The 127416-nt window shown below is 43.2% G+C and overlaps 12 protein-coding genes and 2 non-coding genes across 22 annotated transcripts in view; 3 read left to right on the top strand and 11 right to left on the bottom strand.

Annotated features, from left to right (window-relative positions):
* Positions 1-3102, bottom strand: part of LOC142901413 (tumor necrosis factor receptor superfamily member 5-like) — a 3556-nt gene extending 454 nt beyond the window's left edge. Inside the window, exons 1-6 of the mRNA XM_076045917.1 lie at positions 2987-3102; positions 2077-2167; positions 1744-1869; positions 1097-1252; positions 568-655; positions 286-494 (exon numbers count right to left, since the gene is read on the bottom strand). Coding sequence (XP_075902032.1) covers positions 286-494; positions 568-655; positions 1097-1252; positions 1744-1869; positions 2077-2167; positions 2987-3100 — 784 coding nt within the window. The 5' untranslated portion in view covers positions 3101-3102. The remainder of the gene's footprint in view (positions 1-285; positions 495-567; positions 656-1096; positions 1253-1743; positions 1870-2076; positions 2168-2986) is intronic.
* Positions 3103-6555: 3453 nt separating this feature from the next.
* LOC142901414 (tumor necrosis factor receptor superfamily member 14-like) lies at positions 6556-20902 on the bottom strand. The gene is made up of 8 exons (XM_076045918.1): positions 20610-20902; positions 19521-19636; positions 18771-18861; positions 9696-9821; positions 8576-8731; positions 8047-8134; positions 7254-7480; positions 6556-6927 (listed from the first exon to the last, which is right to left on the bottom strand). Coding segments are annotated over exons 1-8 (900 nt in total). The 5' UTR covers positions 20611-20902; the 3' UTR covers positions 6556-6832.
* A 2693-nt stretch (positions 20903-23595) lies between these two features.
* Positions 23596-30990, bottom strand: LOC142901412 (tumor necrosis factor receptor superfamily member 14-like). 2 transcript variants are annotated; one of them, XM_076045916.1, is made up of 8 exons: positions 30829-30990; positions 27593-27708; positions 26683-26779; positions 26347-26472; positions 25150-25305; positions 24621-24708; positions 24339-24547; positions 23596-23764 (listed from the first exon to the last, which is right to left on the bottom strand). In XM_076045916.1, the coding sequence occupies exons 2-8, from the start codon at positions 27704-27706 to the stop codon at positions 23631-23633; spliced, it is 924 nt and encodes a 307-aa protein (XP_075902031.1). In that variant the 5' UTR covers positions 27707-27708; positions 30829-30990; the 3' UTR covers positions 23596-23630. The 2 variants fall into 2 exon arrangements, with proteins under 2 accessions (XP_075902031.1, XP_075902030.1); XM_076045915.1 differs by lacking the exon at positions 30829-30990 and adding an exon at positions 28682-28945.
* A 167-nt stretch (positions 30991-31157) lies between these two features.
* On the bottom strand, positions 31158-35943 carry LOC142901410 (deoxyribonuclease gamma-like). Of its 2 annotated transcripts, none has more exons than XM_076045913.1 (8): positions 35771-35943; positions 35377-35465; positions 35199-35288; positions 34556-34668; positions 34219-34331; positions 33743-33900; positions 32409-32505; positions 31158-31965 (listed from the first exon to the last, which is right to left on the bottom strand). In XM_076045913.1, the coding sequence occupies exons 1-8, from the start codon at positions 35918-35920 to the stop codon at positions 31831-31833; spliced, it is 945 nt and encodes a 314-aa protein (XP_075902028.1). In that variant the 5' UTR covers positions 35921-35943; the 3' UTR covers positions 31158-31830. The 2 variants fall into 2 exon arrangements, with proteins under 2 accessions (XP_075902028.1, XP_075902029.1); XM_076045914.1 differs by lacking the exon at positions 31158-31965 and adding an exon at positions 31978-32104.
* A 3232-nt stretch (positions 35944-39175) lies between these two features.
* On the bottom strand, positions 39176-43945 carry LOC142901409 (deoxyribonuclease gamma-like). Of its 2 annotated transcripts, none has more exons than XM_076045911.1 (8): positions 43773-43944; positions 43380-43468; positions 43202-43291; positions 42559-42671; positions 42270-42382; positions 41794-41951; positions 40460-40556; positions 39176-39983 (listed from the first exon to the last, which is right to left on the bottom strand). In XM_076045911.1, the coding sequence occupies exons 1-8, from the start codon at positions 43920-43922 to the stop codon at positions 39849-39851; spliced, it is 945 nt and encodes a 314-aa protein (XP_075902026.1). In that variant the 5' UTR covers positions 43923-43944; the 3' UTR covers positions 39176-39848. The 2 variants fall into 2 exon arrangements, with proteins under 2 accessions (XP_075902026.1, XP_075902027.1); XM_076045912.1 differs by lacking the exon at positions 39176-39983 and adding an exon at positions 39996-40122 and having other exon boundaries at positions 43773-43945.
* A 3196-nt stretch (positions 43946-47141) lies between these two features.
* LOC142901378 (deoxyribonuclease gamma-like) lies at positions 47142-53350 on the bottom strand. 2 transcript variants are annotated; one of them, XM_076045878.1, is made up of 9 exons: positions 53200-53349; positions 51650-51806; positions 51258-51346; positions 51080-51169; positions 50600-50712; positions 50247-50359; positions 49771-49928; positions 48437-48533; positions 47142-47949 (listed from the first exon to the last, which is right to left on the bottom strand). In XM_076045878.1, the coding sequence occupies exons 2-9, from the start codon at positions 51797-51799 to the stop codon at positions 47815-47817; spliced, it is 945 nt and encodes a 314-aa protein (XP_075901993.1). In that variant the 5' UTR covers positions 51800-51806; positions 53200-53349; the 3' UTR covers positions 47142-47814. The 2 variants fall into 2 exon arrangements, with proteins under 2 accessions (XP_075901993.1, XP_075901994.1); XM_076045879.1 differs by lacking the exon at positions 47142-47949 and adding an exon at positions 47963-48088 and having other exon boundaries at positions 53200-53350.
* Positions 53351-54097: 747 nt separating this feature from the next.
* LOC142901380 (tumor necrosis factor receptor superfamily member 5-like) lies at positions 54098-60089 on the top strand. Of its 2 annotated transcripts, XM_076045880.1 has the most exons (8): positions 54098-54112; positions 55290-55386; positions 55869-55951; positions 56406-56499; positions 57952-58077; positions 58503-58658; positions 59108-59195; positions 59278-60089. In XM_076045880.1, exons 3-8 carry the CDS (start codon positions 55937-55939, stop codon positions 59423-59425), a joined length of 627 nt encoding a protein of 208 aa, XP_075901995.1. In that variant the 5' UTR covers positions 54098-54112; positions 55290-55386; positions 55869-55936; the 3' UTR covers positions 59426-60089. The 2 variants fall into 2 exon arrangements, with proteins under 2 accessions (XP_075901995.1, XP_075901996.1); XM_076045881.1 differs by lacking the exons at positions 54098-54112; positions 55290-55386 and adding an exon at positions 54686-54721.
* Positions 60090-60219: 130 nt separating this feature from the next.
* Positions 60220-61551, bottom strand: LOC142901381 (solute carrier family 46 member 2-like). Its single transcript, XM_076045882.1, has 4 exons — positions 61418-61551; positions 60813-60896; positions 60472-60628; positions 60220-60344 (listed from the first exon to the last, which is right to left on the bottom strand). The coding sequence occupies exons 1-4, from the start codon at positions 61482-61484 to the stop codon at positions 60227-60229; spliced, it is 426 nt and encodes a 141-aa protein (XP_075901997.1). The 5' UTR covers positions 61485-61551; the 3' UTR covers positions 60220-60226.
* Positions 61552-65343: 3792 nt separating this feature from the next.
* On the bottom strand, positions 65344-68495 carry rpl10 (ribosomal protein L10). The gene is made up of 6 exons (XM_076045887.1): positions 68349-68495; positions 67325-67383; positions 66667-66774; positions 66082-66220; positions 65830-65992; positions 65344-65550 (listed from the first exon to the last, which is right to left on the bottom strand). The coding sequence occupies exons 1-6, from the start codon at positions 68369-68371 to the stop codon at positions 65395-65397; spliced, it is 648 nt and encodes a 215-aa protein (XP_075902002.1). The 5' UTR covers positions 68372-68495; the 3' UTR covers positions 65344-65394.
* LOC142901460 (small nucleolar RNA SNORA70) lies at positions 65656-65788 on the bottom strand. Its single transcript, XR_012928984.1, has one exon. It is a non-coding gene; the product is annotated as a small nucleolar RNA SNORA70 (small nucleolar RNA).
* Positions 67096-67228, bottom strand: LOC142901459 (small nucleolar RNA SNORA70). The gene has a single exon (XR_012928983.1). It is a non-coding gene; the product is annotated as a small nucleolar RNA SNORA70 (small nucleolar RNA).
* Positions 68496-80023: 11528 nt separating the features above from the next.
* flna (filamin A, alpha (actin binding protein 280)) lies at positions 80024-122364 on the top strand. Of its 4 annotated transcripts, XM_076045929.1 has the most exons (49): positions 80024-80296; positions 86120-86687; positions 97230-97481; positions 98257-98354; positions 99177-99324; positions 99421-99539; positions 99653-99730; positions 100423-100585; positions 100692-100892; positions 102910-103047; positions 103162-103288; positions 103375-103511; positions 103827-104023; positions 104124-104237; positions 104351-104494; positions 104591-104714; positions 104972-105132; positions 105222-105312; positions 105683-105852; positions 106040-106157; positions 106445-106557; positions 106662-106811; positions 107522-107840; positions 107983-108156; positions 108492-108654; positions 108731-108891; positions 109499-109666; positions 109825-109948; positions 110040-110196; positions 110291-110480; positions 111340-111363; positions 111860-112107; positions 113058-113132; positions 114070-114169; positions 114266-114406; positions 114733-114861; positions 114965-115138; positions 115354-115515; positions 115763-115966; positions 116046-116198; positions 116347-116469; positions 116910-117176; positions 117714-117851; positions 118006-118121; positions 119427-119559; positions 119654-119830; positions 119926-120144; positions 120266-120463; positions 121034-122364. In XM_076045929.1, exons 2-49 carry the CDS (start codon positions 86318-86320, stop codon positions 121216-121218), a joined length of 7635 nt encoding a protein of 2544 aa, XP_075902044.1. In that variant the 5' UTR covers positions 80024-80296; positions 86120-86317; the 3' UTR covers positions 121219-122364. The 4 variants fall into 4 exon arrangements, with proteins under 4 accessions (XP_075902044.1, XP_075902045.1, XP_075902046.1 ...); XM_076045930.1 differs by lacking the exon at positions 111340-111363; XM_076045931.1 differs by lacking the exon at positions 113058-113132.
* A 1338-nt stretch (positions 122365-123702) lies between these two features.
* On the top strand, positions 123703-126687 carry emd (emerin). Its single transcript, XM_076045959.1, has 6 exons — positions 123703-123828; positions 124633-124728; positions 125154-125185; positions 125272-125297; positions 125737-125796; positions 125886-126687. Exons 1-6 carry the CDS (start codon positions 123750-123752, stop codon positions 126076-126078), a joined length of 486 nt encoding a protein of 161 aa, XP_075902074.1. The 5' UTR covers positions 123703-123749; the 3' UTR covers positions 126079-126687.
* A 567-nt stretch (positions 126688-127254) lies between these two features.
* Positions 127255-127416, bottom strand: part of LOC142901442 (ninjurin-1) — a 3763-nt gene continuing 3601 nt past the window's right edge. Inside the window, exon 4 of the mRNA XM_076045958.1 lies at positions 127255-127416. This exon is cut by the window's right edge and continues 643 nt beyond it. The gene's annotated coding sequence lies outside the window, so the exon portion shown is untranslated.

The raw sequence follows: 127416 nt of genomic DNA, 5'->3' as shown, positions 1-127416 counted from the left end.
GCAGTCCTAGAGCCTATAGATGGCAGTATAACACCAATGCCCTGGGAAAAATCACTGGAAGCTAATAATAATATAGACCACATAAAATAATACTGGGATCTCCTTGTTTCTGCTTTTGATTGTTGTGTTTTGAGGCACCTCTGGAAATGATTGAGCACTTTAGAAATAAAAGATTGATTCACTGATTGATTGATAAAATAACTAATATTTCTTTGAAGATATAATCAAAAGTAATATATAGTAAAATATTAGCAATGTATATTCTGACCGCTGTACTTTTCATACCTTGTTTGTCCTTTTCTTTTTTCTTCTTTTTTCCTTTTCTGCAACGCCAGTAGTAAACAAGTCCTCCAGCTATTGAGGCCGCCACCACCACTATCAGTGACACAGCAACGCCAACAATGACTCCCGTGTGATCAGAACCTGGTGGTCCACATTCAGTATCAGCTGATGAACTTCCTGCTTTAATCAGCAGCAGATTCAAAGCTTGACATCTGGAAAGACAGAAGAGCAGGTTAGAGCAGCGTTCAGAGGAAAGGCTGTCCTGCTGTCTGAAGCTTCACTCACTGTGTGTGTGGCTGACAGGAGGAAGAGGTTCCATTTGAAAAGGTTCCACCAGGGCAGGCAGAACACTCAGTGTCTTGATGCCATGAACCTGTGACAACAACATCCAACAAAGAGTCTAATTTTTTAAAAGGAGTTCTGCATAAACATAATTTTAGTGGATTAAGTAATAATTTCAAGAAAACAATTCTAAAATCATTGAAAACAGATGCATAGACTAATAATTATTGACAAGTTTTGTTTACAGAGATTTTAAAAATCTGTTTACATTTGGGAATTTGGGAAGTTTAAAACATAATGCATATTCTAAATGTCATTGTCCAGTGTGCACAATCCACCACATGCAGTGTCTTATTCATATATAATTCATGTAAATGTGATCGACAGTTTCCATTAAAGTTAAAATATTGTTTTTGTTTTGTGTGTGTCAATCAGGTGACATTCACAACAAGAGCAGACAGGACCGACAACTTTTGTTCCCACACAGTGAAAACTTTGGTCCACAGTCAAGAGTCAAAGTCCTGAAACCAACCTTTCTTACTGATGTATTGTCCTGGTTGGCAGCTTGAGTGTTGCTTTGCTGCTGCACAGCTTCCTTGACTGGCGTCCACACAGTAGAATCCCTCCACTGGCTCACAAACACAATCTGAAGTTGTTGTGCACGCAGTCTTTACAGTTAATCCTGAATCTGTCAACACAGAAACAAGAACTTCAATATAACAAAGCATTTTTTTCACCTTTGACTCCTCCTCCCTAATTGTCAGTGTGGCCATCTATTGCAAAGCCAGCAAGGAAAAGCAGATTTACACACATAGATCATGATGACACACTGGCCGAGCACAATGACCCACAAAGACTCTGGCATTAGGGACCTTTAGGATTTGGTCAAACTGGTGCTGCATGTGGGGCTGCTGTTGGTGCTTCAATGTGCAGTGGTGGCAGCTTTGTCCACTTTCACTCTTTGCTTACACATTTGTTCATGTTTGTGTTTGTTTAAGGATGTTGTGACTGGTGGTTGTTTCTGTTATTGTTGTTCCTACTCTGGTGTCACTCACCACTGCTGCCCCTCTTTAATGTTTCATTGTCTTTCTGTATGTTCTCTCTTCATTATCCTTTTATTGGACTCGGGGCTCTACTGAACCTGATGATTGATGATGATTGATGATGATTGATGATTACCTGCATCACAGTTTTGACATGCAAAACAGTGTTGGAGTTCGTTTTGCTGATGCATGAAGGTTCCTTCTCGACACCCACTGCAGGATGTTGGACGGATTTCATTGCAGTCTTTCCTCACATATTCACCTGGTGAAAAAATAAGTAATTGAATAATCATAATAACACTCAGGTCTCTTTATGTTTGGGGAGGTGGACACATAGATGTATAATATTACTTTATTATCTGTTTCTGTGACACACCTCCATCATTAAAAACACTAAAAATGACTGATTGATAATAATGAGACTCTAAAGTAAAATGTAGACTGAAAAACTGTTTGAGTTGGATCTTACCAGGAGGACACTTTGCACAACAGTTAGTCCCAAGCATGTACTCTGGATGATAACATTGGGAGGAACATCCACTGATACTCAGCAGCAGAATCTGTGAAAAGTAAAAGACACTCACTGTCACGGCCAAGTTGTAGTTGCAGTACTTTAGCATGTATTTATATTGAGCTGGTTGTGTGTGGCATTTAACACTGTGTGAAACAGTTGTGTCAGACTGCTTCACTTCTGCAGTGCCATCAGTGTTTCACATATATGCTCAATATTTCACTCAGGGTGGTGGGGAGGCTGGAAGGAGGCCACCACAAGTTTACAGCCTTGTTTGTTGCATACAGGTTAATTCACTATTTCTGACATTTAAAGTAAGACTTTAAACACTCTCAAGTTGAGAAATAAAGTGGAAACTAAAGGACTTGACTGCTCTGTGTCAAAATCTCAGTGTGTTTGAAATGCTCTTTGTTTCTCAGCACCAACCTGTTGCTAGATCACCAACTGGACTGAAAAGTGCAGTGAGTTTTCTTTTACCATGACAGCTTCTTAGTCCTCAGTTACCACTGACCTGTTTACACACTTTAAGAAATGGTTTGATGGATGAAAAAAATCTATAATAATTTCCAAAGGGGAAAACTTTTAAGTGTTTCGGAAAAAAGAAAACATTTTTGTTTTAAGAAGTGGTTGAAATGGTGGAAGTGCAAATCAATCAATCTCCAAATCTCAAGTTCACACACTGTAAAACTTTTTTGACACAAGCTGTGTTTTTCCATTTATTTATTTCTAAATATTGTCCTGAAGTGTATGAGACTGAGAAATAAAGGCAAAAGTTGATGAGGAGCAAGACACTGTATGAATACAGCACAGTAGAAATGTATACATAAACAATATAGATAATAAAAGATTAATTTACAAATTATTTTACCATTAGAATAGAGACTGTGGCAAAGTCCATCATATATCTTGAAGGAGTCAACACACTGAGTTCTGAGCAAAATGTCAACATCACCGGGACACCAACTGGAAAAACTGCATCCATCACTGGAAAAACAAGGAAAAGAAAATTCAAGTTAACACATTTAATTTGATAAAGACAAATGTTTGATTAGACTTTCCATCAACTGGAGTTTGATTTTCTATCTGTTCTATCTTTGTGTTGGAAGTGTCAAACCTTAATATTCCTGCATTGTGTTAAAATGTGCTTTTATTTTGAGAAATCATTTTTCAATTTAATTTAATATATTTTAGAATCATAACTGAGGATACATTTTCTCTCACTGCTTCTCCTGCACTCAGCTTCACACCTACAGCCAATTGAAAGTTGCCAGTTGACACTGTTTCACTGTCGTAACGCTGCACTCAGACCTGAGAGCATCCTTGACTATTATCATGACTTTTATAAGGATTATTAACCACTCGTCCCTGCAATACACCTGAGGACATTTTTAAATTGCTAGCAAAACATTTATTGAAACCAGGTTGAGGACAAAATATAATTCTGCAGTCTGATTATTATGATGACACAGCTGACAATAAACTATAAAATAAGCAGTAAACTGGAAGGTAGAAAGGAGCCTGTGTGTTCATGTGTTTGTGGCTGATGGATGAGAACAGCTATGTGAAAATAATAATAAACTGAGCATAAACTTTACTATGAAGTGATTGATTTAAAATAAGTACTAATGTGTAGTGTAGAAGGGTTGAGTTGGAGCAACTGGACTCAGTTCTGGAGATCTTGAAGACGTTTGGTCTCTCATCTGAAAGGCTTCCAACTGAAGAAGCCTTGAAACATCTTCAAGATCACAAGAACGAGTCCAGTTGCTCCAACTTAACCGTTCATCTTTAAGACCTGGGAGGTTAATGCAACCGACTGGGTGGCCTGGGGGACAGCTTGATCGAGAGGGCGCCGCACACTGCAACCACCTAAGGCTGGGCCCCCCTGGTGCGAGTGGGGGACCGTGCTACGGGGCTGGAGCCCCGGGGGTGGCCTGTAGTCTAGTTTACCTTAAGATGAAGAATGAAAGGGCTGCATATTTCAAGCCAAAACCTTCCGCTTCCATTTGATGTAGGAATGTGTGTTGAAGTGTGTTTGGATGATGAGCAATTCACAGCACATTAAAAGGTGTGACAGCCAGCCCCGTTCTCTCCTACTGTGCAAAGTGGCTTGAGGTGACAGTGACCTCTCAGTGCTGCTACATGATCTCAGTGAAGTTGGCCCTCCACCCTCAAAAAAATCTTTTCAAAAATACTTTTAATCGTTTGTGCTGGATTGTACAGCAAAAAGTTTCGTTTGTGCTGCTTCACTTTTTGAGATAATAATATATCCATAACGAGTGACGTCACGCAGCCCCCCAGTATCGTTCAACTGATCTCAAAATGGTCTCGTTTGTTTGTGCCGCAAAGATTTTTGTTTGTGCTGCCTTACTATTTGAGATATTAATATATCCATGACCTGTGACGTCACGCGGAACGACAGGCAATTCTGGACACTTCTTTATTACTGAACATATTCACGTATGAAAAAGTAAAGCACAAATCAAGCACAAACAAACAAGACCATTTTGAGTTCAATGGGATGATATGGGAGGGGAGGGGTTCCGCTTGACGTCACGAGGTAAAGAAGCGGCTCGCGCCCGCGCCCATCCACTTAGCAATAACGTTTAATATCTCAAAAAGTAAAGCAGCACAAACGAAACTTTTTGCTCCACAAACCAGCACAAACGATTGAAAGTATTTTGAAAATGTTTTATTGAGGGTGGGGGCGCCAACATCACGGTTGCCCCAAACTTGACGCAAACTTCTCACCTAACAAGGGCGAGGCGCGCCCTCGTGGTGAACATGCCCTAAATTTAAATGTTTTGTAAGCAACACAAGATCAGACTTACGACTTCTGACGTACAATTAACATCTGGACCTCGTTGGAAAAAACAAACAAACCAAAGCCTTGTGGTGTTTTCGGCGATCCACCACACGATCACGTCGACATTGTTCGGGTAATGTAATGTAATGTAATGTAATGTAATGCTCCGTAATCGCCTACTCACCCTCAGCCGTGAGTCTCTATCTCCAGCAGCCAACATCCACCATAGATTCATTCCACACGGACATACTGAAGCTTTTTGCTGCGACTTTCTGACTGAGAAGAAGCTGGAAAGAAGCAGGAATGAGGAAGCAAACCTCGACTTCTGTCCCAAGTGGACTCGTGCGTCTTCACCATCAAAACCGAAAGTAAAATGTAGACCCGCCCTCATTGCTCTCTTCCCCTTTCTCAAATATTTTGTATAATATGAAATATTTTTGTTTTGGGATTTTTTTAAAATCTATATCTGTGAACAACTTCATTGTTACTTGAAAATAAAATTGATATTCTCACCAACCACCAGGGGTCTCCTGTCACACAAGCTCTTATTTAAAAAAAAAAAAAAAAAACACACACATGCTATTGTTGAGTCTCAAGGAATCTTTGAAGTTCATGTCATTCAGTAAGTTCACAACTTCTTAGTCGAACTCGTCTCCAGCCAGACTGACTGAATTCATTGACATCTGCTTTGGATTTGATTCTTAAAATGTCCTCCTATGAGTTCTGATAACACAAGGTCCAGTCAATACGGTGCCTTTCAGGATATTCAGTCAGTGAGGCAGGAGCCCCCTGGTGGTTGGTAAGAATATTACATCGCTTCATGTCTCGCGGTGACCACCGCAAAAAAGCCAGTAGTGAAAGCCTCGTGGTCATGACCCAACCTCACCTGCTGTGTCCAGGACTCAGGACTCAAACTGATGACTGATCTTGCAAATTACAATTGAGGAGTAATTTCCTCCTCAAAACTACAAAAAAATAAATAAATAAAATGTAAACACACAATTCTTCTGGCAGATATTTCTATTTTTTCTGTGGGAGGAAACAGCTCCTTCAGCTAGAAAGACCACCAGCACCATCAGCAACACAATAGCAGGGAATCCTCTGCAGCTCACAGTCTCTGCTCTGTTTTCAATTGAACACTCATCACTTCAGTTGTTGAAGCATTGAGCTGTGACCAGGTCAACAGAGGTGAAGGAAGCTCAAACAGACACATTTTCAACTGCAATAGTCGTATTTCCAGTAACCATAACAAAGCTCTTCTGAAACATGAAGCTTTGTTAAAAAACAAACAACAAAAGTGAAGTTGAAGACACGCACACCTCAGCAAGGATGGCAGGTGCTGAGTCAAAGGTGAATGAAATGCAGGAAAGGCTCGCAGCACTGCAGGACTCCATGCAAAAAGAAAAATGTATTTGTGACGTACGCTTATAGCTCTTCTTCACACAGTTACACCTTGCACGCAGCCATCTTCAATAGTACGAGTCACGTGGTATTATTAACGTCACGTGACACATCAGCTGCACTAAATACGTGACAGAGATCAAATACAATAAGGCAAACATTTTGAAGAATTAAATGCATATTCTCAAAAACAGATATATAAACAAATGAAAAAGTCTGTAGTCCAGTCTGAGTCAGGGAGTCGTGAAAAATTTAAGAGCTCTGCACACTGTAGGTTTACAATATAGCAATGGACACAGGCAACCCACTGTGTATCAGCAGAAAATACACATGTAACAGTCAATTAAGAGCTTAATTAAGAACTCTTAATTAAGCAATACCTAATTAAGAGGTATTTTTGCATGGAGTCCTGCAGTGCTGCGAGCCTTTTTTCCACTTTGTTAAAAAAAAAAAAAAAAAATGGAATCCACTCCTTTTCTTTCTTTTTTTTTGTTGCTGTCTTCATTCTTATCAATGGTCAGAACTCTGCAATTCAGTTGGGGGAGTTCTGTTTTGTCTTTTCAGGACCAAGTGTGTTGACTCCGGATTTTGAAAAGAGACACCTTCTGCATTACAGAAAGAAAGAGAGAGAGAGAGCTAGAGAGAGAGAGAGAGAGAGAGAGAGAGAGAGAGGGAGAGAGAGAGAGAGAGGGAGAGTGAGAGAGAGAGAGAGAGAAAAGAAAATAGACCTGTATTTTTTCTTTACAGAAACTAAAAGCTAAAACAACGGCAGCTTGTATCCGTCTCAATCAAGTCATTTAAGTTTCCTGACAGTCCTCCAGCCTATAGATGGCAGTATAACACCAATTTCTCTGGGACAAGATACAATATAATAAATAATATTTACTACACTGTTTAGCATTGTGTATTCTGCCAACTGTACTTTTCATACCTGCTTGGTCATTTTCATTTTCCATCTCTTTTTTCTTGTTTTCTCCTCTAGTTTTTCTTTTTTGGCGTGAGCAGTAGTAAACAAGTCCTCCAGCTATTGAGGCCACTACTATCAGCGACACAGGAACACCAACAATGACTCCCGTGTGATCAGAACCTGGTGGACCACATTCAGCATCAGCTGATGAACTTCCTGCTTTAATCAGCACCGGATTCAAAGCTTGACATCTGGAAAGACAGAAGAGCAGGTTAGAGCAGCGTTCAGAGGAAAGGCTGCCCTGCTGTCTGAAGTGTTACGTGTCAAGCAGATAGCGTGCGTTTTTGTGTTTTTACTCTACCCTCCCCTTTGTGTTTTTCCTTTTCTTTCAGGCGCTCGCCTGCAGCAGCAGGCCACGCCTCCTGTTGGCCTCCTGTCTTTCCAGATGGCCTATCAAGACGGAGGCTACCTTATATAGGCTACCTATACATTTTGCACGCACGCAGTTGATTTGTTGTTACCCCACTAGGTTTATTGGTTGTGCCACACTTGTACGTTTTCAGAGACCTTTTTTTAGATAAGGCAGTGAGGCATTTTGTTTGTTTTTCTTTAGAGTTCAGCCAGGCAGGCCTACTTTTGTTATATTGATTTCATTTATTTTGGCACAGGCACCCTGCCCCGTCCTCCCCCACCTTGTGTTCATTTATCAAAAGAAATCCTTTGTTCACTTTCATTAAGACTTGTTTGATTTTCTGATTGTCTCGTGTTTGTCCACCAACTGGGTTCACCAGGTGGATGTAACAGAAGCTTCACTCACTGTGTGTGTGGCTGACAGGAGGAAGAGGTTCCATTTGAAAAGGTTCCACCAGGGCAGGCAGAACACTCAGTGTCTTGATGCCATGAACCTGTGACAACAACATCCAACAAAGAGTCTCATTTTTTAAAAGGAGTTCTGCATAAACATAATTTTAGTGGATTAAGTAATAATTTCAAGAAAACAATTCTAAAATCATTGAAAACAGATGCATAGACTAATAATTATTGACAAGTTTTGTTTACAGAGATTTTAAAAATCTGTTTACATTTGGGAATTTGGGAAGTTTAAAACATAATGCATATTCTAAATGTCATTGTCCAGTGTGCACAATCCACCACATGCAGTGTCTTATTCATATATAATTCATGTAATTGTGATCGACAGTTTCCAGTCAGGTTAAAATATTGTTTTTGTTTTGTGTGTGTCAATCAGGTGACATTCACAACAAGAGCAGACAGGACCGACAACTTTTGTTCCCACACAGTGAAAACTTTGGTCCACAGTCAAGAGTCAAAGTCCTGAAACCAACCTTTCTTACTGATGTATTGTCCTGGTTGGCAGCTTGAGTGTTGCTTTGCTGCTGCACAGCCTCCTTGACTGGCGTCCACACAGTAGAATCCCTCCACTGGCTCACAAACTGCATTTGAAGTTGTTGTGCACGCAGTCTTTACAGTTAATCCTGAATCTGTCAACACAGAAACAAGAACTTCAATATAACAAAGCATTTTTTTCACCTTTGACTCCTCCTCCCTAATTGTCAGTGTGGCCATCTATTGCAAAGCCAGCAAGGAACAGCAGATTTACACACATAGATCATGTCTCTCTATGTGTTCTCTCTTCACCACTCTTTATTATTAGACTGGTAGCCCTGCTTAACCTGATGACTGGAAAGAAATCACTCATGCACAAAGAAATCCTGCAATAAGTAGTGTATATATTGAACACTTTCAAAGTTTCTGAAACAAAAAAGGAGGAAAGGTTTCCTCTTGTGTCATGCTAGCTTCTGAATATTTGTGACAGCCAAACTTTGTGCAGTCTTTATCACAAATGCCAAATCATATTGATGTGACATTGTGGTTTTTGCAGTCAGTCAGCTGATGGATGCAGGTTTGGCCTTGAAGACCAGAACACACTGCTGGATTCTGGAGGCAGGGAGGTGGGGGTGGCTACGCTGTCACGCACCTGAGATTCAGGTAGGGGGCGTTATAAGGATTCTTATATATTTTGCAGGTGTGAGTGCGCTGCTGTCCATCTCGAGTGCACAGGTGTTGTGGAGGCGCATTACTGTCTTGATAATGCAGTGAAATAACAGTGAAACATTGTACCACTGGTCAATGGCACAGTCAACTGGACCTGTTCTTCGGAACTGAACAAGCCTTTTGGTCCAGAACAAGTCCAGTTGCCTCAACTTTAGCCTTCTACATTGTTTTGATAGAGTCCACATGTCAGCTGAGGATCTGCTCTGCTTTCCATTTAAAACTACAAGTTAAAGTGACTCATAGGAACTGATATCTTCACTTTCTTTTTTTATCCCTGACAGGAAGTATTTCTCACTTAATGAGATTTGCTTTGTTTGCAATACAGTCACACAAAAGCACTTCAGTAAATACATCAACAAGAGTTATTAACTGGGGGGAAGGTGGCTCTACCTGTGTCACAGCTTTGACATGGAAAACATTGTTGGAGTCCATTTGGTTGATCCATGAAGGTTCCTCCCTCACACCATGTGCAGGAAGTGCTTCGGTGCTGAGTACAGTCAGTTTTGACATGTTTACCTGGTGGAAAAAAACAATACATGAAGCAATGATTATAATAATCCTCAGGTCTGTTCATTTATATCTTGTGGGATGGACAGATAGATCTATGAAATGACTTTATGAAATGTGTATGTGACACCCTAAAAAATGACTGATTGCTAATGATTAGTCTATAAAATAGAGTGTAGACTAAACAACTGTGTGAGTTGGACCTTACCAACAGGACACTTTGGACAACAGTCAGTTCTATTCCAATACTCTGAAGGATGACACTGCTGGGAAAAACATCCACTGATATTCAGCAGCAGAACCTGTGAAAAGTGAAAGAGTAAAAGCTTTTTATTTTTTTCTCACTGCTAATTATTAGTTGCAGTACTTCATCAAATATATTTGTATTGAGTTGATCGTGTGTGGTATTTAAAAATCTGTCAAACACTTTCATCATACTGCCTCATATCTACATGGTCATCAGTGTTCCACATATATGCACAATAATTTTGGTTAAAAAAACAACAACAAATTATTCAACTGAACTGAAAAGTGCAGTGAGTTTTCATTGAGCATTACAGCCTCTTAGTCCTCAGTTACCACTGGCCTGTTCTGACAATTTCTCAAATGGTTTGATGGCTGAGAAATGCAATAATAATTTACAAAAAATAAACATTTTCATGAGGCTCCAGTAGAACCCCGAGACCCTGAGCTCGGGAAGAAGCAGGTATGGAAAATGAATGAATGAATGAATGAATGAATGATAAACATTTTCATATATATAATATAAAAATATAAATGTGACACAAGCTGTGTTTTCCATTTATTTATTTCTAAATATTGTCCTGAAGTGTATGAGACTGAAAAATAAAGGCAAACGTTGATGAGGAGCAAGACACTGTATGAAATACAGCACAGTAGAAATGTATACATAAACAATATAGATAATAAAAGATTAATTTACAAATTATTTTACCATTAGAAAAGACACTGTGGCAGACTCTATCATATATCTTGAAGGAGTCATCACACTGAGTTCTGAGCAAAATGTCAACATCACCAGGACACCAACTGGAAAAACTGCATCCATCACTGGAAAAACAAGGAAAAGAAAATTCAAGTTAACACATTTAATTTGATAAAGACAAATGTTTGATTAGACTTTCCATCAACTGGAGTTTGATTTTCTATCTGTTCTATCTTTGTGTTGGAAGTGTCAAACCTTAATATTCCTGCATTGTGTTAAAATGTGCTTTTATTTTGAGAAATCATTTTTCAATTTAATTTAATATATTTTAGAATCATAACTGAGGATACATTTTCTCTCACTGCTTCTCCTGCACTCAGCTTCACACCTACAGCCAATTGAAAGTTGCCAGTTGACACTGTTTCACTGTCGTAACGCTGCACTCAGACCTGAGAGCATCCTTGACTATTATCATGACTGTTATAAGGATTATTAACCACTCGTCCCTGCAATACACCTGAGGACATTTTTAAATTGCTAGCAAAACATTTATTGAAACCAGGTTGAGGACAAAATATAATTCTGCAGTCTGATTATTATGATGACACAGCTGACAATAAACTATAAAATAAGCAGTAAACTGGAAGGTAGAAAGGAGCCTGTGTGTTCATGTGTTTGTGGCTGATGGATGAGAACAGCTATGTGAAAATAATAATAAACTGAGCATAAACTTTACTATGAAGTGATTGATTTAAAATAAGTACTAATGTGTAGTGTAGAAGGGTTGAGTTGGAGCAACTGGACTCAGTTCTGGAGATCTTGAAGACGTTTGGTCTCTCATCTGAAAGGCTTCCAACTGAAGAAGCCTTGAAACATCTTCAAGATCACAAGAACGAGTCCAGTTGCTCCAACTTAACCGTTCATCTTTAAGACCTGGGAGGTTAATGCAACCGACTGGGTGGCCTGGGGGACAGCTTGATCGAGAGGGCGCCGCACACTGCAACCACCTAAGGCTGGGCCCCCCTGGTGCGAGTGGGGGACCGTGCTACGGGGCTGGAGCCCCGGGGGTGGCCTGTAGTCTAGTTTACCTTAAGATGAAGAATGAAAGGGCTGCATATTTCAAGCCAAAACCTTCCGCTTCCATTTGATGTAGGAATGTGTGTTGAAGTGTGTTTGGATGATGAGCAATTCACAGCACATTAAAAGGTGTGACAGCCAGCCCCGTTCTCTCCTACTGTGCAAAGTGGCTTGAGGTGACAGTGACCTCTCAGTGCTGCTACATGATCTCAGTGAAGTTGGCCCTCCACCCTCAAAAAAATCTTTTCAAAAATACTTTTAATCGTTTGTGCTGGATTGTACAGCAAAAAGTTTTGTTTGTGCTGCTTCACTTTTTGAGATAATAATATATCCATAACGAGTGACGTCACGCAGCCCCCCAGTATCGTTCAACTGATCTCAAAATGGTCTCGTTTGTTTGTGCCGCAAAGATTTTTGTTTGTGCTGCCTTACTATTTGAGATATTAATATATCCATGACCTGTGACGTCACGCGGAACGACAGGCAATTCTGGACACTTCTTTATTACTGAACATATTCACGTATGAAAAAGTAAAGCACAAATCAAGCACAAACAAACAAGACCATTTTGAGTTCAATGGGATGATATGGGAGGGGAGGGGTTCCGCTTGACGTCACGAGGTAAAGAAGCGGCTCGCGCCCGCGCCCATCCACTTAGCAATAACGTTTAATATCTCAAAAAGTAAAGCAGCACAAACGAAACTTTTTGCTGCACAAACCAGCACAAACGATTGAAAGTATTTTGAAAATGTTTTATTGAGGGTGGGGGCGCCAACATCACGGTTGCCCCAAACTTGACGCAAACTTCTCACCTAACAAGGGCGAGGCGCGCCCTCGTGGTGAACATGCCCTAAATTTAAATGTTTTGTAAGCAACACAAGATCAGACTTACGACTTCTGACGTACAATTAACATCTGGACCTCGTTGGAAAAAACAAACAAACCAAAGCCTTGTGGTGTTTTCGGCGATCCACCACACGATCACGTCGACATTGTTCGGGTAATGTAATGTAATGTAATGCTCCGTAATCGCCTACTCACCCTCAGCCGTGAGTCTCTATCTCCAGCAGCCAACATCCACCATAGATTCATTCCACACGGACATACTGAAGCTTTTTGCTGTGACTTTCTGACTGAGAAGAAGCTGGAAAGAAGCAGGAATGAGGAAGCAAACCTCGACTTCTGTCCCAAGTGGAGTCGCGCGCGTTGTTTGTCCCGCCTCCCGGGTAAAGGGAACGTGCTTTTTTTTTTTTTTCCGTTTGGTTCGCCATGCAGTGTGTGTCTGTGTCTGCTTGCCTTGGTGTTTGTGTGCTGTATGGGAAGGACTTTAGGACCACGCAGTTGACAGGGAAGGCACGACGGTGCCAGCGTGTGAGTGCGTACGTGCGTCCCTGTGCCGCGTGTGTTGCAAGGCTGTAGGCTGCGGCACGCATGTCAGTCTGTTTACTTTGTTTCCTCGTGTGGAAAAATGAGCGCTGCTGCTGAAAGTCATGAAAATGAAAGAGAAGATGGTGAGGATGTGGTCCTGGGCCCCGGCCCTGCTAAAAAAAAAAAAAAAAGAAAGAAAAGAGTTGTGTGTGACAACAAAAGGTGGGAAGAAAAACGCAGTTGGGTTAAGCCTGGGAGTGGCCATCAGTCCCGGGTCTTCTGCTGGTACAAAGCTCCTTGCTAACAGATTTGATTCAACAATAACACAACCAAATAGCAGAGAGAGACACGAGTTCCTACTTTGTGCTGTGAAGTCGTGCTGCCAGGAGATTAATCAGATCACACCGTGATTAATCCATGTTGTGCCCCAGTCTCCAGATTGGAGTGAGAGTTCATGCAACTTTTAAGCATCTCCTCGAGGAGCACCAACTGGAGCATCTGCTGTTGCTTTGGAAGGTCCACATCACCTCCACACTGAGCTTTGCTTGTTTCTTTCATGCTCCCTTCACTCCATGGGTTGTTTGTTTGGTTTGACTGCCTGATTTTCGTCGTCTCCTGATTTGCCAGTCATTTACTTTCATCCTGAGTTTTTATCATATTTAAATAAAAAAAAAACATTTTCCAGGTCATCAGTTTAGTTTGAAATGTTTTGGTTGTTTTCTATGTTTGTTTGTTTATTATTATTATGTTGTTATCCATCAATGTGTCTCTTGCTCTCTCCAGGTGCTGTGGGACACACAGGTGACCCCCCACCCTTTCTTTCCTTTGCCCCGTGTGTGTGTGTGTGTGTGTGTGTGTGTGTGTGTGTGTGTGTGTGTGTGTGTGTGTGTGTGTGTGTGTGTGTGTGTGTGTGTTTCACGTGGTGGTCCTTCACCTCACCTGCAGTAACTCAGTAAGGCCCTGTCCCGGAGGAGCTCTGTTTTAGTCTGTGAGGCCGGTGGTCACTTATTTTTCCCCTTTGGTTTGGTTGTTTATTGTCCCAAAATAAATATATTTTCTTTAAACTGGAATCATGTCTCTGTCCCACCAGTATAACAAACCTGTTGCCTTAATCATCCAAAAAGGAGGTCATTAGTTTGCTCATTTTCTTTTGCCCCTTTTTTTGTTTTCTTTCTAGTTTTTTCTTTGGTTTATTGTTTCTTGGGTAAATTGCACACACGTCTTGTGGTAAGTGCCGGACTCGTGTGGACACTGTAAGTACTGCAGCAACAGGTCCCATGGGGCCCAAACAGTATTTTTCCATAGACTGCAATGCAAAAAGACAAAGCTGTAAAATGGCAGACAGGACGACTGTGTTCATGATAAATGTTCCTATTGCAGACTTTCAGTCATGGTCTGTTTTTGGACTTTCAAAAAAAAACAAAAAAACTATGCATGCCAAAAAAATTTAATTTAAATATGAAGATACAGAAGGACGCAAAGGAAAGTAGCGGTGCATCCTTCAAATTGGCTAAAAGTAGGGCGCATTTCAAGGGTGCATTTGGAGCGTCCTTTGAATTTTAGTGAATTGGGACAAGCGTTTGCGCAGTGCTATGATGCAACTGGCCTTTAAATGCAGGCTTCGAAGGAAGCAGACCCTGAATTGTTCACCGTGTCTCACTCTCACTTCCGCACTGGGAACCACCCCGACCCAACCTCAGCCTATTATACTGCGTTGCCTTCATGGGGCAACATTCACCACCACAACCGACAAATAAAACACAGAATATAAGAAAACACAACCCAGTCCAAAAAAAGAAAAAACACGCTTTGGAGGAACGGGTTGAACGGGAACCTCAGGGCCACAAACCGGTTGCACATTGAGGACCGCTGATCTACAACATCCATACATTTATTTTCTATACTCACTTCTTGCTCAGGGTGTCGGGGGTCTGCTGGAGCCTCCTCTAGCTGTCATAGGCTGAAGGCAGGGTGACACCCTGGACAAGTGGCCACTTTATTTGGGACACATACAATCAACCATTCACACACACATAGACAACTTGGGACAGTTTAGAGCAGGGGTGTCAAACTCATTTTAGTTCACGGTCTCACAAGCTCAGTGAGAGTTTATTACAGCTGGGAGCACACAGACAGAATTGCTGAAAATGCTCACCGGACACTGGTGAGCAAGACATTTAAGTACACAGCAGCGCAATGGGGGAGTGGCTGCACCTTCAGAGATAACGGGGACTTGCAAGTTTGAGCAGCAGATAAGAATAACTGGAAAACGGGAACTAACAGTTTAGGGTACAGACTGCTCTTTCGGGGTGTGAAACAACAACACCTCACAAGGAGTTGTTGTTGACAATTGTAGATCAGATAACGTGTCTGCCGTCTGGGTTGCTGCAGACAGTTTCTGTCGACACTGTACAGACATGGTTATTTTAGCAGTCTTCACAACAATATATGCAAGCATTAATTTTACCACTACAGTCATCGCCTAATTTGCATAATTGACAATCTGCACTTTATCGCAATGGATGCTGTAACGTCGTAGGAGAGACACAAAGAGAATAAAAAAAAACTAAATATGTTTTAGGCAATTGTTTTATTATTGTATAAATATATTTTTAACTGTATTAAATATATTTGCGACACAATATTATTTTCATAAACATGGTATTGTTTAATATGATTGACATTTTCTGGAATGAGGTCTAAAAGAGGTTCAGTTGTGTTTCAATGTGCAGTGTCGTTGGCTTGTTAATTAGTGAAGAGGTTTGGCTGGTCAGAGCCTCACAGCTGCCTTGATGAGTATCACGTATCTTTAGCTTTTAGTTTTAACCACGTAATTTAAGAGGATTGTTAATGGACTATGCATTCTTAGAATTAAGGGTAAGTGACTGAGGCTGTGTGAGTCAAATGCAGTGATTTATTTTAGTGTTACAATCAGGGGAGAAAATCCCTATTCATTGTTGGGGGGGGACAATAAACAGTAAAATTCCTGGGGGGGACATAAAAAATAAATTCTATATTTTTTTGCTGTATTGTGATATTTCCAAGTGGTATTGGTTGGTGGGTTTCAATTGCACCAGTTAAGCCCAAACAGAATTTCTTTGCTGACCATTAACACTGGTCTGATCACGATTACAGCAGCTTAACAAGAAGTGAAAGCTCAATACAAGTTCTAAAACTAGAAGAAACACTTCAGTGAATACGACACGAAACTATACGAGATCAAACTACTCTTCAAGCATCTGTTTTATTCAAGCAACCAGCAACAATATAAAGTGCAACTGATTATAAAACTGATCACAAAACACAACTTAAAAAATAAAACAAACTTTGATACATGACATTATACAAAAGATACAGTGCAAATGAACATGCTACAAATGTCAAATATACACACCTGTATACATTGAAATTCTAAAGTGCAACTAGAAGGAAAGATAAAATACAATCTTTTCTTCATTGGAACTGAAGAGCCATCCATGTTCACAAATATATCCTTTGAGGTGGATCAATAACCATAATAACTATGGTAGACATGTGGGTATAATGTGCCAGACCACTAAATAAAAGAACCAAATGTTTTTTTCAATTTTCCTTGAATACATGAAAAACGTTTTGGCTTGAATGAACATTCATTCATTTTGGACAATAAGGGCATGTTTACACTGGCACGCCTCACCACGGCGAACAGCACCTGAGGCTCCTCCCGTCCCACGGTCTCCGCTCCCCCAGTTAGCGGGAGGCTAACTGCCGCAGAGCGTGGGGCCGCTAGCTGCTGGGTTAGCTGCTAGGTTTTTCCGTCCTTCCTCAGGACAAACTTGAGCCGGCTGCAGATAATCCATTTTTAGGGCGAGAGTCCGGGTTGAACACTCCCTGCAGTCCGTTCTTCCTCCGCAGTCCGTTCTTCCTTGTTTGTCCTTTTCTTTTTTCTTCTTTTATCCTTTTCTGCAACGCCAGTAGTAAACAAGTCCTCCAGCTATTGAGGCCACCACCACTATCAGTGACACAGCAACGCCAACAATGACTCCCGTGTGATCAGAACCTGGTGGTCCACATTCAGTATCAGCTGATGAACTTCCTGCTTTAATCAGCAGCAGATTCAAAGCTTGACATCTGGAAAGACAGAAGAGCAGGTTAGAGCAGCGTTCAGAGGAAAGGCTGTCCTGCTGTCTGAAGCTTCACTCACTGTGTGTGTGGCTGACAGGAGGAAGAGGTTCCATTTGAAAAGGTTCCACCAGGGCAGGCAGAACACTCAGTGTCTTGATGCCATGAACCTGTGACAACAACATCCAACAAAGAGTCTCATTTTTTAAAAGGAGTTCTGCATAAACATAATTTTAGTGGATTAAGTAATAATTTCAAGAAAACAATTCTAAAATCATTGAAAACAGATGCATAGACTAATAATTATTGACAAGTTTTGTTTACAGAGATTTTAAAAATCTGTTTGTTTGATTTTAAAAATATTGTTTTTGTTTTGTGTGTGTCAATCAGGTGACATTCACAACAAGAGCAGACAGAACCGACAACTTTTGTTCCCACACAGTGAAAACTTTGGTCCACAGTCAAGAGTCAAAGTCCTGAAACCAACCTTTCTTACTGATGTATTGTCCTGGTTGGCAGCTTGAGTGTTGCTTTGCTGCTGCACAGCTTCCTTGACTGGCGTCCACACAGTAGAATCCCTCCACTGGCTCACAAACACAATCTGAAGTTGTTGTGCACGCAGTCTTTACAGTTAATCCTGAATCTGTCAACACAGAAACAAGAACTTCAATATAACAAAGCACTTTTTCACCTTTGGCTCCTCCTCCCTAATTGTCAGTGTGACCATCTATTGCAAAGCCAGCAAGGAAAAGCAGATTTACACACATAGATCATGATGACACACTGGCCGAGCACAATGACCCACAAAGACTCTGGCATTAGGGACCTTTAGGATTTGGTCAAACTGGTGCTGCATGTGGGGCTGCTGTTGGTGCTTCAATGTGCAGTGGTGGCAGCTTTGTCCACTTTCACTCTTTGCTTACACATTTGTTCATGTTTGTGTTTGTTTAAGGATGTTGTGACTGGTGGTTGTTTCTGTTATTGTTGTTCCTACTCTGGTGTCACTCACCACTGCTGCCCCTCTTTAATGTTTCATTGTCTTTCTGTATGTTCTCTCTTCATTATCCTTTTATTGGACTCGGGGCTCTACTGAACCTGATGATTGATGATGATTGATGATGATTGATGATTACCTGCATCACAGTTTTGACATGCAAAACAGTGTTGGAGTTCGTTTTGCTGATGCATGAAGGTTCCTTCTCGACACCCCGTGCAGGATGTTGGACGGATTTCATTGCAGTCTTTCCTCACATATTCACCTGGTGAAAAAATAAGTAATTGAATAATCATAATAACACTCAGGTCTCTTTATGTTTGGGGAGGTGGACACATAGATGTATAATATTACTTTATTATCTGTTTCTGTGACACACCTCCATCATTAAAAACACTAAAAATGACTGATTGATAATAATGAGACTCTAAAGTAAAGTGTAGACTGAAAAACTGTTTGAGTTGGATCTTACCAGGAGGACACTTTGTACAACAGTTAGTCCCAAGCATGTACTCTGGATGATAACATTGGGAGGAACATCCACTGATACTCAGCAGCAGAATCTGTGAAAAGTAAAAGACACTCACTGTCACGGCCAAGTTGTAGTTGCAGTACTTTAACATGTATTTATATTGAGCTGGTTGTGTGTGGCATTTAACACTGTGTGAAACAGTTGTGTCAGACTGCTTCACTTCTGCATTGCCATCAGTGTTTCACATATATGCTCAATATTTCACTCAGGGTGGTGGGGAGGCTGGAAGGAGGCCACCACAAGTTTACAGCCTTGTTTGTTGCATACAGGTTAATTCACTATTTCTGACATTTAAAGTAAGCTTGACACTCTCAAGTTGAGAAATAAAGTGGAAACTAAAGGACTTGACTGCTCTGTGTCAAAATCTCAGTGTGTTTGAAATGCTCTTTGTTTCTCAGCACCAACCTGTTGCTAGATCACCAACTGAACTGAAAAGTGCAGTGAGTTTTCTTTTAGCAGTACAGCTTCTTAGTCCTCAGTTACCACTGGCCTGTTTACACACTTTCAAACTTTTTTGAAACAAGCTGTGTTTTCCATTTATTTATTTCTAAATATTGTCCTGAAGTGTATGAGACTGAGAAATAAAGGCAAAAGTTGATGAGGAGCAAGACACTGTATGAAATACAGCACAGTAGAAATGTATACATAAACAATATAGATAATAAAAGATTAATTTACAAATTATTTTACCATTAGAAAAGACACTGTGGCAGACTCTATCATATATCTTGAAGGAGTCATCACACTGAGTTCTGAGCAAAATGTCAACATCACCAGGACACCAACTGGAAAAACTGCATCCATCACTGGAAAAACAAGGAAAAGAAAATTCAAGTTAACACATTTAATTTGATAAAGACAAATGTTTGATTAGACTTTCCATCAACTGGAGTTTGATTTTCTATCTGTTCTATCTTTGTGTTGGAAGTGTCAAACCTTAATATTCCTGCATTGTGTTAAAATGTGATTTTATTTTGAGAAATCATTTTTAAAATTAATTTGATATATTTTAGAATCATAACTGAGGATACATTTTCTCTCACTGCTTCTCCTGCACTCAGCTTCACACCTACAGCCAATTGAAAGTTGCCAGTTGACACTGTTTTACTGTAGTAAAACATACAGACTGTCTGTACTACTGTTTTACTGTAGTAAAACAGTAGTAGTAGTACAGTCAGTTCTTGAGATCTTGAAGACGTTTGGTCTCTCATCTGAAAGGCTTCCAACTGACGAAGCCTTGAAACATCTTCAAGATCACAAGAACGAGTCCAGTTGCTCCAACTTAACCCTTCTACTCTACAGATGACCTGGATGACTGAGAACCTTCACCAGCATATACCTGCCGTGTTACACTGGTTTCAAATGTATTTTATATTCTTGTATTACAGTGAAAAAAAAAAACCTGTAATACACTTTAATACAACAATCAAAGGACAAAGTGTTGGACACATTAGACATTCTTTCCACCTTTGGACTGCCAACACTACCAGTGTGATAACATAAAGGTGAATTATTAACTTAAGGGAGGGGTGGGGGAAAGGTCACTGTGAACTCAAACACAATCTTCACATTGTCGTGGCTTGAAAATAAATGTTTTCTTAGTTCAAACCACACATTTACTGATTATGATGAAATAAAGCAGTGGACTGTTATTGAACCAAGAAATTCATGTTATCAACCATTAGCAGGGATGGCTAATCACTGGTACAAAGTTCCTTGCTAACAGATTTGATTCAACAATAACTCAACCAAATAGCAGAGAGGGATCAGAGTTCCTACTTTGCGCTGTGAAGTCGTTCTGCCAGGAGATTAATCCGATCAAACTTTGATTAATCCATGTTGTGCTCCAGTCTCCAGGTTGGAGTGAGAGTTCATGCGTCTCTTGTTTCCTTCCCGACCAGCTAGCAAACTAACCTGACTATCGACTTCGACCTTGAACTTTGACCTGAGTTGGCAAAACATTGTGGGAGGTCCATTCGTTATAAACCAGTTCACCTGGCCAATCAGATCTGACAGCTATTTTATCAGAAGTTACCAGGAAGTGGCAGAGAATCTAGAGGTCACTTCTGCCTGACTGTCTGTGTAGAAAATCCCTGACCTCCTCCTTGCACCTTCATACTTCCCCTCCTCTACCTGCATCCATCACGGCCAAGGAGGGCAGACCTGAAGTGATATAGGAAGCCAGCGCTACAATGTCACACCCCTTTTTCCCTGAGAACAAAGGAGCTGGCTGGCCGCATGTCAGGAGTCACAGCGTTGTTGTCTGTACTGAGTCCGTGAAATGTGAGTTTATGTTATATTTCTGTATTTAGAATCTGATTATGTGTGGCCTGTTTATGTTCTGAGAGTTATTCCTTATTTCAAGAATGTTTGTTTAGAATAGAGGCCCTGTGTTGAATTGACTCAATATTTACCCTTTGGGGGGCTGTGTGAGTCAAATGCAGTGATTTATTTTAGTGTTACAATCAGCGGAGAAAATCCCTATTCATTGTTGGGGGGGGACAATAAACAGTAAAATTCCTGGGGGGGACATAAAAAATAAATTCTATATTTTTTTGCTGTATTGTGATATTTCCAAGTGGTATTGGTTGGTGGGTTTCAATTGCACCAGTTAAGCCCAAACAGAATTTCTTTGCTGACCATTAACACTGGTCTGATCACGATTACAGCAGCTTAACAAGAAGTGAAAGCTCAATACAAGTTCTAAAACTAGAAGAAACACTTCAGTGAATACGACACGAAACTATACGAGATCAAACTACTCTTCAAGCATCTGTTTTATTCAAGCAACCAGCAACAATATAAAGTGCAACTGATTATAAAACTGATCACAAAACACAACTTAAAAAATAAAACAAACTTTGATACATGACATTATACAAAATATACAGTGCAAATGAACATGCTACAAATGTCAAATATACACACCTGTATACATTGAAATTCTAAAGTGCAACTAGAAGGAAAGATAAAATACAATCTTTTCTTCATTGGAACTGAAGAGCCATCCATGTTCACAAATATATCCTTTGAGGTGGATCAATAACCATAATAACTATGGTAGACATGTGGGTATAATGTGCCAGACCACTAAATAAAAGAACCAAATGTTTTTTTCAATTTTCCTTGAATACATGAAAAACGTTTTGGCTTGAATGAACATTCATTCATTTTGGACAATAAGGGCATGTTTACACTGGCACGCCTCACCACGGCGAACAGCACCTGAGCAGAAGCATGGCGTTGTGCACGCCCTCTGTAGTCCCACTGCTTCTCCACTTTTACATCTCCAGAGAGAGAGAGAGAGAGAGAGAGAGAGAGAGAGAGAGAGAGAGAGAGAGCCACGTGAATGAAACACCTGCAGAGCTCACCTGTTCCCTCTCTGCTGCCCAACTGCTGCTCTGTTGCCAGCGGCCCGCCATGCACCGGCTGGATGCTGCAGCGCACCAACTATTTCTTTATGCTTAGTTCGCTGACAACACTGACAGTCATGCACTCGCACACACCACCGACAACCAACATTACAGATATAGGCTGTTGTGTTCTGTAGCATTTAACTTTCGTTTTATTCTGTGAAATAAACATTCTTTCGTAGCTGCATTCCCTTGTTGCTTTTGTTTGTCAGAGCGTTGCTTCACGATGGAGGGTGACGATGTGCGGGGCGCTCGCCCGCCGTCTGCTGCTCCTCCCGTCCCACGGTCTCCGCTCCCCCAGTTAGCGGGAGGCTAACTGCCGCAGAGCGTGGGGCCGCTAGCTGCTGGGTTAGCTGCTAGGTTTTTCCGTCCTTCCTCAGGACAAACTTGAGCCGGCTGCAGATAATCCATTTTTAGGGCGAGAGTCCGGGTTGAACACTCCCTGCAGTCCGTTCTTCCTCCGCGCCGCTGGTTTCCTTTTCTCTTTGCCCCCCCCCTCAGCCGAACACACCTGGTTCTTAAGTATCCGTGATTGATGACCCGCCCACGCTGAACACACCTGCTGCGAGTCCCGGTGATGGTTCAGGTGCAAGTACAATAAAAAAAATAAAAAATAAAAAATAAAAAACGTTAAAACGCCTACTAAACATTTTAACAAAAATAACTGAAAACCAACCTTTAACCAATTTCTATTTTATAATATATAACTAGTATTAGGTGTGAGAAAGTGAGCGATCTCCACACACACACAATGCTGCTCACCTGCACCTGCACCCGCTTGGTCCCAGTCGGCTCCACTGCTCCTGGGCGGAAGCGCGCGCCGCTGCAGGGGTGGGGTTTTATGGAGCGCCGGCTAAAGTGGAGTAGCCCATTGCCGTAAGAGGGGGGTGTTGGTTTTGGTTTGAATGTATAATTAAGGAGAGAATGTGGGGTTTATTTGTATTTAAGGGTTTGTAGGTTTAAGGGGGATTATGTTCTGCTTATTGAAGGGTGTGATTCTTGGTTATTGTTTTGTTTTGGAATGTTCGACTGTGTCGATGTCACCACGGGTAGTGGGGTGGCCCAATTGGCAATGAAATGCTGCCCCACTATAAAGGTGGCTCATTTCCCTGTTGGAAGGGGAGAGCTGACTAGTCTGGTGAGGGACTAGAGGACTGTGAAGCTGTCTCCTGGCGCCTATTTATGGTTTTTGGGTTAAAAGAATAAAACTTAATTTCTTCCTGCAATTGACGCTGCCTGCCTCCTCCTTCTACTCCAACACCTCAATCCGGTCGGTCCAGATCCCCTTTTTCGTGGGGAGGCCACTTTGCCCCTCCACATTAGGGTATTTAGGTACTTTTAACCGGGTTACATTTGTTTTCCTTGTTGTCTTCAGTCTTATTTTCCCTCAGGAGGTAACAGGCTCACTGGGGACGTCGGCTCCACTTTTTTCTGTGACAAGTGTGTTGACCCCTTCATAGGCGCCAACACAAAGTCCCCAACATGCAATGTTCATGGATGCCCGTGGCCTACGTCCACAATCTGCAATACAGAAAGACAGAAAAAAAGAAAATGTAGTGCAGCTGAACTTAGTTTTCACCGACGTGTAAAAAAGAAAACAAACTGCCAAGCACCACAAACTCACAGCAGCCGTAGAAACAACAAACATGAAGGGAAACGTGGTGTGTGTGTGTGTTGGTTGTTTGTATGTCTTGTCTGTTTTGTTTGTATTTTGTTTTTAGAAAATCTAAAAGCTAAAACAATGGTCGCTTTTTACATGTTGTTACAGGTTGTTTGATGTCAGTCTTTTCAAAGTAATTTAAGTTCCCTGGCAGTCCTAGAGCCTATAGATGGCAGTATAACACCAATGCCCTGGGAAAAATCACTGGAAGCTAATAATAATATAGACCACATAAAATAATACTGGGATCTCCTTGTTTCTGCTTTTGATTGTTGTGTTTTGAGGCACCTCTGGAAATGATTGAGCACTTTAGAAATAAAAGATTGATTCACTGATTGATTGATAAAATAACTAATATTTCTTTGAAGATATAATCAAAAGTAATATATAGTAAAATATTAGCAATGTATATTCTGACCGCTGTACTTTTCATACCTTGTTTGTCCTTTTCTTTTTTCTTCTTTTTTCCTTTTCTGCAACGCCAGTAGTAAACAAGTCCTCCAGCTATTGAGGCCGCCACCACCACTATCAGTGACACAGCAACGCCAACAATGACTCCCGTGTGATCAGAACCTGGTGGTCCACATTCAGTATCAGCTGATGAACTTCCTGCTTTAATCAGCAGCAGATTCAAAGCTTGACATCTGGAAAGACAGAAGAGCAGGTTCGAGCAGCGTTCAGAGGAAAGGCTGTCCTGCTGTCTGAAGCTTCACTCACTGTGTGTGTGGCTGACAGGAGGAAGAGGTTCCATTTGAAAAGGTTCCACCAGGGCAGGCAGAACACTCAGTGTCTTGATGCCATGAACCTGTGACAACAACATCCAACAAAGAGTCTCATTTTTTAAAAGGAGTTCTGCATAAACATAATTTTAGTGGATTAAGTAATAATTTCAAGAAAACAATTCTAAAATCATTGAAAACAGATGCATAGACTAATAATTATTGACAAGTTTTGTTTACAGAGATTTTAAAAATCTGTTTACATTTGGGAATTTGGGAAGTTTAAAACATAATGCATATTCTAAATGTCATTGTCCAGTGTGCACAATCCACCACATGCAGTGTCTTATTCATATATAATTCATGTAATTGTGATCGACAGTTTCCAGTCAGGTTAAAATATTGTTTTTGTTTTGTGTGTGTCAATCAGGTGACATTCACAACAAGAGCAGACAGGACCGACAACTTTTGTTCCCACACAGTGAAAACTTTGGTCCACAGTCAAGAGTCAAAGTCCTGAAACCAACCTTTCTTACTGATGTATTGTCCTGGTTGGCAGCTTGAGTGTTGCTTTGCTGCTGCACAGCTTCCTTGACTGACGTCCACACAGTAGAATCCCTCCACTGGCTCACAAACTGCATTTGAAGTTGTTGTGCACTCAGTCTTTACAGTTAATCCTGAATCTGTCAACACAGAAACAAGAACTTCAATATAACAAAGCACTTTTTCACCTTTGGCTCCTCCTCCCTAATTGTCAGTGTGGCCATCTATTGCAAAGCCAGCAAGGAACAGCAGATTTACACACATAGATCATGATGACACACTGGCCGAGCACAATGACCCACAAAGACTCTGGCATTAGGGACCTTTAGGATTTGGTCAAACTGGTGCTGGTGCTGCACGTCAAGCCCAACCAACTCATTTTACCATGGAAGAGGAAACTGAGTTTCCCAATTACTTGCAACACAGGGCAGGTTTTCTTCTTTTGGCTCAAACGTTAAACGTTGCAAAAAGTTTTACAATTGAAAATGTTTGAGAAGTAAATAGTGCTACAGGTTTACTAGTTGAACTGACCTTTGTGAGCAGCAGCACGGTTTCATATCAAGAAGGAGGAGTATTGGCTTTGAGGATGTTGACAGTGGAGAATAGCAAAGGCCAAAGGGAGATACATTGTGACATAGATCTATTGGAAGAATCTGACATTAAATATTAAAGGAAGATGGTCAAGTGAAAGAAAACTTGAAATAATTTGGTGTGAGAGAAGAAGATGCAGAGGGAGGGTGAGATGGAAGCAGCTGATTGGCTGGAGCTCTACTAAAAGCTAAATAGCTGGAAGGAGAAGAGACTTTAAATCAAGTGCATGCTCAGTGTTTCTTGAAATTTGTGTTTTTTCAGGGGCATTGAAGCCATGAAAAACATCCTGAAATCTTCCTGAAGTTGTGGGAAAAGTTGGACTCATACACTGCACCCATCACGTGTTTTCAGTTCTCAAAATTCAGATCACATGACTTGTTCTGTTTTGAACTGAGTGGAGGTGACCTGCTTCCCATTTAGAACGAGAAGTTAAAGTTGGTGGTGAGAACTGATATCTTCAGTTCCTTTTTTATCCCTGAGCGGAATTGTTTCTTAGTTCATGGAATCTATGTTGTTAGATATTCAGTTACACAAAAAACACAAACATTCATCAACAAGAATCAATACTTGGATCAATGAATAAAATGTACCTGCATCACAATTTTGACATGGAAAACAGCTTTGGAGTCCGTTTGGCTGATCCATGAACGTTGCTCCCTTGCAACCTGTGCAGGATGTGCTTCTGTACTGAGTACAGTCAGTTTTGACACGTTTACCTAGTGGAAAAAGCAATAAATGAACAAATAAATGCATTATCATAATAGCTATCAGGTCTGTTACTTTGTATTTGGGGGATGAACAGGTGGGAATAAAAGATTACTTTAATATCTGTGTCTTTGTGAAAACAGAAAATGTCTGCAACACCTCCAGATATAAGTCTACATTGTAGACTAAAAACACTAAAAACACTTTGAGTTGGATCTTACCAGGAGGACACTTTGGACAACAGTCATTTCCGATCATGTACTCTGAATGGTGACACTGCTGAGAGGAACATCCACTGATCATATTCAGCAGCAGAATCTGTGAAAAGTAAAACACTCACTGTCACTGCCAAGTTGTAGTTGCAGTACTTTAACATGTATTTGTATTGAGCTGGTTGTGTGTGGCATTTAACACTGTGTGAAACAGTTGTGTCAGACTGCTTCACTTCTGCATTGCCATCAGTGTTTCACATATATGCTCAATATTTCACTCAGGGTGGTGGGGAGGCTGGAAGGAGGCCACCACAAGTTTACAGCCTTGTTTGTTGCATACAGGTTAATTCACTATTTCTGACATTTAAAGTAAGCTTGACGCTCTCAAGTTGAGAAATAAAGTGGAAACTAAAGGACTTGACTGCTCTGTGTCAAAATCTCAGTGTGTTTGAAATGCTCTTTGTTTCTCAGCACCAACCTGTTGCTAGATCACCAACTGAACTGAAAAGTGCAGTGAGTTTTATTTTACCATGACAGCTTCTTAGTCCTCAGTTACCACTGACCTGTTTACACACTTTAAGAAATGGTTTGATGGATGAAAAAAATCTATAATAATTTCCAAAGGGGAAAACTTTTAAGTGTTTCGGGAAAAAAAAACATTTTTGTTTTAAGAAGTGGTTGAAATGGTGGAAGTGCAAATCAATCAATCTCCAAATCTCAAGTTCACACACTGTAAAACTTTTTTGAAACAAGCTGTGTTTTCCATTTATTTATTTCTAAATATTGTCCTGAAGTGTATGAGACTGAGAAATAAAGGCAAAAGTTGATGAGGAGCAAGACACTGTATGAAATACAGCATAATAGAAATGTATACATAAACAATATAGATAATAAAAGATTAATTTACAAATTATTTTACCATTAGAATAGAGACTGTGGCAAAGTCCATCATATATCTTGAAGGAGTCAACACACTGAGTTCTGAGCAAAATGTCAACATCACCGGGACACCAACTGGAAAAACTGCATCCATCACTGGAAAAACAAGGAAAAGAAAATTCAAGTTAACACATTTAATTTGATAAAGACAAATGTTTGATTAGACTTTCCATCAACTGGAGTTTGATTTTCTATCTGTTCTATCTTTGTGTTGGAAGTGTCAAACCTTAATATTCCTGCATTGTGTTAAAATGTGATTTTATTTTGAGAAATCATTTTTAAAATTAATTTGATATATTATAGAATCATAACTGAGGATACATTTTCTCTCACTGCTTCTCCTGCACTCAGCTTCACACCTACAGCCAATTGAAAGTTGCCAGTTGACACTGTTTTACTGTAGTAAAACATACAGACTGTCTGTACTACTGTTTTACTGTAGTAAAACAGTAGTAGTAGTACAGTCAGTTCTTGAGATCTTGAAGACGTTTGGTCTCTCATCTGAAAGGCTTCCAACTGACGAAGCCTTGAAACATCTTCAAGATCACAAGAACGAGTCCAGTTGCTCCAACTTAACCCTTCTACTCTACAGATGACCTGGATGACTGAGAACCTTCACCAGCATATACCTGCCGTGTTACACTGGTTTCAAATGTATTTTATATTCTTGTATTACAGTGAAAAAAAAAAACCTGTAATACACTTTAATACAACAATCAAAGGACAAAGTGTTGGACACGTTAGACATTCTTTCCACCTTTGGACTGCCAACACTACCAGTGTGATAACATAAAGGTGAATTATTAACTTAAGGGAGGGGTGGGGGAAAGGTCACTGTGAACTCAAACACAATCTTCACATTGTCGTGGCTTGAAAATAAATGTTTTCTTAGTTCAAACCACACATTTACTGATTATGATGAAATAAAGCAGTGGACTGTTATTGAACCAAGAAATTCATGTTATCAACCATTAGCAGGGATGGCTAATCACTGGTACAAAGTTCCTTGCTAACAGATTTGATTCAACAATAACTCAACCAAATAGCAGAGAGGGATCAGAGTTCCTACTTTGCGCTGTGAAGTCGTTCTGCCAGGAGATTAATCCGATCAAACTTTGATTAATCCATGTTGTGCTCCAGTCTCCAGGTTGGAGTGAGAGTTCATGCGTCTCTTGTTTCCTTCCCAACCAGCTAGCAAACTAACCTGACTATCGACTTCGACCTTGAACTTTGACCTGAGTTGGCAAAACATTGTGGGAGGTCCATTCGTTATAAACCAGTTCACCTGGCCAATCAGATCTGACAGCTATTTTATCAGAAGTTACCAGGAAGTGGCAGAGAATTTAGAGGTCACTTCTGCCTGACTGTCTGTGTGGAAAATCCCTGACCTCCTCCTTGCACCTTCATACTTCCCCCTCCTCTACCTGCATCCATCACGGCCAAGGAGGGCAGACCTGAAGTGATATAGGAAGCCAGCTCTACAATGTCACACCCCTTTTTCCCCTTTTTCCCTGAGAACAAAGGAGCTGGCTGGCCGCATGTCAGGAGTCACAGCGTTGTTGTCTGTACTGAGTCCGTGAAATGTGAGTTTATGTTATATTTCTGTATTTAGAATCTGATTATGTGTGGCCTGTTTATGTTCTGAGAGTTATTCCTTATTTCAAGAATGTTTGTTTAGAATAGAGGCCCTGTGTTGAATTGACTCAATATTTACCCTTTATTTTATTTCCATCATCAGAAAAACCAGTACAAACAATACCCTTTACAATAAACTATTTGATCATCACCTCATCTGCCTCCATCTGACTGTTTTAATAGACAGACCCATTGAGTTGATCACCCCCTGGAACCAGACTGTTTAACTAGCCATCCATCTACAAAGTAAATATTTTACAGTCTGTGTTCTTCACCATGTGCAGAGGGTGAGAAGCCTCTCTGTCTGCCTCTCTGGTACAGTTTAGATTGTGAGGACTGATCCCAGTAGTCACTGGTCACATGTCCGCATGTGACGCTCACATGGTCAAGACGCTGACTCGGTGGAAAAATACGAGCCAATTCACACTTAAAGTGGTCACTTAAATCTTGCCCTCTATACAGAGGTTTTCAAAGTGTGAGGGTCACCTCCCCTCACACCTCTTTATCCAAGAAGAAAAATGTAAACATCTGGTTAGCTGACTGCAGGGGAAAAATGGACATGTTTGTCAAATCGAAGGTGAAAGTGAAAGAGAGCGAAACATAGAGTCTGGAGCGAGCAGATAACAGAGGAAGTACGACCCTGATAATTTATCAAAGAGGTGCTCGCTACCAGAGAAACCCCAGTGTCATATTGACACTAAGCACTAATGTTTAACGACCGAGCCATGGGAGGTTTTTCATTGAAACATAATGAACTACGGTCACAGGAGAAAACCATCGAGGTGTTTGGCACTGCTGGAAATGCCTCGGCAACCTTCCTTCTCCATCCAGCTGGACGACTCCACAGATGTTACTAACTGTGCACAGCTAATAGTGTATGTCAGCTTTATTAAAGAGCTCGCTGTCCAGGAGGCCTTCCTGTTTAGCCACTGCCAGCCAGCTAGCACTACAGCAGTTAAAGCAACACTGTGCATGGTGTGCAGTGGTGAGGAAAAACAGACTAATATTGATCTGTCCATTATTTCATTTGAGGGATTGCACAGGTGGGCCTTATAGTGAATACCTTTGTTGAACTGGGAGCTAGGTTCAAATGTATTCAGAAATATGTTTAAAACAAATATTTTAACACTCAAAGGTGTTAAAATTTGTTTGAAAACAATGTTAAAAACACACAAAGTTTTAAAAAATATGTTTAAGAACATGCAAACGTCATATTTCATATTTCAAGCCAAAACCTTCCGCTTCCATTTAATGTAGGAATGAGTGTTGAAGTGTGCTTGAGGTGAAAAGTACACACACAGTGCGAGGGGGTTGTAGCCAATTCAGCGCCTCTAGTGGTAGCTATTCCATCCAAAGGCGCGCCCTCTGAAACACTAAGACCATCTTGAAAGAAAGCGTTGTTGTTGTTGTTGTTGTCCGCGCAAACGTCCTAAATGTAAATGTTTTGTAAGCAACACAAGATCAGACTAACGACTTCTGACGTACAATTAGCATCTGGACCTCGTTGGAGAAAAACAACGCCTTGTGGTGTTTAAGGCGATCCACCACACGAACACGTCGCTTGTTGTTATTTCTACTCACCCTCAGCCGCGAGTCTTTATATTTCCAGCAGCCAACATCCACCATAGATTCATTCCACACGGACATACTGAAGCTTTTTGCTGCGACTTTCTGACTGAGAGGAAGCTGGAAAGAAGAAGCAAGAATGAGGAAGCAAAGCTTCAAAACAGAAAGTAACATTTCTTTCTCTTTCTCTCGCGCGCGGGCGCGCGCACACACACACACACACACACACACACACACACACACACACACACACACACACACACACACACACACCTTCTTGCTGTGAGGTGACTATTGCTAAAAGCAACGCAAGCAAAGACCAGTAAAAAGCAACACACTTTAACTGTAATGTCACAAATCTACAGTTTTATTGTAAAAGAGCAAGATATAGGGACCGCAATACAAACCGTATAAAATAGCCAGAGGAAGGCGGCAATAATAATATTATCATTCAATATTATTTTTGTAAAAACGATTTTTACATCCTATCTCTTGTTCAGTAACCGGGGAGAAAGAGTAGCTCAAGTCTGATTATGAGATCATACATACATACAATGAGGAAAATCACCTGTAACCAGCTATAGGTGTGCATATATGTATATGTATGTATGGTGTGTCTCCCTGGCACAAACTCCCTCAACACACACACCTGAGTAATTTCTTTGAAAAAAATAATAATGCTAAGCAATTTTGTTATTGCAAGCAAGTCAAGGGAGCAAATCAAGAAATACAAAAAAATAATTACTTAATGCTGTTTTTGTGTTTTTGTTTTATAAATATTGACTTTTTTGTTCTTATATCACACAAAAATCCTCATTTTGATTTTTTTTCCAGCAGTTGTTTTCTCTCCTCAAAAGTGCTACAAAGCAGCAGTGCTTGGAGACGACCCAATATATCCATCTGCAGTGCAATCAATGTCTTTTAAAAAACTGGACTCCAAGTGATCAGCAGCAAATAATAAAAGAAGCCATCCTGAGTTCATCCTCAATTCAGCACCACTGATGTTTTGTCTACTGATTAAGAAAAACTAAATACTTTGGGAAAAAACACAGAAATTAGCACATATTTCAATACAGTCTGAATTGAAGAGCCTTCGTTTGCAGCACTCTTCAGGAGGACCTCCACTGGATAATGGTCGCTCACGTCAAGTGCCTGTACAGACAACATTAAAGAAACATTTAAGCAGACTAAAGCCACTCCTTTGAAATACAGCTGTTAGCCTTCTGGTTCTAACATCTGCCTTTCAACACTCTTGAATTCAGCAGAGAGGCTCCTGTGGGATTCTGGGAGTCTGCAAGTCTTCAGTGTTTGTGATCAGGTTGGTCTGTGCTGTGTTGAAGGTCATTTTATGTGAATCATACCAAGCAGAAACTAACCCCCACTTTATTAATTTTTAGGAGATTTATTGACTCCAAGTGCAATTTAAAAAAAAAAAATATATATATATATATATATATATATATATATATATATATATAAATATATATATAAAGCGATTAAAAGAACAATCTCTCTGCAGATCCCAAAACAGGTTCATGAGACAATTTATAGGTTTAAAACATCACACCAGACCAGTCAGAAATGCGGCGTGTTACCTGATCCTCGGTGAGTCGATATTCCACTTGGAAGTTAAATGGTTTGGCTGAAAAGGGCACAACTGCCCTGGCAAACCTCTCCCCGTAGACAACAATTCTGTTGGAATCACACAAGTTTGCAGAGTTCTCAACTTCCGCTGACGTATGAAAACAAAGTGTTTTAACGTTGCTTAAAGGGACAGACACATTTGAACAGGCCTTTGTGTGCCCTTAAAGTGCCAGTACACCTTAAAGGAGACACAAACTGATCAAGCATTCTGTTGTAATTGGATATTTAATATCATGCATCATTGCATATTGTGCTATTATATTTGTAACATTACATTTATATGTTGGAATTATTACATTGAGTTGAATGTATAAATGTATTGAATGTTGCTATATGTAGTGCTTTGGTGTATATTTGATGATCATGATCAGTGCCCTGGGGGTTTGATACCCTTGTGAGTAAAGACTGTGAAACTCATTAAGTCTCGTAAACAGTGACCTGGGGGGACCAGAGAGCGGTCAACTGAAGGAACTGCCTTTGCGACCCTCATAAAGTTTGCGACCCATACAATCACAGGGATGGGAACTTGTGACCTGAGCTCGTCTTGCCACAAAATGGTTTCAACAGGTCACACCGGAAGGAAGGATGGACCATTTGGCTCATGGCCAAATAAGGACATGCTTCCTGACTCTCAAACAATGACAGTGACGCCCTGCAATCGAAGGGTGAAGAATGGACAGCCAATCAGAGGACGACACTTGAGATGACATTCAGATCAGGAGTCAGAGTGTTTGTCTTTGCATTTAAGGACTTTCTTGGGAGAAAGGAGTCAGTCTTACTCCAGCGACGGCCAGGACTCGACTCCAGAGATCTCTCCATCAGATCTCTGTACCAAATGTCTTGTTCTTCTGTTTACTAAAACTTGTTCACATTCTACTTATCTCTTTTCCTCATTAAACGAGCACGCGGTTTGGTAGCATGATATTAGGTAAAGAAACCAAACCAACAATTCTGTCATTTGTCCAATGTGTCAAACCCCCTCGGCTGCATGTTCATTGAAATATTGGAAAAGATTGGCCAGAGTGGTGCTCAGTCTCTTTTGGTGAGGACATAAAGGTGACAGTAAATTAAAAAAAACAAAACTGAAAACTTGTAATGGAAACCAAAGTATTCAGAAGAATGTTTTCAATCTGTGCAGGTTGTTGAGTTTAGAACTCACAGAGACCAGGAGTATAAAATATTACCTGGTGTGATGAATCCACATTTTTGACACATTATGGTCAGAATTTGTTCAGACTGGTGTCCTGTCAAGGCATGAGGCTATGCAGTGCCAGTGTGACCTCACCTGTCATAAGCACAGGAAGTGCTTTGTCGCACCGTGGTGTCCGTCTTGTCTGGAATGAGCCAATAGAGTTTGTTGTCTGTGATCAGACGTACATTCTTCCTGTACTTCTTGGGCAGGTAGCCGCAGTCTGCGTTGAAATCCCCGAGAAGCATCACGTCCTGCCCAAAAACACAGCAGGATGTGACTCAAATTCTTCATTTTGTCTTCATTGATAGATTTGATTTATTTTCTGTTGTTCAGACAAATAAGTCTCAATGTAAAGTGACTGTGTCTTAAATGACAGGTCAGCAGCACGGTGGATGATGCTTCTGAGGAGGACTGGAGTCACAGTGGAAACTGTCAAGCAGGTAACATCTTTACATCACTTCTTAATATTCTGAACAAAAGAAAATAAGATTAATAAGATTAATAAAACAGCAGGATGTGAGTTTGCACCGCCGCATCGTGTGCCATAATCCAGGAAGCCTGTTGGCTACCTGGGTTTTCCACATCTTCTTGACGTGTTGCAGCACATCGTAGAGAGCGTCCAGCTCCTTGGTGGTGTTGGTCGGGGTGGTGTGCTGAGGGATCAGGACAAACTCCTTGATGGCTTGAAGACACAGAGTGCAGAGGAATAAAGTTCTGTTCATCTGTAACGTCATCAGACTTTAATCTGTGACGGTTGGTCAGTCAGTCAGCCAGCCAGTCAGTCAGCCAGTCAGTCAGTCAGTCAGTCAGTCAGCCAGTCAGTCAGCCAGTCAGTCAGCCAGCCAGCCAGTCAGTCAGTCAGTCAGCCAGTCAGTCAGTCAGTCAGCCAGTGAATGGAGGACCAACCTGCCTTGGGGGATTTGAATCGGACGACAAACGGCTCCCTGGAGAAAGCATCCACGTCTCCCGGTTTGTTGTCTGGGTACTGATACTGGCCAGTGAGCGTCACCGCGTCCGTCCTGAAAGCAAACCAACACTCATTACACCGTCAGAGACTGCGTTTCACATGCACAGCTTCATCGAGCTGCGCTCAAAATTAATTTTTCTCCTCTAATCGCACTCCTCTCCTTTTCCCAGTACACATGCAGCTGAGAAAATCTTATTGTTGTCCTCCTCCCCAACACTAGGGGGCAATATGAGTATTTATATAGATATATATATTACATGTTAATTTCCAGTTAAATTCTTTCGTCGCACAAAAAAAGTATGGTTCCAGTAAAAACCTACACCTGTATGTCTAATATGCAGCCCGTTAAGCTTTTTAAATCTGGCCCGCAGAACTTGAGGAAATTATATTAATGGTCAGTCAGTCATAAAATAGCAGTATTTCATCAATTTTTCCAGTGTTTCACTGAAGAGCTAAACACAGTGGGGCTTCAAAGACACTGCTTTGGTTGCAACTTTGCTTCATTTTGCTCATCAAAACACTTTGTCCGTCCATCTGCAGCTGCTCCCGCCCCTCTGTCACACTTTACAACCCACCACTCACCTGTAAATAAACACATACTGCTCCCGGTAGGTCTCGGAGCGACCCAGCCTCTCGCTTGCCACATACTGGTACACACGGCCAGAGTCGTAGCTGAAATGCAGACAGCCCAGTAGGTGGTTGAAACAGATACATGATGAAAGTTGACTTGAATGGACTTGTGGCTTTCGAGGTGAGTCACCTGTTAATGCGGTCAATGAGCTGCGGCAGAGCCTTTTCTTTACTGTCTCTCACTTCCTGAATCAAAGTAATGTGACAGCGAGAGATAATCTGGAAGAAAAAGACATTGTTTCAGCAATGAGAAAGCGCTCTCAGGAAGCCAGCAGGGAGAATACAGTCCAAGAGTGACGTGTAAGGAAGGAATTTTAGGTTTCCATGCTGCAACTGACTTGCGCTCGTGTGTCACAGCCTACTGTTACTGGTACTTACAGTAGTTTAGTGTAGTTGCCAAGAAAAAAAAAATCCAGCTGCCGTAACTTAACCGGGAAGAACACGATGACCTGGGTGACCTCCACAAACACCTTTAAACAGGAGCTAATGCTAACGCAGGCCAAATCCATCAATGAGTGTCTTACCTTTGTGAGCGTATGCATCACATTGCTATTCTTGGCCTTTGACTCCCCAAAGTTGTGTAGGTTAAAAGCACAGATTCTTAATTCAACAGCCCCATGAACCTCACACGCAGCCAGAAAGATGCAGAGCAATAGGATGGGGAAGGACCTCATGACAGAGCAGAAAGAAACACAAGAGCACACAAAGGTGATGAATGTCGACGGAGACCATGGACAGTTTCCACTGGTACACTGTGTCAGTAGACAGAAAGACATTTTACATGTGGACTTGAGTTATTATGTTTATGTGATGCCCACTAATGTGTGCTCACATTTGTCAGTGTATTTTTATTTGCCTATGCATCTTTGGTTTTTGTGTGTTGGTGACTTTATTTTGTATGGAAAAAAAAATATTGAATTTGAATACTTATGATACTAGTCAAGTGCATTTAAAGTGCAGATTATTGTCAAATTGCAATTTTCAAGTTGATTGTGGAATCGTGACTAAATGGGAATTGTTATCAAATTATTTGTGTATTTGAACGAAAATCGCTCATGAGAAAATTACATGTGGTGTGAACAGTAATACCTGAGATGTTTAATAAGGAGCCAGGGAAGGAAGAGCTACCAGTTACAGTTTATCTCATTACCCCAACTGATGGAACTAGATCTTAATAATGATGCTTTAGGGAGGGAAAATGTCGTTTAACATGTTTAACGATTTAAAATAAAATATCCATTCAAAATTCAATCAATTTTTGATTATGTCGCGGCTTCATGGGCAGTTTTCCCCTTTTGTCTTTTTTTAAAGGGGGATTTTAAAATACATATATTCATAAAGAAAATGTTGGCCATTTATTTTGCAGGACACACAATTCAACCACTTCAATAACTGATTTACTGGACATGATATAAAATGAGGTACCGTTTTTATTTTTGTGTAATAAATTTGTGTAGTAATAAATTAAAAAATGAAAAAAAAAAAAACTAAAAAACTAAAACAAAAACAACACGAAATCCCAAGGTGGAAAAAATATGGGTCCTGAGACGCCACTGGTCATTAAAAGTTGACGTTTTAAAATTATTCATACAGCTATAAATGACTTTAACATCTCTTTTTCAACATTGCACTGTATCGGTGGTCTCCGGGCTGTCTTTTATCAGAAGTTACCAGGAAGTGGCAGAGAATTTAGAGGTCACTTCTGCCTGACTGTCTGTGTGGAAAATCCCTGACCTCCTCCTTGCACCTTCATACTTCCCCCTCCTCTACCTGCATCCATCACGGCCAAGGAGGGCAGACCTGAAGTGATATAGGAAGCCAGCTCTACAATGTCACACCCCTTTTTCCCCTTTTTCCCTGAGAACAAAGGAGCTGGCTGGCCGCATGTCAGGAGTCACAGTGTTGTTGTCTGTACTGAGTCCGTGAAATGTGAGTTTATGTTATATTTCTGTATTTAGAATCTGATTATGTGTGGCCTGTTTATGTTCTGAGAGTTATTCCTTATTTCAAGAATGTTTGTTTAGAATAGAGGCCCTGTGTTGAATTGACTCAATATTTACCCTTTATTTTATTTCCATCATCAGAAAAACCAGTACAAACAATACCCTTTACAATAAACTATTTGATCATCACCTCATCTGCCTCCATCTGACTGTTTTAATAGACAGACCCATTGAGTTGATCACCCCCTGGAACCAGACTGTTTAACTAGCCATCCATCTACAAAGTAAATATTTTACAGTCTGTGTTGTTCACCATGTGCAGAGGGTGAGAAGCCTCTCTGTCTGCCTCTCTGGTACAGTTTAGATTGTGAGGACTGATCCCAGTAGTCACTGGTCACATGTCCGCATGTGACGCTCACATGGTCAAGACGCTGACTCGGTGGAAAAATACGAGCCAATTCACACTTAAAGTGGTCACTTAAATCTTGCCCTCTATACAGAGGTTTTCAAAGTGTGAGGGTCACCTCCCCTCACACCTCTTTATCCAAGAAGAAAAATGTAAACATCTGGTTAGCTGACTGCAGGGGAAAAATGGACATGTTTGTCAAATCGAAGGTGAAAGTGAAAGAGAGCGAAACATAGAGTCTGGAGCGAGCAGATAACAGAGGAAGTACGACCCTGATAATTTATCAAAGAGGTGCTCGCTACCAGAGAAACCCCAGTGTCATATTGACACTAAGCACTAATGTTTAACGACCGAGCCATGGGAGGTTTTTCATTGAAACATAATGAACTACGGTCACAGGAGAAAACCATCGAGGTGTTTGGCACTGCTGGAAATGCCTCGGCAACCTTCCTTCTCCATCCAGCTGGACGACTCCACAGATGTTACTAACTGTGCACAGCTAATAGTGTATGTCAGCTTTATTAAAGAGCTCGCTGTCCAGGAGGCCTTCCTGTTTAGCCACTGCCAGCCAGCTAGCACTACAGCAGTTAAAGCAACACTGTGCATGGTGTGCAGTGGTGAGGAAAAACAGACTAATATTGATCTGTCCATTATTTCATTTGAGGGATTGCACAGGTGGGCCTTATAGTGAATACCTTTGTTGAACTGGGAGCTAGGTTCAAATGTATTCAGAAATATGTTTAAAACAAATATTTTAACACTCAAAGGTGTTAAAATTTGTTTGAAAACAATGTTAAAAACACACAAAGTTTTAAAAAATATGTTTAAGAACATGCAAACGTCATATTTCATATTTCAAGCCAAAACCTTCCGCTTCCATTTAATGTAGGAATGAGTGTTGAAGTGTGCTTGAGGTGAAAAGTACACACACAGTGCGAGGGGGTTGTAGCCAATTCAGCGCCTCTAGTGGTAGCGACTATTCCATCCAAAGGCGCGCCCTCTGAAACACTAAGACCATCTTGAAAGAAAGCGTTGTTGTTGTTGTTGTCCGCGCAAACGTCCTAAATGTAAATGTTTTGTAAGCAACACAAGATCAGACTAACGACTTCTGACGTACAATTAGCATCTGGACCTCGTTGGAGAAAAACAACGCCTTGTGGTGTTTAAGGCGATCCACCACACGAACACGTCGCTTGTTGTTATTTCTACTCACCCTCAGCCGCGAGTCTTTATATTTCCAGCAGCCAACATCCACCATAGATTCATTCCACACGGACATACTGAAGCTTTTTGCTGCGACTTTCTGACTGAGAGGAAGCTGGAAAGAAGAAGCAAGAATGAGGAAGCAAAGCTTCAAAACAGAAAGTAACATTTCTTTCTCTTTCTCTCGCGCGCGGGCGCGCGCGCACACACACACACACACACACACACACACACACACACACACACACACACACACACACACACACACACACACACACACACACACACACACACACACACACACACCTTCTTGCTGTGAGGTGACTATTGCTAAAAGCAACGCAAGCAAAGACCAGTAAAAAGCAACACACTTTAACTGTAATGTCACAAATCTACAGTTTTATTGTAAAAGAGCAAGATATAGGGACCGCAATACAAACCGTATAAAATAGCCAGAGGAAGGCGGCAATAATAATATTATCATTCAATATTATTTTTGTAAAAACGATTTTTACATCCTATCTCTTGTTCAGTAACCGGGGAGAAAGAGTAGCTCAAGTCTGATTATGAGATCATACATACATACAATGAGGAAAATCACCTGTAACCAGCTATAGGTGTGCATATATGTATATGTATGTATGGTGTGTCTCCCTGGCACAAACTCCCTCAACACACACACCTGAGTAATTTCTTTGAAAAAAATAATAATGCTAAGCAATTTTGTTATTGCAAGCAAGTCAAGGGAGCAAATCAAGAAATACAAAAAAATAATTACTTAATGCTGTTTTTGTGTTTTTGTTTTATAAATATTGACTTTTTTGTTCTTATATCACACAAAAATCCTCATTTTGATTTTTTTTCCAGCAGTTGTTTTCTCTCCTCAAAAGTGCTACAAAGCAGCAGTGCTTGGAGACGACCCAATATATCCATCTGCAGTGCAATCAATGTCTTTTAAAAAACTGGACTCCAAGTGATCAGCAGCAAATAATAAAAGAAGCCATCCTGAGTTTATCCTCAATTCAGCACCACTGATGTTTTGTCTACTGATTAAGAAAAACTAAATACTTTGGGAAAAAACACAGAAATTAGCACATATTTCAATACAGTCTGAATTGAAGAGCCTTCGTTTGCAGCACTCTTCAGGAGGACCTCCACTGGATAATGGTCGCTCACGTCAAGTGCCTGTACAGACAACATTAAAGAAACATTTAAGCAGACTAAAGCCACTCCTTTGAAATACAGCTGTTAGCCTTCTGGTTCTAACATCTGCCTTTCAACACTCTTGAATTCAGCAGAGAGGCTCCTGTGGGATTCTGGGAGTCTGCAAGTCTTCAGTGTTTGTGATCAGGTTGGTCTGTGCTGTGTTGAAGGTCATTTTATGTGAATCATACCAAGCAGAAACTAACCCCCACTTTATTAATTTTTAGGAGATTTATTGACTCCAAGTGCAATTTAAAAAAAAAATAAAATATATATATATATATATATATATGTATATATATATATATATATATATATACATATATATATATATATATATATATATATATATAAAGCGATTAAAAGAACAATCTCTCTGCAGATCCCAAAACAGGTTCATGAGACAATTTATAGGTTTAAAACATCACACCAGACCAGTCAGAAATGCGGCGTGTTACCTGATCCTCGGTGAGTCGATATTCCACTTGGAAGTTAAATGGTTTGGCTGAAAAGGGCACAACTGCCCTGGCAAACCTCTCCCCGTAGACAACAATTCTGTTGGAATCACACAAGTTTGCAGAGTTCTCAACTTCCGCTGACGTATGAAAACAAAGTGTTTTAACGTTGCTTAAAGGGACAGACACATTTGAACAGGCCTTTGTGTGCCCTTAAAGTGCCAGTACACCTTAAAGGAGACACAAACTGATCAAGCATTCTGTTGTAATTGGATATTTAATATCATGCATCATTGCATATTGTGCTATTATATTTGTAACATTACATTTATATGTTGGAATTATTACATTGAGTTGAATGTATAAATGTATTGAATGTTGCTATATGTAGTGCTTTGGTGTATATTTGATGATCATGATCAGTGCCCTGGGGGTTTGATACCCTTGTGAGTAAAGACTGTGAAACTCATTAAGTCTCGTAAACAGTGACCTGGGGGGACCAGAGAGCGGTCAACTGAAGGAACTGCCTTTGCGACCCTCATAAAGTTTGCGACCCATACAATCACAGGGATGGGAACTTGTGACCTGAGCTCGTCTTGCCACAAAATGGTTTCAACAGGTCACACCGGAAGGAAGGATGGACCATTTGGCTCATGGCCAAATAAGGACATGCTTCCTGACTCTCAAACAATGACAGTGACGCCCTGCAATCGAAGGGTGAAGAATGGACAGCCAATCAGAGGACGACACTTGAGATGACATTCAGATCAGGAGTCAGAGTGTTTGTCTTTGCATTTAAGGACTTTCTTGGGAGAAAGGAGTCAGTCTGACTCCGGCGACGGCCAGGACTCGACTCCAGAGATCTCTCCATCAGATCTCTGTACCAAATGTCTTGTTCTTCTGTTTACTAAAACTTGTTCACATTCTACTTATCTCTTTTCCTCATTAAACGAGCACGCGGTTTGGTAGCATGATATTAGGTAAAGAAACCAAACCAACAATTCTGTCATTTGTCCAATGTGTCAAACCCCCTCGGCTGCATGTTCATTGAAATATTGGAAAAGATTGGCCAGAGTGGTGCTCAGTCTCTTTTGGTGAGGACATAAAGGTGACAGTAAATTAAAAAAAACAAAACTGAAAACTTGTAATGGAAACCAAAGTATTCAGAAGAATGTTTTCAATCTGTGCAGGTTGTTGAGTTTAGAACTCACAGAGACCAGGAGTATAAAATATTACCTGGTGTGATGAATCCACATTTTTGACACATTATGGTCAGAATTTGTTCAGACTGGTGTCCTGTCAAGGCATGAGGCTATGCAGTGCCAGTGTGACCTCACCTGTCATAAGCACAGGAAGTGCTTTGTCGCACTGTGGTGTCCGTCTTGTCTGGAATGAGCCAATAGAGTTTGTTGTCTGTGATCAGACGTACATTCTTCCTGTACTTCTTGGGCAGGTAGCCGCAGTCTGCGTTGAAATCCCCGAGAAGCATCACGTCCTGCCCAAAAACACAGCAGGATGTGACTCAAATTCTTCATTTTGTCTTCATTGATAGATTTGATTTATTTTCTGTTGTTCAGACAAATAAGTCTCAATGTAAAGTGACTGTGTCTTAAATGACAGGTCAGCAGCACGGTGGATGATGCTTCTGAGGAGGACTGGAGTCACAGTGGAAACTGTCAAGCAGGTAACATCTTTACATCACTTCTTAATATTCTGAACAAAAGAAAATAAGATTAATAAGATTAATAAAACAGCAGGATGTGAGTTTGCACCGCCGCATCGTGTGCCATAATCCAGGAAGCCTGTTGGCTACCTGGGTTTTCCACATCTTCTTGACGTGTTGCAGCACATCGTAGAGAGCGTCCAGCTCCTTGGTGGTGTTGGTCGGGGTGGTGTGCTGAGGGATCAGGACAAACTCCTTGATGGCTTGAAGACACAGAGTGCAGAGGAATAAAGTTCTGTTCATCTGTAACGTCATCAGACTTTAATCTGTGACGGTTGGTCAGTCAGTCAGTCAGTCAGTCAGCCAGCCAGTCAGTCAGTCAGTCAGTCAGCCAGTCAGTCAGCCAGCCAGTCAGTCAGCCAGTGAATGGAGGACCAACCTGCCTTGGGGGATTTGAATCGGACGACAAACGGCTCCCTGGAGAAAGCATCCACGTCTCCCGGTTTGTTGTCTGGGTACTGATACTGGCCAGTGAGCGTCACCGCGTCCGTCCTGAAAGCAAACCAACACTCATTACACCGTCAGCGACTGCGTTTCACATGCACAGCTTCATCGAGCTGCGCTCAAAATTAATTTTTCTCCTCTAATCGCACTCCTCTCCTTTTCCCAGTACACATGCAGCTGAGAAAATCTTATTGTTGTCCTCCTCCCCAACACTAGGGGGCGATATGAGTATTTATATAGATATATATATTACATGTTAATTTCCAGTTAAATTCTTTCGTCGCACAAAAAAAGTATGGTTCCAGTAAAAACCTACACCTGTATGTCTAATATGCAGCCCGTTAAGCTTTTTAAATCTGGCCCGCAGAACTTGAGGAAATTATATTAATGGTCAGTCAGTCATAAAATAGCAGTATTTCATCAATTTTTCCAGTGTTTCACTGAAGAGCTAAACACAGTGGGGCTTCAAAGACACTGCTTTGGTTGCAACTTTGCTTCATTTTGCTCATCAAAACACTTTGTCCGTCCATCTGCAGCTGCTCCCGCCCCTCTGTCACACTTTACAACCCACCACTCACCTGTAAATAAACACATACTGCTCCCGGTAGGTCTCGGAGCGACCCAGCCTCTCGCTTGCCACATACTGGTACACACGGCCAGAGTCGTAGCTGAAACGCAGACAGACCAGTAGGTGGTTGAAACAGATACATGATGAAAGTTGACTTGAATGGACTTGTGGCTTTCGAGGTGAGTCACCTGTTAATGCGGTCAATGAGCTGCGGCAGAGCCTTTTCTTTACTGTCTCTCACTTCCTGAATCAAAGTAATGTGACAGCGAGAGATAATCTGGAAGAAAAAGACATTGTTTCAGCAATGAGAAAGCGCTCTCAGGAAGCCAGCAGGGAGAATACAGTCCAAGAGTGACGTGTAAGGAAGGAATTTTAGGTTTCCATGCTGCAACTGACTTGCGCTCGTGTGTCACAGCCTACTGTTACTGGTACTTACAGTAGTTTAGTGTAGTTGCCAAGAAAAAAAAATCCAGCTGCCGTAACTTAACCGGGAAGAACACGATGACCTGGGTGACCTCCACAAACACCTTTAAACAGGAGCTAATGCTAACGCAGGCCAAATCCATCAATGAGTGTCTTACCTTTGTGAGCGTATGCATCACATTGCTATTCTTGGCCTTTGACTCCCCAAAGTTGTGTAGGTTAAAAGCACAGATTCTTAATTCAACAGCCCCATGAACCTCACACGCAGCCAGAAAGATGCAGAGCAATAGGATGGGGAAGGACCTCATGACAGAGCAGAAAGAAACACAAGAGCACACAAAGGTGATGAATGTCGACGGAGACCATGGACAGTTTCCACTGGTACACTGTGTCAGTAGACAGAAAGACATTTTACATGTGGACTTGAGTTATTATGTTTATGTGATGCCCACTAATGTGTGCTCACATTTGTCAGTGTATTTTTATTTGCCTATGCATCTTTGGTTTTTGTGTGTTGGTGACTTTATTTTGTATGGAAAAAAAAATATTGAATTTGAATACTTATGATACTAGTCAAGTGCATTTAAAGTGCAGATTATTGTCAAATTGCAATTTTCAAGTTGATTGTGGAATCGTGACTAAATGGGAATTGTTATCAAATTATTTGTGTATTTGAACGAAAATCGCTCATGAGAAAATTACATGTGGTGTGAACAGTAATACCTGAGATGTTTAATAAGGAGCCAGTGAAGGAAGAGCTACCAGTTACAGTTTATCTCATTACCCCAACTGATGGAACTAGATCTTAATAATGATGCTTTAGGGAGGGAAAATGTCGTTTAACATGTTTAACGATTTAAAATAAAATATCCATTCAAAATTCAATCAATTTTTGATTATGTCGCGGCTTCATGGGCAGTTTTCCCCTTTTGTCTTTTTTTAAAGGGGGATTTTAAAATACATATATTCATAAAGAAAATGTTGGCCATTTATTTTGCAGGACACACAATTCAACCACTTCAATAACTGATTTACTGGACATGATATAAAATGAGGTACCGTTTTTATTTTTGTGTAATAAATTTGTGTAGTAATAAATTAAAAAATGAAAAAAAAAAAAACTAAAAAACTAAAACAAAAACAACACGAAATCCCAAGGTGGAAAAAATATGGGTCCTGAGACGCCACTGGTCATTAAAAGTTGACGTTTTAAAATTATTCATACAGCTATAAATGACTTTAACATCTCTTTTTCAACATTGCACTGTATCGGTGGTCTCCGGGCTGTCTTTTATCAGAAGTTACCAGGAAGTGGCAGAGAATTTAGAGGTCACTTCTGCCTGACTGTCTGTGTGGAAAATCCCTGACCTCCTCCTTGCACCTTCATACTTCCCCCTCCTCTACCTGCATCCATCACGGCCAAGGAGGGCAGACCTGAAGTGATATAGGAAGCCAGCTCTACAATGTCACACCCCTTTTTCCCCTTTTTCCCTGAGAACAAAGGAGCTGGCTGGCCGCATGTCAGGAGTCACAGCGTTGTTGTCTGTACTTAGTCCGTGAAATGTGAGTTTATGTTATATTTCTGTATTTAGAATCTGATTATGTGTGGCCTGTTTATGTTCTGAGAGTTATTCCTTATTTCAAGAATGTTTGTTTAGAATAGAGGCCCTGTGTTGAATTGACTCAATATTTACCCTTTATTTTATTTCCATCATCAGAAAAACCAGTACAAACAATACCCTTTACAATAAACTATTTGATCATCACCTCATCTGCCTCCATCTGACTGTTTTAATAGACAGACCCATTGAGTTGATCACCCCCTGGAACCAGACTGTTTAACTAGCCATCCATCTACAAAGTAAATATTTTACAGTCTGTGTTGTTCACCATGTGCAGAGGGTGAGAAGCCTCTCTGTCTGCCTCTCTGGTACAGTTTAGATTGTGAGGACTGATCCCAGTAGTCACTGGTCACATGTCCGCATGTGACGCTCACATGGTCAAGACGCTGACTCGGTGGAAAAATACGAGCCAATTCACACTTAAAGTGGTCACTTAAATCTTGCCCTCTATACAGAGGTTTTCAAAGTGTGAGGGTCACCTCCCCTCACACCTCTTTATCCAAGAAGAAAAATGTAAACATCTGGTTAGCTGACTGCAGGGGAAAAATGGACATGTTTGTCAAATCGAAGGTGAAAGTGAAAGAGAGCGAAACATAGAGTCTGGAGCGAGCAGATAACAGAGGAAGTACGACCCTGATAATTTATCAAAGAGGTGCTCGCTACCAGAGAAACCCCAGTGTCATATTGACACTAAGCACTAATGTTTAACGACCGAGCCATGGGAGGTTTTTCATTGAAACATAATGAACTACGGTCACAGGAGAAAACCATCGAGGTGTTTGGCACTGCTGGAAATGCCTCGGCAACCTTCCTTCTCCATCCAGCTGGACGACTCCACAGATGTTACTAACTGTGCACAGCTAATAGTGTATGTCAGCTTTATTAAAGAGCTCGCTGTCCAGGAGGCCTTCCTGTTTAGCCACTGCCAGCCAGCTAGCACTACAGCAGTTAAAGCAACACTGTGCATGGTGTGCAGTGGTGAGGAAAAACAGACTAATATTGATCTGTCCATTATTTCATTTGAGGGATTGCACAGGTGGGCCTTATAGTGAATACCTTTGTTGAACTGGGAGCTAGGTTCAAATGTATTCAGAAATATGTTTAAAACAAATATTTTAACACTCAAAGGTGTTAAAATTTGTTTGAAAACAATGTTAAAAACACACAAAGTTTTAAAAAATATGTTTAAGAACATGCAAACGTCATATTTCATATTTCAAGCCAAAACCTTCCGCTTCCATTTAATGTAGGAATGAGTGTTGAAGTGTGCTTGAGGTGAAAAGTACACACACAGTGCGAGGGGGTTGTAGCCAATTCAGCGCCTCTAGTGGTAGCGACTATTCCATCCAAAGGCGCGCCCTCTGAAACACTAAGACCATCTTGAAAGAAAGCGTTGTTGTTGTTGTTGTCCGCGCAAACGTCCTAAATGTAAATGTTTTGTAAGCAACACAAGATCAGACTAACGACTTCTGACGTACAATTAGCATCTGGACCTCGTTGGAGAAAAACAACGCCTTGTGGTGTTTAAGGCGATCCACCACACGAACACGTCGCTTGTTGTTATTTCTACTCACCCTCAGCCGCGAGTCTTTATATTTCCAGCAGCCAACATCCACCATAGATTCATTCCACACGGACATACTGAAGCTTTTTGCTGCGACTTTCTGACTGAGAGGAAGCTGGAAAGAAGAAGCAAGAATGAGGAAGCAAAGCTTCAAAACAGAAAGTAACATTTCTTTCTCTTTCTCTCGCGCGCGGGCGCGCGCACACACACACACACACACACACACACACACACACACACACACACACACACACACACACACACACACACCTTCTTGCTGTGAGGTGACTATTGCTAAAAGCAAAGCAAGCAAAGACCAGTAAAAAGCAACACACTTTAACTGTAATGTCACAAATCTACAGTTTTATTGTAAAAGAGCAAGATATAGGGACCGCAATACAAACCGTATAAAATAGCCAGAGGAAGGCGGCAATAATAATATTATCATTCAATATTATTTTTGTAAAAACGATTTTTACATCCTATCTCTTGTTCAGTAACCGGGGAGAAAGAGTAGCTCAAGTCTGATTATGAGATCATACATACATACAATGAGGAAAATCACCTGTAACCAGCTATAGGTGTGCATATATGTATATGTATGTATGGTGTGTCTCCCTGGCACAAACTCCCTCAACACACACACCTGAGTAATTTCTTTGAAAAAAATAATAATGCTAAGCAATTTTGTTATTGCAAGCAAGTCAAGGGAGCAAATCAAGAAATACAAAAAAATAATTACTTAATGCTGTTTTTGTGTTTTTGTTTTATAAATATTGACTTTTTTGTTCTTATATCACACAAAAATCCTCATTTTGATTTTTTTTCCAGCAGTTGTTTTCTCTCCTCAAAAGTGCTACAAAGCAGCAGTGCTTGGAGACGACCCAATATATCCATCTGCAGTGCAATCAATGTCTTTTAAAAAACTGGACTCCAAGTGATCAGCAGCAAATAATAAAAGAAGCCATCCTGAGTTTATCCTCAATTCAGCACCACTGATGTTTTGTCTACTGATTAAGAAAAACTAAATACTTTGGGAAAAAACACAGAAATTAGCACATATTTCAATACAGTCTGAATTGAAGAGCCTTCGTTTGCAGCACTCTTCAGGAGGACCTCCACTGGATAATGGTCGCTCACGTCAAGTGCCTGTACAGACAACATTAAAGAAACATTTAAGCAGACTAAAGCCACTCCTTTGAAATACAGCTGTTAGCCTTCTGGTTCTAACATCTGCCTTTCAACACTCTTGAATTCAGCAGAGAGGCTCCTGTGGGATTCTGGGAGTCTGCAAGTCTTCAGTGTTTGTGATCAGGTTGGTCTGTGCTGTGTTGAAGGTCATTTTATGTGAATCATACCAAGCAGAAACTAACCCCCACTTTATTAATTTTTAGGAGATTTATTGACTCCAAGTGCAATTTAAAAAAAAAAAAAAAAAAAATATATATATATATATATATATATATATATATATATATATATATATATATATATATATATATATATATATATATATATATATATATATATAAAGCGATTAAAAGAACAATCTCTCTGCAGATCCCAAAACAGGTTCATGAGACAATTTATAGGTTTAAAACATCACACCAGACCAGTCAGAAATGCGGCGTGTTACCTGATCCTCGGTGAGTCGATATTCCACTTGGAAGTTAAATGGTTTGGCTGAAAAGGGCACAACTGCCCTGGCAAACCTCTCCCCGTAGACAACAATTCTGTTGGAATCACACAAGTTTGCAGAGTTCTCAACTTCCGCTGACGTATGAAAACAAAGTGTTTTAACGTTGCTTAAAGGGACAGACACATTTGAACAGGCCTTTGTGTGCCCTTAAAGTGCCAGTACACCTTAAAGGAGACACAAACTGATCAAGCATTCTGTTGTAATTGGATATTTAATATCATGCATCATTGCATATTGTGCTATTATATTTGTAACATTACATTTATATGTTGGAATTATTACATTGAGTTGAATGTATAAATGTATTGAATGTTGCTATATGTAGTGCTTTGGTGTATATTTGATGATCATGATCAGTGCCCTGGGGGTTTGATACCCTTGTGAGTAAAGACTGTGAAACTCATTAAGTCTCGTAAACAGTGACCTGGGGGGACCAGAGAGCGGTCAACTGAAGGAACTGCCTTTGCGACCCTCATAAAGTTTGCGACCCATACAATCACAGGGATGGGAACTTGTGACCTGAGCTCGTCTTGCCACAAAATGGTTTCAACAGGTCACACCGGAAGGAAGGATGGACCATTTGGCTCATGGCCAAATAAGGACATGCTTCCTGACTCTCAAACAATGACAGTGACGCCCTGCAATCGAAGGGTGAAGAATGGACAGCCAATCAGAGGACGACACTTGAGATGACATTCAGATCAGGAGTCAGAGTGTTTGTCTTTGCATTTAAGGACTTTCTTGGGAGAAAGGAGTCAGTCTGACTCCGGCGACGGCCAGGACTCGACTCCAGAGATCTCTCCATCAGATCTCTGTACCAAATGTCTTGTTCTTCTGTTTACTAAAACTTGTTCACATTCTACTTATCTCTTTTCCTCATTAAACGAGCACGCGGTTTGGTAGCATGATATTAGGTAAAGAAACCAAACCAACAATTCTGTCATTTGTCCAATGTGTCAAACCCCCTCGGCTGCATGTTCATTGAAATATTGGAAAAGATTGGCCAGAGTGGTGCTCAGTCTCTTTTGGTGAGGACATAAAGGTGACAGTAAATTAAAAAAAACAAAACTGAAAACTTGTAATGGAAACCAAAGTATTCAGAAGAATGTTTTCAATCTGTGCAGGTTGTTGAGTTTAGAACTCACAGAGACCAGGAGTATAAAATATTACCTGGTGTGATGAATCCACATTTTTGACACATTATGGTCAGAATTTGTTCAGACTGGTGTCCTGTCAAGGCATGAGGCTATGCAGTGCCAGTGTGACCTCACCTGTCATAAGCACAGGAAGTGCTTTGTCGCACCGTGGTGTCCGTCTTGTCTGGAATGAGCCAATAGAGTTTGTTGTCTGTGATCAGACGTACATTCTTCCTGTACTTCTTGGGCAGGTAGCCGCAGTCTGCGTTGAAATCCCCGAGAAGCATCACGTCCTGCCCAAAAACACAGCAGGATGTGACTCAAATTCTTCATTTTGTCTTCATTGATAGATTTGATTTATTTTCTGTTGTTCAGACAAATAAGTCTCAATGTAAAGTGACTGTGTCTTAAATGACAGGTCAGCAGCACGGTGGATGATGCTTCTGAGGAGGACTGGAGTCACAGTGGAAACTGTCAAGCAGGTAACATCTTTACATCACTTCTTAATATTCTGAACAAAAGAAAATAAGATTAATAAGATTAATAAAACAGCAGGATGTGAGTTTGCACCGCCGCATCGTGTGCCATAATCCAGGAAGCCTGTTGGCTACCTGGGTTTTCCACATCTTCTTGACGTGTTGCAGCACATCGTAGAGAGCGTCCAGCTCCTTGGTGGTGTTGGTCGGGGTGGTGTGCTGAGGGATCAGGACAAACTCCTTGATGGCTTGAAGACACAGAGTGCAGAGGAATAAAGTTCTGTTCATCTGTAACGTCATCAGACTTTAATCTGTGACGGTTGGTCAGTCAGTCAGCCAGCCAGTCAGTCAGTCAGTCAGCCAGTCAGTCAGCCAGCCAGTCAGTCAGTCAGTCAGTCAGTCAGTCAGTCAGTCAGTCAGCCAGTCAGTCAGTCAGTCAGCCAGTCAGTCAGCCAGCCAGTCAGTCAGCCAGTGAATGGAGGACCAACCTGCCTTGGGGGATTTGAATCGGACGACAAACGGCTCCCTGGAGAAAGCATCCACGTCTCCCGGTTTGTTGTCTGGGTACTGATACTGGCCAGTGAGCGTCACCGCGTCCGTCCTGAAAGCAAACCAACACTCATTACACCGTCAGCGACTGCGTTTCACATGCACAGCTTCATCGAGCTGCGCTCAAAATTAATTTTTCTCCTCTAATCGCACTCCTCTCCTTTTCCCAGTACACATGCAGCTGAGAAAATCTTATTGTTGTCCTCCTCCCCAACACTAGGGGGCAATATGAGTATTTATATAGATATATATATTACATGTTAATTTCCAGTTAAATTCTTTCGTCGCACAAAAAAAGTAAACTGACTAAAGACACTGCTTTGGTTGCAACTTTGCTTCATTTTGCTCATCAAAACACTTTGTCCGTCCATCTGCAGCTGCTCCCGCCCCTCTGTCACACTTTACAACCCACCACTCACCTGTAAATAAACACATACTGCTCCCGGTAGGTCTCGGAGCGACCCAGCCTCTCGCTTGCCACATACTGGTACACACGGCCAGAGTCGTAGCTGAAACGCAGACAGACCAGTAGGTGGTTGAAACAGATACATGATGAAAGTTGACTTGAATGGACTTGTGGCTTTCGAGGTGAGTCACCTGTTAATGCGGTCAATGAGCTGCGGCAGAGCCTTTTCTTTACTGTCTCTCACTTCCTGAATCAAAGTAATGTGACAGCGAGAGATAATCTGGAAGAAAAAGACATTGTTTCAGCAATGAGAAAGCGCTCTCAGGAAGCCAGCAGGGAGAATACAGTCAGAGTGACGTGTAAGGAAGGAATTTTAGGTTTCCATGCTGCAACTGACTTGCGCTCGTGTGTCACAGCCTACTGTTACTGGTACTTACAGTAGTTTAGTGTAGTTGCCAAGAAAAAAAAAATCCAGCTGCCGTAACTTAACCGGGAAGAACACGATGACCTGGGTGACCTCCACAAACACCTTTAAACAGGAGCTAATGCTAACGCAGGCCAAATCCATCAATGAGTGTCTTACCTTTGTGAGCGTATGCATCACATTGCTATTCTTGGCCTTTGACTCCCCAAAGTTGTGTAGGTTAAAAGCACAGATTCTTAATTCAACAGCCCCATGAACCTCACACGCAGCCAGAAAGATGCAGAGCAATAGGATGGGGAAGGACCTCATGACAGAGCTGAAAGAAACACAAGAGCACACAAAGGTGATGAATGTCGACGGAGACCATGGACAGTTTCCACTGGTACACTGTGTCAGTAGACAGAAAGACATTTTACATGTGGACTTGAGTTATTATGTTTATGTGATGCCCACTAATGTGTGCTCACATTTGTCAGTGTATTTTTATTTGCCTATGCATCTTTGGTTTTTGTGTGTTGGTGACTTTATTTTGTATGGAAAAAAAAATATTGAATGAATACTTGAATACTTATGATACTAGTCAAGTGCATTTAAAGTGCAGATTATTGTCAAATTGCAATTTTCAAGTTGATTGTGGAATCGTGACTAAATGGGAATTGTTATCAAATTATTTGTGTATTTGAACGAAAATCGCTCATGAGAAAATTACATGTGGTGTGAACAGTAATACCTGAGATGTTTAATAAGGAGCCAGTGAAGGAAGAGCTACCAGTTACAGTTTATCTCATTACCCCAACTGATGGAACTAGATCTTAATAATGATGCTTTAGGGAGGGAAAATGTCGTTTAACATGTTTAACGATTTAAAATAAAATATCCATTCAAAATTCAATCAATTTTTGATTATGTCGCGGCTTCATGGGCAGTTTTCCCCTTTTGTCTTTTTTTAAAGGGGGATTTTAAAATACATATATTCATAAAGAAAATGTTGGCCATTTATTTTGCAGGACACACAATTCAACCACTTCAATAACTGATTTACTGGACATGATATAAAATGAGGTACCGTTTTTATTTTTGTGTAATAAATTTGTGTAGTAATAAATTAAATAATGAGAAAAAAAAAAAAAAGAAAAAAAACTAAAACAAAAACAACACGAAATCCCAAGGTGGAAAAAATATGGGTCCTGAGACGCCACTGGTCATTAAAAGTTGACGTTTTAAAATTATTCATACAGCTATAAATGACTTTAACATCTCTTTTTCAACATTGCACTGTATCGGTGGTCTCCGGGCTGTCTTCATCCAAGCTGTCCAGAGACCAAAAACAAACTTTGTTGAGTAGCTCGTTGTCTCCGCTCCTGCAGGTTGGTCGGGATGAGGCGTTCAATGCCTCTTTGAGATTCTTTAACAAGTAATTAATGGTGGACATTCGAAGCTTCCGAAATCTTTCCAACTTTACCGAAGTTCAGAGCAATCACTAACAACTGTTAAAAAAAAAAAATTGTTGTCGTTGTCAACTTTTTCCTTGTTTGACCAAGTTACAGGCACATGACAAAACAAGGCGGAATCACGTCAATTTCTTCAACAGATATGAGTTAATATAGACACCAACGCTGTGATGACGTTAACTTTGGTAAAAAGCGCCCGGTGTGGTAGTAGTGTACTTTTTATTGAAACGAGAAGGTTGTTATCGCAAAGCAACTTACCAGTCAACTTGGGAATTATTGGACGTTGTTCGCGTGTTACTCCCAAACGATTCTCATCGTGAAATTGGAAGCTGTTTCCTGACGGAGGGAGCGGAGCGGGACTCCTCAGTCCGCTTCAGGAAATGTTGTTGACGACATGCCGGGGTCCGCCTGCCACGGAACACAGTGCCAAACACTAGGGGGGGGCGGTGCCAGTGTTGCCAACTTGGTGACTTTGTCGCTACATTTAGCGAGTATTCCATCATACATTTTTCCCAATAAGCGACGAGTGATAATTGTAGCGATGATTTCTGCTGCTCTTGAAGACATTTGACGATCTTTGGATGTGAAAAAAAACGTATCATTCTTCTAACCTGCTCGCAAGTGGAGGAGCCCAGGAGTAGTCCCGCCTCCTTCACTCCGAGCCAATCAGAGCGAATGTTTATTCTGGCGTCTGTCAAAAAGAAACCATAGTGATACATTTATTTTCGCTTTTTATTATTATTATTATTATTATTTTCTTTAGTGGTTGTGCCATCATTAACGTATTTGTCTGTCCCACGACGTTCAGTTATGCGAAATAGGCGATGGCGTCTGGTGGCGAGTTTTTGGGGTTGGCGTCATCTTGATGAGTTCATTTTATCTGCCCCCCCCCCCCCCCCCCCCCCCCTGCAGCCGTTTGTCGTCCCTACAGTCTTTCTGCAGCAGCCTCATTAAGTTATTTAAACTTAAACAAAAACGAGCGCTTTTGTCGAACTGTCGGTTGGCTTGACCGCAGTGCAGTGTTTAAATGAAAAATACTGGGCGTTTATCTTATCTTATTTAGCAGACATGCTAATGTCATGAACAGACATTGGGGGTTGGGCGTCGAGTTCCCGGAAACACAAGACATGCAGAAGCCGCACCATCTTGTGGGGTCGACCGATCCTCGAAGGTGAGATCGTTTGTGTGACGCAGTGTGTGGTTGTGCTCGGCTGGAGGGGGGAGAACAGTCTCCGGTCAACTTCCTCTGCCTCGTAACACTGGCAGCTGCGGGGCATAGTCTGTCTGCAGTTGTCTTACCTTCATGTATTTCGTCATTCCAACGCTTTGGCAGGCGCACCGTTTACTCACGAAACTGAAACGTCGTTTATTGATTGCGTCCTTTGTTAACATACTTACATACTTTGTGTGTGTGTGTGTGTGTGTGTATGTGTGTGTGTGTGTGTGCGCGCGCGCGCGCGTGTATGTGTATGCATGTATGCATGTATGTATGTATGTATGTATGTATGTGTGTGTGTGTGTGTGTGTGTGTGTGTGTGTGTGTGTGTGTGTGTGTGTTCTCCATTTAGAAGAAGAAGCACGTTCTATATAGAACACATTCACACTATATAGAAAACAATAATAATGATTAAAAAAAAAACGTTAGTATTTTTCACCAGTCCACTTCCCAGTCAAATGTGCAGTAGTGTATGTAGATGTCAGGCGCCGTGCTGTTTTATTCGAAATGTTTATCGATAGCTTCCCTGTCCCCGAGTGCGTCACAAACAAAAACAAACAACATGTAAGTAGCCAGCTGTCTAACTATCTACTTTAGCACGCTAGACTTTCTCACTCTCGTTTTCACCATGATATTGTGCCAGGTTGTGACTACAAATGGTGCTAAAGTGTCGCACTGACTTTGTTGACATATTTAATGTTTAGTTGTCATTATAATATGTGAACGTTGCCAGCAATGCTGGCAATGGTGGGTTTTCACATCTTCATAGTGTGTTTGTTTTTGTAAACAGCTCAATAAATTAAAGGTAATGCGCATTTAAAATCCTACCTTTGTGTAATAAAACTTTCCAGTTTTATTACCTGTTTTGGTCGCAAATATAGTTTGTGGGGTTGTTTATATTAATATTATTATTATTAGTAGTAGTAGTAGTATATATATTTAAATATGCTGATTTGACAAGGCTTTCTACTATTAAACAATTCCCTAACAAATGTATAGAATTGGCGACACGGTGGCGCAGTGGTTAGTGCTGCTGCCTCACAGCAAGAAGGTTGTGGGTTCAATTCCAGGCCTGGGACCATTCTGTGTGGAATTTGCATGTTCTCCCTGTGTCTGCTTGGCTTCTCTCCAGGTCCAGGTGTGAGTGTGAATGGTTGTTTGTCTCGATGAACTGTCCTTCGCCAAGACAGCTGGGAGAGGCTCCAGCAGACCCCCGGGACCCTGAATAAGTGGGTATAGAAGATGAATGGATGAATGAATATATAGAATTAAAATTTAAGGAAGTCATTAAAACACAGAAAAGAAAAAGGTGTGTTAGATGTAAACAGACATTTTTTTCCCCTCATTTATTTATGATGATTGTTATCGGTGCTGATGCCAGTGGTGATGGGGATGCTCCAAACAAATTTCGTTGTTAACTTTGTTCAACAATGACCAAAAATAAATAGCTTGAACTTGAACTTGAAGTAGACAAACTTGAAACTTGTGTGAGAGTTGCTGATGCTGGCGAGCATCAAATGCAGGACCTGGTTTCTGCTCTCAGAGCTGTTTTCTCTTCCTTCTAACCCAGTCCCAACACCAACAACCTGTTCTTTGTTCTTCTGTCATTTTAATACAACGTGGTTAGATTTTAAACAAAATGGGTAAAAAAAAAAAACTTGTAACTTGAAAATTGTAACATCAACATGGGTGTTTTTCTTTCGGTGTCCAGGTGCTGTCCTGATTGCAAATTTCACTTTTCGTGGAAAACAAACTACGACGTCTTCAATCGGTGAATTAATGAACATGTTGAAGGTAAAATAGCTTGTCACAAGTGAAAAGTGTCATTTGAGTTTCTTTGACCTCAGTATTCATTCTCCTAGATTCAACTGATAGAGTAATATTTTTAAGGAGGCAATCATTTGCATATAGGAGTATTGTTAGTATTGAAAAGCCTGTTTGTCTGAACCAAATTGAGTTCATGCGTTTTAAACGTTCTGTGTAGTATGCAATAATCATAATAAAAATAATTATGAAGCTTAAGGTTATGATAATTGTTCCTTACATATGCATTTGGCAAATGTTCTGTGTTGTTTTTATTAAAATAATACATTATAATATTAAAAAAAATATTTCTTATCTCTTTCCTTTGGCTATTTTTCCCCCTTTTTGGGAAAACATGGATGGAATCCTTATTTCATTCATATGGATAATGCATATCATGTGTATTGTATGTATATGAAAATTAATGTTGCTTTACTTTTCACAGATTCTGGCCGTATTCATTGTTGTTGGATATGCACTGACATGTGATCAGTCCGAGTATCTGTTGGAGACCTTCTGCTGCCCAAAGTGTCCCCCTGGTAAGAGCCAGCACAAGTTTGGGTACAAGGTTCTGTTAAGCCCTCAGCTGGGCGGGACCAGCTTTTCTGCACCTCATGTGGTTATCGGAGGTGATAGAACGATGTCTTGCACAGTTGCTTCATGTGGTTGTTGAAGGTGAGGTGTCTCCTGAAGACAGGATGTAAAAAAAAAAAGACAGAAAGTAATGAAAAGTTGGCAGAAAGAGTTTACCCTGCGCAGGTTCACTGAACTCAGAGTTAAAAATTAAACTATTAAACAGGAATTTGTTCAGCATGGAACTCCATCCCCCCTGCCCAGCATGGGTGCCAGAATCCTACTTTCATGCAACCGGCCCCATGTGAGGAACCCAACTGCAAACAGCCAATGAAAAAGAGGTGGTTTGACGCGTCAGAACATGAAGCCAATGGAAAGAATAGCAAGAAAAGCAAAACTAGAATGGATGCATGCAGAGCCACAGTGGAGGGGCCAACTAATGACTGAATAATGTGACTGAAAGTGAAGCTAAGACGTCAGAGTGAGAGCAATTGGCACAAAGTAATTGTGTTTTGAAAACTGAACACACAGCAAATCAGTTTAATATAGTTTGAATACAGAAAGTAAATCAAAATAAACTAAATTATAAATATAAGTGTGCACTGCAGCAGCATGGTTGCCCCAGGGCCTTACTACCCCTCCATTTTAACCGCACCATAGTCCAATACACCCGCAAGTGCACATATACACACATACACTGACACTCCTACACACAGTGGGTCGGCCTGCCGATGGGAGCGAGATTCAGCATCTTTCCCACCCTGGATGGGTCCTGTGCAGTCCAGTGCCCCCGGGGTGCGTGACCGGCTGGGCCTATGTGCATATGCTATGCACACTGTTGCATAGCTTATTGCCTTATTTATTCATGAGTGTATTATTATCATTACTATTATTAACGCTGTTATTATTATCATTGCTATTATTATTATTATCATCATTATATGTACACGCATGTATGTTTGTATATGGGTATATATGCATTTGCATGTATATATGTGTATGTGTATGAACATGTGTATATGTATGTATATATGTAGATATATTCATCTATGTGTGTATATATCTACATATATTTAATATAACATATAACCCCCCCACTCATTTCCCCTTCCTACTTTCTTCTCACCCCCTATCCCTCCCTCACTTTACCGTTTCCACCAAAAAACGTTCCCATGTGGACATGACCTCAGTCTGGTCATGGCCAGAATGTCAACTTTCCACAAGAATATAATAAATCCACTCAAGAGGGGTAGCTCCTGAAACGACCCGTGTGGCTCACACTCTCAAGATCTACCTCTGAGAATAATATCTGTCAGCCATCATAGACATTCAGAGACACTTCTGCTTGTCATTATGGCCAGACAGGACAAGGGGGGGGAACAAAAAAAGAAAAAAGTGCTTGTGTTTGTCTCTAATAGGAAAGAGAGTGAAAAGTCACTGCACGCTGATCAGAAGTACTTCCTGCACAGGATGTCTGGAAGGAACGTTCATGGATCAGCCCACTGGACAGAAGGAATGTTTTTCTTGTACCAGCTGTGGTCAAGGTAGACGAGTCTCTTTATTAAAACTCAAGATGATAGAATAAAACCAGACGGTGTATTTACTTCAGTCATTTTGTATTGCTGAATTATAGAATGCATGTGACAAAACCTCAAGCTCAAAGTCTTGTGACCAAGTCACAAGACCTTCAACACCAAACTAGTTCCCTTTTTCATGTTCCTGTGTCAGCTGAGTCAACAGTCTACTGAGTGTGAGGACCAGAGGCGGCTGTTAAATAAGCCATAGTCAATTCTTTCCCCACACTCACAAATCAAACCCCACGCTCTTTATTCCATGCCTGCGCAGAATCTCCCAGAGAATTGAAAAAGTACTCGTATACAAACTATAACAACTTACAAGCTGTTAAAATATCTTATTGCATGACAAAATGTTGTGTAACCATGTGTGATTTCTGTTCTTGTGTTGTTAGACTCTAAATTAAAAGACAAGATACAGTGTACAACAACATCAAATAGTGTTTGCCAACCACTAGAGGGCGCTTACTGTGTGGACGTCAGAGATGGAGGCTGTGCAAGAGCGCAGACACACTCCAGCTGCAAGCCTGGACAGCACATCAGTGAAAGAGGTTGGGCCGCTGATGTTGACTTTGCTTCATAGTTGGTAGTGAAAGAAGAAAGTAAAGTTTTAAATATGCACCAATTTAACAGTCAAAGCACCAAAATGGAGAAGTCAAGAGTTCAGTAGGAAGGAACAATAAGGTGGGAGAGTTTCTCTGACCTTCCATTGGCTAAAGCCTGTTGCTTCCAAGTCTGATACGCACGCACACACGCACGCACACACGCACGCACGCACGCACGCACGCACACACACACACACAGGCTATCCGGAGCAAAAGCTTTGCAATAATGAAGCAACATGCAAGTTCAGATGACATCCAGAAATAGAAGTCACAGTTTTTAAAGAGGCTGCAATTTCATGAGTGTTCAAGCACATTACAAAGCCCTGAATAAAGCATTAGTCCCTCAGCACATCACTTTATAGTCACTGTTGTTGATGTTGTTGTTGTTTTTGCAGGTACAATGAACATGGACACTGTGTGCTCTGACTGCAGGAGTGGAACATTTTCAAACGGATCCTTGACATCCTGTTTGCCACACAGAGAGTAAGTAAGCAAAGCTGCACGTGCAACAGCAGCAGCAGCAGTCACACTTTGCTTTGACCCTTGTTGTCTGTCCTTGTTCCAGCTGTCAGTCTCTGGATCTTAAGCAGATCCAACCAGGAAGCCCTGTGGCTGATGCAGTGTGTGCAGGTCAAGGCTTCAACAAGCCCAATAAAGGACTAATAGTGGGCCTCCTGGTGGTGGTTCTGCTGGTTGCATTCTATGGAACATGAGGACTTGTATGAACCTGTCAGCAAAAGATTTACACACTCATAATTCCTCATTATTTCTCCTTCAATAACAATGCAATATTGAGCCTTTAGGCGCCATCATCGCAAAATTGCATCATTACTGAATTAAACGGGCCATAGCAAATATGGTACTAAAAGTAGTTTCCACTTTACACCAGGAGATGGCAGCCACCTGTGGCTTCAATCTGAGCAGCATTTGTTGGGGGGTTTTATATTCAGATTTTGGTGTAGAAATAGAGAGAAAGTGGGAGCGGAGAGAGAGAGAAAGACAGAGAATTTTACAGCCGAGAGGTTTGTTCGTTGACAAAGTACTTTGTCAAGTAATGTCTGACTCAGATTCCAAAGAGTAATATTCCTTAATGTCCTTATTGTATTTTAACCTTTTTGTGTGTGTGTGTGTGTTTTTTTAATGAGTATTGCAGTATTTTCACTTGGCCTGATCGACCTCAACACACACACACACACACACTGATTAAAGTTGATCTTTCTTACAGTACATCCACAGTGCATACATGCACATACTTTTTGAGTTTCTAAGTTTAATAAAAGCAAGTGCAAACCGTGAAGAAACTGTTCTTCATTCCGGTCGTGTGGCTTGACAGCATCTGCTAATAACTGCTAATAAATGTACAGTACTCACACTGAATATTGGATTTCTGTGGTAAATTTGTTGAGATTCAACAGAAGGAGTATTTAATGTGTATTACACAAAGTCTGTCATTTCAAATAGCAGAGATGCACCAATACCGATACCAGCATCAGGTATCAGTACCAATCTTTGAACTACTGCTGGATGCAATCAGTGTCACTTGGGGCCCATGACAGGAGTGAGAGCTCGTCCTCCTCCTCCTCAGAGGCCCGCCAGCAACAGCCTCTTCTGATTGGCCCACTCGCAATTATTCTGCAGAGAAAAACAGTCAACATTTAAGAATAAAAAATGATCTCCTGCGCAGTGTGTGGCTGTCAACCGCTTCAATTTCAAATACATTCTTGGAAAAATGTTACTTTAGTCGTGTTAATTTTTATACCTTATGGGGATAATTGCCACCACAGTCAAGAGACTGGATACGATGTAGACGAAGCCAGGAAACCAGATCAAAGTGCGATCCAAGATTTCAGTGTACACTTGAGCATACATGACACTGGAAAATTTCAGAGACAGCTGCATTGAAGTCAGGACCATACCTGTAGGAAGGAGAGAGAATGGATTCACACAACAAAGCCAAATGACTTGGGAGGAAATCTTGAATGTGGTTTAGTATGGATGCAGAATTATCATTTTGTTTGACGTTCATTTTCCATGTAAAACGCAACATGTATAAAGGGCTGAAAGAAATAAGCCAACACGGAAGTACATCTTGAGCCGTACCGTATGAAGAACCGTGGACCTGCTGGCACAGCAGTGAGCGGACGATGGGTACGGGCATTGGAGAGAACATAGTCAGAGAACGTGCTGCAGTGGATGAAGGAAAATCAGAGAAATCATTGAGGCAAATTAGTCATAAAGAAATGATCACAGTTCATAACAGCCAATTATTTGATAATTACAATTAAATCTAAAAATTTGCAGCCATTTATAATTTGGTTGTGAGCCACCACAACACTAAAAGTTGAAACGTTGTCATCTCTGAGAAAAGGAGAAGCAGTGATTGGACCTACTGACATCAAATACCAGTTCACCTTGCAGTTCAAATAACTGCAGGGCTTTTCACCAAATTAAACTGTAGCTGTCGTTTATTTATTGTGTAATTGACAAGCGTGCATTGTAGCTATGACAATTTATTTTTTTCTTTGGCCTGTTTGAGTGTGCACAACAGACAACTGCCACAGGAAAGAAAGAAGTGAACTTAATTTGCCCAAATGAATCCTATTCTTTGGTGACCCAGCTGGAGACTTGAACCCACAGCCGCTGCGGATCAAAGGAGACATTTGGTAAATTCTCTGCTGTGGCAAATTGTTTGCCTTTGGTCTTACCAATGTAGAACATATACGTTTTGGTTACAAAAGCCATGAGGAAAATGCCGGCAGAGTTGGCCAGCATTCCGATGGTGACCAAGGTGAGATCACTGACCCTGCGCGACAAAACTGTGGCACTCCAGAAACCTGAAACGATGACGAGGCAGCCGGATGCATTACCGTAGCCCACCTGGAGGAAGCACATGGACCAGGATCACAACCAAGTCAGTCGAAATCCACAATCTGAAACGAATCCTTCCTAAAATCCAGGAGAGCCCTGCACAAGAATTCCAAAATGCTAACAAATACATACAGTAAGTATCTTGATTCTTGAACAGAGCCAAGGTGCTTGGAGCTCAATTGGCTTTTCTTGAAATCGCAAACTACAGGGCAAAAGCAAAGAACAGGAGACTTCTTACCTGTGTGATGTCCCAGTGGAGAGGACCGATCATCTCAAACAAGACCAAAATGTTTTTTGATGCAGTATCAGCGGCGCCGTAAAGAACTACCGCCAGCCATAACAGCACCATGTTGGCCACGTGGCCCAACCCACTTTTGGAATCAAGCCTATTTTGGCGCTGCAAGTCCCTGGAATGGTTTACCTGCATGGGAATACAGCATCCCAGGTCAAGCACAGCACCGTTGGTGGTGGTGGATTAGCTTCATGCTTTTTCTGTTGTAATCAGTTTTATACCTCCATATGTGGAGCTCACTAGAGCTTTGCAAAATGTACCTTTCATTTTCTGCTTTTGTGCATTTGCAGAAAAATTAAAACTTGATTCACTTTTCAACAGAGGTGGAAAGCATCAAAGTACGAACGCTTTGTTACTGTACTGAAGTAGACTTTCCAGGTATCTGTACTTTCCTTGAGTTTTCCTTTTTCTGATGACTTTTTTTTTAACTTTTTTATTCTACAGTGCCAAAAAGGGGACACTGACAAGGAGTTTTTAACTGACTCTTGACTTAATTTCGAGAAAATAAAAATGCAATCATCTCAAAACTGTATTGGTGTTTAATATATTCTGCTGAATTCTACAGGGACAAAGAAAACTGACAGCAATGTCTGTCGGATACCAGAAATCCTCCCTGACACGATGCCTGTACAAAAGTTGTTCGTAGTTCTGATATCTGATGAATAAAGCAATTACTAATAGCCTGTATGAAGAGAGCAAATTCATTCAACATAATATGGAGGGAAAGTTAAATTAGAAGTTATTATCACAAATTCTAATATTATAATTATGAGTTTACATTTTTAAATCAAAATTTAGGAGATGACAGTTTGAAAGTATTGATTTTATGCTAATTTTCTCTGCTAATGATTGCACTCACCTCAAGGAAGAAAAGAACGTAGACTGTGCAGCTGGCATTGATCAGTAGGCACAGCATCATTGTCATCACTCCAGGTTTCAAGCCTCCAGCAGTGACGTTATATAAATATCCAGAGGCCACGCTGCCGAGCATACCTGCAATCCCGCTGGTGAGCTCGGCTCTCATCAGCAGCAGCGAGTGCTCCAGTTTAGCACAACTCAAAGACAGTAGTGTGAGAGTGCCGGCCGACACTGCGGTCACACCACCGCACACCCCGGCCAGGGCCACCTCCATGTACAAGACCTCCAGCCGCCAGTCCAGTGTTAACATGAGCAGCATCACAACCCGGGCCAGGATGAGGCCCAGCAGCGGCACCACGATGGGAGCCTTCCTCCAGCCCCGGTCCCCCAGCCGGGCCAGAACCAGGCACGGGACGATGGGCGCCAGCTGGCTCAGGATCCTGCAGGTTGTGTAGACCCTGGAGATGGACTCCTGCCAGCCGTCTTCAGCCGTGGAGTTTGAGTCACCATCTCTGGTGGAGTTGACGCATCGTTCCTTGATGATGATTGGCAGAGCCGTCATGTAGAGAGAATCCCCAGTCTGGACGGCAGCAATCAAGGGATGGAGGCTCCACTGCAGGCTGCTGTCAGACATGGTCAGGGCTGAGAATGAGGCTCTTCAAATGGGATGTGTCGTCTATTCAACACGTTGTGGCCGCACCCTCTTTGTCTGTCAAGGTAGGTGGTGGTGGAGGTGGTGGAGGTGCTCAAGTGTGACATGTAAAGGTGCAAGAGCCTTCCTCTGGAGCCCAGGGTGAAAATAATACAGGGCCATTGAAAATAGGATCTGTTGAAAGATGAATGATTGAGTGGTTCATTTCAATTCATATCAATGATTCAAAGAAGAAGAAAAACCAAACTTACCTTCAATTCTTCTTCTTCATCACATTTCTATCCATTTTCATTGTAATCCTTAATTATTTAACTTTTCAATGTTTTTGAAACTCAACAGAGATCTACACAATTTGAATTAAAACATTTTTATTTTTCTCTTAATTTGAAAAATTATTGCTTAAAATTGTATTTCCACAGCATCAGCTTCGACTGTTACGCTGATGATACACAGATCTACATTGCCGTTTCTGCAGACGACACAGGGCCTATTGACACCCGTTTACAATGTATTGTAGATATCAAGTCATGGATGGCAGAGAACTTCCTGCAGCTCAACCCAGGCGGGAAAAAAATATGAATCTAGAACGTTACCACGATGATGATTTCAGTGACTGTCAACGTCAATTGCAATCAGAAGGTCAAATGAATACGTTCACTGAGAGTCGGGCAGATTGTATCCCCTGAGGTGCCATACAGGTTGTTCAGCGTCTCTGCTATGTTGAGAGCATAGATTAAGATTCTGACAGATTGCAATCGGTCTCGTGTGCCACAATGAAGACAGAGGAAAAAAAAAATGTTTTGCAGTTCAGTTGACTGATTGCAAGTCTTCCATGGATGGAGGGCGACTATTTGGGTTTCCGTGACAAGACAGTGGGACAGACAGGTATTTCTGTCCATCATGTCATCGCCACCACATTCAAGGAACGCTTCAAGTAGCAAGAACACAGCGTCTGAATCGCACAATCTTTTTTCTCTTGCACAGTTTTAATTATAACTGCAGTCTATTGTGTTGAACTGTAATGTTTGCATTGTTCCTGCACAGGATTTCCAGCCATCTCAATATAGAGAACATGAAACGGAACTGCAATGAGAGGACCCAATTGTGTCTGGGACAACCAGGAGGGAAAATGTGGTGACACACACGGCTTCAAGTTTCACAGTACAAATATCTTTCCCGTCTTTCCCCTTTAATTAAAGGGGAAATAAGTGTCATCATTGTGATTGTTATTCGGATGTGTGGGTTCTACTGGAGGTGTGCAGTCATTGGAATGTAAGTGTGTGTGTGTGCTGCAACACCCACCAGCAAGCTGACTAAACCATTTCCCATTTCATAAAACCTTTCATATACACACACACGTGTGTGTGTGTGTGTGAGTATAATTACACCTGCAACAGGAATTAATTCTTCATTTAGTTACAGAAAGAAAAACATTTTTTCTATTTGTTGTTGTGATGTCAAGAGAAACAGAACAGTGTATCAAGATGGTAGTCTTGACCTTCAATGACCTCCGGGCCTTTGTTTGACACTGCATGTGATGATTGTTAAGTGTCAGCAAGCATTTCTTATCAAGTGCTGGTGTGCTGTTGTCAGTCCATACAGTGAAACTTGTTCCTGAGTGTGTGAGCTGTCAAGCCAGAGGGTCCTCAGCACCCAACCTGAGCTCACACCTGATCTGCTTTAATAAAGCAGACTTGCAAGAGTTGCCACTTTGAATCCGACTCTGTACTCACTGGACAGAGTGGACACCTCTATAAGTTGAGGTTTACCCTCATTTTCCTGTAAGTTTGAGGCTAAATTGTGTTCACCTCACCAAGGTTTGGTTTTTTTCTCAGATTTCCATACTTTGGTTTTTATTACATTTCACTCATTCACACAAAAACCATATTTTTGGCAGTTTTTGCTCAACTGTAGAAAATGTCACATTTTATAGAAGTAAGCAAAAAGCAAACACAAGACTATTTTGTAATCAAACCACACTTTATTGGAAGGATGGTCAGCCATAACTGGATTTAGTTGGCATGCAGGGCCTTCCAGCGTGACAGGGGACCCCTGCTGGGGATGTACTTCACGCCACAGCCGTCTGAAATCAGACGCTTCTCAGCCATCATGTCGTCAAAGTCGCAGGTGTTGAATTTAGTGAAGCCGTACTTCTTGGAAATGTGGATCTGTAGGTGACAACACAGTCAACTCACACATGCAGGTAAGCAAAAAATTTTTTTTTCCTAAGGTCAATTCAAGCAGCTGTGAAAGGATCACGGTCCATCAACACATTTTGTCTCAGTGGTCCCTTAAAGCACTCGGCACCTCACAGCCGAGGACATACACAACCAAAGAGTCGCTGTCTGCAGCCCTTGCACACCTGAACCGCACGACAGCAGAACTGGTCGGCTTAATAAGCTGCAGAGCATTGAACTGGACACATTTCCCATGGGCGCTGACTTTACCTTCTGGCGTCCAGGGAACTTGAACTTGGCTCTACGCAGAGCCTCGATGATGTGCTCCTTGTTCTGGGCCTTGGTACGGACTGACATGATCACCTGGCCAATGTGGACACGGGCCACGGTGCCCTGCGGTTTACCAAAGGCACCACGCATCCCAGTCTGGAGCCTGAGGAGCCGAGCAAACAAGAGGCCAAAGCGCTTGATTAAAAAAATGCCCCAGGTGGGATTTCACCTGTGACAAGTGGAGGGTCTGACCTATCAGCTCCAGCGCAGGACAACATCTTGTTGATGCGGATCACGTGGAAGGGATGCAGGCGCATGCGGATGTGGAAACCGTCTTTGCCGCAGGTCTTCACCATATACTTGTTAGCGCAGATGCGGGCAGCCTCCAGAGCTGCAGTGGTGGAAGAGGAGCAGGAGAAGAGTGAAGTCAACACAGTCTCACAGCTGAGATCCCTAAAACTTTCACTTCAAGTTGGATGTGACTTTGGCCTATCACATTTCAGACAGATGGTGATTCAACAACCAGCAAAATGTCTCATCTGCCTGATTTTAATCCATTTTCCAGAAACTGGAGAAAATGATGAATCCAACAGATGACCACGATGTTATTTTGTAGCAGAACAGTTTAAGGTGGTGCAACAGGTAGGAAAATATATTCACGACACATTCCATGCAACTTCAATTTGTCAAAACAGGAAAGTTGCAGCATTTACAACGGACATCATTTTGAATTGGTGTAAAAAAATAAATAAAATAAAAATCAAACTTTTGCCACTTCATATTTTTAAACAGGTTCTACAGCACATGAACATCTGGTGAAGACAATGACCTTCTTACCCTCAGAGGACAGCTGCTCATACTCATCAGACACCATGTGGCCACAGAGGGGAAACTCGTCCACCTTCGCCTTCTTCCTGCCCAGGTCAAAGATCCTGATCTTGGGATCTGAAGACATCCAAGACGAGTTATTATCACGCCAACTCCTCATCAATCAGAAAACAGCACAAGTTTGTAGCAAATAGATCACTTTGCTTCTACAGCGTCCACTCAAAATAATGAGTTATATTGGACATTTTGAAGCCCAGATTTGAAGACCAGTTACATTTTCAGTCACTTTAAAAAGACAGCTATTGAACTAAATTTTACTTTTTATTTAACCTTTATTTCACTCGATATAACCTGGCTGATGATTAAATAAAAAAATATTAATGATAATACCAAAACTTCCACAAAGAAAAAGGCTGACAGTCAATCAATTAAACATCATGTTGTCTCAGTGGTCCCTTAAAGCACCCAGCACCACACAGCTGAGGACATACACAACCAAAGAGTCACTGTCTGCAACTTTTGCACACCAGAACCGCACGAGAGCAGAGCTGGTCGGCTTAATAAGCTGCAGATTCACTGCCACATGGCAGCAAATCTGAATTTTCTGCTTTAAATCTGAATTGCTGCGAACACGTGTGTGTTTTTGTGAAGCACGGCAACAGCTTACCAGGAACACCCCTGCAGAAACGCGACTTGGGGTAAGGTTTATTCTTGCAGTAGCGGTAGCTGTGGGAGAGACAACGTTTCAGATTAAATGATTTTACCTTTAAATAAAAAAAAAGACGAACAAAAAACCCCATTCCTTCATATTAGAGAACACACCTGCCCATGATGTGTCTTTATGAGCACTGCCAACAACACTTGTAACATTAAACAAATGGAATATAGGCTAATTATCTGATGATGATGGGTCATAACAGTTCTCAATTACTGACCAAAGTCCAAGAAAACACTGCAGACATGAGTGACGACAAGCGGGCCATTCTGGTCGAATCCAAACTAACAACTCATCTCTTCAACCTCATCCCCCCATTTGCATGTTTTTTATTTATTTATATATTTTAATTGATTTAGCAAGCCGAGCCTGTGTGTTGTGAAATGTGCCTATCAAATAAAATGTATTATTATTATACAGATGGAAGATAAGTCTCCATTAGTTGTGTCTGACTAGTCTCAGTACTACTACTACTAGTAGTAGTCTTGACAGAGACAACATCCACTGGAGCAGCGACACTTTGACACGGACCGACCACAGTATCGATTTAATCGAGGACATCCCTACTATCTATGGCTGGATGCCGAGCTTTAATATAAAAATAGCGTTTGTGGTATACTGGCAACATGTTGGCATAGTATAACGTGGATTGCAGCCCAAGTTACATAGAAATACAACTACACGGGGCTAGGCTAAGCTATTGCTAGCGATAGCTCAAGCAGCCTTTCGGCGAGTTACACCTTCTCACCGCTTAAAGAGACACGGAATTATTGATTTGTTTTTAAGAAACGTAATGATAGAGCTACACTTCGGACAAAAGTAACGGCTGTAATATTTTTTCCTTGACAGCCTCGCTGTGAAGGCCTGCCGGCAAACTGGGCCGCAGTGCACATGGTGCCGATCAGAGCAGCTGCCATTTTCCTTCCGAACAACTCTAGTCACTCCGCGCTGAAAATGTGGGGGGAAAACTACTTACCATCGGGCTGGTCGGCGGCCCATGGTTGCAATCTGTAAATTAACCGATAGAAATGCGTTAGTTTGATGTAACCGGGGTCTATAATCGCATAGAGAACAAAGTAAAAAGCCACGTTTTAAACAAGCCAAAGGAGCGGCGCTGCCACCACGCACTCACCTAATGGAGGAAAGGAAGACCGAGCCACTTCCGCTTCGTCATAATGACGGAGGGTGATGGTAAAGAAAAAAAAAGTATATATATTATAATTTATATGTGTATTATTTTCAGTAACACATTTTCACTCGGGTTAAAAAAAAACAACACACCATGCATTTACCATCTGCTTTGAGTGTTGATGCAAAAACAAATCATATTGACGTTTATTGTTTGTCCCTCCGATTGGATTCTGGGAAGTGTAGTTGTTTCAAGATGGCGATCAAGGCGCGACTGCAACAGCGCTGGTATTATGTAGTAACTTCTCGATATCACTGCATAAAGTCCTACAAAGGAGTGCATGGCGTTGTGCCTTCAGAAGAGGAGATATTCAGTGAAATACTATTAGTAATATTATTACACACTTCAGTTTTCATCCTAGCAGCCGACTGGAAGGATCACCCAAAATAGAATTGGGCTGTTGTCATATTTACAACTTTCATATAGTCTTCCAGCTATTCCTAAGTAATCATTCCCTTCTGTATTATCCAACTATTCTATAAATATGTAATTTCTACTTTAAAATGTATTTATTTATTTATTCATTTTTAAATAAAGGTCTACAATTACGGAAGCGCATTCTATTATAACAATGTGGAAACCACATCTAACAATGAAATAGAAATATGTTCGTTAACCAACCAGCCTTTTACTTGATTTAACCTTTTGGACGCTTTCCCATTTCTCGTCGTTAGGTGTCGCCATTGCACCATAAGTCCGTAGTCCGCCTGCCGTTCTGTGTAGAGCTGTTACTAAAAAAGGAACAATGAGCTCATGCAGTATCTTTGTTCTTGTTAATGCGGAACAAATGTTTATTTCTGACTGTGAAATCCGAGGAGCCCTAAACTCCAGCACACCTTCATGCCATCTTATTTTGATCTATTTAAACCTCGGCTGAAACATGAGCCGTGCTCTCTGTGGCTCTTATGGAATCAAATTAAAGTGGAGACAGGGGAAGGAGTCATTTTGCAAACATGTTTGCTTCAACTCTGAAGTGCTGTGTAAAAAGTGGCCCGATGACTCCACAGCTTAGAAACAGTGATCCCTGTTTAGCTTCATGTAGTTGCTCAGTGATCAACCAACTCGGTGCTGCGTCTTGATTCTACCTGGTCTGTCCTTTGTCTCGCCTGAAGCTCCTCCAACCTCCTCTGTGTCTGAACAGAATCTCAGTCAAGAGCCACGGCAACAGTGTGGCAGTGGCAAAGAAACACAGAGCAAACTTTGCATGCAACTCATTTTGTTGGTCAATCGCACACATACATACAACTAGTAACTTTCATATTAATTGTACAATATTCTCCTTCTAAAAACTGTCTTTATTTCACTTATTGGTGCCTAATTGTTGTATTTCATAGGTTATGTCCATACACCATGATTCCATACAATATGGTAGTTTTGAGCGATGATGTGAAAATGTATTTTGGCCAGAAAGAATGAAGAAACAATAGGGATGTTTAATTAAAATCTGATATTTAATTAGTGCACATAGAAAACTGTTAAAGTATATATTTTACCGCTGCAGTTTCTAACAGGCCGAAAAAAATATCTGATAAGTCATGATTGAAATTCACACAACTAAACTGCACACTGGAGAGAGTGACTGATGCAAGAGGGTGTGGTGGTCACACATTCACTGTGTTGAAACCGAGGGTTCCTGTTAGGTGGGTCTCATCTGCAACATCTGATATATTCCACTGAAATAGAACAAGAAAAAATAAAGCCAGAGAATTTCTGCTTGAAATGAAGGCGAGAAAAACACAGAGACACAAGAATAGTTTGAGAATCGCATCTCATTCTTTGAGTAAATTTGCAGTATTTGAAAAGTGAATTGAGAAAATGTAGGTAACAGTAAACGTTTTGTTAATTTCTATCTATTGCTCCTTTATTTATTTGAGGACAAGATATTTCAAGTTGATCAAAAATGTCTTTTCCTCACAATTTTGCTTCCACATTAAGTTGTGTGATTTCATCAGTTCAGTTGCCAAGTCATTCCTTCTATTGACTGCAACTGGGGATTAGGAATGTCTGGGAAAACTGCACAATGTGTCAGGTTGTGCAATACAAGGGGTTTCTCTGATATCCACACAACCACATCAAGAAGTGAAAATGTGGCCACAAAGCGCCGGTCCAAGCAAACTAAAACAAATGGTTCCTGTTTTTTCATTTTTCTTGTGATTTCTGCTGCGTCTTATTTCCATCCAGCAGATTAACAGCAACAGCGAAAAGCATGAAGTTAGTCAGAGCAGGGGCGACATGTGCAGCAGTGGTCTGTTCTCTTGCGAGCTTTTGCTTGGTGAGTATTTGAGGTACATTCAGAGGTTTGTCCTCTTTCTCAAGCAGAGCTCTGAATTCAGCTTCCTTGCACAAAAAAGTGATTTATTTATTTATTTATTTATTTTTTAGTATTAAACAAAAAAATGTGATCGGCGGTAACTTACAGACTGCAGACAGAACAGCAATAAACCAAGTTTGCAAGAATGCACTAAAGTGTAGCATCGTAATGAAGCACAACACTGGAGTCTTGCCCCCCCCTCCCCCTCCCACCAGCAGGTCAAGTCTCTGCAGGTCTGTGTGTCAGGCTCAGCTGCTTCAGTAATGAGATCATATGATGTCATACAGTTCAAGCAGAAGCAGCCATCCGCTCAGTGTGGTAGGAAGGCTGCAGTGTGTGTGTGTGTGTGTGTGTGTGTGTGTGTGTGTGTGTGTGTGTGTCCATGGGGGAGGGAGTTAGGCAGAAAGACTGAAAAAAAAACTATGCTGTTTCCTGAGGCCAATATTCATGTTTTTCTATCCAGTGCAACTGTTCATACTTGGATAACAGAGAGAGAGCGACGGAGAGAGGGAGAGAGAGAGAGAGAGAGAGAGAGAGACACACACACACACGCACACACAAACCCCAGACATGAGACATGCAGTCAAACTCAAGCACAACTTGTTCACTTACCCCTCATCACGTTCACGTTCATCATTTACGTCGAAACTTTTCAATCTGCAGGTTGTCACAGGCAACAACAGACAGTTCTGAAAATCTGCCAATGAGCAGTGAAATCACATCGAGACAAAGTGTTCAACTAAATCCATTAGCATCACACTTGAAACTGCACAAACAGGAAAAGAAAATGCATGTCAGAAAAGTCTGGACAAGGACCTTCGCTGACGAGACGTTTCCTTTACTAAAGTACAGACTGAGAAATGTTGGCATAGAACATACAACAGCACAGGAGGTGTTTCGTGGTCGGCAGGTGGTAACAGTGCAGGGAGAGTGTGATATACCCGTCAATATTCATCCTTTAAATCAATGACTTAGAAGGTGCAGAATGAGGAGCCTTCAACATGAGGTCTTGGTGCTTCCAGAGAAACACAGACTCCAGATTCACAGGCCAGCAGAACAGATGCTTGATGAGATGTCACGCAAGATTCTGTTCCAGTGTGAAACAGAGCACATTTCACATCTCCTCCTGATTGTTACCCAATACCAATCTAAATGTCCTCGACATGCAGGAGGCCTGTAGTGACCATTAGTGACTTCATCATCACCTGGTATCCATTCTGCTCTGCAGTAACATTTCTGCTCCTCTTTTCTGAAGAAAATATGAGACCCCCTTCAAATGTTGCTTTGAGGCCTTCAGGGGGTCTCGTGGGTCAATCGGGGAGCGGGGGGGGGGGGGGGGGGGGGGTTGCATAACATGATGGGAGGCTGATGGAGTGACCTCAACTATGGTGACCAAAAGGTTCTGCTCCTACACCAGTTTATACAACAGAAGGATTCATGTTTTGCTGCTACGAAGCAGTTGGAAGTGTGGAGGCCTTCAGTTGCTGCTGGAGTGAACACAGGCAGCAGGGACAGAAAGAAGTAGAGAAGCTCTCTCCTCTCCTCTCCTTTCCTCTCCTTTCCTCTCCTCTCCTCTCCTCCTCTCCTCTCCTCTCCTCTCCTCTCCTCTCCTCCTCCTCTCCTCTCCTGTCCTCTCCTCTCCTCCTCTCCTCTCCTGTCCTCTCCTCTCTCCTCTTCTCTCCTCTCCTGTTGTTGCCTAATTGTTGTATTTCATAGGTTATGTCCATACACCATGATTCCATACAATATAGTAGTTTTGAGCGATGATATGAAAATGTCTATTTGGCCATAAAGAATGAAGAAACAATAGGGATGTTTAATTAAAATCTGATATTTAATTAGTGCACATAGAAAACTGTTAAAGTATATATTTTACCGCTGCAGTTTCTAACAGGCCGAAAAAAATATCTGATAAGTCATGATTGAAATTCACACAACTAAACTGCACACTGGAGATAGTGACTGATGCAAGAGGGTGTGGTGGTCACACATTCACTGTGTTGAAACCGAGGGTTCCTGTTAGGTGGGTCTCATCTGCAACATCTGATATATTCCACTGAAATAGAACAAGAACAAATGACAAAACAGAGAGAGAGCGACGGAGGGAGGGAGGGAGAGAGAGAGAGAGAGAGAGAGAGAGAGAGAGAGAGAGAGAGAGAGACACACACACACACACACACACACACACACAAACCCCAGACATGAGTCTCCTCTCCTCTCTTCTCTTCTCTCCTCTCCTCTCCTCTTCTCTTCTCTCCTTTCCTGTCCTCTCCTCTCCTCTCCTCTCCTCCTCTCCTCTCCTCTCCTCCTTTCCCCTCCCCTCTCCTCTCCTCTCCTCTCCTCTCCTCTCTCCTGTTCTCTTCCCTGTACAAGCTGCCCGTTGAGAAACAGGCAGCAGACCTCCAGTGGAGGATTGTTCACGGTGCAATAGCTACGAACAGACACAGAGCGCACCTGGATTTTTGTAATCAATCTGAGACACTGCAACATTTATTTGTTCAGTGTCCTGGGTTGTTGATTTTCTTTGAGGTGTTAGGTCGGTGGTTTCAGGGCCTCAGGGAGGTTTTTTCTGTACCTTTGTTTATTTTTGGCCCGAAACACAGTATTAAGAAGAAGTTTGAACACACGCTTATGAACTTTCTGGCTGGCTCTGCCAAGTTGGCCATAGGCTAACACATAAGAACAAGGCTCAGGGTGCTGGGTGCATGGAGCCGGTCCTGGTTTTCAAAGGTTTGGCCAGAGCCAGGCTAAGGGTTGAGTACGACTTTGTCTTTACATGTCTGATGAGTTGAAATCAAAATTGTTTTATTTTTGTAAATGCTGCAGTGGTCCAATGAAGTGGATTCCAATCTCTCCTCTTCCTCTCTTTAAATGGTTCCCTGATTTCACCGCCGCTGCCCTCACGACACACACATTCTTTTTCTAGACAAACTGTAGTCACACACACACCTCTATATTTACACAAGGAATGCGTCCCACTTTACCTGACATCATCATCATCCTATGCTTCCTCCAGACATCTGTTTCTTTTTAAATTGGATCCAGATGCAGGTGAGTTCAAGACCTTATGTTTCACCACAGGACCCTGCACCCTCACCCTCCTCACCCTCCTTCTCCTCCTCCTCCTCCTCCTCCTCCACCTCCTCCTCGTCCTTGTCCTCGTCCTCCGGAAGATGATATGAGGCTGTTTGATCGTCAGTTAGGTCATCAGGCATCCGTCAGGCAGGTCACCTGGATGAGGCCAGTCAGTCACTCACACCCAGCCCACAGCTCTGCCAGTCCATAGGGACGACGTCGATGATGTCATGGCTGACTTTTTGGAATGCAACCCTCTGAGTCGGAGGTGAGTGTGTGAGTCCGCTCGTGTGTGTGTGTGTGTGTGTGTGTGTGTGTGTGTGTGTGTGTGTGTGTGTGTTGAGGACTGGATGTAGACGGGGGAAGAGGGAGAAAGGGTAAATCAGTCATTCATAGCTCCTCACATTCCTGCCCCCTTATATGGACAAAACTATTGGAGCCCGTCTCTCCATCTCCAAAACACACACAGAGAAATGCGGAGGCTCGCACCGTCGGCAAATCTGCAGTGTTTTTCAGCCTCGATTGACCCAAAATTGAAAGATCTGCTCACGATGTGAGGCAACGACTTGACTCTCTGCCCTTTGTTCGTTTCTTTTCTTCACCTCACCAGTTCACTGCGGGAAAAGCAGTTTGTGTAAACCTGTAACATTTGCATCTTAAACGACATAAATGCTATAGCCAAATGTATATTGGCATTTGAATAACCATTGGAGCCCGTCTCTCCATCATCAACACACACAGACATGCGCAGGCTCAAACCATTGGACGAATCTTCAAGGTTGTTTTTTTTAGCCAACGTGGCCCAAATTTTTTTTTGTTTTTAGAGTATGTCGCTGTTGTGATTATGATTATACTGATTTGAGTGGGAGTAAAAATAAACAAACAGATGAAGAATACATCTGTGCAGTTGTGGCAAACTGTTTGCTTTATCCGTTCAAAGACCCAAAGACCCCAGAGGGAGAAACTCTGGGTCGCCACTGAGTTTAGCCCAGCCACAAAAATAAAGAAACTGAGGAGGACAGAAAGTTACTTAGAGGGGGTGGGAGTGGGAGTGGGAGTGGGAGTGGGAGTGGGAGTGGTGGCGGAAGACATGCTGGCCTGTGGGTTCACAGGCGGGCTGGAAGGGGACAAGGAACCGAGTTGTGGCCAAGAGGCAACAAGTCAGAGCGACAGCCGAGGAGGACGGCCCTGCTGCCTTTGCCTTAAAAGGCTTTGTTTGTAGATGGAGACGAGTGTCGGTGTTTGAATCCACCGTGCGTGTACAGATTTGTCCGACGGTCCTCCGACATACAGTGTGTTAACAGATGGGTGGAGGTGAAGCAGGAGGAACACTTGTGCAACACACACTAGTGGTCAAAAGTTTGGACTCACCTGTTTCTTCTTTATCTTGACTACTTTCTACACTGTAGATACAAACTGAAGACATCAAACATATGAGCAAGATATGTGGATTAATGTGGCAAAAGAAAAAAATGATAAATACTTAAATCTGTTGTGTTCTATATATTTTATATGAAGGCTGGCCATTCTAGATCATCTAAAAATATAAAACTTCTTTAAGTTATTTCACACTTTGTATTTTAATACATATTCCATATGTGTTCACTCATAGTTCTGATGCCTTGAGTGATAATGTACAATGTCAATAGTCATGAAAATGAAAGCAAAGCCATTTAATCAGAAGTATGAGTGCAAACTTTTGGGAATTCACCCCAGAAGAGACGAGTGAGTCCTCCGTCCAGTGACGTCACCTTTCAATGAGCATCTTAGTGACTGAATGTGTTTCCATGTTTCTTGGCTGCTAGTTGGGCCCTTCTCTAATCTTGCTTGTTCCTAAATGTACTCACTTAGTGATCCTCGTCGTCCCAGTTGGGACGTAAACTGTTACACAAACTGTAACAAAAGTGATCTAAAATGAGTACAAAGTAAACGACTGGCTCCTCACACACACACATTCTCTAGCTGATTATATGACCACGCACACACACACACACACACACACACACACACACACACACACACACACTCATCCTGTCTACACTCCACGCAGTCTTTATCCAACAGGAACTGCAGATCTGGGAACGGCTCCAAATTTGCCCCATTTCGCTCTGCTGCGATCAAACGATGGGCTCTGCTCCGCCGCTGCACTCACTGACTGTCCTAATGTGGCCCACGAGCAGATAAAAAGTGAAAGCCAAGACAGGAAATTGTAGCAAAAGTGAGTCAAGCAGTGTCAAAGGGCAGACGTTCCTCAGCGTGTTTCCTCTTCTTCACCCCCATGAGCTCCAGAGGGCCGTTTGTCACAGCACACGCCAGGGTTTGTGGTCAGAGTGGGATTTTTGACAAAAGCAAACATTCCTGAAACACTTTGAGGTAGCCAACGTCATTCATCTCTCAGAGCATTGTCGCTTTTTTCTAATTGTTAATCATGTTCTTGGCCGGTGATCAGCCGGGTGCGCTAACACAGCAATGACAAAGATGGAGAGAAGAAGATAAGGATTTGATCAGGGCCTGGCTCTCCTTCAGGCTCGGCTTGTCTGGCTGATCTTATAGGGGGTTGGATGAAGACCAGCTGACGTTACATAGACCTCCCTCCCTCCCCCTCGCCCCGTCCCTCCCTCCAACTCTCCCTTCCTCCGTCCCTCCCTTTGGCTCACAACAACTAGTTCAACTGTAAGACAAGACGACAACACAAACAACACATGAGTGACATGCAAGCCCTGTTTGACTTTAGAGCGTTTTGACCATGTGATCTCCTGATCAAGAAGAACATGATGTTTAGCCTGCAGTGGTGGGAATACCGCCCCTCCCCCTCCCCCCGGGGGGGCAACGCAACACACAAAGTCACGGCTTAATGCATCTGCAAACATTCTTCGGTCCTTATCCGAGCTGCTCTACAGTGTTGAGTGTGTGTGTGTGTGTGTGTGTGTGTGTGTGTGTGAGTCAGCCTTTCCCAGACATCAGAGTCTACTGCTCCATGAATCAGTGCCATTCGTCTGCTGGCTGTGACTGTCTCTCATTATTCTAAATCCTCACAGGGGAGCTGCCTGCATGTGGCCGCAACTGTAGGCACGCATTACCTGTGCCAGGCGACTGTGTGTGTGTGTGTGTGTGTGTGTGTGTGTGCAGGTGGTTTTCAGTGACAGTCTTGGCTGGAATGACGATGATGCGTAGACATGACTGATCTGGAGACAGCTGCTCTCTTGTCTCTTATAAAAGTGAGATATGAGTGTCAGCATTTTACACTTGTTCCTGTGTCAGACACAAATGTTTGTTTTTATTGAGGGATCTCTGCCATTGTCTTTTCTTTACCTCACCGGTGGCTTGCTAGGAAAGTCATTTGTGTGTAAACCTTGTGTCAACTGTATATTCGCATTTGAATATGGTAACTTCAACATGTAAAGACATCTATAGTAATAATAAAAGCATCTTATTGTTTCACATCTGTCTCACTGTTGTTGTTTTTTTTTAATCACGTCACGTTTTAAACGTGGAAAAAAAAACCTAATTGTATTGTGACGCTGAGAGAACATTCCAGAACATTTAACTCTTCATTTCGCAGGCCAATAATTTTGACAATTCTTGTTGAAATAACCTCAAATTTTCACAGAATGTAAAAAAAAAAACAACCCAGATTGATTCTATATTTAATGTTTTATTTTGGTTCTGGTTTCAGGTTGAGCCGTTCACTCCCAGAGAGAGGTCATTTTGCATCTTGGAATATGGTCTCATAATAAACTTATGATGTTCAGCACGTCAAACTGTTCAATTTCATTAAGCTAGACTTAGTTAAGATGCAGTTTTCAAGATAATAGCCTTTAAAATGATGCCAAATTTGGAACCCCCTGCATAATTGTGATTCTGCAAGAGGTTTACGTCCTTTTCTAACTGACGAAAAAAATCTAGCTGCAGTGTATGGAACCTCAGTATCCTGTGATGAGCCACATCCAACCCCTCACTTACTTACTGTTGTCTCTTGGGAAAGACAGCAGTAAGGAAAATGTTTTAGAATTCAATACTGGAACAACTGTCACCTCTTGATCCTCCTTGGGGCCTGGACAGTTGCATCCATCACTTCCCTCAGGCACTGCTGCTGGAGGAATCTGCCCGCTTCTTTGAAGTCAGATTTTTTACAACTAATCGGAATGTGTAAGATTCACAGACAGGTCCAAGCAGCAGGGAAAGACTGCAGTCACACACACACATCAGCACACACACACACACACACACAGGGAGTGTGTGGGAGGACATTATAGGATGGACTTTCCTTTGAAAATGCAAAGCTGGGACTTGATGAGTAAACTGAAAATGAAGAAAATCCCCCAACCACACACTGACATTGTTTGGTGCTTTCTAATGAGCCACTGGCACTGATGTTACAGTTGAAATGTCAGCACGCCAACCTCTGTTTATCCAGAGCTTCTGTCAAGTCAGCGAGTGTGTTGACTCACTGTCACCTCATTTGTGTCATGTGCACCGAGTTGCCAGCCAACGTGTCCACACACTTGCTTGTGTCTTAAAGTGTCCTCGCTGTGTAACTGATTTCTGAGCCTCAGCTGGACATTAAAGCGGCTTCACAGTTCTCAGGTCTAAACATGGGCTCCGTCTCATTTAATGAGCGCTTTTTTCCATACATCAAGTCCTCTTTGTCGCATGGCTTTTATATCCACGTGAGTGTTGACTTTGGGTTCCAGACAGACTAAGTGGTGTAAGACAAGAAAGTGTGCTGGTGAAGAGATGGGAGAAGGTCGTCAGATCACCTGCAAGTGGAATTTAATGAGCCTTTCATTCTGGTTCTGGTTCAGTTTCTGCGCTTCGGCCTCACGTCTTTGTGCTTTATGCAAGCGTGTAAAGATGCTAAACTGTGTGTTTGTGAGTGTAAAATAAGAATAAGAGGCAGAGACCCATCAAAACAAGACAGAGTGCAAAATCACCAGCAGTTTAACAGTTTTGCCTCTGAAGCTCCTTGAACAGCAGAAGCAGAGAAGCTGCGTGATGAGAGCCTCAACTCAACTCTAAACCAGCTCAGTTTCAACCACTCACTCTGTCTGCCACTCCACACCAGCCTCCATCAGCACCAAGTTCACCCGTGTGTAATTCACTAATCAACACGATTGGTCAAATGCTGACATCGTTGTGTAATAACCAGCTCAGGCCAAGGAGTTCAACAACACACATGGCAAGGCATCCCTAACGACTTTCTCATTGGAAATATCCCTTTGAGCTCAGAATCACTGGCCATCCAAACTCCATAAATCAGGTTTGAAACATATCATCATCCCTGACTATTCACATTCCATTCCAACTCTAGAAAAGCCTCTAAAAGTTTCATGTTTTGCAGCCACAGTCTGCGGTGATGTAACAACAAGCTGCGCACTGATGATGTCACTGACACAGTCAACACAAACAAAATGGTAACCATCTGGATCTTGTTGATACGTTATGATTCACACCACACACACGCGTGTGCGTGTGTGTATGTGTGTGTGTGTGTGTGTGTGTGTGTGTGTGTGTAAGTGTGGTCAAAATGCCAAAAAACCCATGGCAGTAGGTCACGGCATGTCTTGCCATTCTAATACTCACCCCTGCACGCATATTACGTCATTTACAGTAAACCCTCTTCACACTGAACAAGGACATCAACATGTTTTCTACGCACATCTGTAAACTTTACAACAATTTGCAGATGGATGTGAGTAAATAGACTGAATCATAGCTGCTTGTGACAACAGCGTTGCGTGCTCACTTTAATGTGAAGAGCTCATTTCCTCTCTGAACATGAGCCATTTGCTTTTTAAGCAATGTGACCCCTGACCCCTGACCCCCAACCCCACTCCAAGCCCCGTGAGTGCGGGGATCTGTCTCAGGCTGAACGATGACGGGAGAAGAGTTTCTCTGGCGCTCCAGGGTCACGTCATACCTTTAAAATCCCGAAGGCGCGGGTGATTACGTCACCCCAGAAAGAAAGAAAGGAGGGAGAGAAAAAAAAAAAGGAAAGGCGCAGGGCTGGAGAGAGTGAGGAACACCCTCATACACCCCTTCACATTTCACCGTTTACCAATTAAGGCTTTTCCAGCGGTGGAGGAGAGGCAGAGGGAGAAGGCAGCAGCGCGCGGAGGCTCCATCTGCGTCTTTCCTCTGTGCGCCACCAGCAGGGCTGCAACCATCACACCCATTTCCCCACCACCGCCACCGGGAGGGACTGGCTGCGTGTGGGAAAGGGAGGTCCGTGACCTGCTGCGACTCACACGCACACAACTTTGACTTCACCCACCGAGAGACCGAGCGAGCGAGCGAGCGAGCGGACGCGGACGCGCACTCGAGGGAGCGCAAGACAAGCGACACGCATGTAAGTGTTTGTCCTTTTGTTTGGACTTTTGAGCGCCGCTGTGACAACTGTTCGGAGCGGTTCCGTGTTGCTGTTGAGTTGGCAAGCTGCGGGCAGGTGTTGTGGATCGAACTCGAGTCTAGTCTAACTTTTAACAACCGCGTGACGGTGCACGGAACCGGGACGGATGACTTCTTGTTCTTGTTTTAATGCAACACAAACATATGAAGCGCTGTACTTCGGCGGCGGCGAGGCATCACACGTTGTAAAGGTGGACGTGTGTCTGATGCGGCTCACCCACCCACACCCCATCACCACCACCACCAGCTGCCGCGCGTCTCCTTTCCTTGAGGCGCACAGACGCGCGCTCGTTGTCTGTCGCTCGCCGCGCTGAACTGCAGCATCTCGCTGTTGGTACATTTAGGGGGCTGCGCACCAAATAAGGTAACAGACGGACACTGACAGCGCCGGAGGTTTTTACCGGGGGGTCGGGAGGAGCTGGGGGAGGGGGAGGGGGAGGGGGAAGGAAAGGGGGGGGGAATCACTTGCGCCCTCCGCCGCCGGGAACGGGTGTCACACCGTAGGAAGGTGGACACAGAGAAAGCCCCCCCCTCCCACACACACACACACACACACGATCAAAGTCTTGTTCCTTCTTGGATGGATAACATGTTGCCATGAACAACAAGTTATTCCAGTGCAACAGTCGTGGTCCTACACCAGTACACCAGTGCTTCCCAAACTCATTTACCCAAAATGTAAAAACGCGAGCCCACTTTCTATCATGCCTACTAAATAAATTATTGAAATTATTGAATTGAATATTGTGCCCTGCAAAATGAACGCCCAATCCCTATAAATATATATAGATTTTAAAAAAGGAAATTGCCCAATCAAAACAGCTACAGGACCCACTTTTGGGCTTGCGACCCACCAGTTGAGAAACACCGTTGTAAAGCGTTTCAATTCCTCCTCCACATGAGCAGCGTTGCCGATGAAGTGTGGCTCACACTGAACTGACAGCAAGGAAAATCCTCCTCTCGTTAGTTTAACCCCGACGCTGTCCATCTGTGCCATCCCATGTGCCCTCACTCCACCCCCCCCATCCCCCCCCACCCCCCACTTCCCACTGCCCACTGCCCACCCCGACCTCCCCAACATCCTGATGACTGCATCAGTGGAATTTACCTCTTTAATCCTCACAACCAGCTGCTTCCAGCTTTTTCTGGCAGCCTATTTCATGGTGACCTCACAGCATTCTTCTGCAAGCCCTTTATCTGAGACACGGGCGGAATGCGACTGTTTGTCTTTTCAGACGGACTGAGTGTGATTGGCTCGGGGGGGGGTTGATGTTTTTTTCATGACATGGCAGATCATTGCTTTCTTGATAAATGAGATAATCAAGGAGAGGAAAAAAGTCGAGCAAGTAAAAAGTGGAGAGTCAAGACGCAGCCTCAAGCAGTTCAGAGTCTGTCCTGTTATTCTGAGATGGTACTTTGTGCCTGGCAACCACCAAAATACACCCATACAAACACACATTGACCACGGAGGAAGTTATAGTTTTGCTGCAATCCGTGCATCTGACTCATTTATCGAGGCTCCGTCGCCACCAAACTCATTTTCCACGAAGTGTCAGCGGTTCAGTCTGACTGGTTCAATGTTCATCTTAATCGAGTTCCTTCCTCTTGGGTGTGGCGTGCGAAGACGCACCGCCGCCGCCGCCACCACAGCCGCCGCCGCCGGCACACTTTCATACAGTGCCACAGTAGCAGTATCACCTCACTGCGTTCAACTCAACTTTATACTGCAGCTGTCAGCAAAAACTCCCAGCTGTCTTTTTTACTGTTTAATTCCTGAATGCACTGGTTTGCATGGAATTCAAATACAAATATTTTGTTGAGGTTTAATTTTGAGGTAAATTTTCTGGAAGTGAAACTGCAAGTTTTTTTTGTCTTAAGTGTTGCATCTTTTCTCACCTTGTGATGTCATATTGAGATATTTCTTCTGCTCTGAATAGCATACGTATACTGCACACACACACACACACACACACACACGCAAATAAAAAGTGATGTGCTGTATAATAATTGATATTATTTGAAATATATCTAAGTTCTCCCCTCCTGGGCTACTGTGTTTCTTCAGGTCTGCTGTGTTTCTTCAGTGGACACTAATAACTTGTGGGAGGGTGTAGCGAGTGGAAAAGGCCGTTCACACTGAAAACACTGTAAAGCACTCAGCACTAAAGCGTTGACTGTGTTAATAAAGCCTTGGACTCAGCAGCTACAGTGTGGGACCAACCGCAGTGGTGCTGCTCCAGTGTTCTATCAAGCTTCTCAAGGAGATGCTTCTTCAGCAGCGGCTACACAGTTGGGTCAGATATACTCCTCTACCTGTGTGAGATATACGAGATGAGTAACAACTAAAAATTCAGAATTAGTTTCGAGAACTAATTCTATTGTGAAGCATCCACTGATAATCACTAGAGGGAGCCAAATAACCAGGCAGAGAGCCTCCTGCCGTCTTCCTCCAACAAGCCTACCTGTTGACAATACACTCCTCCTCCACTCTCCCTCCTCTCTTCCTCCACTCTCCCTCCACTCTCCCTCCTCTCTTCCTCCACTCTCCCTCCACTCTTCCTCCACTCTCCCTCCTCTCTTCCTCCACTCTTCCCTCCCCTCTTCCCTCCCCTCTTCCTCCACTCTTCCCTCCCCACTTCCTCCCCTCTTCCTCCACTCTTCCCTCCACTCTTCCTCCCCTCTTCCTCCCCTCTTCCCTCAACTCTTCCTTCACTCTTCCCTCCACTCTTCCTCCCCTCTTCCTCCCATCTTCCTCCCCTCTTCCTCCTCTCTTCCTCCTCTCTTCCCTCCACTCTTCCTCCCCTCTTCCCTCCCCTCTTCCTCCACTCTTCCTCCCCTCTTCCTCTCTGCAGGGTTTCTGTCCCTCTGCTCTGTTGATAGCAGGATTTGTTCCGCCACGATTATCATCACGATTGTCATCATGATCCGAATCATTTGAACAGGTCTTTTACCACTGAGCCAAGTTTATACAGTCTGAGAGCAAATAATGCTGTGTGTGCGTGTGTGTGTGTGTGTGTGTGTGTGTATGTTCTATTGTCATGTTGCTTTGCATGTTGCATTAGTGGGGCTTGTGGACTATTAGTAAGACGTAAGGGTTTTGTGTTGGAGGGGCGAAGGGGCATTCTTTAGATTCTCCAGACACACAAACACACACACACAGACACGGACACAGACACAGACACAGACACAGACACACACACACACACACACACACACACACACACACACACACACACACACACAAAGGCAAGGCATTCTGGATGGCTCCTGGCCACAGTGTGGCTCCTGGCACTGAGCTCCTTATTTAGTCAAAAGCTGCAGAGTCACGTCTCTCCCACTGCAATTACAGCCGCCACTGTCCTCTTCTTTCCAGAGAGGGAGTCTTTCCAAGACTTCCATGGGTTTTATTTTCTTTTCTTTTAAGATTTTAGGTACATTAGTCGTATGAAACAGTTACCGCCAATCGTTAAACGACAAAACCAAAGTGGAGTTGAACGGTTCAGGTCTCCCTCCTTTAAAACTCATCAAACACACAATCCAGGAACTCCAGAAGGCTCCTGCTGACAAAACAGCAGCCAGTGATAATTGAAGGGAATGCACCTACTGACTGGAGGAATTATGGTCATAGGACAATTTGCCAAAAAATTTAACTATCGCTTTAAAAATGTGAGAACACACACTTTCCCCATTTGGTGACATAATGATAGTAAAGACCAGAGAAATCTGTATTTACAGCCGACAGACAACATGATTGTCATTTTCTCAGCCAGTTTTCAAACAAACCTTTTCATCAGAGCATGGTTGCATACAAAAGATTTTGTGCCACCAGTGTCGACTCAATCTCACAGTCCACTCTGAAAATGAACGTACAATGGAAACATGCAAAACATGGATATCAAAACTGCTTGGTTACCATCTGTATTCTGCATGTGCAGAGTCACTAAACAACTTTGATACCTGGCTTAACAACAAAGCCTGTAGTAAAAGTTCATTATATTTTGTTAAATATAGTCAACAGACACTATTTCGTTCAAATACTGAGTCACAGGGAAATTACTTGATTGATTACTTGAAAGATGCCGGCGATAGTATTTTTGTTCTGGCATCATTTTTTATGTATTCAGTACTCATCCAAACTAATGAATAATAAAACATTCCCATGGATTAATGGTCACTGTGTATAACGCTCGCAGTTGGGTGTGTCCTGGGGTCAGAGGTCAGGTTACAGGGATTAATGACTGGTCTCCTCTGGCCCAGGAGTCACTGCAAACATGTCTGGAGGCTACTGGTGTCCATCTGGCCAGGCAGCAGAGGTTCTACTTTATGATGTTATCTCTGTGCACTGATAGAGCAGTCAAAGACGGCCAGACGACCCGACTCACTCAGACACTCATGAAAAGATGCCACTTCATTCCAAAGCATCAGAAAGGATGAAAAAATCATGTCAGACCCTGAGCTTGCTTTCCTACTTTATTAATTTTTTTTCCTCAAGCAAACAGTGTACATGCACTACCATTCAAACAGACCTCAGAACTCAATTTGAAGTCCTACTAACCAACTAGACTGGAAAACAGCAATTCCCTGGTCCCATATTATCACTGATCATAGCTACTGTGGCTATTTAAACCCCAGGCATTCCGGTGCGAGTGTGAACAGTGAGTTGTATTTCTACGTGGCCCTGCAATACACTGGCGAGGGTGCGACCTTGCCTTCACCCCGAGACACCTGGGAGAGACTTCAGTAACAATCACAATTCCTAAGTACAGAAAAAGCAGCAATAGAAAACGGATGGGTAGAACAGCTGAACTCTAATTTACTTTTACAGTACGGAGCTAATTAGAGATGGTTTGAATCTAAGACTGGACTGCTTTGTTCATGACACTGCATTACACATGCAAACTATTCTGACCCTTTAACTTCGAATTGACCAAGAGAATATGTGAAGTGACTTCTTAAAACTGCCATTCATTTCCTAAACTTATCATCTTAAATATATATATATATTTTAATAGTTGCATAATGTTCATTGTCATATGTTAAATACCCGTTGTTTATTTCCTAAACTTGTTCTGTCAACTATTCAAAAACTGAAACAAAAATGTTTTTGCCCCGCCCCCACTCAAAGGTCCAGTGTTTAATTTGATTGGCTTGATTTATGTGTTCTTTTTTTTAAAATATTGGTGAAAAAAAATGCTTACCATTCTGCCCATAAGTATATTCATAAAAGTATATTGGCCTACTTGCAGTACACTAAAAATCATTTGGTTTTCCTGCCTTCAGAACGGTTCTCATATTCGAATATACACAGAACAATAAGGGTCTTGCTGCTAGTTAGCTGCAATCTTGGACCGACATTTTTTTTTTTTTTAAAGGAAACCTTTAATTAAAAATGTAACATTCAACTTTATAACATTCTGCAATTCAGATTTGTGAAATCTGCCGCTTCGTTTCTGCTGACTTTGGCGCCCCCGTAAGGCGAACAAGGTATGTGCTCAAGAAACTGTTTGGGTGAGATTAAGAGACGACGCTGACGGCGAATCGTGAATTGAAACGAACTGGTATCTGGGGCTCTCTTTACAAGGTGGAATTCTCACGTGACGTCGTAAAAAAAAATAAATAAATAAAAAAAAACACGTGAATTGTGAACTTTGTTGCACATTTACCGACAAAAAAACAGACTTCCTTGAATCTTCTCCATGCAAACTGTGTCCAGGCTATAAACGCGTAGCTCATGTTCTCTCCTCTCTTTCCTCTTTTCTCTCAGACAAACACCCACAAGTTCGCAAACTGAAGGAGAGAGAGAGAGAGAGAGAGAGAGAGAGAGAGAGAGAGAGAGAGAGAGAGAGAGAGAGAGAGAGAGAGGGAGAGAGAGAGAGAGAGAGAGAGAGGCCAGCCGAATCCGAAGAGACTCCACCCCGAAGAAAAAGACCCAGCGAACCAAGAGGCAGACGAGGCCATAAAAATGAGTGGTTCACACCCCCGGCTCCACCAGAGCGCCTCGCCCGCTCCCAACGCTGCCTCCACGGACAAGGACGCAGAAATGCCCGCCACGGAGAAGGACCTGGCCGAGGACGCGCCGTGGAAGAAGATCCAGCAGAACACGTTCACCCGCTGGTGCAACGAACACCTGAAATGCGTCAACAAGCGCATCGGCAACTTGCAGATCGACCTGAGCGACGGGCTGCGGCTCATCGGGCTCCTGGAGGTGCTGTCCCAGAAGAAGATGTTCCGCAAGTACAACCAGAGGCCCACCTTCCGCCAGATGCAGCTGGAGAACGTGTCGGTGGCGCTGGAGTTCCTGGACAAGGAGAGCATCAAGCTGGTGTCCATCGGTGAGTGTCTCTGATCCACTGCACTGCACTGCACTCAGGGTAATGAATGAATAGCTGCGCCACACTGTTAAAAAAAAAAAAAGCTCATTGCAAGTTTGGCGTGCAGACCTCAAAAGTCATCCTCAAATCTTCTCAGCAGGCAACTCTCATCTTTTGACCGGTTGTTTCTTCCAATGCTTGAAGTTTGTCACAAGGATCATGAATTTTTCAGGCGTCACCCGTGTATAAGATTATAAAAAATCACATCAGTTGGTTGCAAGTTGCAGTTTGGTGGTGAAAACCCCCTCTAGCCTCCCAGCCGGTGAACTTCTCTTCTCTTCTCTTCTCTTCTCTTCTCTTCTCTTCTCCTCTTCTCTTCTCTTCTCTTCTCTTCTTCTCTTCTGTGCTGCGACACTTGAGAAGTTTGGTTTGTGTCAGTCACAGTCTGTGTCCAGCAGAAAAAAGCAGGCGTGTCCCCCCTCTTGGTGTCCATGGGTGCAGGGCTTTTGTCTCTCGCTCTTCTAAAGTTGAGGCGGGTCTCTCAGCCAAACCCCTACCCCCATACCGCCCTAGATGGGCCGAACCAGGCCGGGCCGGGCCGGGCCAACCCAAAACTCTGTGGGCCGGGATGCCATTCAGGCCTAGTAACAGAGACACAGGCCTATTGTCTGTGCTCATGTCGTGCTGCTGCTGCTGCTGTGTGTGTGTGTGTGTGTGGGGGGGGGGGGGGTTGTTGCTGTTGCGGATCCCTGCAGGCGTCCACAGGGTTTGGCTCCAGACTTTTTGGTTTGATATAAAATCAGCTTTCTAATGGGAATTTGCCTGCCACATTCAGTGCCGCTACTTTTGCACTTCAATAAGAACACGCAAGTCTTTTTTTTTTTTTTGCATGATTTTTCAGTAAATCCTGAGCAAACTGTTGGCAAAGAAGTTCTATCTGCCCAGAAAAAGTTCCATGGAGACCATGGCTTTGTCTTCGCCCCACCTGGACTGAGGGAAACATGTTCGGGATTTTGAGTCACTTGAATATGAGTCACTGGTTTGCACCCCCAGCCTTATTAATTAATGTCTTTGTTTTCCTTCTGATTGCCATTGGTGTTACTGTCTGCCACCAGAGGCAATAAGGTGAGGCAGTGGAAGACACCTGCAGACAAAATGGTGCTGCTGTGGCTTCATGGCATTGGTCTTGCGAAAAAGTAGACAAATTCAAATGGAGTCTGTTCAAACCGGGCTTCCCTTTGTCCCTGTGCATTTCTTTGACTCCACCATCAGTTGATTGTGTGCGAGTTGGCTTTGCTCCGATGGTCGTCTGGATCCAGGATGAGGCAGCGGTCGTCAGTTCTGACTGTCTGTTTGTGCGACTGACTCACCATCATGCACACTGCTGCTCATTTTGACTCATTTCATGGGGAGATGAGAGAGAGAGAGAGCAGCCAGCCCTCCGTCGACTTCCTCCTAGAGTTGCAGAAAAAGGGCACACCCTGCTAAGCCTCACCACAAATTACCTAACTACCATCACTGGCCAGCCTGATGCACTCAACCCGCCCACTGTCTTTGGTCTGAAGGCCTTGCCCTCAGCTTCTTCTCCTTTTTGTAGATTGCTGAAAGGTGAAAATGTTTCTCCGCGAGATGAACTTGCACTGACTCGGAACTTGATGCAACCACACCTTCTTTCATTTCTCCTTTAATTTGAGGGTTTTTTTGCATTCTAAACATTGACATCCAACAGGTGACTGGGACAAGCCGCAAAATCTTCTCTCTGGTCTACATTAATGATGTAAAGCCTCAGATTCCCACTGTGTTTTTATGTTTGCACAAAGTGCTGTTTTTGCGTTTCGCTTTAATTGGATTAATATTAATTCAACTGTGATAATTATGCCACTGTTTGCCAAAGTGCTAGACCAGAAGCTTCGTCAATGCTCTAATTGCAAGATCCAACTTTCAAAAAAGTTAAACATCCAATCACTTTACCTCACAAAAAAATTACTGGATATTAATCATCAGTCATTTATTCTATTTTAAGTCCCAAAATCCTTTAGTTGACAGGTCTAAAAAGGGGCGTTGGCCATGAAATGTCAACCACACCCTTTGTCTCTCGCTTATATTGCTATTTATTGACCAGTATCTTTTTTTTTGAGTTGTCATCATTACCCATTGAGTGCTTAGACTACTGTGGTGAATTTATTGGAAAAACTTACACACCGTGAGTCAGATGCAGTTCTGAAGAAGCGATGTCGCCATCTAGTAGAGTAGAGGGATGAATAAGAGTCACTACAGTATCTTATCTGCTCGTTCTTCATCACGCCGGCAAGTTGCTCAACTAATCTGCTCTTTGCGGCGTAGTTTTAAATAGCACTGAAAATCATTTCATCACCATCATCTGCCTTCGCCCTAAGACAGCTGGGATAGGCTCCAGCAGACCCCCCGTGACCCTGAGCTCGGGAGTAAGCGGCTATGGAAGATGAATGAATCATTTCATCACTCTTCAATGTAGTCTGCCCTCGGTCTGTATTTGTATGCAGATGGGATTAAATGGCTCCTAGAATATTCCACTGAGCTCAGCACAGCCACGATTGTTCACTCGGCATCCTCGCGTTCAGCTGATATAGACACGCGCGCACTAGACTGCTCTCCTATTAATTAGACGGTTTGGGAGTGTCGGCTCTCTCCAAGAGCAGCTCTGCTTCTTCACCTCTGTCGAACTGACCCAGTGTTGGACTGGATTGTTAATAAAACAAAGAGAGAGAGAGTGAAGCCAGCGTTGGAGGCCTTTGTCTCTGGGCCAGATGTGCAGCTGAGGTTTCATCCTGGACAGGGATTTTCTGTCCTTCTGCGGGGGTAATGCATGTTTAGAGTGAAGCCTGTGTGGCAACAACCTTCTGTCTCCTATTCTACACTCTTACATAATAAAGAAATGTGGTCAATATCCCCCCCCCCTTTTTTTTTTTTTTTTTCAAATAAGGGAACCTAACCTATCATTATGCTGTTGCAAAACCAACTCGTACAGTGCGTCAGTAAAAATGCTGTTATTGCAACATCATTTTGAGGACAAAAAATAGGAATTCTCCTCCAGTTTTGAGTTGGTGTTCTAAAAGATTTGATTGGATCTCTATCAGTAGATGTTTGGTATTTATTTATTTACTGACTGGCTTACTTACTTATTTAGCTGGCCTTCATGTAACCTGGTAGCGTCCCATCATAAACAATGTCAACATATAAAATAAAAATAAAGACAGTTCAATAGAAAACAGTTCAAGTGCGTCAAATCAAATCAAAGGCACAAACTTTGTTCCTTGGTCTCTTTGTTTCTGCCTTATTAAAGACACCGACTAACTCGGTCACGAGCATCATTATTATTATTATATCGACCTTCCCAAACATTTGAGTTAAAGGACATTAAAGCAGCTTTGCGCTGATTAGACTTCTGGGGAAAAACACGTTTGGCTATTTCCAGAACCGCTGGCGTCATTATAACGACAATAAGAAGTGATGTCACTCTGAGTTGTTGCTGTTGTTGTGCTCCTTGTTTACTGGCTGGGCCAGCCGCCCAGTGCTGTTACTGCCTGTGAAGCTCCTCTCGCTGCCTGCCCTCGGAACCGGGATGTCTTGTATATAAGCGCGCTTATATTGTAATGTTATATAGATTTTATACTCGGTGGAGATTCATTGATTGCATTTGCTGGAGGATGGTGAGAATGTGCAGAGAGCTGCAGTGTGCACGCAAGGCTAACATCCACCATTGTTTCATCAAAGGAAAATGATTCAGTAAAATATGGAACTACATCACTTGCTTGGATGCCAGCATTCAGCCTGGCTTTGTAGTCGAATGAAGTTAAAGTGGCAAAAATGCAAAACGAAAAGAAGGTCATAAATCATCTTTTCTGCTCTGCTTCTCCATCATCCTCCATTTTGCATTCGGTTCTGAATTAAAGAAACCATATTGAGCCTTCAAAGGCCTGCCACATCCAAAACCAACCTCTCCTTAGTCAGTGATGATAGTGGTTGTTTTCTACTGGAATCGACCATTTTCATTTATGTCATTGATCTGTCTGACTTTCTCAAAAGCCAGTTTTTTGCAGTTGACTGTCAGCTGTCGAGCTCTTGGTGAAATCAATCATGAATTGATTCAGCGCAGATCTGATCTGCGTTCTAACACCAGCCACCAGCAGTTGTGCTACCGAGACTTTCTAAGCTGGAGTCACAGTAACGGTGTTGGTGGCCCGCTGCTGTGTGGCACCACTGGAATCCTACCAAGAGATGTCATATACGACACACTTAATCTTCATCCTTCAGAAAGCAGATTAAAGTCAAACTGTTGGCAGAAATGAATGTTGGGCACAGGGAGATACAGCGGTGTTTAACCGCTCTGGTCAACATGAATCACTTCCTGCCAGCTCATTATCATTCCCATAACTTCCTGTCTGTGCCGGCTGGAGAGCCCTGGCCAAGTGGATAGGGAGAATTAGTGCACATTCCTATGCGCTACAGTGGCGTTCAAATCATTGCGTTACATCAGAGTTGGAATGGTGCCGCCATACTTCATGCCTCATGTTCAGACCAAGCTAGTTGAACATGAACATCCTTGGAAAAATTCAGTTTATGTGCAGAATTGAGCCAAAATGTTTGATGACAAAAAAAAACTGCTCTTCCAGCTTTTAAGTCTGCAGCGTTCATCATCGCTCCTACATGACCTGGCTTATGCTCATGTCAGTAATATTTTATATGAAGATAACGTCTGAACTCGCTTGTTTTCAAGCTTTAATGAAACCCTCTTCAACCAGCAGTTTGCTGACTCTGTCCTCCTTTCACCTCAGCAGCTCCTGACTTTCTCTCAAACTCTGCCGTCTTCGTCCTTCTCTCTGCATCTATCAAACCAAACCTCACCTCTTTTTTTTCTTACTGTTTAATCGAAGCGACCTCCTGACTTTAATTGATATTGTGGTAGAATAACTCGGTCCATCTGTTGCAGCCGTTCCTCTCAGCGGTGGCTTCAGAAAATGTCCCAACGCAGCAGTTTTTTTCCTGCCCTCTCTGCCTTCCACTTTCTTTCCTGCTTCCCTTGTCCTGTCCCGTCTTCTCCTCCTCCCTCCCCCTGCTTGTAACCAGAGCCCAGAGAATTGGAGGCCGGCCAGGATCCAGTTTGCTTCTGCCCTTTTAAGGCTAAAAAAGCAGGAGGAACTTTTTTTCTCCAGTGGAGGATTGAAGAGAGAGAAAGCGGAGGGGCGGAGGGAGTAAGGGGGGGGGGGGGGAGTGAGAGAAGGAGGGAGGGAGGGAGGGAGGGTGGGATAGTGGGAGGGTGACTGGAAGGAGTAGAAAGGAAGAGGAGGAAGTGTAGTAGCTCCACTGCAGCTTGTTGAACTGGAGGAGGGGGAGAAGGTTGAGGAGACTTTAGGAGACTTTTAGTTGTAGTTTAGGGCTCCACTGATGAATATGTATCATAAAATGCACTTTCTGAGAAAAAAAGATCAGTTCATCGGAACAGTCGGGTGGAATGTTTGACATTTCCTCAACTCGTGTGTATTTCGTCTTGACTTATGAAGTGTGCACCTCCAGTTATGGCCTCCATGTTCTTTTCTACAGGTTTTCATTTCACATGTCAGAGCTCTGATAGCAGATGAGGTAAAGAATAAAGTGTAGTGTTGTAATTCCACTGTGTAGCTGGTGAGGGATTGAACCTTATATTGTTAGGATCTTTGACAGTCAGTACAGTGTTATGCATGCATGGATGTATGTATGTGGTGAGAGAGTACATGAGGTTAGTTAGTGTGAGGGTTACTGTCAGTGTTTATTGTCTGTGTCCAACCCTGAATATGGAAAATATTGCACATGCAGCTATGCAACAATGATTTTTTTTTTTAAAATATCTAGCTCTAAACTTACAGGTCTGCTGAATTTTAACATACAACAGCACATATAACAATATACAACAGCATAGAATTATGTAATGTATTATTTTATATTGATGAAAAAAGTATTGAGACCATATTTTTCCTAAAACACATAAGCATCCAGTATATAGATCTCAATGGTACTTGGCTGTGTGTGAATCTAGAAATGCTTGCCAAGGAAAGACATAATGATGAAAATCATTTTAATAAAACCTTCTGACTCGCAAGAAAATCTACAAATGTATCTGTAAAAATCAGAAATGCCTTCAAAAGTCCTTGTGTGTCACACACCCCACTGGTCAAAAAGCTAATCTGCCGACCACGTGACGGCCAGTGAACTGTGTTCAGGAACTTGGACGTGGTGAAGACCACTTGGTGAAGTTCAAACTGAGCATCACAAAGGGGACGTTGGTGTCTTTGAATGGAGGAGCGGTTGCAGTGTTTCCCAAACTGCTGATCTGCTGGGAATTTCACTGTCAACCAGAGCAGTTTTTTTTAATGCAAAAAAGTTCAATCTTGGGGGAACTCTGTTTGACGTTGGTAGAAACATCTCCCAAGATCGGTCCTTCAGAAATGAGATATGTGAAGGCACATTGAAATCATACCACTGCAAATGCTTTTCGCGCAGTGTTTCTCAACTGGTGGCTGGCGACCCCAAGGTGGGGCCGTGGAGCTGTTTGGATTGAGTGGGTCGCGACTTGACGACTAGGAACCACAACGTGTGTGGTGAGACTCCAGCTGTGGAGAAGCAGTGTTGCAGTGAGAGCCACGGCAGCAGGTTTGCTGCGATGTGATGGATTCCTGGGTGACTGTTCACTCCTCTGAGCTCTGTGGTCCCCCTCAGGTCTGCAGTGACCTGCCGCTGTTTCCTCCTGGCCGGCCGGCCGACATCTCTGCACTAATCCCCTCCAGATGTTGCACCACCGCCTGAACTTTGCTGCAGATCCGCCGCTGTTGTTCAAGCTTCCCTCTGCCTGCCCCCCCTCAGCTCAGACTCCCTGATATAGTGGGATCAGGTCAAGCAGGGTGGGAGCGGGGGAGGGGGCGGGGTCAGGGCTTGCTATGATGTCATACTGATGTCACTTGAGGGTTGGGGGTTGGGGGCCCTGCAGTCAGAAGCCAAACAGATGAGTCATGGGAGTTTTCGGGGGCAGAATGTGCGTTTTTACCACCGGCTCAAAGGTTAGAGACCCACACAGTGCCGCCTCAGACACACACACACACACAGCCCCTCCAGCAGAGTGGAGGGGAGGGTATGAGTCAGAACTCTGGGGGGGTGGGGGTGGGGGGGGGGGGTGTTCTGCGGCAGTCTGTGTCCGTATATGGGCTCCATCAGGCTGGGAGTGTCGTGGCCTGTCGGGAATGCTGCCGGATTCCTCGCATGTTTGCCGACTTTGTGTATCAAAAGAGAGACTGCAGACGCACAACACACAAACGCACATTTTCAAGTACGAGTTCAATCACTGCGCCGCCTCACAAAAGCTGGGATGAGGTTTGAGTCTGTCGGGTCGGAGGTCTGCGAGGTGGCGCAGCAGCATCACCTCACCTGTGTGGTGCAGCAGTGTCACCTGTGTGGAAGAGCCTCAGTCACACTGGTTTGTTGTGGAACATTCAGGTTCCTGTTCCACCCTGGAAAAATCTAGTTTCTATGATTAAAGATTCAAGATTGTTTATTGTTGTTGTTGTTGTTGTGCACACAATGAGATTTTCTTTGAGGTAGTTTTCAGCTAGATACAATATAACACTAAACATAGTCATAGAGTCATAGAAGAGTAATAATAAAAAAACACTGGGAGTAGTAGATAACACTATGACACACAGGGATGATTCAAAGCCGCGTTTCTCAACTAGTGGGTCTCGACCCAAAAGTGGGTCGCGGAGCTGTTTTGTTTGGGTCGCAGCTTTGTGGGCAGTTTCCACTTCTCTTTTTTTGTAAGGGTTTTTAAAATATATATGCATATATTTAGAGAGAAAAGGATGGGCATTTATTTTACAATTGAATTCAATAATTTAAATCATTGAATTGACAGAAAGTGGACTAGCGTTTTTATTTTTGTGGAATAAATTTCATAACTTTGGGAACACGAGAAGAAAAAACAGTGTGTGGGTCCTGACACTCCACCAGTTGACAACCACTGCCTTAAAGCAAATATCTGTTGACACAGCCTGCAGGAAGTTTAGATGGATTTCCATTAAATGAGACTACAGAAGCCAGTGAAGTCATTCGTGACCCACTCGTGAATCAGTTTGTTTGTTTGTTTGTTGAAAAGTTCTCAGTCAGTAATGAAGAAGCTCAGTCTGGCTCCTCTCAGTGCGTCTTGCTCTTCACTGTGTGTAACTGCTGTAGTGGCGGATGAGCCGCTCTGTGACTGACACACCCACCCCTGCTGCTGCTGCTGCTGCTTTATGCAGCAGCCTATGCAAGAACCGTTCTAAAAGCCCTGAGTCCAAATGCCACCATATACTGTAGTGTATCTCATTTTTCAGTCCATCTCACTATTGCTGTATCCTCTCTGCACTGTTATTGTAGTATTCTCTCTCTCTCTCTCCCTCTCTCTCTCTCTTTCTCTGTCTGTCTGTCTGTCTGTCTGTCTGTCTGTCTGTCTGTCTGTCTCTCTCTCTCTAAAGTTACTGTAATGGTCCAGCACACTCGGTTCTGGCACTGGTGGCTCGCCCAAGCAGGGCCTCTGCCTGACCTTGCTGTGCTTTATCACTATGCAGTGGGGGAAATCTTTCCATTGTCTTTAATACGGAACTTTCATGTACCAAAGGACCGCAGTGCTCAGTTGTCCATGTTCTGTGAAGAAGCGTTGATATAAAACTCAAACCGTCTCCCAGCAGCATCACTTTTTCTGCTCCTCTTTCTCGTCTTGTACTTCCCTGCTTCTGGTTTGGACCTCCAACCAAAAACCATATTTTAACTGCAGGAGTTACCCCTCCCCCCACTGCAACCACAACTACCTCAAGCTAAATAGCTCAGAAACGGGGATAATTCAAGACATCAATGCTGCTACTGCTGCTGCTAGAAACTTCCTCTTCCCAGACTGGGCGACAAAAAGCAAACAGTAGCAGCAGACAACGGAATGAGCAATGCTGGAAGTGCAGGGCATGCTCGAGCCACGCTCACTAAGTCGGCATTCTTATCAGTGCTGAAACCTTGTGAATGGCAGGAAAAGCTCCAGCAGCAAACTGGCAGCCTGGGCAGATCTTGACTAAAAGCTCTCAGGCATCCTGCTGCCATAGGAAGGCATTCAAACCTTCCTGGTTAAACTGGTGCACACACGGGATATCCAGCAACACCTACAGTTCCCCAGGAGACCCTGGAGAGTTTCCCTCCTCCGCAGACGCACTGCTCCACCCTTTCCTCCGAGCTGGACCGAGCAGAGCAATCATCTCCCAGGATCAGCTGCATCTTGTGCAACAACTCTGTGTGTGTGTGTGTGTGTGTGTGTGTGTGTGTGTGTGTGTGTGTGTGTGTGTGTGTGTGTGTGTGTGTGTGTGTGTGTGTGTGTGTGTGTGTGTGTGTGTGTGTGTTGCTTTCACATGCCTGGGCGAGGTACTGGTTGCATCACTTTCTCCTCTTTCTGCAGTGAAATATGCTGCTGTGTTTAAACAAAGACAAATGCCATTCACTGCTGCTAGTGACGCTATGAGCTGCTGGGCCTCTTCTGCAGTGCGACTGCTGTGTAACTGGACTGGAGTTTAAATGGACCAATCAAAGCCTTTTGCAGAACATCGCCATTCCAGGGAGAAATGAGGGCGGGGACTTTGTCGTAGAGCATTTTCACCCAGAATCTATGTCTTCCTGAATCATATCAATACGATTCATCTGGAAATGTACACAATCCTTTTCATGATGGTTCAGTTTTTTCTTTTCCAAGCCCCTCCCTCTCTCAAGATGCAGCTATCTTCTGCAGTGGAAACCTACTGAGGTCCTTAAAGCTAATTCATCAGCAAGGGACTCTTTATCATCCTGTGGCAGTCGGGGTATTTACACAAACACTGTCTGAACTGGAAACATTGTTCCCAAAGGATAAAGTAGCCTCACTGCTGCAAACTGTACTGCTAACGGTCAGTCAAGTAATGCAGTATCGAGTGGGCTGTGCATACACAGCTTGAACACATCTCTTCCAGACTTTCTCAGCAACTTTAAGCCATTAAGACCAGTCAGTCAGTCTTAATGAATCCACTTGTACAACAAGACATACATGAGGTCAGAGTGTTCCTGCTCTAATATTTTCCAACTTTACTCGTTCAAAGAGCTTCTTTGAAGAAAGTTACCAGAGTGTGTGATAGTGTGTGAGCACTATCAGACACACAAACGCTGTGTTGGTCCTTTGCTGCCATCATTAACGTTAGATAAGGTTTGCTTCAGTATCCAGTGCTGCTATCAAGTCTGCCTGCTGTGTTACAATGAAACATTAAGCAACATATAGAACCAATAAAAACAACACAAAGATAGAAATTTGATCAAGTTTGGAAATTAAAGTCAGATTTTTAATCTATATGAATTTATTATAAAAAATGTGTTGCCGCTTCCAAAACACAAGCCATGATTTGAAGCTATTCATTTCAGATTGTGGAGGTTTGTTTTGTTTTTAAAGGAGCGAAGGTGATTTATTGTTCCTGTTTGAAGCCATCAGCAGAGAGATCACTCCAAGCCTTTCTCCCCCAGACTCTAAAGCCATTGTTGATGGCAACCTGAAGCTGATCCTGGGTATGATATGGACCTTGATCCTGCACTACTCCATCTCCATGCCCATGTGGGACGAGGACGAGGAGGCGGACGATGGCAAGCAGAAGACGCCCAAGCAGCGGCTGCTGGGTTGGATCCAGAACAAGCTGCCCGAACTGCCCATCACCAACTTCCACAGGGACTGGCAGACCGGCCGCGCCCTGGGCGCCCTGGTGGACAGCTGCGCACCAGGTACTGCAACATGTTGTTGATTCAGACTTTTTGGACGTCTCTCTCAGAGAGGGTTTTGTTTGTATGAGTAGTCGGCATGTGTTTGGCCTACAGCAAGAGTTCTGGAATAAACAGCAGAACCCCTGGTGGTTAACGCTTGAACTGCTCGGTGCGGGAGAAGCTCAGTCACCTGACCTGGATAAAATAATGACCTCACATTTATACAGAAACATTTGCACAACTTTCTTCCATTGTGAGGTGCATGGTTCTTCAACCAACTGTGTATTTTCTTTGTGAAAGTCATCATTGATGAAATGTACGAGCGTGTAATTCTGGCCTGAGTCGAAGTAAGTAAATACTGAAGCCCAGCGGTGATGAAGAGCCGAAGCAAGGGGAGTGTTGACTGTTTGCATGATGGGATGGTTGGGTGAGGAGGGAAAGGCTGAGAGGAGAGGAGGGAAAGAAGTGAAGATAAAGGAGGAGTGTTTACATTCTTTGAATGTTTGAAATATCTGTGGACCATCAGTGACCTTAAGACACAGAGATAAGAATTCAACAAGAGCTTTTATTCAGCCAAAGTTTTAAGATGAATTAATTTCCAGGTATAACAACCCTGAGGTTTAAAAGTATTTCACAACTCGCAATGAATCAGCATTAGCTTGAGAGTATTTAACATGTTGGAAAACTAAATCTGGCTTGACGCAATGGAAAAGGGGGAAATGTTTGATTTTGAACTGTGTTTTGAATGTGGAGTTGTTTTGCTAAAGTCAGTCTGGTGTGTTTTGCTGTGTGCCAGGGCTGTGTCCCGACTGGGACCAGTGGGACCAGACCAAACCAGTGGACAATGCCCGTGAAGCCATGCAGCAAGCCGACGACTGGCTGGGCATTCCACAGGTAAGGCAGCGTCTTTAGCTCGGCTTGTTCCAGTTCCTGATTCACTAAAGCAGTGCGCTGCTTCTTAGTGTTGTTTCTACACGATGGTTGACTTTTACATCCTGTCCTCTGCGTTGCCATTTTTTTAAATTTAACTACACAGCAGCGTAGTTCAAATAGCTCTACTTCAAGCGGTAACAACAGCTATAGTAATATTACGTCAATTTTTATTTAATATTTTATCTTTTAAACACTTTTAAACACAAAAGTAACCAGCGTGTTCTTCCAGTGTAAGAGGTACAGTACAGAGATTTGTATACTAATGTACATAAAATATCTACTTCAGAGCAGCAACAAAGTATTTGTACTTTGTTTCTTTCTACCTCAGCTTGATTGGCACAGCTTGGCACAGCTTGGCACAGCATTGCGTGCCAGCAGGTGCCTCTGTGGTTGGCTCTGTCTGTCTGTGATGTTGTTCTCGTCTCTTTCTCTTCCTCTTCTGCCTCTGTGGGCACAAAGGAAAAAAAAAAAATCAGTCTGTAGATTTTAACCAAATGGGTAAATGCACGCTGGTGTGCGTGCAGGTCTGCCAGCAGGTACTTTGATCAAGAGGTCGCCATGTGGTTTTCAACATCAAATCACTGCGCGACTCATTTCGAGTTTGCAACAACAGGCCTCTTCAGGCCCCCGAGCCCTTTGATTCTAACTGGCTCATAGTAGTTTGTATGTATACATGTATTTGTATATGTACATATGTTTGTATGGAACAACTCTTCATGCAAACTGAAGTAGGCTGAAGCCGAGTCTTCTTTTTGCTGATTCTCGCTTTATTTGTCGCGTCAGGTGATCACACCTGAGGAGATCGTCGACCCCAACGTGGACGAGCACTCGGTCATGACGTACCTGTCCCAGTTCCCCAAGGCCAAACTGAAGCCTGGTGCCCCTCTGCGACCCAAACTCAACCCCAAGAAGGCCCGGGCCTACGGGCCAGGTAGGCAACAGCCTCTCTCACCTCATTAGAAGCTTCTGTTCGGTCCCACATCAACATCACTGACCCGTCGGTTCATCTCAACCCGTCTCCGCCAAGGTGTGGAGCCCGTCGGGAACGTTGTCATGAAGAAGGCCACCTTCACCGTGGAGACCATCAGCGCTGGGATGGGAGAGGTGCTGGTCTATGTGGAGGACCCTGCAGGACACAGAGAAGAGGTGATGTGCTGTTTAGTTTTTTTCCAACGTTCACATTATTAACTTTCATTATTAATTAATATACGTTTTCTTTTCTTGTGTACGATTTAACATTAAAAACTCAAATCTTTCAGGCTAAAGTGACGGCCAACAACGACAAGAACCGTACATACTCGGTGTACTACATCCCTAAAGTCACAGGCATGCACAAGGTAAGTACACTCATGACATCACAGTGATGCAATGAGTCATATGAGAACACATCACTGACACGGCACTGCAAGTCTGCATTGCAAAGTCTCAAAAATGTAATGATGCCACTGTCCTACCTCAGTGAAATGTTCCACTTTATGAGCAAATACGTAAGATGCATAACAGTAGATTATTGTATTACAGCCTTGCAACAATGATTTGCTTTAGACCTCTAGAAAAACATTGCTGCTTTATTCAAAGAACATTAAATGGAAAAATGAACTCATACAGTATTTATTGTATGCATTTGGTCACAGCATCAGGGGGTCAAAACACACGTGTTGTTGTCTGCTCTGCAAAATGGCTTGATGGATGGGTGATGGATAAAGAGATGGACGGATGATAGAGATAGATTGATTTATGGATGGATGATAGCGAGATGGATGGATGGATGGATGGATGGATGGATGGATGATGGATGATAGAGCGATGGATGGATGGATGGATGGATGGATGTACTTTATTGATCCAAACTGGGAACCCACTCCCCGCTCTGTTGTCGCCTTATTGCAGCAAACGCCGACGATAAAAACGACTTGAAATGTTTCTCATTTGCTTTGTGGACCTCAGCTCAACTCAACTCAAAGCTGCTGCTGGGCTGCTCTTGTGGATCCCACACTCACTTTCCACAATCTCCCCTTCTGCCTTGTAGGTCACAGTGCTGTTTGCAGGCCAACACATCTCAAAGAGCCCCTTCGAGGTGGAGATTGGCATGGCGCAGGGAGACTCCAGCAAGGCCACGGCCCAGGGACCAGGCCTCGAACCCGCGGGCAACATCGCCAACAAGGCCACCTACTTTGACGTGTACACAGCAGGTAGCAGCAAACTACAACCACTCGATTTGCTCCGCCCATCTGCCAATCATAAAAAGCCAGGACGCGGGAACTGTTCTGATATTCCTGCCGAACGACTGGTCCTCAGGCGCTGGTGTGGGCGAGGTGGAGGTGGTCATCATGGATCCTGCGGGCAAGAAGAACACAGTGACCTGTGACATTGAGGACAAGGGCAACAGCAGCTACCGCTGCACCTACAAACCCACCCTGGAGGGCCAGCACACCATCTACGTCACCTTTGCTGGTGGCCCGATCAGCAGGAGCCCCTTCACCGTCAACGTGGGAGAGGGTGAGAGTTCCATTCCTGGGCACCACGCCCGCTGCTCCAGCTGCTAAACTGCTGTTTCTCGTCCTTTCTGCTGCATCCCTTCTTCTCCTGTTCTGTTGGTACAAACAAGGAACATTTCCACACACTCATGGCTCACACCAGCAAACCATTTAGAGCAGCGTTTCTCAACAGCGGAGTTTTTTTTTTCTACATCTATATATTTATAGAGAAAATGTTGGGCATTTATTTTGCAGGACACACAATTCAATTTGTTAATTTCAGTAATTTATTGACTAGCCACTATAGAAAGTGGGCTACAGTTCTTCTACTTCTTGATAAGGATTCAGCAGTGTGTTCCCTCAGTCTCCATCACTGGAGAAGCAGTGATTGAGAACACAAAGTTCTCCCTGCTGTGGTGTGGGAGGAGGGCGAAGCACCCAGAAGGAGCCCACGCAGAGACACTGTGAGAGAACATGCAAACTCCAGCAAGGCCTGGCTGCACGTCGAACCCGTGACCCTGGCGCTGTACACGGCAGCCGCGACGCTCTCCAATATAAAAATACATGCAACACTTATCAGTGCTCACATTCTGTACGGAACAGGAATGGAATGCGTCCTCTTCCCAACTGTGACTGCGCCGAGAGGTCGTCTGAACACGACTGAGGACACGGCTTTCATATTTTCAAAGCTGGTTTTTGCGGATATGTTCATAAACTTAGAATTGAGCCTTTCATCGCCGCACATCTGTGGGAACCTGCTGTTAAACTGCCGCTGCTCCTCTTTCCTTCAGTCGAGCAGATAAAAGCGGCGACGCACCACACATGATACAACACGTCTGGCTCTCTGCTGTACAGTGTTGGCCCAGTGAGCGCAGCCTCGGTGTGTTTCCCTCCCAGCTTTTTGAAATGTTTATGATGCATAACTGCCAATAACTCTCAGTTCAGCTGTGTGGCCACAGCCCCCGGTGTCCCACTGATGTGTCTTGGAAAGGAAGGAAAGTTTGAGAACTTCTTGATGTGCTGTGCTTCCTCTTGCTTTTCTTTGTTGAAACCGTGTCCTGTGCTCTGCTGTCCTCTCTCTGCACTAGATTCCAAGTCCTCTTTCTCCTCTCGTCCCTTCCTCACTATGACAAAGACCTGATGGTATCTTTCTACTCTTTGGAACAGCCTCTTCCGTCCACTGTCATTTCCTGTTTCCAAGGACCTCTCTTGGGTACCCACTGTGTGTGTGTGTGTGTGTGTGTGTGTGTGTGTGTGTGTGTGTGTGTGTGTGTGTGTGTGTGTGTGTGTGTGTGTGTGTGTGTGTGTGTGTGTGTGTGGCAGGCATGTGAATCTGATTTGTATTTATTTATTCATTCACTTATTAAACACACTATCATTAAAATCTAGTTGGTGTCTAGGAACGGACCCCTCGTCTCCACCCAGTCATTGTTGCGTCACTTCAAAACAATGACGCAATCCACAAAACATGGCTTGGCCATTGTTCTGTAAAGTGTAGGTTTTGGCGCATGCATCCATGTTTCCTAATATCATACTAAGTCATCAAAGCTCAGGCTGTAATGCGTTTCCCTTGCTGTGAGTTAACACCACAGTGCGACTCCACTCCTGGGACTTTGTCTTTTGCTGAGTTATTTATTTATTTTTATTGTGTTTATTCAGAAAAATAAGGCATTCTTTATTAAGGACACAAGGGTCTGGTTTTAAATCTTCTTATTTAAAATGAATAAATAGACACTCAACATGCTCAGTTTACATATTTGTTAATTCATTCATCACTAACATAATGCACTGGGTCCAGTGCATCACCAGCTTCAAATGCATCTTTGCCCTTGACTTTTTATTTCAAATCTTCAGGTTGATAGAACCCAGAGGAATGTCGGGGGTGGAGGAATTTTCCAATAACCTTCCATTCTGTCTGTTTCACGTCATTCACTCCACACCCCCTCCTGTCTAAACTGATGGTGCTGCTGACCTTGTGTGTGGCTGAGCTGCTGGAGCTCCCTTCCCCTTACGCTCGCACTGTGTGTGCCTCTCCGCAGCCTGCAACCCCAGCCTGTGCAGAGCCAAGGGCCGTGGCCTGCAACCCAAAGGCCTGAGAGTGAAGGAGACCGCAGACTTCAAGGTTTACACCAAAGGAGCCGGAACTGGAGAGCTCAAAGTCTCCATCAAGGGACCCAGTGAGTCACAGCGCGCACATGGAGCTTTATCAATAAAGCCTGGTACAACACTGCCTTTTTAATATGAAATGTGTTTGTTTGTTAATACTACAATGTGAATGGCTGTCTTCTCAGAGGGTCTCGACGAACCGTGCAAAAGGAAAGATCTGGGAGATGGAGTGTATGAATTTGAGTATTACCCCACCACAACAGGAACATACAGCATCACCATCACCTGGGGCGGACAGCACATCCCCCGCAGGTACACACACACACGCACACAGGGACAACTCAGCTGCTCTGCTTGAATTTGTCCACCTGCTTGATGACTCTCTGCTTATTTTTCAGCCCAATTGAAGTCAAAGTTGGTCCTGAAGCTGGTCAGCAGAAGGTCCGGGCCTGGGGTCCAGGCCTGGAGGGCGGTGTTGTGGGAAAGTCTGCTGACTTTGTGGTGGAGGCTGTTGGCGACAATGTTGGAACACTGGGTAAGTCAGCCAAAGTGACGACTGTCTCTGAAATAGAGGCGGTCTCACTGAGGGATCATTTGACCCTCTGGAAATTTGGTGCGCAGGTCAAGACTGGTTAAAACGTTGATAAAATGAAGAAAATGAAAGACAGTGTTTTCTATAATGCCACCAACAAGCGCTAAAAATGTCCCTTTGGCCAGCAGGAGTCCTAGAGTGATGAAACAAAGCTCATATTGATGCAGCCTTGGTCCCAAAAAACTTGCTTGCAGCTTTAATTGCGTCTCTTTATTTGCGTTATAATACTCTGCATATTTTGTTCATTTCCTCCCCCAGGTTTTTCTGTGGAAGGTCCATCTCAGGCCAAGATTGAGTGCGACGATAAGGGCGACGGCTCCTGTGATGTCTGCTACTGGCCCACTGAGCCCGGGGAGTACGCCGTGCACGTGCTTTGCAAGAACGAAGACATCCAGCACTCCCCGTTCATGGTGGAGATCGTCCCCCCACCCCCCAAAGACTTTTACCCAGACAAGGTGGGCACCCAGGAGGCACCGTGCCTCCTACACAGTGTGGTGGCTGCAGTAACAAAAGTGCAGTGTTTCAAACTTTGTGTTTGCTTTGTGTAAACGTCAGGTGAAGGCGCACGGCCCGGGCCTTCAGAGCAGCGGTCTGGCCGTTGGAAAGCCCACCGAGTTCACAGTTGATGCCAAGCAAGGAGGAAAAGCTCCCTTGAAGATTCTTGCTCAGGTTGGTGTGAGTGGCCCCTAAACACACTGACTGCTTTTTGAGGGTCGGTCGGCAGGGTTTCTTACAGTGCAAGTCAACTCATTGTCTGGCTGACCTTTCCATCACATCTTCAGGATGGCGAAGGCACTCCTGTGGACGTACAGGTGAAGGACAATGGAAATGGTACCTACTGTTGTTCGTACACTCCACGTAAGCCTGTCAAGCACACTGCAATGATCTCCTGGGGAGGCGTCAACATCCCTGACAGCCCATTCAGGGTGAGAGGACAAAATCCACCCTCGTCTCTCAACCTTTCTTACACAGACGCCCTGTGTGAGCTGCTGGTTTATTGGTTTGTTTTTCATTATCCTCAGATGAATATTGGAGCGGGCTGTCATCCCAACAAGGTCAAGGTCTCCGGACCTGGAGTGGCCAAGACTGGCCTCAAGGCCTTCGAGCCAACGTACTTCACTGTTGACTGCGCAGAGGCTGGTCAAGGTACAAAGTGATCATTGGAGACCTTCTAGAGGACCGTAGTCATGGAAGATCCTGTTGTCATTTAATTTATATCTGTTGTAATCATATTTTTATGACTAAAATGATCCATGTTAAATAATCACGATAATTTTTTTCAGTGTCACTGAATTGCGTTGTCTCGATTTTGTTTGGTGCTTTTGCTTTTGTTGAGTCTTGCTCGTAGGTTGTCGAGCATGAGCTGAAGAAAGATAACACTGCGGTGTCTCTCCCGCCTTCAGGTGACATCAGCATAGGAATCAAGTGCGCCCCTGGTGTGGTGGGACCGGCCGAGGCTGATATTGACTTTGACATCATCAGAAACGACAACGACACCTTCACAGTCAAGTACACTCCTCCTGGAGCAGGCAGCTACACCATCATGGTCCTGTTTGCTGACCAGGTAATCTTTGTTTGACGCAGCAGAGTGAGTGGGAGCTTCCTCACGACTCTTCATGATGAAGTGACTCTCTTGGATTTTGTGTTGTTCAGGCTATACCAATGACACCAATCAGGATCAAGGTGGATCCTTCTCATGATGCCAGCAAAGTCAAGGCAGAAGGACCAGGACTCAGTCGCACTGGTAAGACCGGATCGCTTGGAAAAACAAGTTTCAGGTTTTATTATTTCTATAAATAAATAAATAAAAAAAAATCTAATTTCATCTTTATTGGTTTGGCAAATTCCCCTTCTTTTTGGAAGCATTGTTGTTGTTTTTCTGGTGAAAGAAAAAAAGTTTAATGTAGCAACATGGCAATAACATAATGGCTGTTGATGCTAAACCATTGAGAAAAACTTCATTCTTGAATATTTACATATATATATATGAGAGAGAGAGAGAGAGAGAGAGATGTAAATGCATTAAAAACAGAATGATCAGTTTTCTCCAAACAAGCAAGCAAGTATAAATCTCAAGGAGTTGAATTCAATTCAATCCCCCCCCCACCCCCCAGGTGTTGAACTGAACAAGCCCACTCACTTCACTGTCAACACCAAAGGAGCAGGAAAGGCCAACTTGGACTGCAACTTCAGTGGTCCAACCAAAGCTGAAGCTGTCAAAGACTTTGAAATCATCAACAACCACGACAATACGCACACAGTCAAATACACACCTGTGCAGCAGGTGAGATGGAACATTGTGATATGCATGTCTTGGAACTCAACCACTTACATCAGAACTTCATTTGGGAGATTCTGAGATTCATTTTATACATTCAAATGATACTCATGGATTACATAGAATAAAGAGAAATTGTACTCGCGCAATAAGCTCAAGCTCAACCAAACGTGATCCTGTTCCGTGTCTCCAGGGTCCTCTTGGACTTGCTGTGACCTACGGTGGAGATCACATCCCCAAGAGCCCCTTCAATGTTGCTGTGGCACCAACAGTGGACCTGAGCAAGATCAGCGTGACAGGCCTGGGAGATAGTACGCACCTCTATTGCTGCATTCAACATCTTTTACAGCTTGACAAATGTTTCCAATCATTATGGATGTTGTAAATATGTTGTAACATCAGGGCACCACACACCAGTGCTGTATGGCAGTCAGGCCTTCAATTGATTACGTTACATTGCTTCCTCCTTTCTTTTAATAAATATATTGCCTGACTTTACTCATGATTGTTAACCCTGGCTGCAGTTTGACACAATGTCTCCCAAGATTCATAAAAGCAATGAGCTTTTATTAACCTTCACCTTCTACTGCTATTGCAGAGATGACTGTGGGCAAAGACATGGATGTGACCATCAAGTCAAAGGGTGCTGGTGGCCAGGGCAAGGTTGCTGCCAATGTGATTGCACCCTCAGGAAAGCCGGTGGCCAGCAAGGTAGAGACCATGACTGAAGATTTATTGAATTAAAAAACAAAGTCTGTCAGAATGAATGAAGTGAATGACTGTGAAACATTGCATCATTGCCTGTGTGCGTTCAGGTGGAGCCCGGGCTCAGTCCAGAGACCAGCCAATTGAAGTTCATTCCCCGGGAGGTGGGGCCATACCAGGTGGAAATGACATACGATGGAGTGCCAATCCCTGGCTCGCCCTACACTCCCACAGCTTACCCTGCGTCCGACCCCTCCAAGGTCACTGCACTGCACTGCACTGCACCACTGCTTTTACACCTTTTCACAGCCATTTGTTACCTTGACGATATCCCATGGCACCAACAACCAAAAATATAAAATTACCTTGACCTTGGCCTAAAAACAGGCTCGCATTCCTTTTAAAGCACAGCCACACAATGGAATGTTATTATGTTTTTAAACCAATTAAGTGAAATTGGATCATTTTTCACAGCACATTTGACATTAGCTGCGTTTCCATGACCCAAAGAACTGTGCAACACCTAAATATGGCAATAAAGAAACTGGTGATGGAAAAAACTACAGTTGGAAAACTCTCAAATATGGCTGAACGGTTTTGATGCCCTCATCAAAACCACGTATCCGTATTGAGGAATATCGCTGAAGTCTCATGGAAACACTTTTTTTTGGCATTTGCACGTCAGCGGACGTGACGTCTCGTGACCAGTTCATGACCGGTGAAAGTAAGGGAATATTTTTTACAAGTCACCAACGAGAAAAATCTCACAACTACTCTGGACAGCAAACAACATGAAAATGCAGATTTATCGCAAAAATGTTTTTGTACCTCCATCCTCCTCATGGTGGCGTCTGCTACCGTCAGCTACCATCTAACGGTCTCACAGTGGTTGAACTGGCAAACGGAGAAGTCATTAGCAGTATAATATTCTTATTAAAAGGCCTTTTTTTCCCGTGTTGCCCCCCCTCAGGTTCGCTGCTCTGGTCCTGGTCTGGAGCGAGCCAAGGTCGGGGAGAAGGGAGAGTTCATTGTGGACTGCACCAACGCTGGCCCTGCGGACCTGACCATCGAGATCATCTCAGACAGCGGCACGGAGGCTGAAGTTCACATCCAGGACAACGGTGATGGGACCTACACCATCACCTACATCCCTCTGTATCCCGGCTCCTACACCCTCACCATCCGCTACGGTGGCCAGGATGTGCCCAACTTCCCAGCCAGGCTCAATGTGGAACCTGCCATTGATGCCAGTGGAGTTCATGTGTTTGGACCAGGAGTAGAGGGCAAAGGTAAAAAAAAAAAACAACAATAATTACCTAAATATATAAATTCGTAGCTCATGAAGCTGATCAAAATATCAACAAAAGCAGATTCTCCGAATTACATATCACGACCTCTCCTCCAACCGTCGCCTCTGTCTGGTGTTTGCAGGTGTTTTCCGCGAGGCCACCACCGACTTCACCGTGGACGCTCGTGCTCTCACACAGAGCGGAGGCAACCACATCAAAACGCTGATCAGCAACCCGTCTGGCAGCTGCACTGACGCCCTGATCACCGACCTGGGGGACGGAACCTACAGCGTGGAGTACACTCCCTATGAGGAGGGTGAGTGGCAGAGGCTGCACTCTTCGTTCTTTATTCAGATCCCCTTTGCTGCAGCAGCTGTGGTCGCTAATCTCAGCTAATATTGTAATATACAAATATTGGCAAATAAAAACTTAAAAATGTTATATTAGACAAGGTAATCTTAAAATTTCTTTAGTGACCATTCGTGACAATTAAAATTTTACTTTGAGGCTTCCAGGTTTTTTTTAAAATTTTGATTCTTCTGATGTTGATTGGTAAGGAATTCCACTGACTGACGGGTTATTTTTGATCTTCTGATTGATGTTTTATATTCTATACAATAGAGAAGGTAACACTGCTGTCCAATGCTTCAGGCCCTCACAGTGTGGAGGTTTGCTACGACGGCTCTCCGGTGCCCAAAAGTCCCTTCCGAGTTGCCGTCACCGAAGGCTGCGATCCCACCCGTGTGCGTGTGCACGGCCCCGGTCTGAAGGGCGGTATCACCAACAAGCCCAACAAATTCACAATTGAAACCCGGTGAGAGAATAATCTCCCCGCTCACAAAGCCATCCAGCTTACATACTGTTGCTAACACCCATTATTGCCAACGCAGAGGGGCGGGAACTGGTGGTCTCGGTCTGGCCATGGAGGGTCCGTCAGAGGCCAAAATGTCCTGCACTGACAACAAGGACGGCAGCTGCAGTGTGGAATACATTCCATACGAACCTGGCACGTACAACCTCAATATCACCTACGGAGGACAACCCATTAAAGGTGAGGTTGGAACAGCAAACGGCATCGCAAAACTTCTGCTGCCATCGTCCCAGTGTTTGAAGCTGTTGCTTTGGAGAATCACTGATGCATTTGAATATATTTGGAGATATGTTTGGAGATTTGGAGATTTTGAAGAAGAAACGGCAACATCCAGTTGTCACATTTTAGATTGCAGCGTCTTTCACTCTACCTCCCTCTTCTGAGTTTGCCAGTGAACTACAGTGGCCTGCGCACCCAAACCTGAATACTTGGTCCACCTTCTTCTTCGTTGGTTTATTTGAAGATGCCAGCGTTCACCCTAGTTACAGGAGCAAGACCCTTGCTATGTGTATATTCTTGTATAGAGTTTTATGAAAACTGTTCTATGGGCAGGAAAACCAAAAGTCTTTTATTCTACTGCTATTATAGTATATTTAATCATCTATTTATGTTTATTTTATAAATAGTAAGCTTTTATCAATATCAAAATCATGAATGAAGCATTTTACACACTGGACCTTTAAACGTTGGTAGTAATATTGTTAATGCAGGACTCTATTACCTGCGTCTCTTCACTTATTTTTGGAAACGTGTTTAAAAACCATCTGCTTATTATTTCTGGGTGCAGGTAGTCCATTTTCAGTGCCAGTGAGTGACACGGTGGACAGCACCAAAGTCAAGTGTCAAGGGCCAGGACTGGGAACCAACGTCAGGTCCAACATCCCTCAGGCCTTCACAGTGGATGCCTCCAAAGCTGGCGTTGCTCCGTTGCAAGTTCGGGTGCAAGGTCCCAAAGGTAGGACACCGTTTCTCAGCCGGTGGCTCGCAGAGCTGTTCTGATTGGCTTGATTTTACTTCCTGGCGGAGTGCCAGTGGAGAAGCGCCGCTCTCGCGTGTCTTTATTGGACTTTGTCATCGGTGACTTGGTAATTGAACCCTTGCTCCTGCGTTCAGGTGTGGTGGAGCCCGTGGAGGTGGTGGACAACGGCGACCAGACCCACACAGTCAACTACGTGCCCACCAGAGAAGGACCCTATTCCATTAACGTGCTGTATGCTGATGAGGAGATCCCACGCAGGTTCGCACAAGCTCAGCTTCACGATCGCTCGTTCATCTCCAGCGGCTCTTTATCTAAAAAGCAAACCCACCCCTCCTCTGCAACCACGCAGCCCCTACAAGGTCAAAGTGCTTCCCACCCACGATGCCAGCAAGGTGCGGGCCAGCGGACCCGGACTCAACACCACTGGAGTGCCCGCCTCCCTCCCCGTCGAGTTCACCATCGATGCCAAAGACGCAGGCGAGGGCCTGCTGGCGGTGCAGATCACTGTGAGTGTGCTTGCTGCAGTGCACGCGGTCGCATTGGAGAGATGCCACATTGATTTGCGACGGCATTAACCGGCTGTCAATGTTGACCTCCAAGGACCCCGAGGGGAAGCCCAAGAAGGCCAACATCAGGGACAACCACGACGGCACCTACCTGGTGTCCTACGTGCCAGACATGACTGGTAGATACACCATTCTGATCAAGTACGGCGGCGACGAGATCCCCTACTCGCCCTACCGTATCAGGGCCCTGCCCACCGGAGACGCCAGCAAGTGCACCGTCACAGGTACGTACGAGCGGGAGCGACGGCGCCGACCTCACACTGAATACTGAAATGAAGCAAACTCAGTAAACGAAAAAAGGTCTTCAAGCTGCTCTGCTGATGGAGGGGAAGCTGTGCTCCATTCTATTGTACTGACCGGCACCCCGAGTAACAATTTCCCCAAGTTGTTAAGGGTGAACTCACTTTCTGCCGCACATGAAGTTGGAAGCAGGTTAACTTGATTTGATGAAAGTTGAACCAGAAAGACGGAGACACGGCCGGCTCGTATATTTTATATATATTTTATATTGCCAAAAAAAATATTTTTCCACATCTTGTGTGGTGATGACGGCAGATAACCACACCCCTGCTGTAGTAGGCGGACTCACAGGACCAGTGACTGGTGACTGACTGCCAGTCCTACCTCTGTATTTTATGCTTCCATCAATGGAGATGAGTTGTTGTATTCCTCCTCTGCCCTGCAACCGCTTGGATAGTCTCCTGCCCCCCTTTGCAGCCCATCAAGTGTACAGCCACGCAAAGTGGATGCAGAGTAAAGTCATAATCTTGCTGAAGTGGCAGTGACAGTCGCTTTGAAAGATGCAATCTGAGCTCCGGTGCTTCCAGTGTGTGAGCTGCTCAGACCTCATTTCTCCTGCACTGTGGTGTTGTGACCCCCACCGCTCCCACCCCACCCCTCCAAGCCCCTGCTGTCTCTGCTTTACACTCCATCACCATTTTGTCCCCCCCCCCCGGCCCCCCCCCTCAGCATTTGGAGCAGTTTGTGACCTCCCAGCACCCCCACCACCCACCTGACTGTCTTTTATTTGTCACTTTTTTCTCTCTCACTCCCCTGCTTCTCACTTCTTTTTTTTTTTATCAGTCTCAATCGGCGGTCACGGTTTAGGTAAGCCCACTGAACATCTCCAGAATGTGTAGGAGCTCCTCTAACTCTCAGCATGGTGGATGGTGGCACCGCCTTTCATTCAGAATCCATCCTTCCTCTCCTCCTCTCCAGAGTTCCTTGCCTCCAGTAGTTGATTTTATTTTATTTTATTTGATTTTTTTTGTTAGAGTTCAACTCTCATAACTGTTTCCCTTATCTTCTTTTTTACATCATTCAATAACTAATGGACTAACAGTGTAGGACCAGCGGCATGGTGGAACTGGCTAATCTACCTCTGACTTGTACATGGAAACTGTGTGAGCGTAACATATGAGTCGATGGTAATGGCATACAGTGGATGGAAATAACATGACTAGATCTCATCAGTTTTTAACACAGTCTCATGGATGTGGAATGTGCATGCTGAAATGCGTGCGTGTGTGCGTGTGTGTGTGTGTGCGTGTGTAAAGATAACAATGGGAACCGACCTCTGACCACCCTTTCCTTCCACTTGCAGGCGCCGGTGTCGGACCGACCATCCAAATTGGGGAACAGACGGTCATCACCGTGGACGCCAAGGCTGCTGGGAAGGGCAAGGTGACGTGCAGCGTGTGCACCCCGGAGGGGGCGGAGCTGGACGTGGACGTGGTGGAGAACGAGGACGGCACCTTCGACATCTTCTACATGGCCCCGCAGCCGGGCGAGTATGTCATCTGTGTCCGCTTTGGAGGAGAGCACATCCCCAACAGCCCCTTCCAAGTCACGGTGAGCCACCTGCACGTCCCGACGTCTTCATAATAAAGCATCGTCTGGTTTCCATGGTAGTTTGTGATGAGGACAAATGACTACAGAAGACATGCAAGACCTCAAATCTAAGATTGATGTCATTTATTTTGTAATATTGAAGTAAAAGATCGACAAAAGTACACCTGCATGTTTCAGGTGCTGCTTCCCTTTCTAAGCTAGTTGAGACCAGACCGCCTCATTACTTCCTTGTTTTGCCTGCTTCCATCTCACATGGAAGATACAACAGAGACGACTGTGCCTGGGTTGCTAAGATACGGGAAAATCACAAGGGAAACGAGGCCCAGGTGTACAGGAACTACCCGGAAAATTAGAATATCGAGTAAAAGTTGTTTTTATTTTGGCAATTTAACATAAAAGATGAAAGCAACACATTTTATTGATTGATTAAGATTTTCAGCTTATTAAAACCACAAACCCACAAACTCAGAAAATTATTTTTAAAATTGGACTTTGTTTTTTTTTAAGCTGCAAGACCTGATCAGCAAAATGCAAAGAAATAAAAACTTGAAATATATTGATTTGCATATTATTCCTATATATAATATATCACATTCACCTTTTAAGTTGCATTGCAGAAACCTTTTCAGGATATTCTGATTTTCTGGGTACTACCTGTGTGTGTGTGTGTGTGTGTGTGTGTGTGTGTGTGTGTGTGTGTGTGTGTGTGTGTGTGTGTGTGTGTGTGTGTGTGTGTGTGTGTGTGTGTGTGTGTGTGTGTATTTGTGTAGATGTTATAAAAGTGGAGTCACTCTGGCGTCGCTGACCATGTTCTCTCAATTGCAAGGCTTCTTGATTAGCTCCATGTGACAACAACTTTACCCCCCCCCCCCCCCCCCCCCCCATTATACCCCCTCCATCTTTTTTTGTTCCCTTCTTCCCACCCCCCCGACTGCGTCCCAACTCCTCAGGCGCTGGAAGGAGCTCCGTCTGAACAGCTCATGCAGCAGAGCCAAATCCCCCAGTACTACGCTCAGCAGCCCTGGGTACCTAAAAACAGAAAAGCAAAAGCAAACTTTGTGTTCTTACTTCATCCCCACTGCCTCATCATTTAAACCATTCTCTTCATCACACAGACCGTGCAACAGAGCTGCACAACGTCCATTGATCAAAGTATATTTTCTTTTTTTGTTGGACTCAAACAGGAAACTGTGTCTTTGCAGTTTGCAACGCTGACGGTTGTGCAGCTTTGTGTAGCAGTGGTCTGTGCTGCAGGGACAAAAGCTGCCATTTTGATCAGTCATCAATGTGGGCATGTCGGCGTCTTCCACATTTAACAAAATGGCCAAACGGCTTCCGTCTCCCTGGAACTAGCAGCGCTCTGTCCTCATCTCATCCCCCCTCTCACGCTGTGTCTCGGTGTCATGTTGACCCCCATCATGGCCATCTCATCAATCATCTCCTCTCATGATGATCCCGTCCAGTGTGCCAAATACCCCTCAGTCTTCCCAGGTGGTCTCGCAGTCCCACGCTAAGTTTCCTTAGCATGCAGGAGGCCAATAATAACCTTACAATATTTCATGGATGCAAACCATGACCGCCTACATAACAACACACACACACACACACACACATTTATTTATTTAGAAAATTAGATTTTTTTTTAAATTTAGCTTTTCAAAAAACTATGAGCCCGCCTTCAACTTTGCTTTGAGGCTTTCAGGGGGTCTCGTGGGTTAACCGAGGGTCCCGACCCCACCGGAACCCCCCTTCCCCCTGTATTTCGCACACTGGTCTCGTCCCATCTGACATGTTGGTGTGTTTTTCCCCTCACTACTCCTCCTCCCCACCCATCCATCCATCCATCCATCCATCCTGCACTGTCCGTCGTGTCTCCTACCTACGCTGCTGCTGCTGCGCCTCTAAATCACGACTGCAGCCGCTTCTGCCGTCCCAGCCTGACTTTGCCGTCACTCTCCCCAGGCCACAGACAGACCGATGGGCATCAACGGCGTTGACGTGGCCGGGCTGAGACCGTTTGACTTGGTCATCCCGTTCACCATCCAGAAGGGGGAGATCACAGGTATTGCAGAGAGCAAACATTTAATGTTGTTTTATTGGTAGCAGTCTGCCTCTCGCCTCCATGCGTGCCTCACTGTGTGTCCTTGTCGTCGCAAAGGTGAAGTCAGGATGCCGTCGGGTAAAGTGGCCAAGCCGGACATCACTGACAACAAGGACGGCACCGTGACCGTCAAGTACGCACCCACCGAAGCTGGTCTGCACGAAATGGACATCAAATACGACGGCCTTCACATCCCTGGTAAAACTCCTCTCTGGTTGTCTGTGGATGAGAGACCTCTGCTACACATCACGCACTTCTATTCGTGACTTTACTGCTGGCCGTTGCAGATTACAAGGAGTAAAACATGATGTTGCTGGCGTGATTGTCAGGCACACAACCCCATATTCTAATTTTCTGGGTAGTACTGTATATTACACTACATACACACACACACCAACTGCAGCGGCTCACACTCTTTGCGGCTGATTGATCCCATCACTTGCTTCCAATCCAGTGGCAACTCTCCTGCTGCTGCGTCGCACTCTCGTCACCTCTGCTTCCTTGCTCTCCTTCTCGCTCGACAGGAAGTCCACTGCAGTTCTATGTGGACTACATGAACAGCGGCAACGTCAGTGCCTATGGCCCGGGCCTCATCCACGGGACTGTCAACAAACCTGCTGTGTTTACTGTCAATACTAAAGATGCTGGAGAGGGTATGTGTCACCACTTGATTGTAACGTCCACAATTTTTCGAAAAATGCTGTATTTGGAAGAGTCCAGGGATCAGGTTACAAAGCGGTTTCCAACTCTCTGCAGGTGGTCTGTCCTTGGCCATCGAGGGTCCTTCCAAGGCTGACATCAGCTGTGTGGACAACCAAGATGGGACGTGCGCGGTGTCCTACCTGCCTGTCCTGCCTGGAGATTACAGCATCCTGGTCAAATACAATGATAAGCACATCCCCGGAAGCCCCTTTTCTGCCAGGATCACTGGTAATGCATTGCAATCGCAAATCACTTCTTTTTGGACTCAAAATACGAGTATGATTACACAGCCGTCATAACGCCAGAGATTTTAAATCACATAAGTCTGATCACAAGTCTGATGTGAACACATCATACCCGACAAATCACAATGTTATGGTGCAAAATGTATACAAGCTCTGCATGCAGAGCTAGAAAGATGATACTGTCTGCTGTGCCTTCAGGTGACGACTCGATGAGGATGTCCCACCTGAAGGTGGGCTCTGCCGCCGATATCCCACTGGACATCGGGGAACTGGACCTCAATCAGCTGACGGCCTCCCTGACCACACCCTCAGGCCGCGAGGAGCCGTGCCTCCTGAAGATGCTGCGCAACGGCCACGTTGGTGAGTGTGTGTCTGCAGTCTGAGCTTTTGAGATCATTGTTATTAATATTTATATTATCATTGTTATCATCGGGGATGCACTGATACCAGTGTCGGTACCAAAACCAGGGTTGAGCACCCTGCTTGTATCCGTAAAATACATGGCGATACCACCACACCAATACCAGTTGTCTATGTATGTTATTATTATTATTATTTTTGCGCTTTAAAAATAACCTCTAATTATTTTTGCATTTGCCTCTTGCAGGCATCTCATTCGTTCCGAAGGAGATCGGAGAGCACTTGGTGAACATCAAGAAGAACGGTCGCCATATCCCGAGCAGCCCCATATCTGTCATGATCAGCCAATCAGAGATCGGCGACGCCAGCCGTGTGCGTGTGAGCGGTCAGGGCCTGAGTGAGGCCAGGACGTTTGAGCCTGCAGAGTTTATCATCGACACGCGTGACGCAGGTGCGCTGTCCCGCTGCTGTGTTTCCCTCTCAGCCCCTTCAAGTGGACCGCGTCCTCACCTGTGTTTTATCCACGCTAGGCTACGGCGGCCTGAGCCTGTCCATCGAAGGTCCCAGCAAAGTGGACATCAACACAGAGGACCAGGAGGACGGCACCTGCAAGGTCACATACTGCCCCACCGAGCCAGGAAATTACATCATCAACATCAAGTTTGCTGACCAGCACGTTCCAGGTGCTCACTGTGTGCTGGTCTAGAACGGGCGGGCTGCATATGGGCCCCGGGCCATAGGTTGCCCACGCCTGGTCTAGGATTAGCGTGATCAGCCGCATGCTTTTCTTTATGTCCTGTGCGTATGACTGAAGCCAATGACCTTCGACAGGAAGTGCATTCACGGTGAAGGTGACAGGGGAGGGCAGGATGAAGGAGAGCATCACCAGGAAGAGGAGGGCGGCGTCCGTCGCTAATGTGGGCAGTCAGTGCGACCTCAGCCTGAAGATCCCAGGTATGACCTTGAAGTGGCCTTCATGTAGCAGAGAAGGAATTACTGTGATTACAATGTGGCTGTTTATTTGCATGCAAATTGCAGTCTCGCTTTTAGATTAGATTGAACTTTATTGATCCCGAATTGGGAAACTACACTGTTGCAGCAGTCAAAAAACAATACAAAAAGTGAAAACAGAAGGATGAAAATAAACTTGTACAGTAGTTACAGTTTAAAATGACAGTTAAAAAGTGGTTAAACTATGCAGTAGTTACAAGATATACAATAAAATATAAGAAATCAAATCGATTTTTGTACAAAAAACCAAACCTTTTGAATGTGTCATTAGTTCTGATGGCCTTGCAGGAGGACCCACTCTGTATTGTAAACCCAGTATCATGTTTCCTCCATGACTAAACAAAAAGTTTGAACATTTCATCAACTTCTTCCTCTGCCTTCAGAGATCAGCATCGCTGACATGACGGCCCAGGTGACCAGCCCGTCAGGTCAGGTCCACAAAGCCGAGATCATGGAGGGCGAGAACAACACCTACTGCATTCGCTTCGTGCCGGACGAGACGGGCGTGCACACAGTCTGCGTCAAATACAACGGCGTGCACGTGCCCGGCAGCCCCTTCCAGTTCACCGTCGGCCCTCTTGGAGAGGGAGGAGCTCATAAGGTCCGAGCAGGAGGTCCAGGTCTGGAGAGAGCAGAGGCTGGAGTTCCAGGTCAGTGATGACTGAATTATTGTTTTTTTTTTACAACTTATATTATATGCGCAGGAACTACCTGGAAAAATGAGAATATCCAGTAAAAGTTGTTTTATTTTGGCAATTTAACATAAAAGATGAAAGCAACAAATTTTATTGAGCCATTGCACGCAAACTGACATCTCAAGCAGTTCCTTGTTGTAACTTTGCTGATTAAGATTTTCAGCTTATTGAAACCACAAACCCATAAACTCAGAAAATGTTACAAATTTAAAATATTATAAAATTTGAGTTTTTTTTTTTTTTTAAGCTGCAAGACCTGATCAGCAAAATCCAAAGAAATAAAAACTTGAAATATATTGATTTGCATATTATTCCTTTATATAATATGTCACATTCACCTTTTAAGTTGAATTGCAGAAATACAGCAACCTTTTCAGGATATTCACATATAATGCGATATGTGACCAAAAAAAAAAAAAATCTTTGAATCTTTGTAGTTTTTGCTTGTGCATGAATTTGTTCTTTTTTTTTTGGCGTCTGCTCTTCCTGTAGCGGAGTTCAGTATCTGGACGAGAGAGGCCGGGGCAGGAGGCCTCAGCATTGCTGTGGAGGGCCCCAGTAAGGCTGAAATTGCCTTTGAGGACCGCAAGGACGGCTCCAGCGGAGTGTCTTACGTTGTGCAGGAGCCTGGTGAGAGAAGAGATGACGGTGGATGCTTGTGTGTGGCAGAAGTTGTGTGTGTGTGTGTGTGTGTGTGTGTGTGTGTGTGTGTGTGTGTGTGTGTGTGTGTGTGTGTGTGTGTGTGTGTGTGTGTCCTTCTCACCCCAACTCTTTCCTCCATCAGGAGACTATGAGGTTTCCATCCGTTTCAACGACGAACACATCCCCGACAGCCCTTTCATCGTCCCCGTGGCCTCGCCGTCAGACGATGCCCGGCGCCTCACTGTTGCCAGTCTTCAGGTGAGGCTCTGAGACACACACACATGTCCATGTGCGCGTACGCCAGGCCCCAGTGCAGCGTCTCCAATGCACCAGCAAGAGATCAAGTGACAGTTGCTTTGTCCTGTTGTGGACCGAACATCCTGTAAAATACCTGCAGGATGTTTCACCACAACCAAGGTCATTGGTGTGGTTTCACAACATGTTGAGCCGTCCAGGACTTTTCTCATTAGGTGTGTTAAACGACGGTGTGTATTTGTTCATGACTTTTAAAGCCAAAGTAAGAGTTGATGAGCATATGCACTCGATCAGCAACTGCTACTGCATTGTGAGGCAGCGCCAGGGGCCTGTGGAATACTAGAGGACTGTGTGTGTTTCTCGTGCCTCATTCTAAAGGCTCTCAACAGCCAACCTGTCATTGACTAACGGGGCGCTAAAGGGTTAAAGAGGTCTCACATGGGCTGCTTTCCATTTTTCTGACTGTTCTTTCCACTCCATCTGAAGAAACCAACTCGACAAAGAAGACAAAGGTTTTTCACTCATGAGGAGACAGCTTCTTCAGCGCTGATTACCATGATTACCTTTCAGTGTTGCATTATGAAAAAAAGAATCTGACTTTTTAATTTTAGTATCAACTGGCATCAACTGTGTACAGTTGCATATAGAAATATATATACATATACATATAAATGTGTGTGTGTGTGTGTGTGTGTGTGTGTGTGTGTGTGTGTGTGTGTATATGTATATATGTATATAGACACACTCACACACATGATTTAAATGTATGCCTAGTTTGCAAACGCACTAAAACCCATGAACTGCAATCAATCAGTCATTTAATCAGTCCAATTTTATCAAGTGCAAAAAAAAAAAAGTTTGTATATATACTTTTATATTTTTAATCTTATCGTATATATTTTAATATGTATATTTTTTGTGTAGTTTGATTGTGTTCACTTTGTCTTCGTTTTTCATAGAATTTATTTTTTGTAAATACTTCCAGACAACCAACATTTTCCAATAAGCAAACAATTGGCACTGGCGTTTCCAAAAAAAAAAAACCCAACAGAATTGTCCAGTAGACGCTGGAGGGGCAGCGTTGACGCTCTGTCTCTCCAACCAGCCCCTTCCCTCTCTTCACTTCCTGTTTGGCTACCATTCCAATACACATCTTTCTACCTTTGTCTGCACAGCCCTCCTCTTTAGCCTTGTTAGCGACCCCCAGGTAAGGTAGGGCAGAGAGCGGACGTTCAGTCGGCCAGCATTGTGATATGAAACGGTGTTTGCAACGAGTACTGAGTTTTCTAAGTGTGTGTTGTCGAGCAGGAGTCGGGATTGAAGGTAAACCAGCCGGCGTCATTTGCCGTTAGCCTAAATGGTGCAAAGGGCGTCATTGATGCGAAGGTCCACAGCCCATCCGGAGCTCTGGAGGAATGCTGCGTCACTGAAATTGACCAAGGTAACACTCTGGACTTCTGACCTGACGTGACTCCTTCCTGCTCGTGTGGGAGGTTGTTTTTCACCCGCTTTCCATTTCCCGCTCTGACCGGCAGACAAGTACGCGGTCCGCTTCATTCCTAGAGAGAACGGCCTCTATCTGATCGATGTGAAGTTCAATGGAAGCCACATCCCCGGTAGTCCATTTAAGATTCGTGTTGGAGAGGCCGGCCAGGCTGGAGACCCTGGCATGGTGTCTGCCTACGGCCCCGGACTGGAGGGAGGCACCACAGGTAGTACTTGCATCTCCCCTGAAGGCAACGAAGGCACCGAGTTCACTCTGTTCCTCCTGTCCAATGACCTCTTGTATTTGTGCTCCGTCAACCAGGAAGTGCATGTGAATTTGTGGTAAACACAAGCAATGCCGGCCCGGGTGCTTTAGCTGTGACCATCGACGGACCCTCCAAGGTGAAGATGGACTGTGTTGAATGTCCTGAGGGCTACAGGGTCACATACACACCAATGGCCCCAGGGAGCTATCTCATTTCAATCAAATATGGTGGACCTTACCATATTGTGGGAAGCCCCTTCAAGGCCAAGATCACAGGTAACGATAAAAAGTGACACAAATGACAGAATTAGCCGGTTGTCTAATAATCACTTTAAAAACACATTTAAAAATACAAAAGTCATTTACTTTCATTCCTGATATTTTCTTTAAATTCCAGGTTCCAAACTTGTGTCCAGCCATAGTATGCATGAAACTTCCTCTGTGTTGGTCGACCCTGTGACTCGTGCCATCAGCTGCTCTCAGCAGGCCGCCCCCGCACAGTCAGACGCAAGCAAGGTCGTGGCCAAAGGTCTTGGCTTGACCAAGGGCTTCATCGCCCAGAAAAACAGTTTCAGCGTCGACTGCAGCAAAGCAGGTATGATGTGACTGCAACGTTAGCCAGTGGCGCTAGTAGGGGAAGCAATAAGAGTGCAGAAGCTATTATCACATACTGAGACTGAATACTCAAATACTTTGCGTTGCTATCAAATTGAAGACACTGGCACTATCTTCATGTACAGGTGAAAAATTAGTAAAGTAAAAGTTGTTTTATTTTGGCAGTTTAACATAAAAGATGAAAGCAACACATTTTATTGAGCCATTCCACGCAAATTGACATCTCAAGCAGTTCCTTGTAACTTTGCTGATTAAGATTTTCAGCTTGTTAAAACCACAAAGCCACAAACTCAGAGAATTATTATAAAATTTGAGGGTTGTTTTTTTTTTAAGCTGCAAGACCTGATCAGCAAAATGCAAAGAAATAAAAACTTGAAATATATTGATTTGCATATTATTCCTTTATATAATATGTCACATTCACCTTTTAAGTTGAATTGCAGAAATACAACACCTTGTCAGGATATTCTAATGTTCTGTGTCGTACCCTGTATGTATTAATTGACTCTTGAATTGTACTGATGTGCATCCTTTGTGGCTGCAACCACAGGTCGCAATATGCTCTTGGTTGGAGTGGATGGTCCGAAGGTCCCCTGCGAGGAGATCCTGGTCAAGCATCTGGGCAGCCGCCTATACAACGTCAGCTACCAGCTTAAAGAAAAGGGGGAATACATCCTGGTGGTGAAGTGGGGGGATGAGCACATCCCTGGCAGCCCTTACCACATTGTCGTCTGATGACGCGGCTCGCCAGTCAGAAAACTTATACCACTGAAATTCTTTTAAGAGTCTTACCAATCGTTGTTTACAGCGTACAGTCCCTCACACGTTACAAGTTAGTTCTGGTTCTTTGCTAATGCCTATTTAATCAGTTAGAAAACAGAAAAGTCTTACATCTGCGCTCGCCCTCAATCAGATTCAAGTATTTAAAACTCTCCCAAAGATATACAGATCAACATGAAATATCCCTCTTTAGACGCATCCTCCGAACTAAACCATTCAGTTCAAGTGAAAAGGAAGGGACGTGCACCTTTTTATATAATTACTGTATGCAGGCAGTGGGTATTAAAAGTGTCTAGTGTAGAACAATAGCGTAGCTTAGTTTAGTGAGCAGCCAGAAATTTTGGCCCAGCATTGGATTGAAGGTGACTGTTTACACTGGAGGAGCTACTTCTTAGGCATAACATGATTAATTGAGTGAATAATGTGCCTTCCTTAACCCCTTTTGAATTGTTATTTTTAAAAGACTCGACTATTCAGTACAGAAAGTCTGTTCAACTCAGAACAAAAACAAACAAAAAAAAAAGCCCACACAATGCTGCCGTCTCCAGCACGAGGTGTTGACAAGCTTGACGTTCCACTCGTTGTACCTGCTGTTAGTGTTGTTGAGTTGCTGTGCTTGAAGCCATAGAATGGACTGGTGAAGGAACAGAGTTATTAGATACATTTCACAGTAATTACGCAGTTTAGTGACAGCTTGTCTCACACATGCTCTCTCTTAACACTGGGGAACACCTTTTTGTTTTCTTTTAATGCTTGGTACTCCTATACGCTCTTCAGACAGCCTCAGATTTACAACTTATGCACATTGTTGAGCTTAGAAATGTTGTTTCATAGAAATTAAAAGGTTTTAAAAGGGACGGTAAAAAAAAACTGTGCTGGAGAGAATGGGATAAGATGATGTGTACATGTCTTCAAAACACAATGACAAAATAATAATAATAATAAAAAAAAAAATGTCTTGTTTTCTTCTGTCGAGTGTTTGTATCATACCCCCCTTCAAAGATCACCCATCCTTCTCCTTTTTATCCTCCCAGCTGGCTTTGAGCATTACCCATCTTACCGAACAAATAAATTGAATATCTTCTTGATATTAAAAAAAAAGGCTTTAAGATGTTTGTAAGACAGTATTTTGATACACAATAAAGTTGTTTAAGTGTTTTTCTGCCAATCTAAAAATGCTTTTGTGTCTTTTTGTTTTGTGTTTTGTGTTTTTTTTTTTGTTGTTTTTTTTTGGTGTAAGAACTACTATCTAGAACTATAATCTACTGTAGTTGCAGTTCTGCAGCCTGTAGTTGTAATTCTAGATATAAACACAGCTCGCCAATATGGAGTTCCTTGGAGTGAGTGGAAAATGCGTGCATAACACTCTTATGCGGCCAACGCCCTCCCTGGGAAAGTCCATATTTGGCCCGATTCTCCGTTCACCTCCAGGGGGCGCTGCAGGAGAGGAAATCCTTATCATGTTACTGCACGCATGATTTGCACACCCACGTTTCTAGTTGGGAATTTCCTGAACTCTTAAAAAACAATGGAATGAAGTAAAACTAGCAAAACCATATAGTCTAGCTAGCGTCAGACTGTTAGCATTTGTTAACAAATTTGCCTCCATAACCTTCAACGACGTTTACAACTAATCCCAGTCAATTTAAAAAATATATCCTTTTTTTTTTTTTTTTTTAAATTAACTTTTGCTAACATGGCACACGCTTAAACCGAGCTCTAGTGGGGGGTGTAAAGCAGCGTTTCTCAACGGGTGGTTCGCGGAGCTGTTTTAATTGGGTCGTGACTGCGTGGGCTGTACCCCCCCCCCCCCCCCCCCCAAAAAAAAGGGATTTTAAAATACATATTGTTCATATGATGATTATGATTGGATGAAGGCACTTTGTATTGCTGCACTATTGTTCTATTTGTGAGGAACAAATTTGAGTGCTGTGTAATAAATTTGGGTCATTAGAAGGGAGTGGAAAAAATGGGTTCTCAGACTCCTCCGCCAGTTGACAACCACTGATGTAAGTAACTGAAGAACCTCTGTAGGAGCCGAACTTCACGTTCCTCGGTCGAACGTTTGAATCCAGTGTAGTCGTAGCCAGTTATGTTTCTGTGGGTGTGGCCCTGCCAGAAATTCCTCCTCCTTCGTGCCTGCCTCGAGCTGCTTCCCCTTCTGAACGCACGCTGCTTCAAATATCCGCTTTCTTCAAGGTAAGCAGACCAGTATAATCTTTATACTGCTTATATAATAATAATAATAATTACGCCGTCAAGTCGGTTGTTAGTCGATTGGTCGATCACATAGCGCTCGGTGCCGCGAGAGTGAAAGAAAAACCGCGAACTTTTAATTAGAGGCGGGGGGGAAAACGTATACGAAATGAAACGTTGCATTTAGTAAGTTGATTGTTAAAACTCATTCTGTCTGGTGTGTGTATATTCTTTGTGCTGCTGTGCTACTATTGTCCTCGTGAAAACGTGCCCTGCTGTGTGTAGAAGTCATGGCCCTGCAGGAGAAAAGTGATGAGGAGATCAGCGACTTGCTCGACCAGTACGGAATCCGACATGGACCAATAGTTGGTGAGCAACGAATGACCACAATTTGAATGACGCGTTATATTGTGCATAAATGCCATAATGTGTAGCGTGTCAGTAGTTGGGGCATTAGATCGGTAAATGAAAGGTACATTTCACCCCTTCAGTGGGTGTACACACAGTTATAAAACTTTAGTTAGTAAACCAGCATTGCAGCATTGTCTAAAACCAGCCCGTCCAGTCTTTTAAACGCCAGTGCCACAAATGGAAATTTATTATGGTAGTTTACTTTCAGGAAGTGGTTGACTGTTCGTGAATGGCAGACATCTTCAATAAAATAAATAATAATAATCATGCATTGAATGATTTTAATGAACTTTATTAGCTTGTGCCATAGGGATCATGGGTTACTGAAAACTGTATAAAGGCAAAACAGTATTTTCAGTATTTTTATCAGTACATGTTAGCATGTTAGCGTTCCAACGTTGTCCCGTTTAATTCCGTAGAGCAGAAGGTGTCTCAGCTCACCTTTGCTTGCTGCTACACCTACTTTTAGTTCATTCTCACTTGATCAGCGCCGTCAGTCGTGGACGAGTCTGACGCCTAATTTTTTTAGTTCGTACTTCAAGTGTGTATGCACACATATACTGCATTACTTCAGTCTAGTAGCTGCATTCTTTTACTCTGAAGCTGTGCTCACGTGTCTGTATGGTCCTGGTGGGATAAACAGAAACATTCTTGGCAAGATGTGCTCAAAGAAACATTTTGTGGAATGGAAAGCAAACGATAATAATAATTAAACTTAATAACGGCACTGAAGCACCTCTTAATGTATTTGTGGAAATGCAGCTTCAACCCGAGGGCTGTACGAGAAGAAGGTTGAGGAAGCCATGGAGAACGCCCCTCAACAGGCTTCATCTGATAAGACCTACTACAGGGAGGAAGGTAGGATGCTCCTCCGCTTGCAAATACAAACCTTTCTTCGTTGGCAGAGATGATCAATCTGGCATTTTCAATCCAACCCAATTGAGTCAAGGCTCGGCCAGGCGTCTGTGTTTGCTGTCTCACAGCAATTACAAGTTGTCTTATGGGGGAACATATAAACAATTTTGTTTTCTCGTGTCCATCTATAGATTAATGGTCCATTATTCTTATGTATTCATGAAGGTTAAAATAGACGGGAAACTATCTGACTGTGAGCTTTAATTTGAAACTCTGAGTTTGACCGCTGACAGCCGAGACATAGGGCCATGAATTGTCAGCTCGCTGTATTAACCTGCCACCCTCACCTGACTTGGAAGTCATTATTAGAAATTATTTATAGCTTTATAAGCTCACTAATTATACTAATGTGTACTTTCTGTTCACAGTGGAGGAAACCACTTACATTACTTACAGTCCGGTGAGTCACGCTCGTCTGCTGACCCCTCTGCCATCTGCATTCTGACTGATAACAACCCAGTAACAGTCCTGCTTTCCTTGTTTCAGCCCAGACATGAGGGCCATGCAGACTTGTGAGTCCAATATAAAACCTTCTTTCATGACAGTCTAATTGGTCTCAAAGTTGTTCAGTAAATCCTAAAGTAAACCACTTCCCAGGTTTGCATGCACCGACATCTTCCTTGCAATTTCTGCGTTGTGGAGCCCATGTAAATCAATCTATCTAGTTAGGATACCCAACTCATTTGTGGTTGATAGCTTACATCCATCACCGTTAGATATGAATCAGACAAGGTGAGAAAAAGCAAATCTAATAATTTTAAAATCTTCCAAAAAGGAGAGAGGGAAAAAAATAATCCCCCTTAAGACCTCATTATGTGTTCATAATTTGCAAACAATGACAACATAATAATGCTAAATGCCAGCCAGTGTTCACCTGAGTGTGTTTCTCTCTCAAGCGTTTGACTTCCAAGTGAATTTTTGTGTGTCTTTGTCTTGTTGTTCTCCATCCAGGGTGAAGCGAAAAGGCAACACTGAGCCAGATGAACTGGAAGGATCGGACCAGGATGCAGAGTAAGGAATCCCGTGTCAACGTCTTTCTGTTTTCCTTTTTTTGGATGAGTCCATCGTGGTTTTAAAGATCATTCTACCCTCAACCTCAGGCCTCCTGTCCAGGCATCGAGGACCTCTGCCAACCACAGCTCAGCACCATTAAAGCAGCCTGTCAAGAAGTCTGGGGGCTGCTTGTGGAGGGGACTGCGGCTGCTGCTGATCCTGGCTCTGCTAGCGGCCGTCTTCTACTATGTTTATTGCCACTTGCTTCAACGGGAAGACAATGCTCTTGACATTCAGTGATCTAATAGGCCCGCCGTAAAGTTCCAGGCACCTCTGGTCCAGTGAATGCTGACAGTGAGCTCGTTTCTCCAAAACAGAGATCAAACAAACAATGCAAACATGACTATTATAGTTTTAGCACTGAGGTCTTAAGCTTTGCATGCTGTCAACATCTTTTAATATCTACATTCTGAGCAATCTCCCTTAAAACTCATTACATTTTGTGAAAGAATTCCAGATCATTAGTTATCGCTGTAAATAGTCTTGTCAAATGTGCACTTTTTATTGCATTTTCATCCAAGCAGAAATCAGCCTGGCTCAGATTCTCTTGTTTTTACAGTCATTTGATCCCTCTGTTTGCTTTTGCACATATACAGATTCTGCAATGATAACACAAGAGGCTCCAGCTTTTATGCCGCCTGAACTAGTTTACAAAGAGCAGTTATGCCACTCTCCATTGAGTCATTTTAAGTAGGATCCTGGCATTGCAGAATCCAGCATGATCCAGTGTGAGAGGTCTGTTAAAAAGAAATTATTGTGAGGCCTAACGGCTCATTTCACAGTTAGTGCGATAAATGTGACGGCCGTTTTTCATCTATTCTGACTTTGAATAAAGAACTTGTGACATTTTTTGTTGTGATTTTTTTTTTTATGTCTATATATAATATAATGTATTCACCAGCGCTGACACGAGCATGTGTGGGATGACTGAAACGCACTGTCTAGGAGCTTTATTTGAAACAATTCAATATTGAGATTTCCTGTGAAAAACATCCAATACTTTAAAGTCAAGACTTTTTTATATTAATGTTTATAATCCACAGAACAAACATTCCAATCTCTTAATAAGTCGTATTGAACGCTATTATTTACATTCTTATAAAGGTAGAATTTCTATTTGGTCTTATGTCCCAATTCCATCGCAAGCAGATCAGTGCGGAGCCGATTACTACCAGGGTCGCTTGCCGGGTTTGACCCATTTTGTCGCGGAACAGCGCGGCTCGGTGAGCAGATTCCACTGCCACCAAATGTTGATTAGTAGCGGGACAACACCACGTTTTTTGGCCAGTGGAATTGGGGCTTTAGTGAAACATCTTTCTACATGCATTTATCACTTTAATAAAGGTGGACTAATTGATTTTATCTGTGCACCATTTGTATTTGTTGAGAACTCATAATCACAATGTCAGATTAGATACTTTTAGATGTAAAATGATATTTAATAAGCATAGATTGTGTGCTATTGTGCACAGGAAGCCAAAGTTCATGGGTCAGCCCGATGCGTCTGACCCTGAAAGGGATTTGGCAGTAATTACAAAAGTAAGCTGCGGTTTGTGAATTTTGATCTCCAGGTGAAAT

The sequence above is a fragment of the Nelusetta ayraudi genome, unplaced genomic scaffold (assembly GCF_046127955.1).
Source record: "Nelusetta ayraudi isolate G7.1 ecotype Tasmania unplaced genomic scaffold, CSIRO-AGI_Nayr_v1 ptg000088l, whole genome shotgun sequence".
Lineage (NCBI taxonomy): Eukaryota > Metazoa > Chordata > Actinopteri > Tetraodontiformes > Monacanthidae > Nelusetta > Nelusetta ayraudi.
This window is presented reverse-complemented; position numbering and strand designations above follow the sequence as displayed.

What these genes read in the sequence shown, in the direction of transcription:
- LOC142901414 (XM_076045918.1), bottom strand. An exon ending in CCACAGTGTCTTTTCTAATG is followed by an intron (nt 18,862 to 19,520) that starts GTAAAATAATTT and finishes TACTTTTCACAG; the next exon opens with ATTCTGCTGCTGAGTATCAG. An exon ending in AAATGAAAATGACCAAGCAG is followed by an intron (nt 6,928 to 7,253) that starts GTATGAAAAGTA and finishes TCTGTAATGCAG; the next exon opens with AAGGTGTCTCTTTTCAAAAT.
- LOC142901412 (XM_076045915.1), bottom strand. An exon ending in TTGTCCAAAGTGTCCTCCTG is followed by an intron (nt 26,473 to 26,682) that starts GTAAGATCCAAC and finishes TTTTTCCACTAG; the next exon opens with GTAAACGTGTCAAAACTGAC. An exon ending in ATGTCAAAATTGTGATGCAG is followed by an intron (nt 25,306 to 26,346) that starts GTACATTTTATT and finishes CTGTGTTGACAG; the next exon opens with ATTCAGGATTAACTGTAAAG.
- LOC142901410 (XM_076045913.1), bottom strand. Translation starts at nt 35,920, where the DNA reads ATGAGGTCCTTCCCCATCCTATTGCTCTGCATCTTTCTGGCTGCGTGT. An exon ending in CTCATTGACCGCATTAACAG is followed by an intron (nt 35,289 to 35,376) that starts GTGACTCACCTC and finishes TCTGCATTTCAG; the next exon opens with CTACGACTCTGGCCGTGTGT. An exon ending in ATCGACTCACCGAGGATCAG is followed by an intron (nt 31,966 to 32,408) that starts GTAACACGCCGC and finishes TTGTCTGTACAG; the next exon opens with GCACTTGACGTGAGCGACCA.
- LOC142901409 (XM_076045911.1), bottom strand. Translation starts at nt 43,922, where the DNA reads ATGAGGTCCTTCCCCATCCTATTGCTCTGCATCTTTCTGGCTGCGTGT. An exon ending in CTCATTGACCGCATTAACAG is followed by an intron (nt 43,292 to 43,379) that starts GTGACTCACCTC and finishes TCTGCGTTTCAG; the next exon opens with CTACGACTCTGGCCGTGTGT. An exon ending in AGAAGATGTGGAAAACCCAG is followed by an intron (nt 41,952 to 42,269) that starts GTAGCCAACAGG and finishes GTTTTTGGGCAG; the next exon opens with GACGTGATGCTTCTCGGGGA.
- LOC142901378 (XM_076045878.1), bottom strand. Translation starts at nt 51,799, where the DNA reads ATGAGGTCCTTCCCCATCCTATTGCTCTGCATCTTTCTGGCTGCGTGT. An exon ending in AGAAGATGTGGAAAACCCAG is followed by an intron (nt 49,929 to 50,246) that starts GTAGCCAACAGG and finishes GTTTTTGGGCAG; the next exon opens with GACGTGATGCTTCTCGGGGA. An exon ending in ATCGACTCACCGAGGATCAG is followed by an intron (nt 47,950 to 48,436) that starts GTAACACGCCGC and finishes TTGTCTGTACAG; the next exon opens with GCACTTGACGTGAGCGACCA.
- LOC142901380 (XM_076045880.1), top strand. An exon ending in TTGTACCAGCTGTGGTCAAG is followed by an intron (nt 58,078 to 58,502) that starts GTAGACGAGTCT and finishes TTGTGTTGTTAG; the next exon opens with ACTCTAAATTAAAAGACAAG. An exon ending in TCCTGTTTGCCACACAGAGA is followed by an intron (nt 59,196 to 59,277) that starts GTAAGTAAGCAA and finishes TCCTTGTTCCAG; the next exon opens with CTGTCAGTCTCTGGATCTTA.
- LOC142901381 (XM_076045882.1), bottom strand. Translation starts at nt 61,484, where the DNA reads ATGCTGGCCAACTCTGCCGGCATTTTCCTCATGGCTTTTGTAACCAAA. An exon ending in AACGTATATGTTCTACATTG is followed by an intron (nt 60,897 to 61,417) that starts GTAAGACCAAAG and finishes CATCCACTGCAG; the next exon opens with CACGTTCTCTGACTATGTTC. An exon ending in GTGGCAATTATCCCCATAAG is followed by an intron (nt 60,345 to 60,471) that starts GTATAAAAATTA and finishes TTTTCTCTGCAG; the next exon opens with AATAATTGCGAGTGGGCCAA.
- rpl10 (XM_076045887.1), bottom strand. Translation starts at nt 68,371, where the DNA reads ATGGGCCGCCGACCAGCCCGATG. An exon ending in GGCCGCCGACCAGCCCGATG is followed by an intron (nt 67,384 to 68,348) that starts GTAAGTAGTTTT and finishes TCTCTCCCACAG; the next exon opens with CTACCGCTACTGCAAGAATA. An exon ending in TTTCTGCAGGGGTGTTCCTG is followed by an intron (nt 66,775 to 67,324) that starts GTAAGCTGTTGC and finishes GGATGTCTTCAG; the next exon opens with ATCCCAAGATCAGGATCTTT.
- flna (XM_076045929.1), top strand. Translation starts at nt 86,318, where the DNA reads ATGAGTGGTTCACACCCCCGGCTCCACCAGAGCGCCTCGCCCGCTCCC. An exon ending in CTGCGCAGAGGCTGGTCAAG is followed by an intron (nt 104,715 to 104,971) that starts GTACAAAGTGAT and finishes TCCCGCCTTCAG; the next exon opens with GTGACATCAGCATAGGAATC. An exon ending in GAAAGCCGGTGGCCAGCAAG is followed by an intron (nt 106,558 to 106,661) that starts GTAGAGACCATG and finishes GTGTGCGTTCAG; the next exon opens with GTGGAGCCCGGGCTCAGTCC.
- emd (XM_076045959.1), top strand. Translation starts at nt 123,750, where the DNA reads ATGGCCCTGCAGGAGAAAAGTGATGAGGAGATCAGCGACTTGCTCGAC. An exon ending in CCGACATGGACCAATAGTTG is followed by an intron (nt 123,829 to 124,632) that starts GTGAGCAACGAA and finishes GTGGAAATGCAG; the next exon opens with CTTCAACCCGAGGGCTGTAC. An exon ending in GGATCGGACCAGGATGCAGA is followed by an intron (nt 125,797 to 125,885) that starts GTAAGGAATCCC and finishes CCTCAACCTCAG; the next exon opens with GCCTCCTGTCCAGGCATCGA.